Here is a 124,100-nt window from a genome sequence, read left to right on the forward strand (position 1 = left end):
ATTCTTGCCCTGAAAGGAGATCCCTTCTTCTAATTATATGTTTATTAATCGTTCATATCAGCTGCATAAGAACGTTCCTTTTCGACATGACCGTCTTCCAGTCTCCCATTAAAGTGCCATATCCTTAACCTTGCGTAGTCAAATCTCGAATGTGTACAGGCGGCCTAGGCCTACATGTTATTAATCCGAAACAAAAAAACCTAGCGCGATATCATAGGAAACTTGTATGATATAATGTTCGATACAGGCTACAATAATGCACGCAGCTCTATTCCCAGTTGTTGCAATATGAACCTAACGCACTCAACCGTCATCCGGAGGTGATTTATGCTAGCTGCTTCCTCAAAAATGTATATTGTAACAATGGAAATATGGCAGGAATTTGGTTTCTGTTTACTTTTTACTCGGCTCAATGAATAGACGATAATATGCTATACAGGGTGGCCTAATAACAAAAGTACTAGCATCAGATCCCATAACGTGAGGAAGAAGAATAATTATGTTCTTGTGGAAAATATGATACCAACATTTACCAATTTGTTAGAGGTTTTTTTTGTTTTAGAGAGCATTTTGTGATGCAATAATTCATAGGAGTTCAAGTTTGTCCAATTTCAAGGAAACAGCATTTAAAACCATATGTATTATTTAATGTCTGCGTTGAAATCATTAAAAACGCCTGTAAAAATATTGTTTAGAAAGTTGATATATGTTCAATCTGATGTTTATTACAGCTTGAGCAATGCTTGCATTAATTTCACTCTGATTGGGTTGAGCGCACGAGCATGTACATGCTTATGCTGCTCTCCAAGAAGGAGCTCCTAATTACTTGATTTTGCTGTATTTGATCTGTTGTACTATTACTATATGATTGTGTAAGTTACATGGCATCAGCTGGTCAAATTCCTTTTCATCTGGGACTATTCATCATTCTGTGCTGCTATGCCAGTGCTATTAACTTCATTGACTGCAGTGGACAGACCATTGTCCATCCTTTGGGTTGTCAACCTTTCACCAGGAAACATTTCCTTAAAACAAGGATCCCATACAGTGTTAACAGCAATGCCTCCTTCCAGTTGGAACTACTTCATGCCGGTGATGTCCACCCCAATCCCGGCCCAGACAAGCAACATGATGACACCCTACTTGCTACAAAACGTATTGTCAATCGGCCTGCTGCTGTCATCAAGTACACCCCAGCTGAACTCTGTCAGTGGAAAGATTTCACTGCACCTCTTCCAGTACATGTTTGTGAAACTATTGGATCATATGGGATTCAAAAGACGACGCGTAAGAAAACCAGACGGGGTAATCGAGGCGGAAGGAAAAAGAATAGTCTTCGACATGTAAGTCAAGCATCGATTAGAACTTCATCACTTTCAGATCGTCTTAAACTTTGTTCAATTAATGTACGCTCTGTTCGTAATAAAACAACTGTTATCCATGATTTTGTCTATGAAAGTAATGCAGATTTAGTCACACTAACAGAAACCTGGTTAACTGAGAGTGACACTGCAGTTCTACGAGAATTTGTTCCCTCTGGGTATCGCTTCCTTCACCATCCTAGGACTGGTCGCCGCGGTGGTGGAACTGGTCTTCTCTCCAAAGATTCCATCGATGCTCGTCAAGTTGCCGCTGGTCAAAAGGAATCATTTGAGTATGCTGAATATCATATTTCTTGTAAATCGTTTCGTCTTCATTTGATCAATGTATACAGACCACCATATTCAGAATCTCATCCCGTGTCTGTTTCACTGTTTCTTTCTCAATTCAATGATTATATTCAAGATCACCTTTTGTCCAATGGTCCATTACTAATTACTGGTGATTTTAATATTCGAGTTGATGTAATTTCATCTGAATCAAGGTCATTTAGAGACCTCCTCGAATCACTTTGTTGTACTCAATTTGTAAATTTGAGTACTCATTCACATGGTCATACCCTTGACCTACTTATTTGTCGCGAGTCTGATGATATAATTGTTGGCCAACTATGGCCATGTGATCACCTCTTATCTGATCATATTCCTGTTATGTGCCATCTCAATACATGTAAACCATTATTGGCTGACAAACTTGTGCCGTATCGCAAATACTCCCGTATTAATACTAGGATGTTTAGTACAGATCTTGCAGAAAGTACACTCTGTCAAAATGTACATGTACCCAGTAATATCTCCGATCTGGCTTCCTTGTATGATATCACACTCGGAAAGGTCTTAGATAAACATGCTCCTTTAGTTTCAAAACGAGTAGTTGCCCGTCCTCATGTGCCATGGTACACGGACGAGGTTAGAGCAGCAAAGAAGCAAAGAAGAAAAGCACAGAAACGATGGTCTAGAACACGATCTGATCACGATCTGAATGAGTACAAGAAAGCTCGCAATGCAGCATTGTATGTTTTGAACGCTGCTCACAGAACTTATCATAAAGACTTAGTTATATTTTTGTGATAGTAATACATGTATGTACAGCGCCATGAGCGTCAGAGCCTGGCGGATACCGGCGCTATATAAATATCCATATTATTATTATTATTATTATTATAACAAAGATGACTCAAAGGGCTTGTTCACTGTCATCAAATCTCTGCTTAATGTTTCAAACAAACAACCAGTGATGCCATGTAACATTGATAAAAAGATTTTTGTGAATGACTTAGGAAAATTCTTTAATGACAAGGTTCTAAACATTCACAGTGACATTCAAACTAGCATAGGTTTGATTGATAAAATTAATACTGATTCATCAAGTCTTGTTCCAGTACCTAATGGTATCAAGCTTGATAAGTTTAAACTTTTATCTGAACAGGAAGTAGGGAAACTTGTGATGAAGCTCAGCACGAAGTCTTGCTCTGCTGATCCGATTCCAACAAAGATTCTCTTGCAATATATTGATGTTATACTACCTGTGTTCACATCCATGATCAATGTCTCCTTGTCTACGGGCCACTTTCCTAAAGAATGGAAAGTAGCACTTGTTTCACCATTGTTGAAAAAACCAGGGCTTGATGTTGAATTTAGTAATCTTAGACCCATAAGTAACCTACAATATATTTCTAAATTGGTAGAAGGTGCAGCTACACAACAGATTTTACAGTTTCTTATTAACAGTAATTCACTCCTTCCATCCAATCAGTCTGCATATAGACAGTTTCACAGTACAGAAACGGCACTACTCAGGATCAAGAGTGATATTCTGATTGCAATGGACAGACAGAAAATCACTCTCCTGTTATTACTTGATTTAAGTAGTGCCTTTGACACTATTGAGCATTCCAGATTACTAGATACTTTGAAGATATCTTGAGGTATCGACGGTGTTGCTCTCGGCTCGATCGAGTCATATTTGTCTGATCGACATCAACAAGTTAAAATTGATGGCATCGTCTCTGACTCTTTCCAGGTGCCCTTTGGTGTGCCACAGGGCTCTCGGCTCGGCCCTTTGCTTTTTATGTTATACACGAGTAATCTAATCAAGAGCACTCAGGATATTTTTCCTGAAGTCTCCTGTCACTGTTATGCAGACGACACACAATTATTTTTATCCTTTAGACCATCCACTAGTACTCAAGATGCAAGTGTTTCAATGTTGGAAAAATGTGTTCATTTTATTCATAGATGGATGCTTAATAACAATCTTAAGCTAAACGATAGTAAGAGTGAATTTTGGTTATAGGAACTCCACAACAGATCTCAAAAATAAGCATTGACGGTGTAAGAGTTGGATCCTCCAATGTGATACCCTCTGTTACAGCAAGGAATTTAGGAGTATACGTTGATACTAATTTGAACATGGAAACACATGTTAAAAATATATGCAAATCAACATACTATCTTCTGTACAATCTCAGACGTATCCGCAAATATTTTGACCAATAAAGTATGAAATTGGTTGTACTGATTCTATGATAGCTAAGTTACAAAGAGTCCAACATGCATGTGCGAGACTTGTCTATCGTCGGTCGAAATTCACTTCAATCGCACCTCTTCTGAGAGAACTCCACTGGTTGCCGGTCCGTCAAAGAATCTCATTCAAAATATTGTTAATTGTCTATAAATCATTGAATGGTCAAGCCCCTAACTATATCACAGAGTTACTTCAACTCAAAGTCCAGTCACATAGTCGTAGCCTTCGCAGTTCCACAGATAAATTATTGTTTCAGATTCCCCATGGCAAAACTAAAGTAACTCTTGGGGACCGTGCTTTTGCTATTGCTGCCCCCAAATTATGGAATAGCTTGCCAATAGAAATACGAAGCACTCCATCTCTCAATGTTTTCAAATCCAATTAAAAAACTTATTTGTTCAACTGAGAGATCTTATTTTTATTTTTATTTTTTTTATTTTTTTATTTTTTATTTTTTTATTTTATTATTATTTTTTGTTGTTGTAGAATTTAGTAAAAGGGAGCTCGTAACCAGCGCAGCTGAATATATTTTGTATAAAAGCTGCGCTATATAAATTTATTATTATTATTATTATTATTATTATTATTCTGAATTCAACAATGATACGTAATATCAGCATGGAACACTGCCAGTGTATCTTTTTAATATTTTGCCAAAAATGCATCCCTAAAATACGAAATTTGGTTTGTAGAGGTGTCGTGGTATATTGAAGGATTTTATTGATAATTATCCATTCTCGCAGTCCAAAGACTGAATTGCAATGGTTACAAAAGTTTACAATGTATATACATGATAAAAGCAATTATACAATAATATATTAAAACAGTCTAGACAATCAACATTGAAATTCAAATAAAAGTGATCAAATGACAATTATTATGACAACTATCATTAATTTCAATTAATAAGCATGAAATTCTTAACTGAAAGATTCTAAAAATATACTATTGAAATTAATCATTAAAACCATTACTATATATTACGAATATGGCATGCCGAAGGGTTGATTTTTTGTCATTGGTAAAAACATATTGGAAATCTCGGGATTCGCGAAGAATATTGAAATTTGTTGATAATAAAAAAATAAAAAAAAAACCTTATTGCACTGGCTTAATACTAAGTGTTCGGTGTGAATTCATTAATATTCAAGTATTACTCGTTCTTCAAAATTCAATGCTATTAATATACATTTTAAATCATAATTAGATATGAAATAATTGAAAAAATTGATTTATAAATTCAATGATTAAATACCTATTGCACAATTACTGGCAAATACTCCCCCACAAGGAGTGCATTACATTTTATATTACAGCAAAGTGAATATCAGACATACAAAATCATTGGCATCAGAAAAAATGTTCGTTCAGAGTCCTTACCAAGTAAGGAAGAGTGCTGTGTCTCAATCTTTCTGTTCGGCATTTAAAGTCTCTCTGTAAGCCAGTCGCGAAAGTGCATGTAGAGCGATTCTGCGAACCTAAGGCACAGATGTTCCCTTCTGTCAGAGAGGGATTGCAGACCTGAAATCTGGAGGGCATGTTCATAGCTGTGGTATCGATCATGAAAAATGATACGGAGGGCTCTCCTATGGACTCTCTCGATATCATTGGCCTGTTCAGATGAAATGGATGAATTCCAAACTGGAACACAGTACTCAAGCACAGGTCGAATGTAGCACGTATAAATTGTGAGGAGATCTTCCACAGGGGCGCGATAACGCTTTAGGGTCCGAATAATGTATATGGTAAATACCCGTCATCGGACTGTGGATCAAATGGCTCGCGGTTTGAGTTCCGCCTTGCAGCACTAATGTACTTTGGCGAGAAAATATAATCTACAATTACCACTCTCAACCCACGTGAAGTGAATATCCAGTAGGAAGAAATTCTTTGAATGTTTTAGCCCCTTATCATGGGGGCTCGTGCGGTTTTTATGTTATAGAGCCGGTGTAGTATATAAATGGACATATTATTATTATTATATTACTACTATTATGTTCTTTTCAAAAGATTCCCCACTTACTGATACCGGTGAAATTTGCCCTGAATTATCGGAAGTATGCTAGTTCGTTTGTTATCGTCACCCTGTCTTTTAATGCGCAGCTAGCTAGTCCACTGGGACAGACAAGAGAAGTATCAGTAAAACACATACCAGTCTCTAAGGCTCAGCGCACACCACACGATCCGAATGCGATCCCATTTTGGAAGAATTTACAACAGCTAGCGCATTTTATATGAACATTAGAACATGTAAAATGTGAATGATCGTGGTGAGTACACTTTTTCATCTATAGTGAGTGTCTACTTTAAGGTGCGAAAAGTGCCCTTTTTCCTTCCACAAATGCCCTTTTTACTTTGACATGTGCCCCTTTCCCTTGCTAATAAGTGCATTTTTTTCATACTGATGAGTGTATACCTCATTTTTTGAAAAATAAGAACCTCTTCCCTTTTTCATAAATGGCCCCTTCTTACCTTTTGATAAGTGCTATTTTATTTGCTCGTATGTTATAACATTGTATTTCATCGAAAATCGGATTGGAGGACGAGAGGATAGTGTGCGGTGGTCTTTAATCTATTCTAGTTTATTTCTCAATCTTCTTTCTCTACATCTCGCTCTCTCTCTCTCTCTCTTTACCTCTCTTTCTCTCTCTATCTCAATCCCACTTTCCTTTCATTTTCCATCTCTCTTCATCTCTCTCTGACTCTTATCCATCGCCCAGCATATACGTATATTTATCTATCCATCTATTTAATTTCCTCTCCCCCATTTCTATATAAATATATATCTCTCCCTCTCTTCCATGTTTAGCCGTCAAAGAGTATTTTGATTCATATATTTAGTTACAGTCTAGTATGCGTACATTTTTTATTCCACATAATTGTATTTCAGCTTTCTGTTTGAAGCCATTTGAGGTCACTTTAAGTTGGACATGAATGTTCATAGTATAGAAAAGAAATGAAATCGTCTAGAGTTTTCTATTGTATTTCAGATTATCAGACGAGTCCACTCACATCCTACTGCGAATATAAGCATACGGCAATTCTTTCGACTAAAATATTATGAAACAAATATTGTTCACTGTTGGATCCGGTTGTGGTGTCCAATCTGAAAAGATTATTTCCGCCTGGCAATACTGTTCTTCGATTTATTCATCAATGATGATTAGATGGCGCTGTTTCCTTTTCTCGGGCTTTTATATTGATTCAGTCTTTCAAGTGTACATTTTTCTTCAACAATGCTCCTCGAAGAGTTGCCATTGAGTTTCACAGCTTACTTTTGTTGGCTGTGACCGTTTAATCGATGGTGTGGGCAATAATTTAGGTGTCGACATAATTGTTTTTAAATTGCCTCAGTTATTTATTCATTGTATAGTAGCGCTTGCTGGGTTTAAGATCCCGGTAGCCGGGTCAAATGTTAGGATGTAGAGTTTGCCTCTGACGAAGAATCCCTAACATCTTGAAAAACATGCCCTACATTAGAGAAGATAAAGTTCATAAAGTTTATCCTCAACTTGTCAACAGAGTTCTATACCCTGCCTAATACCAAGTGTTTTTTTATACAGTGGAAAATCGTTCGCAAGAGGTACTAGGGACCAAGAAAATTGTCATGTAATATCAGGAATCTAGTTATATTATAAGAATATAAAAAGCTAGGACCAACACAAATCAGCTTATTATAACAGATACATTAATATATCAGAGCTCTTTATGTACATGTAAACGTGTATACACACACGCACACACGCCCGCCCACCCACACACACATTAAGTGTATAGTCATGCGTCAATTGAAGAAAAATAGAAAGGTAACAAATCCAATAATGAAACAACCGTAGGAGATGCAAATATTAAATGACAAGATTTATTCAAAACAAGTACATACTTCCAATTTTTATATAACTAACTTTTGAAAGTTTATTTACATAATGGTGACACTCTGAAAAGGAGGAAAGTATTTACAGTGATTCAAAAACTCTAACCTACTTATTTTATCTTTGTTATAACATCTATTATTCAATAGGCCATTCTTTGTAATACCACGAAATTTAATGTACACATATTTGTTAAGTGCCTCATTGAAAATTATTTCATTCACCTGTTACAATTAATTGTATTTCAATAGTCAAGATGCGTGTTGTTTGGTAGGACAAGGAGAGTAAATTTGTCATGTTTACTTGAATAGTGAAATCTTTCAATCAAATAAAGATTACTTATAAATTAATAAATTATCAAATATTCAATACTATTCTTTTCTGTTCAACATTATTTTACAAAGATCTTGATTCATTCATTCATATAATTCAGTGAGCAATATTTGCAGTAGTGCCAATAATTACAATGCATATTACCTCATTAAATAACATTTTGGCATAAAATAGATACAACATTAATACAGAAGAACCCTTCATTTTACTCACCGGTCGACACCAGCTACACTGTGCTAAATTGACATACATGAGTGTTACAATCCAACTCTTATGTAGCACAAGACTTTCATTCGGGTGTATAAAAACTTTGTGCTCTACCTTTACAAGGGTCCTAAAAGTTACATGAAAAGAAGAAGAAAAAAACCTTACTTCAAAATAGTGCCTTATACAAAATGACATCTAACTAGTAGGAGGTAAAGCTTGTGCTCATTTCAACATTACAATGCTATACATGTAGTTGGCATAATATATTACGAAATAGTAAAAATTTGCTTAAAACAAAGACCAAGTACAATTCAAATTATGACAGTACTTCAAGTTTTTTCGTATAGACAATAACACAGTGCAATGTTTTAAACATTGTCAATATCATTACCAAATAAAAGTCACAAGTATCAGCATATAAGATGCAGTATAATGCCTGATCCAATGGCCTATATAACTACACACCAGTAAACAAGTCATTAGTAATTCATACTACATGTATATCATAGTAGATAATGTAAAGTGGTAATATGATATGTATGATAATCAGTTAAATAAAGTATAATCATCGTGAAAACGCACTTCTAATACAAATATCATCACGATTCTGTTTTAAGCTGCACATAAAGTTTTTTACACTTGTCACATGGCAAGCACAAAATAATAATAGGCACTTTTAGATTTGCGTTGACTGATACGTGTGACGTCCATTCAAGGCAGTGCATTAAAAGGACGTCGACCGTAGCAATCCCCATTGACTTCGTGCGAATCTAAAAGTCCCTAATATAAAAACGCCAACGATGGTCTGTATTACACTAGAAGGAGAAGAAGAAGAAATGAATCTCTCCACACGTTCTTCTGCAGCAAACAAATGAACAGGCACCTTCACGGTCAGCAGCACAGCGTGCCCATTATAGCACTGATCAGAACAATATAGGTGCACTGATGCACAGCCAAGTACAAAGTATTTGAATTGAATTGAATTTATTGCCACAAAACATGACAAATAAAAGTGTAGGAAATGTTACATTTACAATCAAATGAAATGGGGGGGGGGGGTAACATAAGTATACATATTTATCTAGGTTATGACCTTAAACAATATCCAAGGAAATATGTTCACAAAGTAAATAAATTACCACAAATTGAAATAAAGTACATGTAACACCTATTGAACAATGTGTAGTTGAACCATATGCACAATAAACTGTATCGAGTCCATTCAATTTAAACTTAACGGGGAGAATAGAGTAGTCAACGGTATCAAATGCCTTCTTTAGGCACCGGTCACAAATGCCATTACGAACTGCTACGAACGCCGTACGAACGATTTTCAGACAATGGAAATTCGGGAAGACAATGGATAAACAGGGAGATTCGTACAAAAATTATCGTTCGTACGAACCTTTGTGACCGTAGCATTAAGTCAACTGTTACCATATCCACAATGTCACCGTTATCCATACTATCCAACCAATCTTCTGTAACGTTCAGAAGGACAGTCCCTGTTGAATGCTCAGGCCCAAAATCCAGACTCTTTATCATCAGTAATATTATAGAAAGATACTGTACGTCTGGAAAGTATGTACTACAGGTAGTATTGTGTTGTGTCACGTGTTGTGTCATGTGACCAAAACACTAACTCAGAAGTCCGGAAACGTTTTTACAGAAATGAGAAGGCTACCGTATCCAGAGAAATCCACCTTTCAAGACAGTTACGCTGTTCCATTATTAGCGATATAGCATTTTAACCTGATTTTTGTTTGTTTCGACAGAAGAGCGTATCTGGAAAATGATGGGAAAGTCCGGAATGCAATGGTATTTGAAATCCTGTGCAAACACAAAATAAGTCAAATGTCATTGGAGAAAATTCCAATTTGTGCTGTACATTCCAGAGGTTAACCATGTTGCTTTAACTTATTTTAGAAAAGAATAAAGTCATCACATTATGCTACGTTTACACTATGTTTCCGGCGGCCACGGCAGCCCCGTTTGCCCGAAACGTAGTGCGCCGTGGGATTTTGGCAATATTTTTCTCTTTGTTCAAGTTTTGTTTAAATAGGTCTTGTCAAGTTTTCTCACGGTCTTTCACGATATCCGTGACGGGCCGTGCGGGGAAATTGGCTGCTGCGTCCCAGAGGCGACATTTTTTTTCCTGGGGCACAGATTGGGCCTTTTTTTAAAAGAGGACTTGATTTAACCCTTACCCTAACCCTAAACTTTCCCATAGGCTCAACACGCACCTAACCCCAACCTGTGCCGCAGAAGAAAACAAATAACGCGTCCCGGAGGCTCCAAGGCGCACTACGGTTCGGTCCCGGTCTACCACGGATGCCAGTACATTCCCTCCTGGCCCGTCACGTTCTGATCGGGTCCCCACACGTTTCTCACGTTCTGATCAAGGTCTGACAGGTTTTTTGACGTTCTGCCAAGGCTTTCTACGGATGAAACGTGGACGCCGGGCAGCTTTGGAGCACGGGTGTGCCCACGGTATAAAAAGAAGGCCTCCCAAGCAATAAAGTACAGCGTATTATGCTGCTGGAGGAAGTCAATGATGAACTCCTTCTCATCCTCTGTAAAGGTGGTGACGACCCTGGGGGCTGCCCTCCTCCTAGCTGGTGCGTCTTCCCTAGCCTCCCCAGCCTCCCCAGCCTCCCCAGCCTCAGGTTCCAGTTCAGGGACCGGGTCAGCAGCAGCACCATGCTCCTCTTCATTTGGCAGGGGTGAATGGCAAGGATCTTCAGGCTGTTCCTGCTCCTCTACTACTGGTGGTGGTGGTGGTGGTGGTGATGCAGGACAGAGGGCCTTCGAACGTCTTGGCTTCATCGGTTGCAAAGCTTGGCCTTCTTTCTTCGTATTGTAGATGCAGTAATGTGTCGTCGATTGCTCAGACTCGAATGAAGCTCCTGCCGCGCCCGTCTTTTATATACTACCTCCTGACCGTGTGCGCCATGTCAGAACGCAACGCGCCGCGCCCGTAAATCGTCAGACGCCGGGATGCGCCGTGACTAAACGCTACAAAACGGCTTCCATACACCCTGGCCTGCCGTGAGAACCGGGGCAAACCTTGGCAAAACGTGGAAAAACGGGACAAAATGCGCAGCAACCGTGAAGCAACCGTGACAAAACGTGCACTAAACGTGGCAGAACGTAACAAAACTTGAAAAGACCGTAATATGCCAGGGAAAGTGCGGGCTTCCCGTCCAACTACGGACAACCTCCAAATTTTGTTACGGCTTATTAAGGACTGTCACGTTGTGTTACGTTCACCTCGTTTTTTCTACGGCCTACTAGGTTTCTCATCCGCATCGTGACTGCCGTGGCAAACTTTATGACAGTTTAAAAATCTGACACGGTATCCGCGGCAATCACGGCCTGTCACGTTCGCCCATGCGGTCCCCCGCGTTGTGTCACGTCCCTCCTGTTTCGTCCACGGTGGCCCGAAACGGGGTTGCCGTGGCCGCCGGGAATTGTGTAAACGTAGCATTACAAAAGAACCATATTTCTTCCAAGTTTGTTTGATTTTAACCTTGTTATCAGTCATCCCAGCGAGCCATGCAGATTTTCTCATTTATGCATATATTCACATGCCAAGCTAGCCAAGTATATGTAAATAATGTGTCTACTTTGGCTCTTGTTTATACGTGGATCTAAGACCACCTGCCTTTGAATCAACAAGAACCTGGTCCAGATCTTCGAAGGTCCTATTGGATTCTAAATTCCACAGCTGCAGAAGTTTCTTGTATGTTTGTGTAAAGTCATTTCCATACTTCTGTAGGATGCATTGTGCAATACTTGATTGGATTCCCAGAGCAACGTGCAGAGCGGAGAAATTTTCCGGATAGAGTCCATTTGAGATTTTTTCCAAATGCACATCTTTCACTTCTGGTGATTTGGTAAGCCTGGGATTAAAAGACAGAACGAGATTTAGTTTGCGATGTTACCACTTATATTTAGGCCTACAGCTGGTTATGGAAAAAAGTTTGTCAATGGTAATAGTTATTTGAGTAGACAGATTTACCAGTGGGAAATTTACAACCTGTCTAAAGTTGAAGAAAATGGTAAACAAACTTTGCATGTCGAAGATATTTCTGTTAAAAACAATATATAGGCTACAATAAGTAATATATTGTAAATATTATAACCAAACCAATGAATTGTCTCATGAAGCTCCTTTTTATAAACTCGTTAAATCTATCAAATTAGTGATTATCTAAAAGACAGTCAATCTATTTAAATGACAATGATATTGGAGAAGGAAATACCACTGCACGAATAAATTGCCCAAACTAATAAAATTACATTCTTTGAAAACCCGAGTTACACAACAGACCGAGCTTTAAAGCCCATCTGCACTAGTTTGGTCAGGGGGATTAGACCTCCCTGCAAGGTCAGTGACAGGTGTTTATCTCATCAAATCAGTTCTCAATTAACAAGAAAAAGGGGATCATGGGGGACCAACAGGCACCGATTAGGCGTTGTTTGCTGTATAAAGGGCGCAGGTAGCTATGAGTAGTGCAGTGGGGCTTTAAATTAGAGGGAGTGGTCAGAAAAAAAGTACTAACAAGTTCAGCACAGTAACACGCAGAAGACAAATCAGCAGCGGTATGGAACATTTCGAAACAGAAAGAGAAAAATAAAGACCTACTTTGTGGCTCTCTTTGCCTTTGGTGTCACCTGGTCTCCTACAGTAAGACAAAGAAATATCCACTGCTTCACGTCAGTGTTTTATTAGTATTACTTGTATATTAGATACTGATTTTAATTTGTATTTCCAACTGCAACATTTTTCTCACTCTTTTTGTTGTTGACAATTTTATAATTTCCTAACATTTTATAATTTCTAGTAAATATTCTAATTTTCTTCGATTTATAGTAAATACATATAAAACCATACATGATGTCAAAGAGAGGTGTTGGTCAAACGAATCAGATTGGCGTCACCATGCGTTTGGAAGAGACACTCTTACCAAAAGAGAGCTTGACCGAGATAAGTAATTTCATTCTTTATTCTTAATACTAGGTATAGCACACCAAAAATAAGTACAACAAACACATGTTATTTGATGATTGTTGTTGTTGTTGTTTGGAATTATCGGCGTTTCATTCTTTTTTAGAATATTTACGCCTTTCACTTTTTTTCTTTTTTTTCTTTTTTTTGGTACTATTTGTAAATTCATACTCTTTTTTTTGTTGATAATATAATCTCATATCTACTGGTCCATGAAAACTGTTCACCGCAATTGGCAACTTCCTGCCAGACCAAGTGCAAATGATCAAGCTTGATGAAAGCTTCAAAAAACAAACAAAAAAGAATTGAAATTGGTCAATGCGTGTGATTTTATACCGTTTTTTGATATCGCAAAATTACCGAAAAACCTGCCAGAAATGGTCAAATTGGCAAAAATGGCAAAATTCGACAAAGTTGACAACTTAATTCATCACTTTCTTGGACAAAAATAATAAAATAAATTATCAGACACTAAAATATCATCTTTGTGGTAAAAAATACAAAAAAGAAAATTCATATATCTATTACCGTTTTGAAAACAGAAGCAAACAAAATAAGTCATTTTTGCCATTTTTGCGAATCTGCAGATATGAAAAAGTTGTGAAAATAACTAAGTCCGCCTAATTAATATGCGCATATGTAATCAAATCAAAACCGAACATGATACATCAATGAAACCTATGTTTATCAGACAGGTATGGAAATATATTTTTTTTAATGAATATTTTTTTAATGAATATTCATCAAATATGCAAATTAGGTCATTTCAGCTAATTATATATAAAGGAAAGTCAAACTGTTCATTTTGTTGGCATTTTATAAATTATATATTTATAGATCATATTTACACCAAATATTAATTTCCAATGCCAATAAAAAATGACGATGGAAATTACTTGGATCACCGTTACAGCTATTTCCTCATATGTTTCACAAATTATTCAGAAAAACCAATCAAATGATAAGAATTTGCAGACTTTCAGCTACATCACAGTATAGTTTTTTAATAAAAATGTCAGCTTTGAGAATTTATGACGATTTTCAGAGAAACCATTCAACAGGCCATAACATTCCACAGGGACTGAATTTCAGAAGAAAGAAAAAAGTTTAGTTACCCCAGTACAGTTGTGGCTACCTTGAGTGTAAATAACAAATTAATTTAATGTGTGAAACACATGAGGATATTGAATTTTTGAAGGGGGAGTTTTATACATTGAGGTGCATTTTCACCACGCAGAATAACAGTCAATGGGCGATCAGCGGGCCATGTCACACATGGCTGAAAAAAACAATATTCTAATTAATAATTTAGCATATTTCCCACATGCCTATAACAATGAAACTACACAGAATTGTAGTTAAAGGTATGCTTGAAAGATATGTGAAATAAAAATTTAAAAATATTGTTCAGTTTTTTAAAAATAAATTTAAGAAAATTGCTATTTCTACCAACTGACTGCTGTTGTGTGTGTGTGTGTGTGTGTCTGCATGAAGCAGACTGTGTGCACAGGCAGTGTAATCACCCTATTAATACCTAATCAATCTGTCTGTCAGGAAAGAGAACACCAAATTATGATTTTGCTAGATATTTCCAATATATCTTATGGCAACAGCGTTTTCCTTTTTTATTTTGTTTTGGGGGAAACTATATTCCTGTCGTATAGACGTTTGAAACAGGTTATCAGCCTAAAATATTTACTACTAAATGTTGTTGTTCTTATTTTTCCTCCTTCTTTTTCTTCCTTTCTTCGGTATGAAGCTGAAAGCTAAGCTAGAGACCTACATTTATATGATTTCAAGCGATTAAAAACACTTACCTGACAGATTCATCTGACACATAGTTTCTTTCTTTGCGCTTTGTTCTAAACAGAGTTTAACGAAGACTTGGGATTTGCCGGCGGCTGAAGTGTTATCGCCGAACCGTACATTAACCTCAACTGAGTTATGAAACAAAGATTCCTGCTGGTTCTGTTAAGAAATACATATGATAAACACTTTTAATACACGCTTAGATGTACCCGTCATGCCAATAAATTTGTTTGTATGACAATCTGCGTCATAAAAGATCTTTTCCTCTACAAAGCTACATTTTTATGGTGCTACACACAGAGAAAAGTAGGTGTAAATTGGGCTCGGTGTAAAAATGTCAGAGGAAAAAACGTCAGAGGAAAAAATGTCAGATAAAAATGTCAGAGGTAAAAATGTCAGAGGTAAAAATGTCAGAGAAAAAAATGTCAGAGGTAAAAATGTCAGAGGTAAAAATGTCAGAGGAAAAAATGTCAGAGGTAAAAATGTCAGAGGTAAAAATGTCAGAGGTAAAAATGTCAGAGGACAAAATGTCAGAGGTAAAAATGTCAGAGGTAAAAATGTCAGAGGAAAAAATGTCAGAGGTAAAAATGTCAGAGGTATAAATGTTAGAGGTATAAAATAAAAACAAAATCATGTGGCAAGTTTGTTATGGTTACACCCGGGTTATATATTAGGCTTATCGAAAAAGAACAGCGAGGGATATTCCCTATTGTTATTTCACCGCTGCTTTATTTTCCACTTTCCCAGTTTAAATTTTATTTACCTTTCGGCCCCAAATGGTGACTTTTTGCCCGATTATTGCCGAAGGAAGACGAGGGGGGGGGGGGGGGGGGGTTCTTCTTCTGGGGCACGGTGACCCGGCTGCTCTCCCCCTTCCTCTTATATTATGCTTTGCTAATAAATCCTTCCGAATAGTGGTGAATGCAAAAGCATTACAAAAGCATAATATACCGGTATATAAATATTTAATAAGGCAGACTAATGGGACATGGTTTCTACTCCGAGTTTCGCGCCTTGCAAGCAATCATCAGGCAATTGATAGCATTCTTAAACATGATTATCCTACAACCTTGGTACAAATATCCCTAAAATAAGACTTAACTAATAAAATACAATTATAATTACTCATGAGTAATTCTTATTAAATTGTATTCAGGTATTGTATTAGTTAAGTCTTATTTTGAGCGTATTTGTACCAAGGTTGCAGAGGAATCATGTAAGAATGCTATCAGTTGCCTGATGATCGCTTGCAAGGCGTGAAAGTCGGAGTAGCAACCATGCATGTCCCATTAGTCTGCCTTATTAAATATTTATATACCGGTATATTATGCTTTTGTAAAAGCAAATGGTACTGGTAGACTGAGCAAACTTCTGGGGAAAAAGATTTCTAAAATCGAGAAGTTTGGCCATGTTTTATAGGCTGAGTTGTCGCTCCATGCATGGTGTAATTATTAAATAAAAAGAAAAGTCAGTACAGCCCCAAAAATAAGATCAGATATCTATGAACCTCCCCCCCCCCCCCCCCACTTCTCCTTCACTTTTGAAGGTTGTTGGACATGTTAACTGCGTGGCAATGACTACTATCATATGTAATTTCCAATAAATGCATATGTTTGACAATTCCACTTCCTTGTGGGCTTGGTATTTTGATACTCTGAAACAAAGCAGAAAGCCATGTTATCAATGCTAACCCATCACATTCCCGAAGTGCGCGCCTTGCAATAAAATATTGTCGATTACTATTGCGGTATAAAATAGTCTGGGAGAAAATCAATAAGCAGCTTTGTTACTCCGATACAAAGCAGAAAGCCGCCCATGTTACATCAATTAAAGAGAAGGTTGAGTTAAAGGTGAACAATAATTTGTGAGCGTTTATCATTCTTATTATGCAAGTGTGGAAGAACATCAAAGAAAAAAGTTATTCCCTGAAAATCTATTTCAAATGACTTCATATCCCAGATATGACAAGTAACAGCTTTAAAATGAGGCCCGATTTGAATGTCATATGTTTGTGTAGTCCCATAACAATATCTTTCTATGTACAGTGCTTGTTACTTTACCAAGACTGGGCCAAAGTTTTTATCATTCTGATCAATTTGATGACTCCAAAACCTTGCACTACACACCAATACTTACATGTTTATGCTAGATGATCACCCTTTTCTGATTGCTTCCACACCGTTTCTTTCACAATGCAATCGCAAGACCAGAACTCAACTTTATCTTTAAGTGCCAACCGCACCATCACATTCCAGAGAAGCGCGCGCTTTGCAGAGGTTCGGTTTAAGTTACATCGTTATTTATAAAATGATGTGCAAAAAAGTTGATTGTGGATTACTATTGAGGTATAAATAGTCTGGGAGAACAGCAATGGGCATCAATTATTCCCTCGACATGAACGTATAGATATCAAAAAGGACAAACGACATGCGATGGAGGTAATTGCATCAAATAAGGGTGGAATGAAGGTCATATAATGAGGGGCATAATATGTACACAAAAGTATTTGAGGGCAAGGTGTTCATTCTTTGGAAGTGTGTGAGGCGTACACGTGGGTGCAAAGGAACCTTAAAAACAGATCTCAATCGGGCCCAACCGCACACAGCCAACCCACACAACCATGACGTTGACCCACATAACTGTATTTAAGAGTTCTGTGCGTTGACCTAGTAGGAGCGGAGATAGCAAAAGCGCGGCAGCAAATGAAGGCACAGGCCTCGACCACCAACGACACGCCCAAACAAATATATACGGATACGGTGAGAAATCTGCCTAGGGAAGTACAGGGAAATCTGCCAAGCCGCACCGTTATCAGAAGGACAATTCTGAATCAACGCAGAGGACCTCTGGAGCCTGCAACTCTAGCAGAATTGAACATGGATCCCGAACAAACGATGACGGATGGGCCCAACCCAACGCAGTTCCTCCTCTTCAACGGTCCCCAAGCTCGGAGTAGAATAATTGCGTTCGCCACAGAGGAGTGGATTATTTTGACGCAATGCGTCGTAGTGACACGCCCTTATAAGGGGTCACACGTGTCGGAGGGTTTAAAATGGGGATGAGCTTCTGAATCGAGACGGTCGTTTACTTTTTGGAGCGGGTTTTCACTTTTCGGGCGACTTCTTGTTTTTTCTCATTCTTACTCCACTTCCTTTGCCGCCATGAGGTGCTAAAGCTTTAGCAGAGTTCGGGGCGCCCAGCCTATGTAACTGTTCGTGATTCCTCGTGATTATATGTAATTATTTGTACTAAATGCATTACTCACTTTAACACTTGACTTTTGTCGAGAACTTTCATTTCTTCGTTTGGACTTTGTTCGTCTCTGGAACGTTACACGGGCTAGCTAGTTGTAGGCTGCCACCGGCCAAACCGGTCCGAGTCACAAACATTAACACATCAACCAATTCAAAATATCAAAAAATGTTAGACATTCATACATAATATATATGCAAGTCTGGTCACAAAAAAATCAATTTCAAAATCTATTTTCCACATTGTATTATCCTCAGGACATGTACGAAATACAACACACAGCCATTTATACAATTTACATTATGGAAGAAAGGAATATAATAGACTAGCCCATGCGGTAGCTGTACGTCTCGACATTCTGTGTGATAAAAGTGCTGAGATATTATGACGGCACTCATTTTGTTTGCTTGTACCTCTAACATTTTTACCTCTGACATTTTTACCTCTGACATTTTTTCCTCTGACATTTTTACCTCTGACATTTTTACCTCTGACATTTTTACGTCTGACATTTTTTCCTCTGACATTTTTACCTCTGACATTTTTACCTCTGACATTTTTACCTCTGACATTGTTTCCTCTGACATTTTTACCTCTGACATTTTTACCTGGCACCGTAAATTGACTCCCTATATGTAGTTACTGCTTGTCACATAAGTGACACCCCTCAGGGAGTAAATTTACTCCCCAATGTAGGGAGTAATTTATATTTTTTCATAAGAAGGTGTAAATGTGCACCCAACGTTATGTTTGTACTCCATTTAAGGAGTGAAATTTGCACCCAATGGTGCTCATTTAACACCTGCTGGTTCCATTTTCATGAAAAACGGGTTCAAATTTACACCCGTGGGGTTGAATTTTATACCCTTTATAATCGATTCCACACCCTGTGGGGAGTAAATATACACCCTTTTTATGCACAGCATCAACCAATTGATCATCCCTCGAGCAATCAATCATCCATGCTTCGTAATCACCTAACAGTCACTGATTCTCACCCTTTTGTCTACGTTTCACTGCTCTAAAGAAATCAGACCAGAATGTCGAGTTATAAATTTATAATCTCTAACTTATGGCTGGACGTATAGGTTCAAATGTAATGGAATTACCTAAATACACAATCCTAACACACCGAATATCTTCCCTTTTCTTACACATATAAGAAGACAATTGTGTACTAGTTAGTAAAACAACACTTCTGCTAATTTCATTATATTATCAAATATAACCTTCGGTACAACCCCTTATTCGTGATCGGATAACTTTCACACAAATAATATGCCCAAATGAAACATGATAATTCCCCTAACATGACTAAAATATGTGAATTATGCTAATTTTTCTTCATTTGGCAATACCTAAATTGACACGATGCGCCATTGCTGTAGCGCATGCGCATATGCACTGACCAATCAGAGCTCGTCTGACTAAAATAGGGTGTTAAATTACATCCCTCAAATATACACCCTCACTTTAATATACCTTTAGTAAGAACTGTTGCATACATTTCATAAATAGATAAACATTTATATTCAGGTAAAATATCAAGTAAGTTTAATTTGTATGGATTAACCTTTGATCGCGTACGTGTCCGCGTGTCACAACTATCTCTCTCAGTACACTGAGTTGGCTTTGTCGTTGTGACTGAGGCATTCATATTAACTTGCCTTGGTTTCTATGTCCTCTTCGTCTACCTGACAGGTTACTTTCAGATCACCAGAACGCCGTGCCACAAAATACTCTTCTCCCGTTATCGGTGTCACGTATCCTGGTTCGGGCTGATATGTTTTAAAGCAAAGAGGAAAGTAATTTGTTTAGATCATGTTAACACACGAAAAGGCCTACAGGATTCAGCGTAAATTCTACAGAATAAAAATCAATTCAGTAATTGCCATAGGGAACTTGCGACGTTTTTCATATTACATCTGTTAAAAGCAAATTATTTTAGGAGTGAACTTAGCCTTTAATTGAGAAAACATGGCATGCAATGGTTCAAAACAGAGCCTCCAAAATGTATCCCCCCCCCCCAAAAAAAAAAGTAAAAAAGAACACTAATGAAAACAATGAAATGAACAATCATACTGTCATTGCACACACCATTTTTTTATGCGAAAAAGTTTTTTTTTTAAACATATACCAAATGTATCCACAAAAGGGTCAAAAATAAAATTATATTTATTTACTGTAAACGTGTATTTTTAGGACCAGGACTATTCATATTTTTGAGAAATGCAAATTTCGGAGCTTAATCTATCTCCCTATTTATTCACCAGATATGAATACTTTAAGTTCTTACAATTTTATTGTGAAGTATAGCATTTCTAATAACTGTGATTAAAACTTATTTGCTATTAACTACAACAACAAATATGTTGGTCTTTAAGAATATGTTTCAGAGATTTTTCCTGCAAATTTTTGAGTTTCTATCTTGAAAAATACAGATTTTGTATCCCTTGAAAGTTAAAAATAGCTCTAAATTAGGGTTTTGACAATAACAAGTTTTTATTTCAATAGGTTAAGTGCTTTTTTCTTGGGTCAAACTTATTTTAATATAAGAACCGATGATATAAGATAAATACATACCCACAAATTGAGAACCAGTGCATTGCCTAATAATTTTCACATGTCACACCACTGGTGTTTCGGACGTTACACACTGTTAACATCATAACTTTATTCAAGTTAGTTGCTTTCTTTAGGTATTATTGACCTAAGTTACATTAATTATTTGGAGAAAAATACATTTATGGAAAAAATTGTGCAATATTGATTAGTTTAGCACATATACCTAGTTTGTCTTCATCGACTACCCAATTTATGTAAGGTATACGGTTCATTTCAAGAACGTGTAGTTATAAATGCTTATGTGATCTAACAGAGCGAAATATGAAACTAATAGCAATTGTAGACTTGTAGTCATCAAAACTCCTTAGAAAATTTACTTACAAACATACTCTCTTTGTATGTTATGAACAACAGTGTACAGTTTATGCTATAGTTTGTTTCGGATGTTACACGATGTTACACTTTGCCTTAAACTATATAGTGTGTCATTCAATAATATCACTAACACATGCATGTACTGTATGTAAGCAAAACATTGACAAATATTTTGTCTGAAATAAAACTATAAAGAAGTATCCCCAGCCATTAAAGTAATACAAAATAAGGAAACTCTTATCCATTGTACATCCTGAGAATGAGACATTTTACATGTAACTTTAGAATTGTGTATGTTTTAGATTTTAATTCTAGTAACAATCATCCTTTACCACTATTTGTATTAGGAGGCTGTTTCAAAAGAAAACACTTTTAAATGCTCTTAAATAAGTATTTATTTATTTACTTGATGACCGATTGATGGAAGGATGGGTGGATGGATTGTTTGGTTGGTTGGTTGATTATTCTTAACTCTTGCTGTGCCGATATCACAGGTGACAAACAGTATAGGTTAAACATGTATCTTAGATTGCACTTTGCGCCCAACAGGTATGTGGATACCAATTAGATGTTCGGAGCGTAAATCAAGTATTCTAGTTATCTGTGAAACATTATAGATTCATAGAATATAATTTTGTACAAGACCCTTCAAATTTCTCTGTTTAACGATAAGCGATGGTTAATGAATAGGCAAGAGAAAAGGGACAAGCAGTATTAAAGCCCATTTATATTTCACACTAGCTTATAAATTTGAGGAAGAAACTGTATGTTTAGGATCATTAAATAAGGTATTAATGTATTCTCACATCTGTCTTTGCCCCTCATTTAAACTAGTTAAAGTATTAAAATGTCTGTTAACAGTTTAATGTAACGTCCAAAACGTGCTAACAGCATACCAGAAAGTGCTGTTAAAATGGCTGAATATTTTGTATGAGTCACTTTTATTGAGATTTTTTCGGATAAATTACAATTAAGGATATACTAAGCAGCCAGCCATGCCTTGCATCACAAAGTGTGGCATAAATATTTTAGGTTTTATAAGTCAATTTTGCAGAAAATTGAGATATTTCACGGAAAATTTGATTTTTTGCATCATATTTCTTCAAATTTGTATATTTAAATCTAAATAAAATTATCAAAATAGTGTTTTTGACAGGAGTATGCATTGTGAAATCGTAACTTGCACATATATCCAAAAATTAATTAAAATTTGCAAACTATGTGTTAACAATCAACTAGTGTAGCGTCCGAAACACCCTTCTTGAGCTTACACCAAATTATTGGATTTGAAAGACCTGATATGTGTTTTGACTTGTGTTAAGACTTATAATAACTTATTTCATAATGATTTATTCACTCCAGATACCTTAAAATATGGATTATCATCATTGAATTGGTATTTTTCGTTTCGGACGTTACAACTCTTAACGGAAAATTGGTTTTAACTATAAAATAGTATTGTAGTGATGTATTGCAAATTTCTTTTTTTTGGTGGGTAGCCGCAATGAAATGTTTAAAAAACGTTACGATAGATAGGTCCTGCAGTTCATATATTTTCTGCTACTTCACATTGAAAGTTGTTTCGGACGTTACAAAATTGTTTACGAAAAATGAGACAACTTTTTCAAATGTTGAGTATATTTCTAATATAAGCGCTTCTATAATTAAATTATATTTTCTTTTAATTCAATGACTTGGAGTAACTAATAAGCTTTTTCAAAACATATACAATCTCAATAATTTATTGTTCTAGTGGGTTAAATGAGGGTCTACATTGTTTACGGAAAATGTAACGTCCGAAACACCATTCTCAATTGCACTGTTCCATCAAAATACACGAGTTAATTCAGATTACTGTTAACTAATACACCCACAGGGGCATCCAAATATATCAACATTTCAAAGAATTACTATCCATCATCCAATTTTAAAAATTTCTAAAAACTTTGCATTACCTTTAATAATTCAAGAAATTTGAAATAGGTCGTACGTTCATGACTTTGTAGGCACGTTTACAATTTTTTCCCCCTGCAATAATAATAATAATAATAAAAGTGGGTTCTTGTGTAGCACAAATGTCTGTCAGGCTTGACACTCCTGGCGCTCCGCAAAAAATTATGAACCGAATGCGGATAACAAACACAATGTAATGCCCTGTAAACTGAAATACTTTTTCGATGAATTCATTTGAACAGTCATTAAAGTCATAAATGAATTTGCTTGTCTCTTCCATTGCCCGGATTTGAGTGGTCTACACTCTACAAGCTATGCTTTTTAGTGGATCCCTGCATTTTCACTTGACATATACATATACAGCAACACTTTTTTTAATTTTTCTTTGTGATTTAGATTGTATGATATGATTATCGTATAATTCCTTGTAACTAAATTATGAAATATATAAACTTTTTTTTTGTAATGCAAAGAAAAATAACATGTACACTCGGTACAATTACTTTTGCATACTTTGTTCATGAGTAGCTGTTCGGGATTTGAGGTCTGCACGTTTGCTTCGTTGTCCATCTGTTTTTCGGCACTCTCACTTTCATTTCTTGGACCATCGCCAGTACCTACAAAGAAACAACCGAAGATGGATTTTCTTGTTTATATAATCATTTTTTTCGGTTGAAGTCATGGTTCTTCTTTCAATTAACTAACTTATGTAAATAATGGGAAATTTATTACGCATCTAATTCACTGTAAATGCCACTTGCGTCTTAAGAATGCGGTAAGTTGTATTATTTTTTTTCATGGGGGGGGGGGAGGCACTCTGTAATATTTTTGCCGCCGCCTCTTAAAAGTATGAAACCCGCTTTTTGTGGAACTGGCTGGGCAAAATCGACGAAGTTGTGGTTTTTCTGTAGTTGGTGGTCAAGGCGTCCGGTTTTCTTTCAGGGCAAGTAGCGAGCGTCATATCATGAACTGGAGTTTATGAGAGATCTCGGGAAAGCCAGACTTAGATCAACATAGCAACCTGAACAAAGGAAATCCAGTGTGAGTCCCAAAAAAGGTAACACCTAGAAAATTGCAAATTATTAAAAAAAATCATCGATAAACATTAAACTGTTATATGTCTCATGAGAGAGTATTTTATCCCAAATCATTTGGTACCATTTTTGTGTGGAATGTGTTCACGCTTGGATGAGCAGGGAACATTGTTTGCGAGAGTGCAAAAATCGACTTGCGCCAAAGTTACCTATGTGATGTTTGAATAAAACTATTGGGATTTGGGTATTAATTCGGTCTTTGCAGATCCAAATCGATTTTTGCACTCTCGCAAACAATGTCACCTGTTCATCCAAGCGTGAACACATACCACATAAACATGATACCAAATGATTTGGGACAAAACACTCTTTCATAAGATGTATAATAATTTACTGTTCATAGATGATTTTAAAAATAATTAGCAATTTTCTAGGTGTAAACTTGTTTTTGACTCACACGGTATAGGCATGGCGCATCGACACAGGATCGGGGTTGACATGCACGTCAGAAACTAAATGGGGGTAACATGTGTTATAGCACATAATGTACAGCAGAAACGGTAGTTTATTCGGTGCTAGGACAATTACCCCTGGACAATAACCCCCGGAAAATTCCCACGGGACAATTACCCCGACAAAAGATATACTGTTATTAAAACCGACTTATTATCAGGGTGGACTTCCCCATTAATGAACAGGGGGATTTACTGTGGTTGGGTTGGGAGGGGTAATTATCCAAAGGGGTAATCTACAGGGGGGAATTTTCCAGGGGGTATTGGCCTGGGGGTAATTGTCCTGATACGAATGTATTCCTATCTCTGTTCACACGTTGTAAACGAATGTGCACAGGGGCGGCGGAGCATTTTTATAAGGGGGTGGGATATATCAACAAAAGAGGGCACCTTCTGGATAAAAAGGGCACCTACAAAGGGAAACCTCAAAGCGAAAATATACAACTTTTATAAATTGGTATAAACCCAGACCGTGTTTGTGATTACATTACCAGGGATGATTTCAATATTGCTTCTCTCTTAACATGGTACAAGATACTGCCTAAAGCAAAGGTTGAGTTCTGGGGAGAGGTGAACAAAAATGTGTGAGCGTTTTCATGGTTTATATGCAAGTGTGGAAGAAAATCAGGAAAAAAGGTTCCCTGAAAAGCATGGCTCTTCAAATGCCTTCATATAAATATGGCATGTAACAGCTTTAAAATGTGGACAACACAAGGGGCAGTTATCAAAAAGAAAATAGCACTTATTACAAAGGATAAGAGGGCGCGTATCAAAATTAAGGACACCTCTAAAATTTGAATATAGGCACTCAACGGAGATGAAAAGAAGCACTTATTAGAATGAAAAGGGGGCATTACAAGAACATGAGGTACTTGTCAGGATAAATTTGACCCACATTCGGCCAAAAGATCAATGAGTCATTTTGTGTACCTCCACACAGACGACGAACGTTCGAGTGCACTAGAGCGTAACACCAAGGTACCGGACTCGTCGATTATTATGAAATAGGGGTTTATCGTATAAAACTGGTGAGAGTGTGAATGTCAACACCGCTGTGCGTGCGTGACTTGTCAACACTCTCCCTCTCTTTCTCTCTGTTTCTCTCTCCCCTCTTCTTCTCCCCCAAAAAGGAAAACAAATCAGGAAAATATATATGTATGTCTAGTAGATACAGATGCACATCACAAAGCATAAGTCCATTTTCATCCCTCCGTCTAAGATGGGCGGGATCACCCTGCAATATGAATACGCGATTCCTTCACTAGCAGATCGACCATGAATATTTAGATCTGCTCATACAGTGAGTTCTGAGTGCCATTAATTTGCTAAATTTCAGGAAAATTAAAGAGTCCAGTGTCTCGTGAGAGATATAATCTAATCCCTCCACACCTGTTTTGTAAAAGATCGTCCATAATATCTAAATTCCCTTCATTAAATTGCTGAAATCAACGTAAAATGTGTCTTTTCCATCGCCGGAGCCGAGTCAAATTTGGTGGTAGAAATACGCACGGCTGCGAGCACGGTGTGTAAGCCTCATTGTCCGCTGTGTAAAAACTGCGCTTACGCACTTGCATATATTATAGAGGTCGATGTGTAAGTTTGTAAAAGCTATTTTTGATTGGATTGAAATTGGCCCTACTTTCTCGACAACCAATCAAATTATGTGTTACATCAGACGATAGAGGATTACATATCCTCTGTTTTGACGCCCGAGTTGGCCCAATAACAAGTCGCAGTTACGAGCATTATCTCGTTGAAGTACACAACCCCAGTGAAAAAGGCGAATTTTCCTGTGACCTCCATAGAGAAATCACAACTTGAATGATTGTTGTCCATTATTGAAGACGAAAAGGCCCTAATTTCCAGTCTACTAATCAGTTCGAAATTGGTATCAATGGAAAGAACAGTATTTGAATATGTGATTTCCACCCGAGTTGGTGTGAATTCAAAGTTTGTTTTCCTTGTAGGAGCATTTCTTTGCATACTTAGCGCATTTTCAAAGCCGATTTCACGTGTTGTAGACCGCGGAGCGAGACCGCGTGAGCAGATGCCCGAAATTTGTTCATATGGCGGCACTTTTCAGATGTGGTAAGAGACACGTCTTGTACCTGAAAGGGGGCACTCAACTCAGATGAATACGGGCACTCTTTACAAACGTTGGCTTGACTTTTTTGTACCCTAAACAAATAAATCTCTATAGAGGCTCTGGTTTGTTGACAAACCAGGAGTTAGCTGAATTGTTTTCCTTTTAATGCAGAAGATACCGTAGCTTATGTTACGTATACCATAGCGCGTATGGAATTTATGCTAATTCTAGTTCAGAGCGACGTGTTTGCAGATGCCATGTTTTTTCGTTAGGAAAGGACATTCAGGAGACGAAGGTCTTACTATGTTGTTTTAGTTAGCCAGGAAATGTCACCATAGAAGTAAGTTTATCTTTAAAATATCATGCTTTTAATTTGGTGGTGATTTAAGAATGTGTCTTGGTCAGGTTGTTGAGGAAAAATGATATTACATAATGTGTAATAAATAAAATAACATATGGACATCAAAAGCATTAGTAGCCACACGAAGATGCAACTGTACCAATCACTCATCCTCTCTATAATGCTTTATGGGGCAGAATCCTGGACAGTTAAAAAAGAAGATAGCAACAGACTTCAAGTGTTTGAAATGGCATGCCTTCGTCGCATAATGGGGGTGACAAGACTAGATAAGATCCGTAACACACACATCAAAGAATCCCTCAACCTCGATCAAGATGTTATGGACAAAGTCTCCACTAAAAGACTCAAATATTTCGGCCACGTCCTAAGAATGAAACCTACAAGATACCCCAAAATTGCTGTGGAAGGAAAGGTCACAGGAAATCGACCCAGAGGCCGTCCACCCAAAAGATGGCTTGACTGCATCTCATAGGACTGCAAGCAAGATCCATACCAAGGCTGGCAGATGCATCAAGACTGGCTGCGGACAGAAAAACTTGGCATACCATCACCATATAGAAGCCATCACGAGGCCCCTGGCCTGCGTGGACGGCATAAGTCAAGTCAATGTGTACCGAGTACGGTGTATTAAACTGCTATGCACAAAACTGTATAGTGATAGGGTCTAAGTTGTATGAGTTACATTGTAAGTCTTATTGCTTTTATAATTGACAATGCATAACATACAGACGCGATGTTAAATATCGCTTCATCTATGTAGATATGTTTAATATCATGTATTCAGGTGGTTTAATACATGATTTAAGCTGGGGCTTATTGTTGGCTATTTAGAGTGATAGTTTAAATGAGAAAGTTGAGTTAGTAAATACATGAATGAACAAAACAGAGTAAGCTTATAAACTGGAAATGTTTGCTCTATAAATGGAAGTTTGTGAGTTATGATGTAAACAAAGGACTAGGGGTTTAATCTTACATTTGATTAACGAGATGTTGTTTTGGTGATGATTAAATTAGTCTTCGTATTTAGCGGAGAAGTTTCCTTAGTCTTAGTGAGATTGTTATAATGAGGTTACACTACACATTTCAAGAAGTCAAAGAAGTATTTTGACTTGATTTCAGTTTCAGAACAGAGCATAGAAACCGCACTGTCAGAAACTTCTAGATTTGTTTATCTGTTGATTCAATGATAGTTTATGTCGAGCTTGAATGGATACAGTATATTTGATGTAGGCATTTAGCTTGATTAACTCAATTGATGTTTGGATATATCAGTCTTAATTTATATGTGCAAAGCTTGTACAAGTATTTATGATCCTTTTTTGTCTCATTGGTATTCACAGATTGAATAGGTAGAGCTTGATTTTCAAGCTCTACCTATGCAATTCAAAGCGGCATTCCTGGTTTATCTTCAGTGATCCAGGCTCATTCAAAATTAAAACACAAATTGGGAAACCGATAACAAGCAAAAAAAATTTAAACAACGATTGTGGATATAGAGCCCCATGTAAAAAGCCCCATGTGTGTAAAAAGGCATTGGTAAACTCCTTTTTTTTTCAAAGACAAATTTTTTAAAGTTAAAGATTAATACCTTTCAAATCTCGGCAGATTTATGTTTCAGTTGTCTCGCCTAGAACTCCCAACAGCCATAGTCTAGGTACTTTTTCTTAAATTTGGGCTAAGAAAAAATCTTAGCCAAAACTCGTATTCTATAATAGCATTGGAGGCTAAGAATTTTACCTTAACCCTTACTGTACTGGGCTATTTTGAGCACCTCGTGACTGGGGGGGGGGGGGGGGGTTGGGGGCTGGGGGCTGGGAGGCCTCCCCCCCCCCCCTATGATGTCGGCCGTCGATATTCCGATTAACAATCCCTTGTTTTCAAAACTAAAAACTCTAAAAGCTGATGATATAAATTTTCTACAAATAGCACTTTTCATGTTTCGCTTACAAAATGGTCTACTACCTTTATACTTTCCCCCATTGTTTAATTTAAATAAAACCATCCACTCTTACCCCACAAGACAAACTGAAAAATTCCATTTAAGAAATCCAAAAACCGCATTGGCTCTCAAATCCATTAGACACGCCGGCCCAGACATCTGGAACTCTCTGCCCATTGTAATAAGAAACCTTAGGACGTTGTATTCTTTTAAGAAGGCAGTTAAAACTATGTTATTGTCTAAGTATTGATCATGTCGTGTGTTATTCTATTGTATTCATGTTCGTGTGTACATTGACTGTATATTCAACACTGATGTGTAATCGTCAAGGGTGTCGATTTGTATCCGTGGTTGGGGGGGATGAAAGGTGCCAAAATATTTTCGGCAATGGATCAAAGCAACCAAGAGGTAGAAGCGTGTGGCAGGTTGCACCCCCTCCCCAACCGCATAGCCAGGATTTCATTTAAGGGGGCTGTAGTGTGCACACAAAGCGTGCGAATAACTTACAGAGCGCGCGAAGCGCGGAAACTTTGACGGTTCATTAAATTATTAGAGAAAGAAAACGATTTGTTGGACCGTTCTCAACTCTTAATCCTTGTTTGAATTAAGTTCCCCTTCTTCCGCGCGTAGCGCGGAAGCTCTGACGTTTCATTAGATTATTAAAGAATGAAGACGATTCGTTATATCGTGTCCTTGTCTGAATTCAGTTTTTCCCATCCCGCGCGAAGCGCGGAAGCTTTGACGTTTAATTTGATTATTACTCTTAATCTACGTCTGAATTCATTTTCGCCCATCCCGCGCGTAGCACGTAAGCTTTCACGTTTCATTAGATTATTAAAGAATGAAGACGATTCGATGTACTATTCACGACTCTTAAAACTAAATGTTTGAACCAACTTCCCCTTCCTCCGTGCGTAGCGCGGAAGCTCTGACGTTTCATGAGATTATTAAAGAAAGAAGACGATTCGTTGGACCGTTCTCGACTCTTAATCCTAGTTTGAATTAAGTTCCCCTTCCTCTGCGCGTAGCGCGGAAGCTCTGACGTTTCATTACATTTTTAAAGAATAAAGACGATTCGATGTACTATTCTCGACTCTTAATACTAAATGTTTGAATCAACTTCCCCTTCCTCCGCGCGTAGCGCGGAAGCTTTACCGTTTCATTAAATTATTAGAGAAGGAAGACGATTCGTTGTATCGTGTCCTTGTCTGAATTCAGTTTTTCCCCTCCTGCGCAAAGCGCGGTAGCTTTGACGTTTAATTTGATAATTACTCTTAATCCACGTCTGAATTCATTTTCACCCATCCCGCGCGTAGCGTGTAAGCTTTCACGTTTCATTAAATTATTAGAAAAAGAAGACGATTCGTTGTATCGTGTACTTTGACGTTTCATTTAATTATAACTCTTAATCATAGTCTGAATTCAGTTGCCCCCCCCCCCCCTCCCGCGCAAAGCGCGGAAGCTTTGCCGTTTCATTAAATTATTAGAGAAAGAAGACTATTCGTTGTACTGTTCTATATTTTAATCCTTGTCTGAATTTAGTTTCCCCACATGATGTACGTATGGAACGTTCGTTCGCAAATCTTTGCATGCACAACCCGAGTGGTGGGTAGCATGTTATTTCCCGGCAGTGCTTGTCCCAATAGCTTCTGGAAAGCAATTGTTTACTTCTGTCAGTGATAACGGCCACTAATTAGGCCCATTAGTGACTATACAAAATATATGCTCTTCCTGGCTATTTTGGAATGTGTCATTTTGCAACAGAAATGGAGAAACGCGAATTTTGTTGTAAATCATGTGATATCACGAACATTTATAAATCACTTGTATGAAATTGAAAATAAGTCATGATTGGATTTTATTTAGGGGGCCCCTAGCCCCCCCCCCCCCCATCAGTACGCCAGTGACATAGGCCTACATCAGCTTTTAAATGAAACTAAAATAAGTTGTGAGATAATAATCTTTCTCCAAAAATGAATTTTTTTAAAGGAAATATCAGGAAATAAAATGCCGAGTGAAAAAAACACAAATAAAGTTACAATGACGTGAATTTTAAGAAGGGCGAACGGAAACAACATAACAACTAGTGAACTATCTTATAAGTCATACTAATGTCCGAAAATCTGTGACGAATTCGTCACAGAGTTCATCTATGTTTACACTGTCCAGAATTGTCTGATGTGCTTTGTATATATGTATGTATTATGGAAATGAGATAGCAAAATGTGTATATTGATGGTCATCTTGCGAGTAATAACCATTAACTACTCTCATCGGGCTCTCATTAATTTTTGTCTTTATTTTATTTTTATTTTTAGGGTGAATTATTGGGGGGGGGGGATGATTGTACAGGCCATCCCCCCACCTGAAATATTGGGGGGGGGGATATATCCCCCCCCCCCATCCCCCCCCCCCCCGGGATCGACACCCATGGTAATCGTCCATGACCTAGCATCGTTTTTCGATTCATGAATGAACCTGCATTCAATCAGCAGATGTATGAGATTTATTGTATTATTACCAACGCTCCTCCTCCTCCTCCTTCTCTCCCCTTTCCTTTTCTTCTCTGCAAGTCACTCTTTTTTATTTGTATTTGTATTGTTGTATCTAAGTTGAGCGCTGCCGGCACGTCAAGCTACTTTGCTTATTTATGTAGCCCTCCTGCATCTAATGTTTGTTAATTATGCATTCAATCTATTTGTTTAAATTCAATATATTTGTTTAATATCGTTTATTATCTGTATACAATTATATACACTTGAAATATTGTATCAAGCCATATTATGTTCATGAAAATGTATGATGAAAAAAAGAAAAAAGATGCAGAAACCAATAAATCAAATCAAATCAAATTAAAAAAACACAAACATTAGCATGTTTGTAGATATTTACGTAAGGAACAAGATAGTATCATTATTTTTTTCCTAATATGCAATTTTTTTTCGTTATAGCTTAATTAATTATGCAAAATGCTAATTTTATACATTTTTACAGAAAACTCTACATATTTGTCTGTAGACTTGTGAAGAATGTTGAAAATGTATTGAATACTTTTTTCCTTCATCTCAAATTCATGAGGTTACATTATTTTTATGATATTTGCAAATGTATAGGTTAATTTGCATAAGTTATGAATACGCTTTCATGAATATCAAATCTGGAAATATACAGGGAACTAGAATCATTACAAAAATTGTCACTCTAATTTTTAAATGTTAATTGAAACTCATTATTCACATGAAACTTCTTTCCTAACACAAACAAGTTATTGTGATGTAATTAATAATGATAATTTATGCAAATTTGATGCGATTTTCAAATATTTATTTTCTGTTGTATTGTATTGTTTTGTATTTCTTATTATATCTATTGTTTTATTTATAATGTATTATTTTGTTCTGGAATACATCAAGTTACTTTGAGAAACATATACAAGCAATTTGATACCAATTCATATCTCCACTTAGGAAGAAATACATCTAAGCCTGTATTCACATTTCTGCTTCTACACGAATATATGCAATTATAGCATATTTGTGATGACATGCGCATACTTATTGTTATGTAACACCTTACAGGTATATCCGATTTCGATGAAAATGGTACCAAAATGTGCGTAAGACTTGAAAGTCATGAAACGACAATTCAAAATTCCAGGCGGTTGCGGCGCAATCTTTGAAAATGTCGAGGGACCCCCCCCCCCCCCTCAGTACAGTAAGGGTTAAGAGTAAGAATAATTCTTAGATTTTATCTAAGAAAAACGGCTTAAATAGCATGTCGACGGTATTCTAATACAATCGAGATATCTAATATAAGTAAGAAACCTTCCCTATATCCAAGCATACTACGAGGATGCTTCAATAGGGCTTTGGCACCGGCAGCTCAGTCAAAATGGGCTGTGGAAAATATATATTTTTTGGCTATTTTTCACTATTTATTTCCTATTTTTATGTGAATGTACTCTATTTAAACACTATTTTTTTTATTAAAAATAGATTAAAAATAGCATATGACAGCCTATTTTTTACCTATTTCTTGCTATTTTTTCCCTATTCTTTTTGTCACCAGATTTCGCCCTATTTTGTTTTACTATGTTTCTGGACTTTGAATTTTTTCACCCATTTTCTTCCTATTTTTTTAAACTATATTTTTGGACTTAGATTTTTCTCTGCCATTTGCTTCCTATTTTTTTACTGTGTTTTTGGACTTTGATTTTTCTCTGCCATTTTCTTCCTATTTTTTTAATATTTTTCTGGACTTCAATATTCTCTGCCATTTTCTTCCTAGTATTTTACTATGTTTCTGGACTTTGATTTTTCTCTGCCATTTTCTTCTCAATATTTTACTTTGTTTCTGGACTTTGATTTTTCTCACCCATTTTCTTCCTCTTTTTTTACTATGTTTCTGGACTTACATTTTTCTCTGCCATTTGCTTCCTATTTTTTTACCATGTGTCTGGACTGGAATTTGTTAACACCATTTTTCGTCCTATATTTTGTTTTACTATGTTCACAGAGTTAATGGATTTTGTCACCTTTTTGCTTTTAATATAGGCCGATATTTGAATTTTAAGGCTTTTGAAACTTAGTTACACTTTATAAATATATATTTACACAATTCAAATATTTCACAATATAACTATAATGTAAAAAAAAGAAAAAATTGTGATATTTCGTCTTTTAAAATGAAAAAAATAGATTCAAAGATGATTTGGATAAATTACTGGCCATCCTCAAAACTCAACTTTCCCTTTAACGGAGCATAATTATATCGTAGGACTGTGAACATTTTAAGGGAACATAAATATATCGTATAGGCTTGTGAAAAATTAATCAAGAATTAAGAATGTTTTAATTTTATCTTTAAATTAAATGATCTATCAATTTTTTCTCTGTCTATTATTTTGAATATTTCAAGTAAAAAAGTATGTAATTAGCAAAAGAATTAGCTAACTACTATATTGTTCTAATGACTAGAACTGAGCCAATGGGATGGAATTGTAACAATTTCCCCCCAAATAAATACAAAGGTGAAAGGGTGTATTAATTCTTCACAAACGTGAAAACATAATGAAAGACAACTAAATGTGTGCTGCCATCTAGTGGTAGAAAACGAATAGGCCTACCGGTAGTTTTTTTTTCAAATTCAAATCTTCACTCAGACTCTGAGCTCAGCTGATGATCAGCTCAACTGCGCATATTTCATTCATTACTTTGCCATTTGCCAGATATGTTGACTATAGGTACTCACCACCCCCCACTGAGCGAAATATTGGCCGGCACGATTTTCAAATTTCAGCACACGAAATTTCAAATTGATTTCAAAAATGTGCCCCCCTCCCCCCCCCCCCAGGAAATCCTGGATTCGCGCCAGCAGTGCCATCCGTTTGCTCAGTTCCATCATTGGTGCGTGGAAACTTTAGACCAAAGTTATCTGTGATCATGGATAATCAAACAACTCCAAACCCTATTTCATTTAGGCATAGATGTAAACCTGGAACTTATTAATACAAATATTTAAAAAAAACAACTAGGATTTGTTTATGTAATGTTTAGATTTTGTGTGGGTCCAGCATGCTTGTCAAGTTCTCATAACTCATACATTAAAGATTTGTTTCCAAATTGTGCAGTTCATGTGGATAAATCTATTTTTGTTGGACGTTGTATAAGAAAAGACCCCTTGTCCACAATTTGTTTTACTTATATGTAGTCCACCTCTTCTTGTTATAATAAACTAATTCTACTTAGTACTTCTTCGTGCTCATAGACCATAGAAAGCACTGTATGAGGCACAAGTTAAATCTTCCATTAGTTTTACTTTGTACTGTGGTTCATTAAATAGGAATGTTGATCTCCACACCATGTTAAAATCAAGGCCAACCAAGACATACAAAATTGCTATTATGCTTGATCTATTTTATTTTGTTAAGGAGAACGGGATGTCTTGATTGTCGTATTGATTTTGTTCTTCTTTTTGTTCCAACATATTGAAACTGAAGAGCTGAAAGGAGTTAACAACATGAAAGAGAAAGTCCCATGCAGGTAAAATCATCAGGTTATTTAGCACAAAAATATTAAACGATCACCTACATGTATTAGTTCACTAAAAAAGAAATGGAACTAAGTTGACGTTGCAAGCGTATATAGTTCTGCACCTAGCAAACAAATATTGATGTATTTTCTTTCTTTCTTTTTTTTACAAAGGAAAATATGTCCTTATTTACAGGAGGTCCTGTGCGTAGAAGAGCCATATCTAATGCACATCAAAAAGCACTTCATGTAGGGTATACACAGGACCCCTCGTTACTTTTTTGTAAGGGGTCCTTTCACTTCTTGAGCGATGACGATGAAGAAGAACACAACATAAGAGTGATGAAAGTCTGTGTATAAGATGTATTATGGTTGATATCCATTCGCATCCATGAAAAATTAAGTAAAAATTGAGACTTCAGCATGAATTTCTTTTTAAAATACCACAAACGAAAACCAGACCTGGGTAGCCCGTATTCTTCAAACAGATGCAAAATATTTCAAAGATCCAACATTTATATTGTAGGCTGGTAGCGTATTATTTTGATTATGCTGTAATGCTACGTTCCCCCTGTCGTGCGATCCGTTAAGAACCACATGATTGGTCATACGTAGCTGATCGTGGAACTTCTCTAAAATGTCAAGTTTGGATACGAAGTGATGCGAGTCGTTACGTTCTACGATTTGATGTGCTTGGATGCGATATCGTCACGATTGGTCAATTTCACTTGACATGATCTGGTCTCCCGTTCAGATATGATCATATACGTTCCGATAGGATTGCCCCGATTGACTCCACGATTGGGTCTCGATGGGATACGATCATCACGAACCGATGCGCGCTGTTGCCACATGATACGATTGTGGTCACGAAGTCTTTCACGAAAAGGGTCCAGAGTGATCATGATTTAAGCTACGATTGGACCCCGACGGATATGTATATACAGGCCGCCTTACCATGGAATTCATTGCTTCTAGAACTTCTACAGAGTGAACAATACAAGCCACAACCATTGATGATGGCAGGAGTTGAGGATGATGATAACGTGACATTTGCAGTATTACTGTATGCTTATATAATCGCCAGAGACGAAGAAGACGAGCAGCAGCCAGACCAGCCACATCCCCGACCTCAAAGGGCCAGGAGAGCTGCAGTCAGGCAGTTCTCGGTGCGACCATGGCTCAAAGAGGGGAGGAAACAACAGCTTGGCCAGTTCTCCAGCCCCCTAGACACCCATTTGAGGCTAGAAGATCCAGTGGCGTTCCAAAACTACACAAGGTTAACACCACAGCTCTTTGATGAAGTCTTGCAGAGGCTGTCCCCCGCAATCGAGACGAAACACACAGTTTCAGGCAAACCCTCTTACCTGGACTGAAACTGGCAATGACACCGAGTCATCTTGCCACTGGAGACAACTATCAGTCCCTTGCATATATACCTTCAGGTGTAGAGTGTGCAGCATCTCAGAGATGGTTCCAGAAGTGTGCCAGACAATTGTGCGAGCGTACACAGATGAGGTTTTTAGCCTACCTGTCACCCCTTAAGCCTGGAACAGTTTGACCAGAGATATAACTTAGTCCATGCCATTAGGGCCCTGGATGTCGAACACATTGCTATCAAGAAGCCACCCCACAAAGATAGCCTGTACTACACTTACAAGGTCTTCTTTTCGATAACACTCCTGGTTCTGGTGGATGCAGATTACAAGTTTATGTGGATCGAGCTTGTTGGAAAAGGACACATGTCAGATGCTCAGATATTTGGCGACTCTGAGCTGTTCAACCTCCTGGAAGAGGAAGCCCTCGGACCCCCCCCCCCACACACACACACACACCCTGCCCTCTTACTGCAAGCTTCGATAACCTCCAAGACATGCCCTTCTTCATCCCGCGGGATGATGCCTTCGCACTCAGGAACTACCTCATGAAGCCATACTGCAGAAGAGGGGTGGCCAGGGAGGAAAAGATTTTCAACTACAGACTCTCAAGGGGGAGACGAGTGGTGGAAAAATGCCTTTGGGATCCTGGCTAATAGATGCAGGTGTATTATCAGGACTCTAGAGCAGAAGCCTGAACACTGTGAAGGATATGTTTGAGGCGGCATGTGCACAAGATGCAGCACAAGAGACGGACCATGAGGCTGAAAACCACAATGTCATCCCAGGGGCATGGAGGGACCATGTGTACTGGCTTGACTTGAATTAACCTCCTGCACCTCGCAACTCAGCTACAGCAGAATCAAAGCATCAGAGGGAACTCCTGAATGCCTTCTTCAACTTACCACAAGGTGTGGTCGCATGGCAGGAAAAGATGGCCGGGCTGTATGACGCGGAAGGTAGACAGGAAGATATTTTTATTTACTTTTGAAAAAATTCAGGAAATTGATGTTGATGCTTAATTGTTTTTTTCATTCTTACTCACTATTCAAAGTTAATGTCTTAGAGCAATGTAAACTTATTTTAGGGTCATTACAGCAACGTTGTTAAATCTAGGTGACATATATTTACTGACTAAAATGGGGAGAGAATTTAAACGCATTCATTGTCCATGTCAGTGCAAGAACAACAAACAATTCCATGTGAAAGAATTACTATAATGTAATACATTTTAAAAGATGTGTGAATAGCAACTATCTGAATAAAAGCTATTTTCTGACCTTATACTTAAAGGGAAAGTTGAGTTCTGTTTTCAGACCGCAAATGCCTTCAATGTGCATGGTTATTGCTCTTATTCTTACCTATGACATTTCTAATGCCATTTTAGGACCTAAAATTGCTATGGAGGTAAATGTAGACCCCAAAATGTGTGAAATTTAGCCAATACGATCATACCAATTTAGTTCCACTTTCAAACAACTATGGTGACCGTTAATTAATTAATTAACTAATAATAAAAATACATAGGCCGGCTGGGTTGTGTATGATATAACAAACACGACAAAGCCAACAAAAAAGCCAGCATCGGCAATGGCTGAAACACAACATAAAAGGCGCTATTTCGTTTTTTCAACGGCTGTTTCAATTATTCGAATATTTGTGGTAGTACACAAATATTAGAAATCGTTATATTTATGGATAGTTCAGCCGTCTCTAAACCGACTTTGATCAATCAAAGATGATTTTGTCATTTAAATGATATGCTCTTTCAAATTTGACACTTATTTTTTCATTATCTCACAATAAATTATTTTGTGTAGCGCCCTCTGCAACAGAACTCAACTATCCCTTTAATAATATGGCACTAAAGGTTACACGCTGCAAAATTATAACAGCTGTATGTATATATTTGTCCATTATGTTATCGAAATAAAGTTGGTATCTATTCTCTTCTATGGTCTCAACTTTCTATTTCGAGTCTGCAAATTAATGGTATACATGTTAACATTACCTTTCCATGATTGAACGGGAAAGAGAGGGAGAGAGAGAGAGAAATGAAAGGAAGGAGAGAGACAGAGAGAGAGAGAGAGAGAGGGAAGGAAGATTAACAAAAGGAAGAGGAGAGTTTGAGGTTGAAGAAGCTGATGGATTGAAGGAAAAGGAGTTATTATGATTAAGGACTATAAAGAGAATGACAGTGCATGAGACACAAATTTGATGGTTGAGAGAGAAAGAGGAGAGAGGAAGAGAGATTTTTTAAAAGAGAGCGAAGGAGAGAAAGTCTATAGATACGGGCGCGAAAACTCGTAACAGATCTTGAACGTTCGTGAAAAGGCGTGACTTTTCGTATGTAGTCGCATCTACTCGTATCAACTTGTATTTGCTCGTGAGTCATTCGTGTCAGGTCGTAAGCAACGATACCCGACAGAGCGTCACAGATCGCAACACATCTCAACAGAGTGTGGTATTTGTGTGGTCCAAGGTTGATCCCGATCACCACGATTAGGAAGCACGATTAAATGCGATATGTTGCGCTTTGTTACGATCCAATACGATCTGATGCGATGATAACGATTGAAAATTAATTGTGTTGATCGTAGAAATGTGTCTAACCGTCCAAAAGTGTCCTACGATCAACACGATTGCAACGACTTACCTCAAGATCTGATAATATCTGATAGAATTACCACGATTACTTAACGATTAAGACCACGATTTCAAAGATTATCATAAGTTATGTCCAATTTTAAAGGAAATTGCGAAGGCAAGAAAAAAGCAAAGGTTGTATTTGTGTGGATAAGTATAACAATAACAAAAGGAAGAAAGAAACAAAGATAAAGAAAAAGAAGATACGAACATGCACTGCTCGGGAGTATGAGTTTTCACTGGCATAAGTAAGCACAGTAGAGCAGTGCATGTTGAGATAGCGTCTATGTTCTAACACTCATGAGCGGTCGGGAACACAGCATATATTTCTTAATCGATTTGAAAATATGATGATCGAGATGATATTATGGTAACAGCTCCTAAAAATGAAATCGTGATATGATGACGATCTTGGTGCACTCAGAAAAAAAAAGTGCTAAATTTAGCACTTAAAGATTCAATTTTAGCACTTTTTAGGAGCTCGCATAGTGACTGCACTCGAAGTGCTGAGTTAGCACTTGCACCCGGGCTACTTTGCTAGCACCCAAAGGAGCTGACTGTTGTGCTAAATTTAGCACTTAAAGATTCAATTTTAGCACTTTTTAGGAGCTCGCATAGTGACTGCACTCGAAGTGCTGAGTTAGCACTTGCACCCGGGCTACTTTGCTAGCACCCAAAGGAGCTGACTGTTGTGCACTTAAAGTGCCAAGTTTTGCTCTCTTTTGGGTGCTAGCAGAATAGCCCTTGTGCAAGTGCTAACTCAAGCGTTGTTTGACATGCCCCATCTACATTTGGTATGTGGTCAAGGTGGATGTCCTTCGTCATTTACCACTTTCAACTCTTACAGGAAACATTTATTAAACCAACATCCACAAGAAGAACCTGAACCTGAAGTTGTACAGGGTATGGAGGGTCTAGTTGATGCTGATTTGGGTGTTGCTGTTGGTGAAGTGCATAATCCTGCAGCAGATGATGCATTTGATGATGATGATGATAGGATAGGCCTACTACAAGAACAAGATGGAGCAATGCATAATGACAGTACAAGACACTATGAATATGACAGACAATGAAAGCGGACACAATATACAGTTCCTTAGGTAGACAAAGGAACATCCCTTCACTGCTATTATGTAAAAATGTGTAGAACAGGTGTCACATGCATATTCACCTGTTCTACACATTTTACATAATAGCAGTCAAGGGATGTTCCTTTGTCTACCTGAGGAACTGTATATTTTGTCCGCTTTCATTGTCTGTCATGTTCATAGTGAGACCAGCTGCATTTTTCATTGGTTCTCTTTTATCAAACACCAACATGACCCATGCAATATGACAAACAGAGTGTTATCTGCTGCAACAGCTTTGAATACTGATGTTGTTGACAGTTTAAGGAGCAAAGTTATTCAGACTTTTGAGGCCTTGGGTATTGACCTGGAGAATGAAGAATGTAAGAATCTCTTAGCTGAATTTGATTCAAAAACAAATATTCACAAGGTAACAGCTATTATACTAACCGACCAATCAGATCAGGTTATGCAGTCAGCACTCGATGTTAAGTGCTGCATATTGTTATAGCACTTGTTTTCTGCACTCAAATATTCAGCACGTTTCGGTTTCCTTGTTAAAGTTAACCCGTCAAGTGCTGATTTTGGCACTTCAAGTGTAGAATCTCACTCAGCACCCAACATTTAGCACCTCAGTTTTTTGCGTGTGATCACGGTTATTTTTATGGTGAGAGTGTTAAATCAGCATGGTCAATTTGAGAAAGCATTGGCGATTTTAATAGAATAACGATGTAACATTGTATTTCCATAAAGCTCAACACAATGTTTCTAGGCGCGTTACATCTATTTGTCAAAACGATCAAAAAAGCTAGGAAGCAAAATAAAATATAATGCTTAGATTTTGATTTGGTTGCCTAGTTTATTCGAAAGATTTTTATCCTAATAAACAATTTGTCAGAGTTGTTGGTTTTTGTTTGCAGTCTCCCGTATATCGATGGGGGCTTCCGAAACAAATATTTTGTTAATAATATTATAAGGAAACCTTGAACCACAACGAGTTTAATGTCATATGAAATTAAAATTATATTTTTTAAATGTTATAACCGTTTTTAACAGAATTTTGATCAGTTAAAATTTACTTTTTGTGAACAAAAATGTCCTTATTCAATATATCGAAATCGGACAGGTAACTTCATAATCTGTATTCAAAACGTTTTGGGAATTCGCCTATGTATAACTGCATTATATTGTGCTAAGTAGAGGTTTTTTCACTTTTTAATGAACTTGATTTACACAAAAACGACAGTTTTGCCCATATATGTACAAATTGTTTGTATATGTGTGTAAATTTGTTTGGCGTGTTTAATCGAGTTTTAAAGATAAGTTGAAAGTAAAACCATAAATATCCATGGGTTTGCTGTCAAATGATGGATATTAAAAGTACCTTCAAAGTTCGTATCGATTTCATTATATTATGTTAGTGGAGGACTCCACCCCCTCCTAATTCTGGCCCGTTTTTGGTAAACTAGACGATAGTGTATGTACATTATTTTTTAGCAATGCAGACAGTTCAAATAATTAGGAGTGCTGAGTGCAATAGATAACTACCATCACCACCACCATCATCACTATCATCATCATCATCACCCTCATCACAACCATCACCACCACCACTATCATCACAGTCATCATCATCATCACCATCATCAGCATCATCATCACCATCACCATCATCACTGTCATCATCATCACCACCACCATCAACACCACCACCATCATCACCCTCATCATCATCATCACCCTCACCATCATCACCGTCATCACCATCATCACAACCATCACCACCACTATCATCACTGTCATTAACATCACCACCACCATCATCACCCTCATCATCATCACCACCATCATCAGCGTCATCATCATCATCATCACCCTCATCACAACCATCATCTCCACCATCATCACCCTCATCATCATCACCACCATCATAAGCGTCATCATCATCATCACCCTCATCACAACCATTATCATCATCACCATCACCATCATCATCATCATCATCATACAAAATTATGGACGTGCCGGCAGGCGGGGGGTGGATTGTCCGATTAAAGATTCCGGGGTAAAACTCAGAACCCAGCCTGGCGCAAGCCGGCTGGGCTAATTAATGAAAATTAAATGCCCCAGCCAGGCTTCGGCCTGAATTGCAGCCTCGATCCGCCAATACGTGAGGCGGTAGCCAGCTGGAATCGATATTTTTGACTTTTTCGCCTTAGTACTGTGTAGCAAATGATGATAATGACTTTTCCATATGGTGGAAAATGAACTAGAGAGCATCACATAAGGCCTGTTGGTCACAAAACTGAAGGCTAATCCAGATGATTGACAACACCTGAATGGTTTTGAATCCCCCATGAGAGCCCACTACTATGTGTCTTCAATCTTTCATGAAGACCGTGTTGATGAATAATGTGTACTGTTAATGTTAGGAATATTATATGAGTTGGAATGTTTTGTATTACTTTTCGTTATTAGTAGTATATCTGTAGACTATAAGCTGACCATGTGTCGCCAATTCATGTTGTAATATAATTTGTTGAATTTTGATTAATGGCCATATTTGTGTAATGTATGTCATTTGTTGATCTGTGCCCCAAGGGAGCCATTATGTCGGCAGAGTTGTGCGCAACATTCTGATCAGAAGCAGCATTATTTTGTAATGTTCTTTCTTTGATTATGTTTTAACATGGGTAGTCTAGCAGATAGATAGAGACGCCCCTGAGTGGACACCAAGTTTAAATGGTGTAAAATAGTGGATATAAAGACATACATTGACATGGAATATTTGAAATATACACTTAAATTGACAATAATAATTATGGTAATAGCTAGTTCTTATATTATTATAATAGCGCTTTTCAGGACCGAAGGCCTTTTTGAAGCGCTTCACAATTATATATATTATTACCCCGGTCATCGGATTCAGGCTTTGCCGCACACATACTCCCTGAGGGAGCATTCCAGCCAAGCGTCATTTTTACAAGCGCACACTCGCTAATCCAAGCAATTAAAAAAAAAAAGTGCGTTTCGCTGTGAACAGGCGCGATAACAATCGCCCTCAAAGCTACTTTAAAACTATGTTCCCGGCAGCCACGTTTGCCTGAACCATAGTGGTCTGTATTCAAGATTTGTTGGGTGTTGCTCAGTTTTTGTCAAGGTCTATCACGGTATCCTTCCCCTCGTTGCTTCACGTCCATCACTTTTTGTACGCAAAGGCCGGCGTGAATAGAAATGTAAACATAGCTTGAAATGACGTCACAATCGGAAAATGAGCGACATTTTTTTAGGGAAAGCTCAGTACGTTTCAACAAGTTGCAACTTCAAGCATCTCCGCCTGGCTGCCGCCAACTACAACTTTAAGCATCTCCGTACGGCGGCCGCCAGCTGAAAACTTTAAAGTTGCAACTTTAACAACCTATTTTTGGCGGCAGATAATATCGTTGTCAGAACACCTTTCCCTGAAGACATAAAGAATATATATTTACCTGATTTTTCCCAGTCGGTGGAGCCCGTCTGTAGGCTTAGCTCGTGGAGCCGACTGGTCTGGACCTCCAGCTGCTCCTTGCTCTGCAGGAGCCGTTGCTGCTTCGTCAGGAGCCTCTCAATCTGCTTCTCTACATGCTGGAGCTCCTGGTTCACCTCATCCAGACCATGCTGGATATCCAAACTCCCAGCTGTTAAATCACACATTATAATAATAATAATAAATATTATAATAATTCTACATTTATAATGCCTACACATGCTGGTCTTGTTCATCGTCATGTAGGGCGTTTACAAATAGCACATGGTACAAATGACCCCAAATTTCCACAGATCTTTTACACATGGAGAAGTTCCACTTTGAGCATCTTAGAATAATAACTGCCAAAGTCTTAGATGTGCTTCATGAATACCTTTTGTTTGCCCTCTTGAAAAGAATACTTCCACCTGCGTATCTTAGAATGTACCGTTGGTGCATAAATGAATAATGTTACATAACTCTCATGAGCGCATATCCAGTATTCATCTCTGTAGGTTTTACCATTTTGGTACAAATGACCTGTATCTGCCCATGCGCAGATTGTATCTATTAACTGGCTTATTTGTCAGAAAACCATACAGAACGCCAGAGCGTTTATGTGGTTTAAATTTGGTTCATGTGGATATCAAATATGAGAAAAGTGTGTTCTCTTTTTCATTACTGAAAACAAAATCGTAATGAATAGCATAGCAAGTGCTCCAGAAGATTGATATCTCTGGTTTTGTAACTTTAACAAAATGCTTTCTTTTTTAGTTGCATTAAAATAACTGAGACATTCCTTATCTTACAACCTTCAGAATGCCGTCTCAACAAACTCATAGCACGCCTCTAGTGATTCAAAACTGAAACATTAATCCCGAAGCCATCTTCATGATAAGCAGTGTCTACATGTCTTATGTATTAATTTATTTTAGAATTCATATATATTTTGCATTCTAAACACATCTTGGGAGTTTCTAATCTTAATTTTCTTTCAATATGAAGTAGTGGTGGTGGTGGTGGTGGTGGGGGTTATCTTAAAACCATTCACGATGTATTTTTTCTATTTCTAAAAAACACGCTTGATATTCAAGTATTGTACACTTTAGCAATTCTAGGGAGATAATCACTCCAAGATTGCGCCTTCACTTACCGCCATAAATACAAGCATATGCTACATTTTTCTATCATTATATTCAAAATTAATATTTTCATTACAGTCATGTTTTGATGGCTAAAATCTCAGACTATTTATGGTGCGAGAGAGGACTTTTTCCCCCAAACTACATGTATTTCTGATTAAAAAAAAGTTGTTTTTCTAAAGGAAAATATTGTGCATCATAACACATATTAACAAAATTCCCCGCATCCGTTCCCATAATCATGATATACATGTATGTAGGGTCTTCTTAACATGTTATTCAATATTTTATATAGGTCATTGTCTCATTGTACACATTAAGAATTAAAGGTACTAATTTATTTGATGTCGTTCTGGACAGCCCGGATAATGGCAAGGTCATGTCAGCAAATATATATATAGATGACGCTCTTTTTTTTGCTCGTCTCGAAAGCCAGGGAATTTTCTTTAAAATGTGGGACTTTGGAAATGTGCAACTGGAATACTGATTTTAGCATCTAAATATTAAACATTCAGATATTATACACAGCAATATCTGGACCTGAAGGGGATCCAAAATACATGATCACTTGAGGACTCGCAAAAAACCTACAAACGCGAAACCCAAACCTACCACAGAGCCACGTACTGCTACCAATAGGAGCCCGCAAAAATCCCACCAGGGAAGCCTGCCAAATAAAAATTCACGGAGCACGGTTAACACGACGATGTCCATGCTACAGGAATATGAACCCATTGTGCCGGCTACTACCAACAATGAAGACGTGGAGCTCTCCAGGAATACCGCAGCTGGGTCGGACCAGATCAATGTCGTCGATAACCCCTCACCAGGTCTACCTAATTTAGATAACTTCTTCAAAGAGGCATCTGTGAAATTTGAAAAAATGATCAGAAGCGCGGTGGTAATTTCATTGCCAAGTTGAAGGATTTTGAAGCCAACATGGGAGCCTCGTTGGAGTTTGAGCGTGAACGTGTCGATAACCTGGAACAGAATTTAAACAAAATGGAAAAGCAAATCGGTGAAATGAAAAATGAAATATCCACCTTCAAAGTTCAGTTTGATAAGTATGAAAGTGATGCAAATAAAAATGAGCGTTTCTCCAGGCTAAATAACATTCGCCTTGTAGGGGACCTTAAGCCTCCGGTAGGTCATCAAGATTATTGTATCCAGATAGCTGAAAGCATCATTCGCACCCATTTCGATATAGAAAGCAGAGTTGAGCGCGCCCACAGAGATGGGATAAAGGTCGAGGATAGGCCACGCCATGTCCTGATGAAGCTGCTATCCAATCGAGATAAAGTAAACATAATGCGGAAACATAGAGAGACTCTGAAAGATAAAAATTTCGTCATTATAGATGACCACACGCCCGTCGACCTGCGAGAGAAGCAAAGATGGAGCAAACAAGTCCAAGATCTATATCAAGCAGGCACTAGACTCCGATCTTACGCTGGAAATTCGAATAAGTATATACCTTTTAATCATTGTCGAATAATTATTGTAAATTATAACTGAACATGCTTTTATAAACTCATTATATTCTTCATACCCGAAAGAGGTATGATGCATTTCGTTTGTAGACAAACAATAACTTCCTGATAAACTATATAAACGTGTATTTCAATGACTAGGTTTGAACTAATTATTGATACATTAATCTAATTTAAAACGGAAGTGTTTTTTTGTTGTTGAAACATTCTTACGTTATGTATAAATATTCTCATAAGCAGCTACCATCCCTATTTCACAACATGTACAGTTTAAACTCAAACATTCACACATATCCCGCCCGTTGTTCAACAAATTATCATTTAGAAAATCCTAAAATACTTTTAGCTCAAAAGTCAGGAAGACATCATAAACCAGATGTCTTGAACTCCTTACCAGATTCAATAAGGCATTGTTCATTTTTCTATTCTTTTAAAGCATCTCTTTAAAAACTCCTATATCGAAGGTAAATTTTTACCTTAAGATTTTTTGAGGCCGCCATCCTTGTCAAGCATCGCTTAAAATTGCGTTCTCCTGCACTTTTATTCAACAGATATTTCGGATAATATGTTATGGAAATATTAAGTTTCGTTATTATATGTACATTTGTAAAAAAAAAAATAATAATAATAATAATATTTTGACAATAAGTAATTATTATTTGTATATGTTGTATTATGCCTTACATGTATATGTTCTTTGTCATTCAGTTATATTATATTTGGAAACATGCAGAAATAAAATTCAAATCAAATCAAATCAAATGTTTCCATCAGCTCCCATCCAACATCCGGCAGTGATGCCAAACAACATAAAATCAAAGCCAGGAGGTTTGTTCACTTCTCATGCAAGGGTGTGGAAGCGACACCAAATGGATTCGCCGATGCCTTTGGTAAGGCATTAATATGATTCCTCGGAGAGGACGTACGACCGTCAGTACCCTGGTTGCTTTCAAGCATGCACATGTTTTCTTAGTAGTCAGGCAAAATAAAACAGCAAACCAACCCAAACCATCCACTGTCTTGTATTCATGTTGATGCGTTAACTTGTCATGGTCATGGGCAAAATTATGAAAACGGCTGGAAGTGGCGTGTAAGGGGCCGGGCAACTACACATGCCAATATTTCCTGACAAATCACAGAGTACACAAGAAGTACAGTGGTTATCAATTTCACTCAACACTCCTAATCCTTTGAACTGTCTGCACTACTAAATTTCCTATCACTAACGTCCAGTTAATATACCTATATACAAGTAAAAAATTTAGGAAACTTATTATCCACCACAAAGCACATTTTCGGCTCATGATTGAATGTGTACACACTACGTAACTCAATGAAATCGAATAAACTTGAAGTTATTAAAATTATCCATCATTTGACACCAACCTCATAGTGAATAGAGTTGTTACTTACATTTGTTGTTTATGTTCCGATTTAAACACACCAAACACGTCATCAATACATTATTCTTTATGTCTACATACAGTTAATACTCATAATGGGCAATTTTTTTTAATTTTGGGAAAATCAAGTCAACAAAACTGGGTCGGTATATCCTTTCACTGAGAAGAGCTGTAACCTTTTCTTTGCGCAAAATGTTGTCCTTGTATACGGGAGAATCATTTCTGAAAAGTTACAAAATGGATAAATGATCGATTCTGATATCTGGATTTTTTAAATATTTTTTAAATTTAATTTGTTGAAGAAAAAAAGAAACCCGTTTTTACTCAAAATTGCAATGTTGATTATGTTTAATTCCACGGAAATTGGTATCAAAATGTATATAATTTTATTTTATTATATATGTGGCACTAAACTCTAGGTGGTTCGAGGTATACTTGAAAGAATATTTACAATAGTCTTCTTCGATTTGAGTACGAAGCTCATAAATGCGATCTCCATCCTCCATGCAGTTTTCGATCATTCTAAGGAGACTAAGCTGGTACTCATCCTCAAGGTGTTCCTTATCTGGAGTGATATTGGCGACCTTGTAGATATCAGTTATTCCTGTGGACCCCAGGACAAGATGCATGTTGTCTAAATCTTCATCACTGGCACGGTCAACGTTAGTAATGACAGCAATCGGGTAACGGCCTAGACATAAATGTTAAACAAAATAAGCATGTAAATCAATAAATATTACACTTTTGTGTATTTATGACCCGTCACGCCAAACAGGGACAAAAGCAGTATTAAAGATAATTATTCATGATGGGGGGGGGGGGGGATATCTTAATTATCCAGGGTAGCAAAATAATACCATTCTTCCTGCAGGTCTTGCAATTGTCATCGACACATAATTAACATGTACCCATTTATTCAACTGTCATCTATAAATGTATTTATTCATTCGTTCATTAATTTCTTCAATTGTTTATTCATTTACTAATTCGATTTCAAATCTTAAGAAAAATACAATTAGACAGTAGTGAAGCTAAAACAATGGTAAATAAGATGAATATGGTGTGGGCTTGCTTCCTCGAATTCGCAAAATGAAGAGCACCAACAATTTCGAAATGACCTAGAATCAATATGCTCATGTACAATCAAGTCATCTTAAACCTTTTTTTTTTACCCCGACAGTGCAACCTTTACTACCGTGTGAGTCAAAATAAAGTTTACACCTAGAAAATTGCTAATTATTTTAAAAATCATCTATGAACAGTAAATGATTATACACATATTTGCAACAATGCCTCCTCTTTATCCAAGCGTGAACACATACCTTACAAAAATTATACCAAATGATTTGAGATAAAACACTCTTTCATAAGATGTATAATCATTTACTGTTCATGGATGATTTTTAAAATAATTAGCAATTTCCTAGTTGTAAACTTTTATTTGACTCACACTGTACAGTAGATGCGTGAATCGTGATATCAGCTTACATTTTGTTGTGTATGTGTGTGTGTGTGTGTGTGTGTATGTGTGATAGGTATTTGTCTGTCCTATCTCTATAAAGAAATGTCACAGCAGCGCCATATTTTGCATGGCTCAAGTTGATACCATGAAAAGGAGCTCATTTTGCTTGTACATAATATTAACATTGTCAAAATAATCCATAATCATTTTGGAGAAACAATTACGCTGCCAATATAGCAAACACTACCAACTCTGCTGTCGCGCACCACTTTCTGAAGAATGCACTGAGCAGCATTGTTCATCCTGGTGACCGTATGTCATGTCTTTTGTGCCGACATAAAGAGTTGTTGAGGAGGCTCCTTTTATTCTTGCCTGCTATCAGAAATGGCTGGAATTACGTCTATTTTTTGGCAGACAATCATATAGAGTTTGTTTTCTTTTTTTACACAGAAAAATAGAAACAACAGGATCGCAACAGTTTTTTTTGTTTAAAATTCAATACCCTTTATATGTCACATTGAAATCATGTTTGATTTTGTAACATATATTAGTGTAATATAAATTTCAATCAAATCTTGAAATTTAATTCCGAAAGGTAAACAAAATAATAATAAATAACAATCCTGCACCTATTCATGTTTTATTCCAAAAGGAATTAAATCCAGTATTGCCATTGACGAATAAATGACGTTTCCCTAAGCTGTCTTTTGTTTTGGTAGATATGGTGTAATTAACAGAATTACTCGATTAGTGCAAAATTTCAATAAATTGAAAGCATTGAAATCTTTCAAAGATTAAAACCAAAAAAACCTTTGGGAATGAAACATCTGAAGGTGTTTTTTTCAGGGAAAAGTTTATATTTGTCATTGTTAAGAAACGACAATTAAGAAAATACAGGACGTCAATGCCATAACGATTTAAAAGAAGAACAAAAGTGTGATGAATGGCACTGATAATATGGCTGTACAGATACAACAGAAGACCACTCTAAAGTATATGACTGTGCGGTACTACTTGTTTTAGTCTGCCTGACCCCAAACTAACTTTAAAAGACTATTTCTACTGCTGCATATATATATATATATTTAAATATGTGTGTATTTGTATTTAGATATACAGTGCGTCCCAGAAAAAAACGAAGCCGAGAATTATCGATGTTTTATCATAACTTAATCACAATTATAATTGATAAATGACACATATTTGAAAAGCTTAGACCCTCCTCTGTCATTTGATGCAACTCATAAAATGCATATTTTACGCATGAGTGATTAAAATCAATTTGAAGAGAGGAAACTAAAAAGTCATTTGGCGGACGGTATTTGAATTTCAAGAAGAAAATCACATTTCTAGAAAGTTGAGTTTCTGCCCTTTCATATGACACCTCAATCAGGAAAAATGAGCAAGGAATGACAAAGTTCTGTTTGTTTAAAGTAGTGCTTGCATTTCCATACATTTATCAAACGAATTTATTTTCACTGGTTGTCTGCCGTAGCAATAAACAGAGTTGACAAAAGACTTAAAGATGAAGTTGAATTCTGGTCATGCGATTGCATTGTGAAAGAACCGGTGTGGAACCGACCAGAAAAGGTTGATTATCTAGCATATAAGAAATTGTGTGTATTGCAAGGTTTTGGAATCATCAAAATGATAAGAAATGTGGCCAAGTCTTGGTAAAGTTACAAACACTTGCACAGAAAGATGTATATGAGACTACACGAACACATGGCGTAAAAAGCCGGCCCCCCCCCCCCAATTTTTACGATGTTACATGCATATTTAGAATATGAAGGCATTTGAAGAGCCAAGCTTTTCAGGGAACATGTCTTAACTGATGTTCTTCCACACTTGCATAATAAGAATGAGTAATGCTCACAAATTATTGTTCACCTCTTCCCAGAACTCAACCTCCGTTTCGTTGACAATGAGCCGTAGACAAAAGACTTCATGCACGGCTGATTGTCAACGAAGCGGAGTTAAGTCTGTTGTCAATTCTGCTTTTTGCTACGGCAGGCTGCCAGTGAAAACGAATTCGTTTGATAAACTTCTTTATTAAACTACTTTAAACGAACAGAACTTTGTCATTCCTTGCTCATTTTTCCTGATTGAGGTGTCATATGAAAGGGCAGGAACTCGAGTTTCTAGAAATGTGATTTTCTCTTTGAAATTCAGATACCGTCCGCCAAATGACTTTTTTGGTTTCCTCTCTTCAAATTGATTTTAATCACGCATGCGTGACATATGCATCATATGAGTTGCATCAAATGAAAGAAGAGGATCTAAGCTTTCCAAATATGTGTCATTTTTTGCTTATCGTTATGACTAAGTTATGATAAAACATCGATAATTCTCGGTTTCGTTTTTTTCTGGGACGCACTGTACATATACACACATATGATATTCAATTAACAACAAAGTCAGTTACCTTGCCATTTTAAGAGGAATTCAACGAACTTCTGGGCTACCTCAAAGTACACCCTTGCCTTCCGAGCACTGCAGAGATAAAACATGATAACACATATAAGCATTTAAACGACACAATTAAACAAGTGGACGGTGGCTAGAAACGTAGCATAACACAATTATAAGATCAAAATTTATTTAACTTTTACAACGATATTTAAGTTGGTCTTTAAAAGGAAAGACAGTTCATGCTATAAATAAAACATGACATAGCAACACAAACTAGGCAGTTCATGAAACTGTATATTAAGAATCTTCATAGTTTTCTCTCTTTCGCTCTTTTCTTTCAATGAAAAAGTATGAAACAAATTGACATAATGAACCAGCAGCAGAAGTTGAATCGAGAGAAAATAAAGTTGCCGACCAAACTGGTAGTTGCAATGACGAACCTTCGTCATTGCCTTGTTTTCGTTCACATTCTTCTTATTAATATTCTTACTTCTTCTTCCTCTTCCTCTTCTTCTTCTTGTCGTCCGGAATCCCATTCGTTTTGCACGTAGTGCTTGTTATTCCTAGTTAGGTGCTTTCCTCATGTCCTTTTCCTTTCAAATTTCATAGGCATAGTCTCTAACATCTCATCAAGGTCACTATTGTCTTTGATTTTCGAAATCACTCATGCATGACCGTCCACGCGCCATTTTGTCCGTTTCTGGTCCATTTTAAGGCCTTTATATCTTCCTTCCTATCTCCACTATCCTAGATCCTACAAACTTCTAACAAATTCCTCTAGATAGTCTGAGAGATGTTCTTTCATCTGCGACGTATGACTTGACCTTCAAAATGCCATCTTCATACTCGAAATTCAAATCTAAAACCGACTCCGTCAAAAATCTCTCAAGTTCTTGAAAAATGGACCCCTAAATAAACTAAAACTGCCATAACTTTCTCATATAAATTCCGTTTTGTATTTAAATCTCACAGTATCTTTATCTCATAATTGCACATAGCCATGCCAAATTTCACGCTCCAATGACTTTGCACAACATAAATAGCGCCCTCTAAAGTTCTGGGAATTGGCTTTCTGTCTGTGGCCGTATCTCCATAATGGCTTGGCAAACCCGTACCCTTTTTTGGATTTAGATACTTGAAGATATGCCCTTTCCAGCCATATACAAAATTATATACCCTATCACTGACCAAATTTGAGAAAATTGCCCTCCAAATAAGCCATTTTCAAGAAAATTGAGAAATAACTTCAACTTGCTCTAAAATGGCGATCGTTATACCTACATCAATGAAACTTTGCAGACATATGTATCCATATATGTGACAACTGTTTACCAAGTTTTGTAAAATTCGAATATGTCAGCGCAAAGTTATCGCCAAAAATGATGAATTTACTATGGATTACGTAATAGCGCGTTCAATGCGCGCAATACATTGCGCGCAGTTAACAATGGTGTCAAACTGACCGCAATGAATTGCCCTTTCGGATGATACCAAGTATTATATATGTTCACACAGAAAATTGTGAGTAAATCGCATTTGAACAAAGATCACTACACGAATTCCGCCGAGTTTCCGCCCGAACCTAACACATTTCGGCTATGACGTCATTTTTTCAGACTGCTTTTCGCCCCTTAAACGTCCTTTTTTTTCCTTGAAAATTTCCAGTGACATGCCGAGTTCCAATACGCAGGGCACCTCCTGGCCGGATTTTTGAAATTGGTCAAGGGGGCCATTTAAGACGCCATTTTGTCCTATACATCTATTTTACATCACGTGTTTCGATAGGATTATCATAGAAAAAAGAAAGTGGTTTACAATAACAACCATGAAATTCTCTTTCTAATGATACCAAATAAGGCCCATAAAGAGACGTAAAGAGAGAGAGAAAAAACAATTTAACTCCGGCCATAATACAGATCCTGCACGTTTTCCGCCCATTCATTACACGCATTGTCTATGGGGGCATATCGGGTTCACGCTTTTGGCCCCCAGAACGAACTTGATTGCAATGTCAAACATGCACCAAATCCCATTGGTTTGTGGACGCAGTGCTTGCGAGCCCTTTCTAGGTTCTTTCCCCTATCCCAATTTCTTTCAAACTTCGTAGGCATAGTACCATCCCATCAGGGTCACTGTTGATGCCTTTCTTTCGCCCTACCTATCTCCAATATCACAGAAGCCACAGACTTCGTGCAAATTGCTCTGGATAGTCCGAGAGAAGCTCTTTCGTTTGACACGTAGAAACACGGCGTCATTGCACGCACATCGTTCTGACACGATTGCATTTCTAGTTCAAATTTGTTTCGTTGTCTTCAAGAGTAGGCGACACTTTTTTATATTGATATCCGACTGATTATCAGTGCTTGCTGACTATCATCGGGCGATATGAGGTTGACGAAATGTCGGCACCTGATCGACAAATGATATTAGATCTGCCACCAATAAATCTCAAAACGTTCTCCGAACATCCGTGTAAATCAACGACTTCGTATTCAATTTTAGTTTTTCTTAATTTAGTATTTACTGTTGAAAACGTTCATCTACACTACAGGTTTTTTAACTTTTACTTTTAATTCATTGCAATATTTTAGGAAGTTGCAATTTCTAGCCATCTAACTAAATTAACCATGAACTTTTACTGTCATTCAATAATCCAGCGAACCATCTCAAACTAAAACTCAATATCTGTTATTCAATTTCCACTTTTCCAATTTTGGAATTACGAATGAGTTTGAATATTGATTTATTTATTTTGTATATTACTCCATGGTGGAATTGTGTCTTTAGTGAAATCTGCCATCATAAATATTCATATCACATTTTCTTTAACGTAGATGTTTCGTAGCCGATTGGTCTAATGACATGACTTGAAGTACAAGGGTCTGAAAATGTGTTCATATCTTTCATTAATTATTACCCCTGTCTCCTACGATTTCATGCTTGGAAAATAATATAATGCAAAGAGATTCGATCATAAAAAGTATGCCCTCCAAAGGACAGCTAGAGATGAAACTAAAATATGAACGTTTACATGAATTAGGTTTTATGTGAACGACGATTTGGTATGCTTTTCACACTGGTAAAGTATTGCTTGGCCCCGGACTATAGGTGGGGCTAAATGTTTTTGTGAAGCCCCATCTATAGTCCTGGGCTAAGCTTAGCCTACCGGTACTTTCTGTTCAGGCACGATTTACCAAAGTGGGCTAGCCCCACCTTACGCACGGGTGAGTTGGCTCTGTAACAAAAAATTATCGCAGGATAGGCGCTTTGTACGGGACTAAAACAGCGTTAGTGAAATGCCAAAAAAAGTTAGTCCTGGGCTAAGCTAAACAAGTGTGAAAAGCATATATTTATTTATAAGCAACGATAACAACAATTCGTCAATTAACGTTTTGTTATTGGCTATTGGCTCATATATACACAATATTATATGTATCAAATCATGATAGTGAGCAGGTCAAGGGTCAATTATGAATAGAGTTCTGAGACATGACCAAGATTGTGTCCATAATCATGGACATGGTGTAGCCGGGGTCATTTTTCACCCAGCAAATTCAAACTCTATAAACTATAAATGCATGGAAATGGCAAACTAGACCAGACAAAACTAAATATGATGATGATAAATAATTGAATGTTTATTCTGAAATGATTTGAGATGAATTTATTTTTCCATTATTATTCTTAAGAGGCTTCGGTTAATTAATATTACTGATGTTAAATTATACGTGTTTACAGTCTAAATACAGTCCATGTCCATGCCATGGATTCAAATACTCAATCATGAGTATTATTACTTTAAATTAAGGAGTACATTCTACCATATTTAACACCTCAGTCAAATACTGACTGAGCTCCAGCCCATTTTCATAAATCTATGTTGTGCATAATCTAGTCTTACTGACAAGAGTCCCTACACTGTAAATCGAAGTTGGGCAAATTTTGTCCGATAATTAGGTTATTTTCTCCCAACTATTTACTATATGAAGTACCTCATAAAAGGAAAACAAATAGGTTGGGCAGGTGTTACTTGGCAAATCGATATTGGGCAAATGTCGTCCAACAATTGGGTTATTTCCTACCAACCATGTAGTAACCGATGAAATAATTAGGTAATGTTATTGGGCAAATTAGAGTTTGGCCATTTTTGTCCAACATTTGGGTTATTTTCTCCCAGCCATTTACTACATGTATTTACCCGATTACATGTTCAAAATAGGCAGATGTAACTGGGCAAACGTAAGTCGGGCAACATTATTATGCAACAATAGGGTTACATTTTTATATTAGAGGTGTCGGGGTCGAGTGGATATGTAACACGACTGTGGATCACAAGGTCCGTGGTTCGGGTCCCGCCGCGGCACTCATGTCCTTTTGCATGTAATATTTTATCCAACTTATTTCCCCAACTAGTGTCTAATATAATTATGCTACACATTATGGTGAGAATTGGGTGAATTTCTGATTGGGTAAATTTGTGTTTGTTAAAAGCTGCATATTCTCTTTTTATTCAAACCTGGGTAAATCATGCAAAATCTTTAATTCACCCAACAGTTGGTTGGACATATAATCGCTCTCATGTTGGGTAAAAATAAGGCTTTTTAGGCCCAATTTTTTTAGAGTGTAGACACATACTTGATTTTCCTTTGTGTGAAAGGAAACTACTAGTTTTGTGATATTTTTTATTGAAGTACATGTATTTGAATCGGGATGATTGATTTCGACTTCTTGCTCACGTAAATACAATCATTACTTTAGGTTGAATAAAGGTCATTGTTTTTCATTGACGCAGTAAAGGTATGGGAGGTTAAAGTATTCACCTGACTCAGCATGTTATGCCCGTTATACATGTTCGTTTTTCTTTCTTTTCACCTGTTTATCCTTCATATCAAGTTCATATGGGACCTTTGGGAGCTTATTACTACGAAGAGAACACAGATTGATTAAAAATGAACATGGTAGGCCTACATTTATACACATGATTTGTGGTCTTAGTCAAGAGAATTTAGATCTAATGCACTTAGTTAAAACATGTTTGCCCTTTCATGACTTTAAACGACTGAATAAAAACCGAGGCAATCGGCATCTGATGCTCAAAATGGCTATTTCTTAAATGTTACGCTCCTAGTTGAAATATGAATGATTCTTTTGAAAAAAATAGTTGCAAGAATAATGAATGTTGGACGTGTGAAAATTATTTCGAATGCCAATCCCTTGAATTGCATTCTCTTTTGTTTGTATTCGGGTGATCTAAATAGGCTTATACATTTCATATCTTTGTGACCTTTCAAAATATAATACATATTTTGTAAACTTCCTATGCACATTTGGGATGCCGATATCAAGTGCATTTCATCGCAGGATTGTGGAGATCACAGATGTGTGTCGAGCTAGACATTTTCCATTTTCTTAAAGTTTGTTTGTTTATTTCTTAGTTGGAAAAATAAATAAATGAATACATTTTAACAAAAATGTGTGTGGGGGGGGGGGGGGGTGAACTTTTGAACGAAGACTTAAATTCGTTTGTAACATTGTTTTTAACATATATATTAACATCAAAATCTTTCATTTCCTCTCATATTGCCATGCATGAAGGATCACACATACATCTTTGCCGAATATCTCTAACTTCTAACTTTGCTTGCTTCATATATTTCCTTCATATGAAATCTTATCTTTTTGTTTTAACATATTTTGTTTTGTATTATCTTATTATAATCTTATTTCTGCAAAAGTCAACATATTCATTTCTTTATGCTTGACTGACCATGCATATCTTTGACAGACAATCATCGTCTCGCCTATAGTTTTGGTGTAACACTGATGATAACACTATTTAATAGTACATACAAACACATGATACATGTAAGCGGAATGTTTTAGACGATATTGCTGATTCAGTACTTACTCGAATACAAGGACTGCGCAGTAAATTCGTTGGCGATGACATTGTTTTGTGATGTTCAACTTCTTAGCCGGATTTTCACGCCAAACAATCGGTTGATCATAGGAGCTCCTACCTTCTGTAATACGAAATAAATAAAAACACGTAACACGTTATTATTAAATTAATGTTAAAAATTAAGTAACTATTTTTAGAGGTTGTAGGTGATCTTTATAGCAATGTGTTTTTAGTATTACCAGGAAATATTTGTAACTTTTGATAGTGTATTAATATTTGTTTCTCCCTCTTGAAGGGGATAGCCCCCCTCTCCCCCCTCAGTGTTATGTAGGGTACGCAGATGCATGTTCCCTTCCTTTGAAAGCACCCCCTAAGTCCGGTGTGTAAAGTCAATACGGGCCGACTTTGTTGTGTATTGCGAGCCGGACTTTGTTGCGTGAAAACTACCCCTTTACCGGAGATTTTGGGAACATGAATGTGGTCCCTCCGTTCCCTGAGTGTGGGGGGGGGGGGGCGGGGGGGGGGGGATAGCCGGAATTTTTGGAAGTGATCAACAAGAATCCGCAACGGAGACACATGCAAACCAGTCTGAGTGATTCGCCTAGCCTAGCTCGCGTACTAGATGATTATACCCTCCCGCGGAATACCGCACAGTTACCACCAAGGGCGACTCGCATTGTCATGATCATAGTTTACATCATTTTGTTATATCCATCGCAGTCAATAGGGACTTTTAGATTTGCACAACGAAAATGTGGACAGCGACGTGTGGCATCCTTTTAAGGCAATGTGACGTTTAAAAGTCCCTATTACGCGTTGTCACAATCACGTTACAATATATATGGAGATAGCTAGTGAGCTGTAACTGTGTTAGCTAACGTTAACGTAGGACAAATAGCGACTGGAAAACAATAATCTCTCAAACATAAAGCGATTTTGTGCTCTCATATGTAAGAGCAGACATTTGTTGCGACAATCTCCTACTAATAGCAATATAGTAGCGAAATCTTTAAAAGCGAGTAAGATTACTACAGCTGCTGCGCTCTCCTATAAAAGAGCGAAATTCAATTAGCGAGTTTGATTGATTCAGTTGGCGCACTCCAACTAGTAGTAGCAAAATTCAAATAATAATAATAATACTAATAAAAAATTATATTTATAATCCCCTAATACGAATGTTTCTAAGCGCAAGAAAAAGAAGAAAGGAAAAAGGAAGGAAAAGTGAGAGACACACCAAAGAAACATTTTAAAAATATTGAATTACAAGTAAACGGCAAACAAGAATATGACATTAAACAAAATAATGACTACATCGGTATTAATCAAAATAATAAATGAACCAGATAAGGACTCATAATTATAATAAACAATGTGAAATATGCAAATGTAACTTACAATAACGTAGTGTATAAATTATTATATTAAATATTAAATATTAAATATTATAATTATGCATATTAATTTACATATCATACAACATTAAACAATACAAATAACAATATCAGTAAACTGCAATGTAGTATAATAACGCTCAATACATCTAAGTCGGGGAGGGAGAGCCTGAATCCGATGACCGGGGTAATAATATACAGTGCGTCCCAGAAAAAACGAAACCGAGAAGTATCGGTGTTCTATCATAACTTAATCACAACTATAATTAATGAATGATACATATTTGGAAAGTTTAGAGTCTCCTCTTTCATGTGATGCTACTCAGATAATGCCTATTTCACGCATGAGTGATTAAAAGCAATTTGAAGGAAGGAAACCAAAAAGACATTTGGCGGGCGGTATCTGAATTTGATACAGGAACGTACACAAACACACGCACACGCACTCACTTTTTTTTTTTTAACAATTTTGTTTTATTTCTCCAGATGTGTAATACAAACCATGACATACAATTGAATAAAATAAACGTGTTCAATATTGATGCTTTTACATAAACATAATTAAACACAAACTTATTTGCAGTATAATATAACTTAACAACAAAGTAAACGTATAAGTACCTAAACATAATATGTCAATTGTAAATGTTATTTACTTATATATTACAAAAAAAAACAAATCTGGAGATAATTTTACTGAAACAATCCTGCCCCCTCCCTGCCCCCTACATCACACAGACATACTCACCCTCTATCACACAAACATACTCACCCACTCACACACATACTCACCCACCCACCCACCCACCCCCCCCCACACACACACACACAGTACACACTCACACGCGCATGCACATAGGCACACACTCACACACAAATACCGCAAACGTAACAAGGATAACTCTATCAAGACATATCATTAAACCTCTAATTAAATATTCATACTGCAAACAATACAACTTTTAAAAAGTGAGACATTCTTTCTGACTCACCCTGTATATGCAGCATTTCTGTTTTTATGCTTCATTATTTAAAGTTTCAAGTTGTTGGTTGACCAAGTCTTGACATCGCGTACACAATCTGTAAGTCTACTAATGGCATCACTTTTGTCGCCGACATCAGCTCTCATAACTATGTAAAGCTTGGTATCATCTGCATACATTGCGATCTGGATACCATGGTGCGAACTGATCACATGGCAAAGAGGACCAGTATAGAGAGTAAATAACAGGGGGCCCACGACCGACCCATGAGGTACTCCCAAACGGAGAGGAAAGGATTGTGACATTGACCCTCTCACTGTTATTAGGGCGCTTTAGCAACGCGACGGAAGGCAAAGAGGACCGGAGAATTCACTCAACCAAGATCAAATAATGTATGCAGTTCGGATTTTGTCTATTGAAATACTATTATTCTCATCAGGTGAATGAATTTGGTTACATTACGAAAATTGTCTATTATACGGCGATACAACTCTTCCGTCGAGTTTAGGGAACGAACGCTATTATGGCTGAGAATGGTCGCAAAAAAAATCAACAAGACGGAGACACTTCTGGTTCGCACATGCGCAGATTGATTATTTTGCTCGGTTACCCTCGTCTTTGCCTTCCGTCGTGTTTGCGGAAGCGCTCTATATACAGGTTACATATGAAGACGGGAGCATAGTACAGGACGATCTCGGTTGAGTGATTTCTTCCGTCATCTTTGCCTTCCGTCGCGGTGTTTAAAGTGCACTACTCCCTGGAAACGACCGCTAAGATAAGACTTTATCCACTCAAGAGCAGATCCCTATATACCGTAGCAGGTTTCGACCCGATTGAAGAGAGTCGTGTGGTCCAGGCAATCAAATGCAGATGAAGAGTCTAACAGGACTAGACAGGCTTCAAGTCCGTTGTCAGCGCTAACAGAAGGTCATTGGCAACCTTTAACAAGGATGTCTCAGTTGAGTGATGATGCCGGTACGCCGACTGGTTCGCTGGGAATAATTAGTCGTTGGACTCCAGATAAGATACGAACCTCTTCAACACCTTTTCAAGGAAGGGTAGGTTAGCGATTGGTCTATAGCTCTTAAAATCTTTCCTGTCGAGCGATGACTTCTTAAGGAGAGGTGTGATGAGGCGCTGATGTAGCGATTTGCATCGCTACTATACGGCTCCTGCGCTCTCCTATACCGTGTGAGTCAAAAAAAAGTTTACACCTAGAAAATTGCTTATTATTTTAAAAATCATCTATGAACAGTAAATCATTATACATCTTATGAAAGAGTGTTTTATCGCAAATCATTTGGTATCATTTTTGTGTGGAATGTGTTCACACTTGGATAAACAGGAGGCATTGTTTGCGACTTTGCGAGAGTGCAAAAATCGACTTGCGCCAGAGTGATGCCTACAGTATGTATTATGTTGGGATTAGCGGAGTGAGAGAATGGATTGAATGTATCGAATGAAACGCGTTGCTATGCTTTTTGCAGAAGCAAAGTCACACACACGCGCACAAATATTGTTTGATGTTTGATATTCGATATTTGATATGTGTGACATGATTAAATTTGTTAGGGATGTTATTTGGATCTGCAAAGACCGAATTATTACCCAAATCCAAAGTGTTTTATTCAAACATCACATAAGCAACTTTGGCGCAAGTCAATTTTTGCACTCTCGCAAACAATGCCTCCTATTCATCCAAGCGTTAACACATACCACACAAAATGGTACTCAATGATTTGGGATAAAACACTCTTTCATAATAGTATACTAATTTACTGTTCATAGATGATTTATAAAATAGCGAGTTAGATCGCTACAATTGGCGCACTTCTACAAGTACTAGTAGCAAATTTTAAAAAGCGAGTTAGATCGCAACACCTGGTAGCGAGTAAGATCGCTACAGCTGCTGCACTCTCCTATTTGAGAGTGAAATTCAAATAGCGAGTTTGATTGCTACAGTTGGCGCACTCCAACTAGAAGTAGCACAATTCAAAAAGCGAGTTAGATTGCTATGGCTACTGCGATCTCCTATATCAGAGTGAATTCCTAATAGCAAGTTAGATTGCTACAGTTGGCGCACTCCAACTAGGATTAACAAAATTTGTTAATAGCGAGTTACATCGCTACGGCTGCTGCACACTCCAATATAAGAGTGAAATTAAAATAGAGAGTAAGATCGCTACGGCTGCTGCACACTGCAATTAATGCCTGGATTACATTTGGCCTGCGATAAGTCCACGGAGTCCGTATCCCCTTTTCCGTGCGGCCTCCGTACGGAGGCAGGAGGCGGCCGTGAGATTTTCAGACGGATTCACGGGCTCCGCGGGGCTCTGCGGCCTGTAAGATTTTGTTTCGTAGAAAGTTATACAAATTTGAAAAATCGTAAGCCCGTAGTCCGTAGACATGTCGTAGGTCTCATTGCACAATCCCCGCACGGGCATCGCGCGGAGGACTCGCGCTGATCGTGCAGCAAACGCACGCATTTTCGGTGAACATGGATGCAAAAATAACTTAAAATCGGCACGGCGGCTGCACGGTCACCGCGCCTTCTCCGCGCAACCTGTGCACGGAAGCTGCACGGGCTCCGTACGATTTCCGTGCGTAGGCTGCGGAGACAACACGGCTACTGCGTAGAAATTGCACGATATCCGTACAATCTCCGAGCGGCCTCTGTACGGATTTGCCCCGGCCTGCCACCGAGGGCCAATACAAGAAATGGCACAATGCTCGTAGACAATGTAAACACAAACATCGTAGCCCGTAGCCTCCTACGATGCTCCCAAAATCACACGAAAAATCGTAGGCTAATTTATCGTACGGCGCCCGGGGCAAATGTAATCCAGGCATAAGAGTGAAATTAAAATAGCGAGTAAGATCGCAACGGCTGCTGCACACTCCAATATAAGAGTGAAATTGAAATAGCGAGTTAGATCGCTACAGTTGGCGCACTCCAACTAGTAGTAGCAAAATCGTTAATAGGGACTTTTAGATTTGCACGTTGACAGCTTTGACTGCAACGTGTGACGTCCTTTTAAGGCACTGCGCATGCGTTACGTCGTCTCAGTCGGCGATCGAGAATGCGTCAAACTTGATTTTCCTCAATCTAGTACATACATACATACATATTGATATTTATATAGCGCCTTTACATGCTCAAGGTACTAGTATGCCGCGTGCGCATAAAATATACAGATCCTCAGGTAGACAAAGGAACATCCTTTCCCTGCTATTATGTAAAAATGTGTAGAGCAGGTGTCACATGCATATTCACCTGTTCTACACATTTTTACTTAATAGCAGTGAAGGGATGTTCTTTTGTTGAGGGTAGAATGAGGAACTGTATATTTTGTCCTCTTTCTTTGTCCGTGATGTTCATAATGTTACTTCCTGCATGCATGTATATCGTCGAGTGCAATCTAAAAGATTTCTAATTGTAGTCAACATGGGCAGTTCAGTACGTTGACACGCATGATCAGTCGGCGTTCGTCGTGTTCTCGTGCACCCATTCTAAAAGTCCCTAGTAGCGAGTTAGATTGCTACGGCTGCTGCGCTCTCCTATATAAGAGTGACATTCAAAAAGAGAGTAAGATAGCTACAATAATTGGCGCACACCTACTAGTAGCAGCAAAAATCAAATAGCAAGTAAGATCGCTACGGCTGCTGCACTCTCCTATATAACAGCGAAATTCAAATAGCAAGTAAGATCGCTACGGCTGCTGCACACTCCAATATAAGAGTGAAATTAAAATAGCGAGTTAGATCGCTACAGTTGGCGCACTCCAAATGGTAGTAGCAAAATCGTTAGTAGGGACTTTTAGATTCGCACGAAGACAATAGGTCTATGCTACGATCGACGTCCTGTTAAAGCACTGCCGTGAATGGAAGTACCACGTATCAGTCCACGCAAATCTAAAAGTCCCTAATAGCGAGTTAGATCGCTACGGCTGCTGCGCTCTCATTTATAAGAGTGGAATTCAAATAGCACATAGAGAGTAAGATAGCTACAATATTTGGCGCACACCTACTAGTAGCAGCAAAAATCAAAAAGCAAGTAAGATCGCTACGGCTGCTGCACTCTCCTATATAACAGCGAAATTCAATTAGCGAGTTAGATCGCTACGGCTGCTGCGCTCTCCTATATAAGAGCGAATTTCAAATAGCGAGTTAGATCGCTACAGTTTGCGCACTCCTACTTGAATTTCGCTCTATACAGCAGTGGGGGAAAAACAGGTAAAAACAGGTTCATTTTACCTGTATTTGACACCCCTGGTGATCAAGGGGAGGGGGCGATTTTCAAATTTTCGAGGGCAAAAAAAAGAAGAAAAAAGTGCTCCTTATAACCCTCCCCCCCCCCCCCCCCCCCCCCCGCTTATTCATATTCACCGGCTGGCCATTTCGCCACTAAATATTTTCTCACGAATTGGCCCCCCTCTTTGGCTCCCTCCTCTGGCGCCGGCTGGATTTGCCTTTTTTATAAAGTGCGTCCCAGAAAAAATGAAACCGAGAATTATCGATGTTTTATCATATGGAATAAATGGCACATATTTGTAAAGCTTAGATCCTCTTCTTTCATTTGATGGAACTCATATGTTGCATATTTCACGCATGAGTGGTTAAAAACAATTTGAAAAGAGGGTACCAAAAGGTCATTTGGCGGGCGGTATCAGAATTTCAAAGAGAAATTACATAGCCTATCTAGACAGTTAATTTTCTCCCCTTTTATATGACACCTCAATCAGGAAAAATGAGCCAGGAATAAGATAATTATGTTTGTTGAAAGTAATGCTTGAATTTTCATAATTTTAGTTAACGAATTCCTTTTCACTGGCTGCCCGTTGTAACAACAAGTAGAGTTTACATCAGGTCTTTCGTCTTCTTTGTGCATGGCTAATCATCAACGATTGTGAACCTATAATTTAGCACACCAACATATAGTTTCACAATAAAAAATGATGATTAGGTCGTTTAAATATTAAGTTCTTTCAAATTTGACACTCAGTTTTTTGTTTTCTCACCCCCAATTTTGTTTTTGGTGGCGCCCTCTGCAACAAAACTTAACTATGCCTTTAAACAAACTTGAATCAGGATACGCTGAAAACTAAATGAATATTTTGTATATCTCATTAAATCATGTAGGGAAGATTTAAAAAAGGGTTTATGGCGCATTTATGAGATCCAGATTAAACTTGGATTGAACAGTGTGAAAAATGTATATGTTACTTTTTGAATTTAGAAAAAAGAAATCAAAAATTAAAATGAATTACAAAAATATATAATGAAAATGTACAAACAGTCAAATAGAATATCCTAAAAACAGCTAAAAAGTGTTATAAAACGGGTATATTCCAACAATCCCTCACTAGTTCATTTTGTACAAATTTTACCTGAAGATTGTATGATTGTTTAAATACGCTTAAATATGAAAACATAAAACACCTGGTACTGATCGATTTTCTAGTGATTTTTTTTTTTTTTAACGATTTGGGTGTCTTATTATTCATGCTTAGTGGTAAAATTTGTATTGATCAATGAAGAGCCATATTGAATTGCATTCCAAAGAAAAATCAAGACCTCTTTTTTGAAAAATTGGATACCCAAATCTGTGTTAAATACTGATTATGAATTAATAGCTAAGTGCTTAGCACATAGGCTCAGAAATGTCTTTTTTTAAATAGTAAGTTGTGACCGGACTGGGTTAATGAAATGACCTTATTTGGGGAAAATATTAGTTTGGCTTTAGATATGATTGATTATTGAAAAAAACATGAATTGGGACAGATAAATTGTTCACATACTTACACATTATCAAAACTTTGCAAGGGTATGAGTAATTTAGTTGTTAACTGTAAGACCCTCTGAGGATTATCTACTATATTGTTGAAAATCATTCAAATACATTGCAAATAGCAAAGGAGAAAAATTCTTTCCATGACGTACACCTATGTTAAAAGTAACACAAAATTGAGAATTGTCCGTGAACTACAACGCAGGACTGGCGTGTCTATTCATTGTATAAATGATAAGATTCAAGATGGCGTCCTACTAGTAGACACTTGCCGGAAATACCTGGGAGATCAAAATGCCTAATAAGTCTAATTAAGCCAAAGTCTATTTTCTCATCTGGATCCACCCCTCAAAAGAAGAAACCAAAAGTTTCTACTCAGAGTTCTATTGAAACCACCAAATCACCGGTAAGCTACACTTTTGAAAAATTTCCTGTAATTCAGTTGCAGCACGGAGCGGGGGCACGGAGCTGGATATTTCCAACCTGAAATATGAAGTTGGGAATCTTACTATCGCCTTGGAAAAAGCTGATGAAAAAGTTGATGATCTTGAGAATTAAAGCAGGCGTAATAAGGTAGTCTTGTTCGATGTTTCTGAAAAATGTGAAGGTGATGACTGTTTAGGATTCGTAAAGAATCAGTTGAAAGATGCTGGTTTTCCTGAGGTAAAAGATGCCATACAAAGAGCACATATGAGTGGCAGACCATTTAGAGAGGAAAATCCCCGCCCTCGCGCGATACACGTTGGTTTCAGTACCGACTTATTGAAGGAAAAAGCTCGGAAGTCCATGATTGAGTTCTTCAAAGGTTAAGAAAAGAATGATCACCACTCAAAAATGTTTGCTTCGGATGACTATAGCCGTAGAGTGTAGCAGATTAGAAGAGAAAAGCTACCTCAATTGATCAAGCTCAAGAAAGAAGCGAAACATTTCTTCATGGATTACCCAGCCACCCTTCGCATTCGCGACAGTGCTACTGGTCGCTGTAGAGAACTGTGGTTACAGAGATATTTGCACATTTGCCATATCAGCAATTATACTAGGTATAGCACACCAAACATAATTACAATAAACACATGTTATTTGATGGTTGCAAATGATCAAGCTTTATGAAAGCTTCAAAAAAACAAAAAACAGAATTGAAATCGGTCAATGCGTTGTGATTTTATACCATTTTTTTTATATCGCAAAATTACCGAAAAACCTGCCAAAAAAAACTTAATTTATCACTTTCTTGGACACAAATAATAGATTAAATTATCAGAGACTAAAATATCATCTTTGTGGTAAAAAATACAAAAATGAAAATTCATATATCTATTACCGTTTTGAAAACAGAAGCCAACAAAATAAGTAATTTTAGCCATTTTTGCGAATCTGCAGATATAAAAAAGTTGTGAAAATAACTAAGTCCGACTAATTAATATGCGCATATGTAATCAAATCAAAACCGAACATGATTCATCAGTAAAACATATGATACTATGCATATCAGACAGGTATGGAAATATATTTCATAATGAAAAAAGAAACAACAAATCATGAATATTCATCAAATATGCAAATTAGGTCATTTCAGCTAATTATATATTCGCGCACTAATTATGCAAATTAGGAAAGTCAAATTGTTCATTTTGGGGGAATTTTTTAAATTATATATTCATAGATCATATATACACCAAATATTAACCTTAAATTCCAAATATTTTTGCAATGCCAATAAAATATGGCGATGGAAATTACTTGGATCACCGTCACAGCTATTTCCTCATGTGTTTCACAAATTATTTAGAAAAACCGATCGTATGATAAGAATTTGTAGACTTTCAGCTACTTCACAGTATATTTGCCTATTCAAAAATTGCCAGATTTGAGGATTTATGATGATCTTCCGAGAAACCATTCAACAGGCCATAACATTCCACAAAGACTAAATTTTAGAGTAACAAAAATTTTGGTGACCCCAGTATAGTTTAGGCTACCTTGAGTGTAAATAACAAATTGATTCAATGAGTGAAACACATGAGGATATTGCATTTTTGTAGGGAGTTTTATACATTGAGGTGCATTTTCACCACGCAGAATAGCAGCGCGAGTCGATGGGCGATCATCGGGCCATGTCACACATGGCTGAAAAGACAATATTATAATCAAATAATTAACATATTTCCCACATGCCTATAACAATGAAACCACGAAGAATTGTAGTTAAAGGTATGCTTGAAATATATGTGAAATAAAATTTTAAAAATATTGTTTAGTTTTTTGTTAATACATTTACAAAAATTGATATTTCTACCAACTGACTGCTGTTGTGTGTGTGTGTTCGCGGGGCAGACTGTTTGCATAGACAGTGTGATCACCCTACTTATACTTAATATCTTATTATACTTAATACCTGGAGAAGTAAGACCTTTAAAGTATTGGGAGTAACATTCTCTTATCAATTAAATCTTTGTATGAACTTAATCATCCCATGACACTAACAAAAATAATAAGCAAATATTAATAATAATCTTTTAAAGTCCACTCCAAATTGTATTAATTTAAACCGAAAATGGAAATTCTTTTTTCCCAATTGCTCGTGAGCCCGGCAGCCACTGAGCAGCGCCAGATCGACGTTGCTTTATCCCTTATTGTTGAGCGCCAAAGAAGGTAGCAGCAATTCCCGTATTTTAACGTCTCTTGGTATGACGCGGCCGGGGTTCAAACCCACGACCTCCCGGTTGAGAGGCGGACGCTCTACTAACTGAGCCAACACCCCGGTGTGTTAACCGCCTACAAGGGTAATGGTACAAACTAACACCGCCGAGACCACCGAGGCGATGATAGTTTGTATCTGTTGATGACGTTGACTTGCTCAGAAATTTGTCGCCCTCTAGTGGCAGCTGATTGTTTGGTTCGATGGAGCAAGCTGGCTTTTGTTTGTTATCGAATGTTTTGATTTGTCACAAATCGTATTCTGAGGGATATTCAGTTCACAAAAGGGCACAGAGGTCAGTATATTTATATATTTGAAGTTTGCTTGCAATTAAGTGCTGTTATGTAAAGGATTATGAAGATTAATTTGGATATAAAGCCAAGTCTGGCTGTATGTAGCGATACGTTCATGTACACATGTAATGTGCGACTGTGTAGGAATTTACGTAGAACGGTAAAACCATTGATGAAATATTGTATAAGGTGAAGAGTAATGACTGATATATTATGACTGTATGAGACAGGTTTCATTTATCATAGTTATGAAAGTACTTGTATTAGGGTTATGTAGGACAAAGATAAATGAAGTTTGCAAGGAAGGTCTGGAAGGATCTGCACTTTCTACTTACATAGAAAGGCATATGTAGGGCAATGAAAAGTCATTATTCTTTCGTTATTGGAGTTGATTCAATTTAGCTAGGCTGTCAAGTTACAAGGAGCCATAGAAGCCTTATGAATTGTATGACATAATGATTATAATGATTGGCAAGGGCTTATAGCCAAGATTAATTTGCGTAGATGATTCTGTGATCGATCGAAACTGTAATCGATATAAATGCTCATTTCCTTATTTGGTAACGTATTGAAGCATTTCAGTTGTGGTTAGATTCATTTGCATATGTACTTATTATGCTTGCAATTTTGTGTTTGTCATACAGTTTTCACGGAGTTGAAGGATGGATACGGAGACGTAAAATAATTTTTTTTTAAAAAGGACAACTGCAGTCGAAGCTTGTGTCTGAATGAATTTATCGGGTTTTCGTGACTCTACCACATTGCCCGAGTAAAGGAGGTTAATATTTGTTTTATATCCCACATCGTATTTCAATTCAGTTAAAGATAAAGGTGAGTTCTGGTACAAAAAAGAAAGAAAATTAATTCTCACAGAATCAAACCAACCCTACACTAAATGTTCAAGATTAAAAATAAATGTCATCTGCCAAACAAATTTGGTAGAAAATATATACTAGCTGAGTAATGAGCATATAATGATTAGAAAATCAAGGCTAGTAGCCCCGACACAATTTGTATAGTCCCATATACATCTTTATGTGTACAATGCTTGTTACTTTACCAAGACTGGGCCAAATGTATTATGTTTTTGATGACTCCAGGACTTTGCAGTACACACCATACTTACATGCGGGACTTTACTCTCTCGCAAACGTAGCGATTTTGTGCTCTCATATATAAGAGCAGAAATGTGTTGCGACAAACTCTTACTAATAACTATATAGTAGCTTCCCTTACATGCTACATACTCAACTTTTTCTGATCCATTCCACACCTTTTCTTTCACAATGCCATCAGATGACCTGAACTCACCTTTATCTTTAATAAGTCAATAAAACTGTTAAAAATCCGAAAGAACGATGAACTTGTCAACACATAACATATCATACATGTATATGTACACTAGAGATCACCGAGGGGATGATAGTTTGTATCATATTCCACATACTAAGAATCTAAGTAAATCACGTGATCAAAGATAGTTCGCCCATCATTGATGGGAGAAGCAAAAAGTTCGTTGCCCTTTGTAGATAGTACTACTATCTACAAAGGGCAACACACTTTTACTGAAGATTATCCAAAAGCGCACTAAAACAGGCGTAATTAAGCGCGCATTACCAATGAGCGCAATTAAAGCAAACACATGCGCGCACCGTAACCTCAAGGGGTTGGGTTAAACTTTTATTTTTTTTTGGTGTGAATTTGGGCCTGGTGTCTTTCATGTAGATGCATACACGTCCTTTTCTTTTTGTAGTTACATTGTTTGAGATGTGGAATATAAAGCAAATAATCACCTTTTGGTTTCAGGCGATGGCAAACTATCACTTCCTCGTCGATCAGAATGTATACGCCATCTTTCCTCAGCTTCGCTTCGGAAAAATAGCTACATCCAGATCGCCTCGGAAGTGATAGTTTGTCCCATCACCTTCACCAACGGTATTTATTTGCTTACTGTACAAAAGTACCACCACACCCCTAGCTCAAGGCCATGAAGTGATATTAAATCTATCATGGATCATGTGACCTCATTTAGACCAATCAGATTCTTAGTATGCGGGATATAAAACAAAATCCATTCCATAATGGCATTCGTATTAATGTATCATTTGACATTTCCGTATTATGTGCATTTTACTTTTACAATGCTTCGTTAAGCTGAATCAACTCAATTCTCGTTCATTTGCTTACTTTTTTTTTGTCATAAATTGAACTCTCTTTTCTTTTTTCACGTTGTCCTTTCCCTCTCCCTCTCTTCCACTTTTCACTCTTTATTTCTTTTTTCTTCTCAATTCACTGACAAACTGATTATCACCATTTTACAATCTTTTTTTTTTTCTTCATACTTTAAGTTATTATTGAATTTTTAAATCAACTGTTTTTAATGCATTTTTATATGATACAATGTGAGCAATGTACTTTAACTTATTACTGAATTTTTAAATCGACTGTTTTTAATGCATTTTTATATGATACATTGTAAGCCAATTATTGTTAGTCTTTGGACTTTTTATTTGGTATATTTGTAATAATACCGAAATTAAATTGAATTGAATTGAAAAAGTTATGAATTGCTGGAGACAGAGGAGTTTATCTCTAATTTGAAAGATATCAGTTGTCAAAGCTCTTTTATTGCCCAAGCTATTATATTTGTTCTCTGTGTTAAATATTGATGTTTATAGATCTTTTTTGTTTAACGTTGAATAATTAGTATGTTAAAGGTGTATAAAAGATATAATGACTGCTATGAGAGGGATAGTTGTTGTATAGGCTCAAGGGGATCGCCAAGGGGTGATAGCAAGATGCAACATCCCCGAGAGCCCATAACACAACTATTCCTCGAATATTAAAGAAGTCATTATATCTTTTATACACCGTTAACAAAAGGTCGTAGACTACATGTGCGAATTACCAATCATGATAATCAAGTTTGTTTACGCTACTGAGTTCCCATAGGACATATATTTATTCAGATGGTCATATCTCAACTAATACTTAATATATTCAACTGGTCTTCGACATTCGGACATTATTTCTGATGCTCTTTCGGAAAATGAAGAAAAAATTGAGAAATTTGAAAAATACATTTTTGATGACGTCACATTTCACCACTCTATAAGGGTTATACCAACCTACAGGGCACTAAATGGTATAAGCGTTATACCATTCTACAGGGCACTAAATGGTATAAGCGTTATACCGACCTACAGGGCACTACATTGTATAAGCGTTATACCAACCTACAGGGCACTAAATGGTATCAGCGTTATACCACGTAGTGCCCTGTAGGTTGGTATAACGCTTATAGCATTTAGTGCCCTGAAGATCGGTATAACGCTCATACTACTACTACTAATAATAATACATTTATATAGCGCAGCTTTTGTACAAAATATATTCAGCTGCGCTAGTTGAGAGCTCCTTTTTACTAATTTCTACAAAATAAGATCTCTCAATTGAACAAATAAGTTTTTTAATTGGATTTTAAAACATTGATAGATGGAGTACTTCGTATTTCTTTTGGCAAGCTATTCCATAGTTTGGGGGCAGCAATAGCAAAAGCACGGTCCCCGAGAGTTATTTTAGTTTTGTCATGGGGAATCTGAAACAATAATTTATCTGTGGAACTGCGCAGGCTACGACTGTGTGACTGGACTTTGAGTTGAAGTAATTCTGTCAGGTAACTAGGAGCGTATACCACTCAGTGCGCTGTTGTTTGGTATAACACTTTTATCATTTAATGCTCAGTTCATAGATGTAGCATTTATCATAACCTATTAATGTTGCTATAGTAATAAGAGTCATAAGTCTTGCAATTTGTTTGTTTGTTTGTATTTCTGAAATTATCATGTCCTTTGTACTGTGCATATTTTTCAATACTGGATGTCTTGCTTTACAAATAAAAATAAAAATTACCCAAACAAAATGATTGAAGGCCTGATTTATTATTCGTTGCCATTGTAACGCATTAACAATGCATGTGTAATTTATAATTTGATGATTTTGCAATTCATGAACTATTATAAGATTAGGCAGAACCCTTACTTAAAAGGTAATGATACATTTGTAATTAATTCTGGCTACTGGTATATTTCACATAACCTTGAAGAAAAGTAAAAGAGAAACCCAGAACCTGAAAACTAAACAATTTTGGTGTAAATCTGGATTTCTGCTGTCTAGATTGAAATAATTTGTTGTTTTTATATTATTCGCTGTAAATTTCGAGAGGTAGAATTTTATTTGTTAGGGTTTCCTTTCTTTTGTAAAAATTTAACAGAAAATTTAATATAAATGGCAAAGAAGAAAGGAAAACTGAGTTCCCACATTAGAAAATGGTCACTTTCTTTCTTATAAAATGTTGGTTCTCTGGTATTTGATAAATCGTATATTTCCTGATTGTCGATCAGTTTATTCGTTTGTACCCTCATCCATTTACTTAGTTAATATGATATTATTGTTAATATGCTGTGTCGTTGAGTTTTATTTTCAATTAAACAAAATATCAAAACAAAATTGTATAAATGATATTTCAAAATTCTACTTTATGATAAAATAGTATTGATGCGCAATCATTATACTTGAGAATGTTTTTTCATGAAAATCATTGAAACAAAAATGTCTTTTCTTGTTTACATTTCCTTTTTTAAATTGTATTGGAGGTAAGTTTACAAGCTGTGAACTGTAACTCTTACTGTACCTTTGAGTTGATAAAATGTATTTAAACTCAAAGGTAATGGCCATGTATACAAGAAAAATAAAATAAATATCCTACCTAATTGCCTAATCGTCTCGTCAGTGTTTCCTGGGGCCCCAAGATCTTCAGCTCCGACTCCACGATTATCAATGAATGCGATGTGCTTTGTAAGCCGAACTGCCCGTCGCCGTACTGTGTGAATTCCTTGATAATCAGCCGGAGCAACTTTTTCCCTATGGAAGTCTTGTAGTTCTCCGTTCACGGCATATTTTAGGGAGTTTAGAAGCGATGTCTTTCCGATCCCTATTGTGCCAAATAATCCAATATTTAGGGTTTCTGGAAAAGTCATATCGCTAAACTCCATTGATTTGCCTGGCTTGTATTTTTGCACGCTGGTGCGTCGCCTTTCTATTTTTTTACTGACATATTCGACCTTACGAACATATTCCAGATCTCTCTTTAGCGCATCTTCCCTTTTCTTCATTTCTTCTTCTTGTTTTTTTAGGAAAATTGTCCATTTCGCCTCACGCTCCGCTGTCAAATGTTGCGTACTTGAGGAATTGCCCATACTGTTACATTGTTTATACAATGTTTACTGTCTGTTTTGTATATGGACGGAATGGCAGGTGTCGTGAGTAAAGCAAGTATAATAGTGTGCGATTGCTTCAGTGACATACTGCACGAATCCTATTGAGCATGAATCACGCATATTGGTTAGCTTGCTCACCGGACGAATTCGCACCCTCCCCTTTTCAGTCGGATGGACATGATTGGCTGAACATTGCTTCAATTTCAGCTACGTATTGTTATATTTACACCAAGTATTAGGAGTATATAACCCGTTACAAAGACCTCATAAAGAATTTCGATATGGCAGCAGCGCAACACACTTTAACGATTGGGGTCCTCTCGCTTTCATTTGACAACTCAATCGAAAAAAATGTAATTGGAAGGATCAAAACAAGTAAATCTATCCCTACATTCCATGAACTGACATCCGGAGATCTCAATACATTTCCATCATCAAAGCACTGGGATGGAGTCATAGTAGTACATCCCGCTAGTGAAGGGAGACTTTCTCTCACCAAGGTAACTGACGCTTAGTACAACCGTTTGATTCCTGCTCTCAACAAAGAATATATTAAGACTAACGCTTTTGTTAAATATCATTCCTTTTCTCACAATAGGGAAACAAGTAGCTTTTAAAACTCATTTTGTTCACATTCGAAATTGAAAACTTCGTGTATCACATACGCTAAGTTAAGAAAAAGCAATCTAGACACTATTGTATTATATTACAGGCATGCATTTATGTGCATACTAATTCTTTTTACCGCGACTAATAATTCAGTTGTTTCTGAGCTAAAAACCCAAAACTGTTGTAATTTAGTAAAATTTACAGTGCCGGTTGGTGTTCTGTGACTCACTACGGCACTCGGGAATCCAGAGCAATAAACTGAACAATAGGTTCAGTGAAACTAATCTGTTGTTCTGGGTTTTTAGAATGGGTCGGGAAATACTAGCTGGTGAATGTGCTGATGTAGCCCCGGGAAGGAGTGGGGGGGGGGGGGTACCCACATATTAGGACATACGGGGGTGTGCCCCTCTTATGGATCACTTGTTCACACAAAAATCCCTAAACATGGGTTTCACTTTTAACAAAAATACCAGATGGGTCCGTTTTTTCATTTTTTTTTCTTCTAAATTTTCGGGAAAAATACCCGAAAATTGAAAAAGAAATCTGTTTTTTCGAGAAAAATGCCCGACACGACCCCAAATAATGGGTAGGGGTTTCGAGGCTTCAGCGGCACACCCCTGTCCAAACCAAATCTGAGTACCCCCCCCCCCCTCCCCCCCCCCCCCCCCCCCCCCCGATGTTTCTGCATGATGAATGGAATGGATTGTTGGCGGGGTCAGAGATACACATCCCTTTTTTTTTCTTGAAATAGTTTAGTAATTTTCTTTCTTTGAAGGTAATTTCATTGACGACACGTGGGGGAGAGGGTGACTACATTCCTTCGCGATTGGTTTCGGAACCTGGTAGGGGTGGGTTGTTGTGGGGAGGAGGGATGGGGGAGGAGAGGGAAATGTTTTGTAACATGTTGTGCCATTTTTTTCTGCTGATGTGGTCATGACTCTCCAGAGTGTGATACAACATCTGGGGAAGTGTGTAGTCTTTGTCTTGATGCATTTTAATTATGTGAATGTGGGACATGTTTCTCTTAGATTTTCCTTGTCACATAAATCTGCAACACTGGTTGCATCTGGTTGGGATATAGGCAAGGGCGGTCTGCGGACTATAGATATTTGGTTAACTTTGCCGAAGGCCTGGCACCACAGCTGTATTTTTATATAATGTATTTCCTGCCAAATAAAATAAGAATAAATAATAATAACACAAACAATCGAACAGGAACAGACATATTGTGGCCATGTATTGTCTGCCTTTCTTCTACTCTTCAGTTCACCTTGTAATGCCATACGTTTTAGACAAAACACGTGCCTATACATGGTAGGGTTCATGGTCTACATAAAGAATGGAATAGCTCACAAATTATTGTTCACATTTCCCAAAATTCAACCTTCTCTTAAAGGCCCAATGCAGCTTGATGTCCCAACGATTGCACATAAAGAACATGTGAGGTAGACTACAACGCCTACGCAAGTGGAATCCCAAGTTTTCTTGAACTCCATACACGTCGTCTGAAATATATAGAACAAAGAAGGTTCCAAAGTCATTGTTGACGTAGCCAGTTCCAATATTTGAGGGGCACGATTATTACTCAAGGTATTCATGTAACCGTACTGTGCCCCAGGACCATAGAGATGGCAACGGTTTACGATTTCTAGTTTGAACTTTGTATTTAGGAGCTCGACACATATTCTCGGAAATATTAATTCTGAATATGTTATACGCTGTGAAAAAAGGTATAAGTTCATAGTCTGTGATTTCAACCTTAAAACTTGCTATCATCACAATACCCACTCCTATTTTCCCAGCTATACAGCGCGTAGATAAAAGATGGACCCAACTTTGGCAGCTTCTAATAAAACAAAAAGTTGAAAATTATTTGACCTTTAAATTAAAATCATATCATGGTAAAGAGTAAGTAATACCCTGCCTACTGATACCATATTCATAATTGTGCTGCACCTGATGACTGAGCACCAGGCTTTTCAAAAAGTATTGTCAACATCCTCTTGTACCAAGTTTTGGCTGAAGCAATGAATGTGGGTCAAAATCCCATTATGGGTGTTTTATCTCATTCCCAAAACGTTTGCTCATTTATTTATATTGACTATTTATGCAGTTGAAAAGAACAGGTGTTAATATCAACTCAATCTCCAGAAAATGCTTATTACAAACAAAAGTGTTGATATTCTCTTTCTTATGATGATTACAATATTGACTTCATTCGCAACCTTTGTCTAAGGTCACCCTTCCCATTGAGTGATACAAAATGGATAAAGTTTATTTGGGATGTTATATTCTTTATTTTTAAAGGAAAATCTGCTGTCAAATTCTTTGATACTTATCATCATTTGTGTTCTTTCTTGCATGTGGGTATGTCACATTTTAGTTTTCATTCGTTATTCGAGATAAACACATAATGCATTTTAGCCCAATCATGGTACAAAGCGAATATGACCACATTTTTAAAGGCCCTGGTGCTCAGTCACCCGTGGCAGAAATATTATGAATAGTTATCTTTAGATAGAAAATGAGTTACTCTTCAGCATGGTATATATTTAAAAGTCATAGTGGTTATGATTTAATAACTAGGAGCTACCGAAGTCAGGTACACCTGTATAGATAGTTATCAACAGATTGTCCCACAACAGACTATGTTGTTTATTGTCATAACAAAATTCCACAAATCAAAATAGAGAGTATGAATGCGAAAATATACGAACGTTCTCTTTTTTCTCCCGAAATTGCGTAGATAAATTATTCATTATTAAAGAACAGCTTAAAAAAAATAACGAATTAAGATTGTTGAAGAAAAAAAGTGTTATACACAATCATTATAAGAGGCCTTTAATGCCGATATTTTTATCAGATTTTATTCAAAGTAGATGTCCAGGATTCTTCAAATTCATCGTGGAAAATAAGTCTGACGTCAAAGATTTTATCTCATACGTTCTGTTTATTCTTATTAACGACGGAACTAAATAACGGAACATACTGGTCAATTTGAAAGAAATGTGCAAGACGAACATTATGCATGTAAAATGTTGGGACGGTTTGACATATCAAGGACACTTGAAAGATACATGACATATTTGAAATCGGAGTGAGAGTTCATTCAGATAAATGTAGACTTAAGACAATAATATTTGTGATGTGTGTAAATGTGACGTCAGATCTACGGTGAGGAATGAGTAAGGATACTTTCCGGCATATTTCGTTTTCTTCTATGTTTGGGAGGATAGGTGCAACACCTATGTAGAATATTATAATAACAACATGGAAGAAAATGACACATTCAAAGTAATTACCCACCACCGACAAAATGGTTTAATCAATAATTTTCTACGGCTTCTCACATATTATCTTAAAAACTTATTTCATGAGTTATGGTGATATGTTTTCGCCACAAGTTACCTTTATTTGTTTTCATTATTTCATCTTTTTTGATTTTGTTTTGGTTGTATTCTACGAAGCATTGCACAAACCTGTCATGAATCCGAATAGGTACATGGACCGGGTTATGATTACTGTATTAATAGTGCACCGTGCGAAATCATGTATTGCTAAACTTGTATTTGATATAGGGTTATTTGATATATCTTCTGCTTGATAGTCTACTTCATTTTATACTCTATAGTTTGTGTAATAATGTTCCACCGTAATGTGTTCTATTTCATATTCCACTTTATTCTGTACTTTATTCTTCTTTATATTATATTTTTCAAAAACCTATACTGTTTCCTTTATGTAAGAAGAAAGTAAGAGAGGGAAAAGGAGGGCAAGGACAAAGGGAGAGAGAAAGAGTGTGTATGACCCGAGGATCGAATTCAGTTTTCTTTCAACTATTCAGCCCGGCACTGATGATAATTCATCTTCCATGTGATTGCCATGTGATAGTACCAAAGTGATGTTTATTGTCGTAAAGAATGTTTAGCTTGCACTTTGTAGATTAAGATCGAGTGCTCGATGCTGTTATTGAATACCAGTTAAAAGAAGGAATAAAATAGATTCAGAGGGACTTACCGGGTGCAAGCCAAATATCTCTTTACAACAATTGACATTTCTCTTTATAGAAGCCTATCCTTCAAAGTTGTTTATTCAAAAAGCACTGTAGAGACGAGGAAAAAAAAATTATAAAAATACATCGTCGTAGATCGTGAGAATCGTTCCCTTCTTTCTGTCTCTGTGCTAAATCCTGTGATCAGTGGATTCAATCAAGTGGAATCAACTGTGACACAAATTATTATGATTCTTGAAAAAGGGAGAGCAGCAATGGCTAACGATTGTTGTTGAAATTCAGCAATAATCGCAGCTTTCTAAAATTGTTTTTCCCTAAAATTACAAATGAGACATGAAGGTAGCTGAAAGGTGGCAGACAGTGTCTCGAACAAATTAAGAAAGTATTTGATACATAATTTATGAGACATAAATGGTTATCATGTAAACATTTGTTTCTTCATGTTAATCATCCACTACCAAATAAGAGTATGAACAAAAGACAGTAATTCATGACAAACATGTACATGTTTTGATAATTGTGCAGACATTTAATATGAAAAGTATTCAAAGTCTAAATCCTGTTTTAATCATGGGATTGTAGGGCTCTCAAGAAGAGAACAGGGATAAAACTGTTTAGGCTACCGTGTGTAAACAAAAACATTTATTCATCCCCATTGTGAACAGGGATAATACAAATATTCATGTTGAAACCATTTTTAATTTCATCATCAATATGGTGAAATAATCATGAGCCTCAAGACAAGGCCCGTAGCCACGGGGGGGGGGGGGCACGGGGGTCACGTGTCTCCCCCCCCCCCCCCCAAACAAAAGAAATGTCCAAGATCGGTTGAACTTTTTTAGACCCCTCTCCAGGACGTCGATCAATTACATGTATGTGTCCCCCCCCCCCCCCCACCCCCTACAAACATCACACTCTGGCTACGGCCCTGCTCAAGACATCATCCGATTGCAAACCTGGAAAACAGTAGCTATCACAGGTACTTACTGCATCATCATTGATCTAGTTTCTGTTTTACTTGTTAGACCTACTGTCTACCAAAAATAGATAACATTCTTAATCAATGACGTATTTTCGGGGCGGGGGTGGATGCTGAAGATCGCGTGCATGATGTTGTTATTGAATACCAGTCAAAAGAAGTAAAAAAAAAAGGGATTCAGAGGGACTTACCGGGTGCTAGCCAAAATTCGTTTACAACAATTGAAATTTCTCTTAGGAAGCCTATCCTTAAAACTTGTTTATTCAAAAAGTACTGTAGAGACGAGGAACAAAGAATTATAAAAATGCATCGTCGTAGATCGTGAGAATCGTTCTCTTTTTTCTGTCTATGTGCTAAATCCTGTGATTAATGGATTCAACCAAGTGGAATCAACTGTGAAACGAATCATTATGATTCTTTAAAGAGGTAGAGCAGCATTGGCTTACGATTGTTGTTAAAATTCAGCAACAGTGTAGCACGGTTTTCTAAAATTGTTTTCCCCTCAAATTACATTGAGACATGAAGTAAGATGAAAAATGACAGTACCTCGAGCAAATTAAGAAAGGATTTAATACAGAATGAATAAGACATAAATGTTATCATGTAAACATATTTTTATTCATGTTAATCCTCCATTACCAAATGACCATGCAAAACTCGGAAAAGGTGCAAATAAGGGTATGCATAACAAACAGTAATTTATGACATGCATGTACATGTATTGAAAATTGTGCTGACATTTCATATAAAAAGTTTTCAAAAGCTTAATCCTATTTTAATCATGGGATTTTGGGCTTTCAAGAAGGAAACAGTGTTAAAACAGTTTAGACTACCGTGTGCAGAGGCGGTGCTCCGGGGGGGGGGGCATAGTGCCCCCCACTTTTTTAAGTACCCCAAAAGTGCCCCCTTTTCAAAGGTAAAGTGCCCCTTTAAGTTTGTAAAAAGCGCCCCTTTTATTTTGACAAGTGCCCCTTTTAAATTTGAAAAATGCCCCTTCCCCTTTCCACCTCTGATAAGTGCCCCTTTTATTTTGGCACGTACCCCTTTTCTTTTGACAAGTACACATTTTCCCTTTGCAATAAGTTTCCATTTTCCATTCTCATAAGTGCCTTTTTTAATCTCTAGTAAGATCCCCTTTTCAGATACAAGAAGCGTCCCTCTTCACTTGTGATGAACACCCCCTTCAACTCTGAAAAATGCCCTATTCAAATCTGAAAGGTTCCCCTTTTGCTTTGACAAATTCTCCTTTTCCTTTGTAAAAGGTGCCCCTTCCCTTTTTAATAACTACCCTTTTTAAACTCGGATAAGCGCACACTTTAAATTTCGCATGTGCCCCCTTTCCTTTTTAATAAGTGCCCCTTTTCCTTATGATAAGTGCCCCCATTTAGAAAAAGCCCCTTTCCTTTTTCATAAATGCCCCTTTTTAATGAAAATAGTACCTTTTCATTCTTATTAGTGCCCCTTTTCATCTCTTGTAAATGACCCTATTCATTTATGAGAGATACTCGTTTTATTTGAAAGTGCCCCTTACCCTCGTGATAAGTGATCTTTTTATCTTATATAAATATCCCTTTTAGTTTGACACGCCCCCTTGACCTTCCTAATAGATGCTCTTTTTCTTTCTTATAAGTGCCCCTTGTCCTTCTCATAATTACCCCCTTTTCATCTTTGATTAGTGTCCCGTTTATTTTAACATGTGCCTCTTTTTATTTTTAATAAGAGCAACTTCCCCCTTCTCATAAAAGCCCCCTTTAACCTCCGATAAGTGCCCCTATTAAAATCTGATCGGTGCCCCTTTTCTTGCAACAAATTCACATTTCCATTTATCATTAGAGCCCCTTTACTATTCTAATAAGGTCCCTTTTTCACCTCTGATAATTAGCCATTGAACTGTTAATGTTTCTTTATAGCTTGTGAGACCTACTGTCTACCAAAAATAGATAACATTCTTAGTCAATGACGTAGCTTCGGGGCGGGGTAGATGCTTCAGATTGCGTGCTCAATGTTGTTATTGCATACCAGTCAAAAGAAGGAACAAAATAGATTCAGAGGGACTTACCGGGTGCTAGCCAAAATTTTGATACAACAATTGAAATTTCTCTTAGAAAGCCTATCCTTAAAATTTGTTTATTCAAAAAGTACTGTAGAGACGAGGAACAAATAATTATAAAAATGCATCGTCGTAGATCGTGAGAATCTTTCACTTCTTTCTGTCTCTGTGCTAAATCCTGTGATCAGTGGTTTCAACCAAGTTGAATCAAATGTGAAACAAATTATTATGATTCTTGAAAGAGGAAGAGCAGCAATGGCTAACGACTGTTGTTAAAATTCAGCAACAATCGAAGTTTTCTAACATTGTTTTGTCCCTAAAATTACAAATGAGACATGAAGGTAGCTGAAAGGTGGCAGACAGTGTCTCGAACAAATTAAGAAAGTATTTGATACATAATTTATGAGACATAAATGGTTATCATGTAAACATTTGTTTCTTCATGTTAATCATCCACTAGCAAATAAGAGTATGAACAAAAGACAGTAATTCATGACAAACATGTACATGTATTGATAATTGTGCAGACATTTAATATGAAAGGTATTACAAAGCTCAATCCTGTTTTAATCATGGGATTTTGGGCTCTCAAGAAGGGAACAGTGCTAAAATGTTTAGGCAACCGTGTGTCAACAAAACATTACTTCATCCCCATTGTGTACATGGATGATCCAAATATTCATAGTGAAAAAAAATTCATTTTCAATTTCATTTTCATCATCAATATGGTAAAATAATCATAAACTTCGATTTCAAACCTGGGAAACAGTAGCTATAACAAGCATTTACTTCATCATTCATGTTCCAGTTTATATTTTACTTGTAAGACCTACTGTCTGGAAGGAATAAAATGGATGAAGTTTTAAGTCAGTGACGTAGCTTCAGGGACGGCGTGAATGCTTTTCCTTAATCTTATTGCGAGAGATAGAGAGGGGGTGGGGGTTGTGCGGGGTTTAATTTCAGTTTTCTTTAACTGTATTAAACCTGGTACTAATAAATGTATATTCCATGTGATTGCCATGTGATAGTACCAAAGTGATGTTTATTGTTGTAAAAAATGTTTAGCTTGCACTTTGTAGATTAAGATCGAGTGCTCGATGTTGTTATTGAATACCTGTATTTTTTTTTTTAAACAGGGATTCAGAGGGACTTACCGGGTGCAAGCCAATAATTTCTTTACAACAATTGAACTGCTCTTAGGAGGCCTATCATAACAAAATTGTTTATTCAAATATCACTGAACGACAATGAACAAATAAGTATAATATATTGGTGTTATTCGTTAGAATGATCACATCTAGACTATCTCTCTTTGCAAAATCCTGCGAACAGTGGAATCAATCAGGTAGAATCAATTGATAAACGAATTTATCATGAGTCGTGACAGATTAATTTGCTCCTGTACATCAAAGTCGTATTAAAAAGCAGCAATGGAGAATTATTATGGCAAAAATAAAGCAATTGTTACTACAACGTATCATGAGACATGGAGCTAGATAAACCATGCACGACAAAAATGATATTATATTATATATTCTTGAAAACAGTGAGAAAACATTAACATGGAATGAACAGGACACAATTCGTTCCTGTAATTGTGTATTAATTGTTCATGTTAATCCTCCAGTACCGATTAACCATATATAAATTGTCTATTGTCAGAAAATAGTGTCTACCTTATTCATCTTTATTTTGTACTTTATTTTGTAATGAATATTCTATTGTTTCTTCCTTTCTCTTGATAATATTTCAGCAATAAATTGCGATTTGTGGTAGGCATCTGGGATGAAATAGGGGAATCTGTAGATGTATATATATATATATATATATATTCATATATCGGAGCAGCAAACATGTTCCATTAGTCTGCCTTATTCAATATATATATATATATATATATATATATATATATATATATACACGTGTATACACACACAAAGGCACACACCAACACACACGCACACACAGTATATACTCCCGCGTCAGTTAACGAAAACAGACAGGTTAACATGAAATAATAAAACAACCGTAGGAGATACAAGTATTAGATGACAAGATTTATTCAAAACCAGTATTCCCCAAAACTTGATAAAATGCACAGTTACTAACTTCATAACATGTATATACTTTGTGGTGACACTCTGAAGAAAAGGATAGTATTTACAGTGATTTAAAGACTCTCTCCTACTTACTTCCTGTCTACTTTGAAAGCTATTCTGTGATAGGTCATTTTTAGTAATATCATTTAATTTTATGCACAAATCTTTGTTAAGTATCTTGTTGCAAATGATTTAATTACTTGTAAAACATAATTGTATTTCAATAGTCAGAATGCAAATTGCATACATTCCGTGTTGTTAGGTAGAAAAAGTCGTAACTGTTGTGCATTAAATTTGATGACATTACGAAAATGGTCAATTGAAGCAAATTCAAATTTTTGTTAAAAAAGAAAGAGAAAGGGAGATGTGTAGGAGAGGGAGAGTTGGAGTGATGAAAAAGAGAGTGAAAGAGAGGAAGAGAGAAAGAAAGAGAGAGAAGGAGAGAGAGAGAAGAAGAGGGGAAGAGACAGACAAAGGGTACCTTATCATTACAGATGAGGGGAGATGGCAAGGAATATTCAGTAATGAAAAAAAAAGAGATAACAAAATATCAAAATTCATTCACATAGTTTAATCATGGACTGTGAAATTCTAAAAATACAATTTATATTGGTATTACATTTTATTAAGAAGATTTATAAAGTAAGGAAGAGAGCTGCACTGGAAGCGTTTTGTTTTAAATTTGTATTGTTTAAACTTTGATTGAGATGTTAGAGAATAAGTGCTTTTTTGTCTAAGACGTAAACATTCTTTAAATTGTGGGTGTTTGGCAAGAGCATTGGAAAGTCTATACATAACTGCTCAGTGGCGTACGCAGGATTTTTTCAAGGGAGGGGTTTTAAAATCGGGCCCAAAATTTGCTCCAGAAAATTTGAAAATCGCGCCGGCCAACAAGTCGCTCAGTTGGGGGGGGGGGGGGGGGGGGGGGGGGTAAACGGACACTTTTTTTTTTTTTGGTAGTCCAAACAAAATCGAAACGACTCAGCAAGCCGAAAAGTCGCTCAGTGTGGGGGGGGGGGGGGAGGGGGGGGAGGGGGGGGTGGGGGGTTAAGCGGACATTTTTTTTTTTTTTTTTGGAGTCCATTAAAAAAAAAAATCAAACACTGGCATCCCTGGGGGGGGGGGGGGGGGGGGGGGGGGTAAGAGGACACTTTTTTTTTTTTTTTGTCTCGAAATTTGAAAATTTGATATATGTTCCGTTGGGGGGGGGGTAAGGTCACCTTTTGTAGGTCAGCCATTGGCATAATTTTTATTTATTTATTTTTATTTTTTTATTAAAAAAAAAAAAAAAGAAGGGGGGGGGTCACAAAAAACATACAAAAAACATACACAACACATACACATAACAAAAAATCAAGGGGGGAGGTTAATCCCAAAACCTACCCCTGCGTACGCTCCTGTAACTGCTCACGTCTTGCTTCTAATGAACGCAGATTGCACGTTTCCAAATTTCATAATTTTCATACTGACGACCTAAATGATTTTACAAGCTCTTTTCTGAAAACGTTCTAAAGTGTATACATGCGTTTTTGTTAAATTATCTTTAAAAACAGGTACCCCATAATCTAAAATCAAACGAATGTATCCTTTTTATATAAGTAAAGGTCATCTAGAGGCAATCCATACTTCTTAAGGCAACGGAACACTAACAACTTCCTATTACACTTTTTTGTGAGATCGTGCTACGATTGATACAGTTGCTTGAATATGTATTTAGTACTTTATTTGTTAAGAATCTAATGCTTCATTTGGTTTACATGTAACCTTAAGTATAAGAAAGCGTTAGGATGAAGTCAGATATTGCAACAAATTGTTTGATTAAGCTACGAGCATTAACATGCCAAATTAAAAAAAAAAGTTTTTATCCACAATTTTGAAGTCACTAGAACATCATCCTTTTAATACATTTTCAATTTAAACAATTTTCAGTACATAATAGTCTCATCATCATCATCTAAGACCTAACTTTGAAAACCACTTATTTCATCGAGTCACTCAAAGTTTGGAGTAAATTCATCATTTTGAAATCATTGTCATCCAGCATATCTAATTCAAATATAGTGTGAATGTATGGGGAAAATACCAATTTGCATAATTACAGTTGTTTTTCGCTTATTACAGAAGCACTACAATCATTAAATGTTCAAGTCTCATTCCTGCATATATGACACATCATTTGATATGTTTCCACACAAAGGTTACAATTGACACAAAACATGAATGAAATGAATAACAGACATAAAATATACAAATATTAATGCAATTTGATACTTAAAAGGAGGATATATATATATATATATTTATATTCCACATACTAATAATCTTGCTCTACGATTGGTCAAAAGTAAATCACGTGGTGAAAGATAGTTCGCCCATTATTGATGGGAGAAGCAAAAAGTTTGTTACACTGTGTAGATAGTACTACTATCTACACAGTGCAACGCAATTTCACTGAAGATAGAGGTAGTATCTACACAGGGCAACGCACTTTTACTGAAGATTATCCAAAAGCGCACTAAAACAGCGTAATTAAGCGCGCATTACCAATGAGCGCAATTAAAGAAAACACATGCGCGCACCTTACCTTCAAGGGGCTGGGTTAAACTAAAACCTTTTTGGCGTGAATTTGGGCCTAGGTGACTTTTATTAAGATGCGTACACGTCCTTTTCTTTTTGTAATTAATTTTTTTAGATGTGGAATATAAAGCAAATAATCACCTTTTTTTCAGGCGATGGCAAACTATCACTTCCTCGTCGGTCAGAATATATACGCTATCTTTCCTCAGCTTCGCTTCGGAAAGATAGCTACATCCAGATCGCCTCGGAAGTGATAGTTTGTCCCACCTTCACCAACGGTTATTATTTGCTTAATATATATATATATATCTTTGGTATGTAACTAAACAAAATAATGATAAAGTTTTAAGAGTACAGAACAATAAAACAAAAAGTTGTTAGAGGATTATTGCCCCGGGGATCATATCTGGGAATGACATACAAGTAAATAGGAATTTAACACAATGTAATTATCATAGCATTCGTAACACAATTAGTTTAAAGTAATTAATGAATTTGACATCATTTATGACCTGGTTATAACATGCATGTGGGAATAAATCTGTGTGGAGTCCTCACAAGTTCATTCACACAAAAATGCAACTGTATAAATTAAGAGTATTGTGTAATGAAGTTAGGATGTGGTATGTATTGCTGGTGGTAAACAAAAGGATATTGTACCACTATCCTGCATATATTGTCATATGACAGATATTCTGGAACTGACAAGTATATTAATACAAGATGATATGCAAAAACAATATAGTGGCTGTACATGTTATATAATACATTCATCACAAGTAATTAACGCCTATATAAACATGTGATGTTCTTTTAACAAAGGACAGTGGCTTTTGACTTCGTCCGCTCAATAGAATGACCTTGAATCTAACACCGACGTAATGGTCATCTCCACTTAAATTCCTGGTGTCATCATTTGATTTAGTTATTTTCCTAAATGAATAATGATATTAATGGATTCTCAACAGGAAATGTCAAAGAAATTAACAGTACACAAACCCAAACCTTCGAATACCAACTGAACTTACCATTATCAATTAATTGCGTACAAAGAGGTGGCATCCCATCATTATTCGCCCTATTTGGATCTGATTCTTGGCCAATTAGAATCTGTAAAACATCGTGGTGACCATTGGATGATGCCGCTTGGAAGGATTTTCTGCCATCATTGTTATTCCTATTCAGATCCGCTCTGTGGCCAATAAGAACATGTACAACATCGAGGTGACCATTGAATGATGCCACGTGGATAGGTGCCCAGCCATCATTATCAGCCCAATTTAGATCTGCTCTTTGGCCAATGAGAGCCTGTACAACATCGCAGTGACCATTGGATGATGCCGCGTGGGGAGGTGGCCTGCCATCGTTATCAGCCCTATTTAGATCTGCTCTTTGGCCAATGAGAGCCTGTAAACAATTGCGGTGGCCATTGGATGATGCCGCATGGAGAGGTGTCCTGCCATCATTATCAGCCCTATTTAGATCTGCTCTTTGGCCAATGAGAGCCTGTACAACATTGCGGTGGTCATTGGATGATGCCGCGTGGACAGGTGTCCTGCCATCATTATCAGCCCTATTTAGATCTGCTCCTTGGCCAATGAGATACTGTACAACATCGAGGTGACCATTGGATGATGCCGTGTAGAGAGGTGACAACCTTTTCACACAATACAAAGAACTATTCAAACTATTCAGTACTGCTCCTTTGCCAACGAGATACAGTACTACATCGAGGTGACCATTCGATGATGCCACGTAAAGAGGTGTTCTGCCATAAATATCAGTTATATTCAGACCTGCTCCTTCGCAAAAGAGATCCCGTGTATGATGCCGCGTGCAGAGGTGACATCAAATGATTATTAGCCTCGATCGGCTCCATAGCAAGTGAGAAACTGTACAATATCTCGGTGACCATTGGATGATGCCATGTGGAGAGGTGTCCTGCCATCAGAATCAGCCCTATCTCGATCTGCTCCATGGATAGTGAGAAACTGTACAACACGTAGGTGACCATTGGATGATGCCACGTGGAGAGGTGTCCTGCCACAGATATCAACACTATTTAGATCTGCTCCTTGGAAAATGATAGCCCGTACAACATCATAGTGACCATCGGCAGATGCCGCATGGAGAGGTGATCTGTCCTCATCAGCCCTACGGATATCAGCCTCACAAACTTCTGCTCTGTTAAACCTATTCATATCTATGATAAGAATTCAACTAGTCTAAGTGTCTGCCTGTAATATCAAGATTGTTTTAACTGAAGTATAGTTTATTTGATCAGCCAACTAGAACAGTTGAAGACATGGCGTTATGGAGAAGCTGTGTCCGAAGGTCGATTTCATTTTCGCCCCTAACGGCTCGAAGATATGAGACGAAGATAGATATTTATAGGCTATACCGTGCCGCTCGTTGTCTGCTCCGAGTATTACGGCTGGCAGTGGTTTATGTAATGCACCTGCAAATGTATTCTTGCCCACAAAGGAGATCACTTCCTCCCATTGTATATTCTATTAAATGTTCATTTCAGCTGCATCGGTACGTTCCATTACCGAATATGACCGTAGTCCATTTTCACGGTGGCCTAGGCCTACTTATGTGGCAATGTTGTTATTCCGAATTAAAGAAAAACAGCGCGATCTCATACGAAACGTTTATGCTATGACTTTCGATACACTCAGGCTACAATGCACGCAGCTCCATTCCGAGTTGTTGCACTATGAACACAACGCACTCAACCGTCCCTCACCCGCCTGTGAATTATGCTAGCTGCTTTCGCACAATCATATATTGTAGAAATGGAAATATGACATGAATTTAGTTTCTGTTTACTTTTGTACTCGGCTCAATAAATAGTCGACAATAGGCCTATACAAGGTGGCCAAATAAAAGAGGAACTGGAATGACATGAGGAAGAAGAATATGTTCTCGTGAAACATATGCTACCAACATTTACACATTTGGTAGAGGTTCTTTTGTTTTGGGGAGCATTTTGTGATGCAATAATTCATAGGATTTCCATTTTGTTCGATATTACGGAAACAGCATTTAAAAACATGAGTAATATTTTATGTCTTCGTTAAAATCATTAAAAACGCCTGTAAAAATATTGTTTAGAAAGTTAATTTAAGTTCAATCTGATGTTTTTACAGCTTCACCAATGCTTGCATTAAAGGTAATACAAAGTTTTGGGAAATGTGAAAATTGGGTGGATAGTGAATCTTTACAATTTTGATATATTTGGATGCCCCTGTGGATGTATTATAAGCACTAAAAATATTAGCCCCTAAAACACTTCTGTTTTCGAGAAAAATTGAATATAAAAATTTACCGGTGCTCCCGGTAAATTTTGATAAATTTCAAATATCGCCTATATGGCCGTACAATGGTAGCTGCGACTATGAAAATATCAGAATATGTAGTTGTGATGTATAATTTCCAAACGGGAATAAGTAATTGGTCGAATTTAGTCAGTAAACATTGTTTCATAGCTAAATTAATATCTTGACCTTGAGAGGGAGCTATACAACATAAAGAGTTTATTATTTATAATTTCATAACTTTAGACTCGATTTCAACCGCGACAACAATCAATGAATATTGTAGGAACGCATATGCTTCCAATATGTTAATTTAAACCAAATTCATGACCCCTTACCAAAACTTTGTAATACCTTTAATATCATTCTGAAACTCAACAATAATACGTGATTTTTGCTTGGAGCACTGCCAGTGGATCTTATTATCCCTAAAATACGAAATTTGGTTTGTGTTGGTGTCGTGGTCTATAGTAAATACCCGTCATCGGACTGTGGATCAAATGGCTCGCGGTTTGAGTTCCGCCTTGCAGCACTAATGTACTTTGGCGAGAAAATATATTCTACAATTACCACTCTCCACCCAGGTGAAGTGAATGGGTTTCTAGTAGAACAAACTTCATTGAATGTTTGAGCCCCTTATCATGGGGGCTCGTGCGGCTTCATGTAATACAGCCGGTGTAGTATATAAATGGACATATTATTATTATTATTATTATATTACTACTATTATGTTCTTTTCAAAAGATTCACCATCTACTGATACCGGTAAAATTTGCTCTGCATTATCGGGAGTATGCTAGTCCGTTTTTGTATTGCCACCCTGTCGTTATAGGCGCAGCTAGTCGACTAGGACAGACAAAAGAAGTATGAATGAAACACATACCAGTCTCTAAGGCTCAGCGCACACTACACGATCCGAATGCGATCCGATTTTGGAAGAATTTACCACAGCTAGCGCATTTTATATGAACATTAAAACATGTAAAATGTGAATGATCGTGGTGAGTGCGCCTTTTCATCTGTGGTGGGTGTTTACTTTCAGGTGCGGAAAAGTGCCCCTTTTCCTTCCACAAATGCCCCTTTTCACCTCTGATAATCGCCCTGTTTACTTTGACATGTGCCCCTTTTCCTGCCTAATAAGTGCATTTTTTTCCTATACTGATGAGTGTATCTTTCATTTTCTTAAAAATAAGAACCTCTTCCCTTTTTCATAAATGGCCCCTTCTTACCTTTTGATAAGTGCTCATTTTATTTGCTCCTATGCTATAAAATTGTAATTTCCTCGAAAATCGGATTGGAGGACGGAAGGTGTGTGGTGGTCTTTAATCTATTCTAGTTTATTTCTCAATCTTCTTTCTCTACATCTCGTTCTCTCTCTCTCTCTCTTTCCCTCTCTTTCTCTCTCTATCTCAATCTCACTTTCTTTTTCCATTTCTCTTCATCTCTCTCTGACTCTTTATCCATCACCCAACATATACGTCTATCTATCTATCCATCTATTTAATTTCCTCTCCCCCCTTTCTTTATAAATATATATCTCTCCCTCTCTTCCATGTTTAGCCGTAACAGAGTATTTTGATTCGTATATTTAGTTACAGTCTAGTATGTGTACATTCTTTATTGCACAAACTTGTATTTCAGCTTCATGTTTGAAGCTATTTGAGGTCACTATAAGTTGGACATGAATGTTGATGGTATAGAAAAGATTTATTAAGAATTAAAAATGTACAAATCGTCTAGATTTTTTTTTTATTGTATTTCAGATTATCAGGCGGTTTCACTCACATGCGAATATAAACATACGGCAATTCTTTCGACTAAATATTGTTCACTGTCGAATCCGGTTGTGGTCACCAATCTGAAGAGATTATCTCCGCCTGGCAATACTGTTTTTCGGGTTATTCATCAATGATGATTAGATGGCGCTGTTTCCTATTCTCTGGCTCAAATATTGATTAATTCTTTTCAGTGTTTCATTTTTCTTCAACAATGCTCCTCGAAGAGTCGACATTTATTTACACAGCTTCCTTTCGTTGCCTGTGACCGTTAAATCGATGTTGCCAGGCAAAAATGTAGGTGTTATTCATTTAAAAAAAAATTGTATAGTAGTGCTTGCTGGGTTCAAGACCCAGGTAGCCGGGTCAAAGGTCAGGATGTAGAGTTGACTCTAACGAAGAGCCACCACCATCTTACAAAATATGCCCTACACAAGAGCTACTAGGGAACAAGAAAATTGTAATGTAATATCAGGAATCTAGTTATATTATAAGAATATAAAGAGCTGGGACCAAAACAAATCAGCTTATTATAACAAATATATTAATATCAGAGCTCTTCATGTACATGACAACGTGTATACACACAAGCACACACGCCCGCCTATCCACACACACCTTAAGTGTATAGCCATGCGTCAATTGAAGAAAAATAGAAAGGTAAAAAATCCATCAATGAAACAACCACAGGAGATGCAAATATTGAATGACAAATTTATTCAAAACAAGTACATACTTCCAAAAAAATTATAAAAGGCACAGGTACTAACTTTAGAAAGTTTATATACATTATGGTGACACTCTGAAGAGTATGAAAGTATTTACAGCGATTCAAGGACTCTGACCTACTTATCTACTCTCTGTTACGATAGCTATTATTCAATTGGCCATTTTTTGTAATACCACGAAATTTAATGCACACATCTTTGTTCAATGCCTCGTTGAAAATTACTTCATTCATCTGTTACAATTAATTGTGTTTCAATAGTCAAGATGCGTTTCGTGTGGTAGGACAAGGAGAGTAAATTTGCCATGTTCACTTTGATAGTGAAATCTGTCAATCAAATAAAGATTAATTATAAATTAATCAATTATCAAACATTCAATACTATTCATTTCTGTTCAACATCATTTTACAAAGATCTTGATTCATTCATTCATATAATTCAGTGAGCAATATTTACAGTAGTGCCAATAATTACAATGCATGTTACCTCATTAAATAACATCTTGGCATAAAATAGATACAACATTAATACAGAAGAACCCTTAATTTTACTCACCGGTCGACACCAGCTACACTGTGCTAAATCGGCATACATGAGTGTTACCATCCAACGCTCATGTAGCACAAGACTTTCATTAGTCTATAATGACTTTGTGCTATACCTTTACAAATGTCCTAAAAGTTACATAAAAGGAGAAGAAAAAAACCTTACTTCAAAATAGTGCCTTTTACAAAATGAAATCTAACCAGTAGGAGGTAAAGTTTGTGCTCATTTCAACCTTGCAATGCTATACATGTAGTTGTCATAATATATTACAAAATAGTAAAATTTGCTTAAAACAAAGACCCAGTACAATTCAAATTATGACAGTACTTTATGTTTGTTCGTATAGACAATAACACAGTGCAATGTTTTAAACATCAATAGCATTACCAAATAAAAGTCACAAGTATCAGCATATCAGATGCAGTATAAGGCCTGATCCAATGGCCCACACAATTACACCAGTAAAGAAGTCACTAGTAATCCTTACTACATATATATCATAGTAGATAATGTAAAGTGGTAATATGATATGTATGATAATCAGTTAAATAAGGTATAAGCATCGTGAACACGCACTTCAAATACAAATATGAATTACAATTCGGTTTTAAGCTGCACATATAGCTCTTTACACTTGCCACATGACAAGCACAATATAATATTATCAAAACGCCAAGGCGGTCCGTATTATACAGGAAGGACAAGAAGAAGAAATAAATCTCTGCACACATTCTTCTGCAGCAAACACATGAACAGGCACCTTTACCGTCAACAGCACAGAGTGCTCTTTCTATTATAAAACTGAGCCACTGTAGGACTCTCCCACTGCTTAGATGTGCACTGATGCACAGCCAAGTACAAAGTAATACTTATAGGGGATACTCGAATTGGAGAAATGGAGGTACCCCTCCCCAAAGGTTGGAAACATTCGACCAATGACTGAGGAGAAACAAAAAGGGGGAGGGGTACCTTTGTCTGCTCTCCCTATTGATACACATGCTAAGTAAAGCATTCATTTCATAATCAAAATAGACGGTGAATAGAATAAGTCGTGGTAATATAGCACACATTGCCCAAGAAAATGGATTTGCCAAAGCAGGGCATACCATAAAAACGTACAGTTTAACTAACAGCGTATTAATATAGCATTCAATACATGAAGTAAGATATATCAATGAAAATAATGCAATAACACAATTATTTACAACACTTAATAATTATAGCAGATTTTTTTATTCATAACATCTGTTTGAATTTAACCATTTAGAAAACAGAATGAGATCAGCATTGATTACATTTGCAATAACCATCCTGGTTTTACTATGGTGATTTTATATGTGTCAGCTGCATAATTATATGTGTGTGTCGTCTTTATTAAACATAAATAGTAAGAAACGATATGAAATAAAGGGGGAAAAATGAACATTGAAAACTCAGTTCCATGACACTGTATGGTACAAATTATGTATGTGTCATTGGCAGAGTCACACAAATACATTATATACATGTAACATAATAAGGTTCAAGAAATATTCAAAACAAATCCAGAAAATCAAACATCAACGGTTATAAACAAGTTATCTATATGTTATTCATCTATTTAGGAACTTTACATAATAATCATTATAAAGCAAAACCTTGATTATAAATATTATAATTTTTGAGATTTGAATTGCCATACAACTCAATGGTTATTCGTTCTTCTTCTTTTTGACATGAGTAACAAAATTAATAAACAAAAAGGAAAGAATAAACAGCTAGTGTAATTGATGTGACATTGGAAACTAATCAATCGAATGATAGTTTTACATATATATTGCATGATAAAAAGAATAAAATGTTTAAAGACTGATACTTTTTTTAAATTATTTTAAACAGTGTTCTGAAATGTCATCATAATTAAAGAAAACATTTTAAATAATTATATATATATCATGGCCTAAGACAACAACATAAATCATTTATAATAGGCACTAATAATGATATATGTATACAAATCATAATCATCTATATAAACTTGATGAATTTAGTAACTGCTCCTTATTTCATGATAATGATACATATAATTTGTCATGAAAAAGATAATATATTTTCTCGATGAATATAACAGAAGTATAGATATTTCAAATAATGAAATTTCCAACGTGTACTTTTTTCTCTAGTAATTTTTTTTTCAAGGCAAGATCAAGTTCAATTTTATGTAATTAAACAAAAAACATACACACATACAAATCAGAAGTACAACTCAAATGCAGTTCATTATACATTGAATCAAGGGAATTACCAACGACCAAGGCGGTCTTGTCAATATAGTCCCATTATGAAATAAAGTAAAGATACAATTCGATATATTAATACATAGATGGCAGAAATTAGGAGGGGGTCTATATTGCACAAGACATTTAACTCGTTTGATCTACATTGACCTCATGTACAACTGTGCATTTTATTAGTCGGATACCTACAACATGTAGTTGAACGATGCACAAGTATACAGAGCCCATTCAATTAAAGATTTTAATCAATTGTACCATACCAATGCTGACAGCTTTATCAATACAATCCAACCAATCTTCAGTAACATTCAGGAGGACCGCCCCTCTACTGTGCTCAGGCCCAACATCCAAATTCTGTCTACACTCTACAATAATATTATTAAAATATATATGTACGTCTGCAGAGTATGCACTGAAGGTAGTAATGTGTTGGGTCATGTGACCAAAACACTTATCCGGAAGCGTCATTTATTTTCCCAAGAGAGTTCCGGACCTTGACTGATGTGTTTTACGTCATTAAACGATTAGAAAAAGATCACAAACAATTTGATTTCGATTATTTATTGCTTTGTCTCACTATTGATAAAGGCCAAAAATAGAACTGAATAAAAACTGAGCTCCGAACCCACAACTCCAACGTTGTATTACGCTGTCCATACCGATGGAGCTAACGATGGGTTGATAAAAGATGGGTTTGCATGGTTATTATAACCCTATCGGTAACCCCAACGGTTACTGTGTGCGCATGGTTGGGGTAGGCTAGCTGGATAGACTCTTCTGATTGGCTGTATGCAAATGAGTTCATACAGGGGTCCGGAATTCTCATGGGAAATATAAATGACGCAACCCGGAAGTCTGGAAAAGATTCTACAGAATTGAGATGACAATCGTACCCAGAGAAATCCACCTCTTCTATAATAGCGTTATAGCTATCAAAACTGATTATTATTTGTTTCGAAAGAACTGCGTGACTGGAAAAGTGCAGGAAAGTCCGGAATGTAATGGTATTTTAAAATCCTGTAGAAATAAAAAATAAAAAAAATGTCAGTGGAGACAATTTCCATTTGCGCTGTACATTTCAGATAAACCATTGCTTTAACTTATTTTAGAAGACAATAAAAACCTCACATTAAAAAAGATCCTTATTTCTTTCAAACTTGTTTGATTTTAACATTGCTATCATTCATCCAAGCAAGCCATGCAGATTTGCAAATGTTTGCCCATATTCACATGCCAAGCTAGCCAAGTAAATGTTATTCAAGTTTCTACTTTTGCTCTTATTTATAGGTGGATCTAAGACCACCTGCCTCTGACTCAACAAGAACCTTGTCTAGGTCTGCCAAGGTCCTATGGGATTCTGTATTCCACAGCTGCAGAAGTTCCATGTATGTTTGTGTATAGTCATTGTCCTGCTTCTTTAGGATACATTGCGCAATACTTGATGGGATTCCCAGAGCAACGTATAAATCGGAGAAATTTGTCGGATAGAGTCCTTTTGAAATTCTTAGCAAATGCACTTCTGTTACTTCTGGTAAATCGGTAGGCCTGAAATTATAGGAGAGAAAAAGATTGAGTTTGCAATGTTAACATCAATATATAGGCCTACAGCTAGTTATGGCAAAAATGTTGTCAATGATAATAGTTAATTGATTATAAAAATTTAACGAGGGTGAATTTACAACCTGTCTAAAGTTGAAGAAAATGTTAAATTAACTTTGCATGTAGAGCAATATTATGTTGAAAACAACAAAAAGGCCACAATAAATGAATATATTTTAAATATTATAACCAAACCAATACCTTGTCTCATTAAGCGCCTTTTAAATCATTAAAACATTTCAAGTTAGTGATTATCTAAAAGACTGTCAATTTCTGTAAATAAATGACAATGAACGGGGGAAGAAAACACCACTGCACAATTAAATTGCCCAAACCAAGAAAACTCCATTCTATGAAAACCCGAGTTCCACAACAGACCGAACTTAAAATAAAAAAGTTGTTAGAATTTTAAAATGTCAGCAGATTAACGCCTAGAAGACAATCAGCAGCGAAATAGAACATTTCGAAATAGAAAAAGAAAAATATCGACCTACTTTTGAGCTCTGTTTGTCCTTGGTGTCTCCTTGTCCCCTATAGTAAGAAAAATATCAAAACAAAACACTGCTTCACGTCGGTGTTTCATTATTCCCATTAAAGCATTTCATTTATATTACAAACTGATTTCCAGTGGTATTTCCAAATGTCACGTTTTTTTTCTGACAGTTTTATAACCTTTTAACATTTAATTTCTTGTAAATTTTGTATTTTTCTTCGATTAATAGTAAATGCAAATGAAACCAAATATGATGGCAGAGAGAGATGTTGGTCAAACGAATCAGATTGGCGTCACCATGCGTTTGGTAGAGAATTTTTTTTTTACCAAAATAGAGCTTGTTCGAGAGAAGTAAATTTAAATCTTTATTCTTAGTACCTAATCAATCTGTCTGTCAGAAAAAAGAACACCAAATTATAATTATTCTAGGTCAATATCTTATGGCATCAGCATTTTCTTTTCCTTTCTTTTTGTTTGTTTCCATGTTCTTACCGTTTAGACGTTTGAAACAGGATATAAGCTTAACATGTATACAGGGGTAAACTAATTCCTAACAATGTTGATCTTCTGGAGGTAGGAGGTCATAGTGTTGCGCGAAGTGAGCATGTTAAATTCTTCGGTGTTATAATAGATGAGTACTCATCTTGGAAACCCCATTTGGATGCTATATGCACAAGATTTCGCGAAGTGTTGGTGTCATACGTAGGTTAAGATTTATCCTACCTAAGAATGTTTTATTAATTTTATAAAACAGTATTGTTCTCCCTTACCCGTATTGCAATGTTGCGTGGGGTAACACTTTTATGATGTAAATTGATAAACTTAAAATATTGCAAAAGAAAGTCATTCGGCTTGTTACCAACTATAACTTCAGACAGCCTAGTAAGCCATTATTCCTTGAAATGAAATTGCTGCCTGTTGATGAGCTTGTGTCATTCAGTAGTATGATGTTTGTGTTTAAACTTAAAGGGACTTGGTAACATTTTTCAGATGAGAGATAGTGGTGCTAAGGAAGTGACTTCAATGCTAGATGTACAATTAAAGATAATCTTGAAATTTGAGTGAAAACGGACCATTATTCATGGTACAAATTGTTAAAAACTGATCTGATCAATTCCTTAATTCTCCCAACTATATTATTACAATTTAATTTCATTTTAGGTGAATGGAAAACGTCACGAAGCAATAGAAAGGCTCTACATTCCATTCCAGACAATTAAGGGTTGACAGATTTTTGTATAGCCTACCTTTTTTTCATGGAAAAACGGTTGGGAGAATTTACTGCTAATCACTGTTGGAGGGTGTCGAACATTGACTCCTTCAAAGAAAACCATAGATATCTTCGGGGTTTGAGAATTTGTTCAGGATTTTTTGCATGTCAGAGGGTTAGTACAGTAAAAGCAATATAGTAAGTAACATTTTATACAGAAATTGAGCAATTTTTTTTCATCAACCTTCAACAATGTTACCAAGTCACTTTAAGTTTTATCCTCAGGCTTGCCTGTCAAAAGACCAATTTCCCTGTAACTCCCAGATACAAAGCTACAATACAGGTCAAAGTAACCTTGTGCATCAACCTCATGTAAGGACAAATGTTGCACCGGATTCTTTTCGAATCACATGTACTAACGAGTGGACCTAGTTACCCGCAGACTAGATTCAGACTTTTATGTAAATCATGCATTGCTGCTATTACGTATTATAGCAATCATTAGCCAGTCAGCTTCTGTGTGTGTGTGTGTGTGTGTATGTGCGTGTGTGTGTTAAGGGAGTTCATGATGTCAGTGATTCAGCTTTTTTTCTTCTAAATATGTTTTTAAAGTTGCATAAAGTTTACATAACCTTGCCATTTCCTTGTAATCAGTTTTGTACGTTATCATGTTTTTTGTGTTAATGAACTTGATCTCGGTTGGCGGACTCTGGGACCTGCTTGTTTTCGGGGCTATACGCGCGTGAGACTGTATCGTATCCATGATCGTATCCTACCATCTTTCATGTTTTTGAACTGCGCTGATCCTTGAAACACGTTGGTCTCTTTGCCAATCAACCGGGATTGAGAGTTCCATCCTTCCCAGGGGCCACACTCACAAGCATTGCTTTTTTGGGTCTCAATTTGGATCTTGTTTGTTCGTCATGATTGCTATGTCTGGTGTTTTTAATAATCTGAACTGAACTGAACTGAACTGAACTCAAGGTTGTTTTTGTTCTGTTTCTTCCGTTTGTTTCTTTTTTTCTTCGTTATAAAGCTGAAAGCTAAACCAAGGACGTACAAATATATGATTTCAGGCAATTAACACTTACCTGACAGACTCATCAGGAACATAATCTCTTTCTCTGCGCTTTGTTCCAAAATAAACTTGACAAAGATTTGGGATTTACCAGAGCCTGAAGTGTCAACGCCGAACCGTACATTGACCTCAACTGATTTATGAAACAGAGTTTCATGTTGTGTCTGTTAAAAAAGTCATAGAATTACAATTTTAGATACACATCAAATGTACCCATCGTGTCAATTAACTAGATTGTATGTCCTAACGATTTGCCTAATATAAGATTATCTTTTCCTCTGCAAGGCTACAGTTTAATGGTACTACGTGTGTCTCCATTAGACCCCGTAGGTATCATCCTATATAACATAACGTGTTTCCGATCCCCTGTTAAAATGATGGAGTAATCAAACGCACACCCACGTCTGCTCGCAACAAAACACGCACACACACTATCGTCGAGCGATGGTAAATAAACATTATTCGTATTATTATTATTATTTATGCTTCTATTGATACGCGGTATCACATTAACACACCTTAGGTAAGAAATGTTGCATATATTCATTCATATTCAGGTAATATAATCGAGTAACTTTAATTGTAATATAAACTTTTCATTCAACTGTTTACCTACTTATTTTCCCTCTCTAGTATACCTCCGTCACAGTATTGAGAGAGGTAGCTGTGGCACGCGCGCACGTTCGCGATCAAATATTAATTCATGGAGTTTCAAATAAGTTCCCTTCTATATAGAGATTTTATTTGGGAGGGATTTATTTTGAGCTCCATGATTTAACATTTGATCGCGAAAGTGCGCGCGTGTCACAACTACCTCTCTCTCAATACGCTATGCACCGATCATACAGACCATTTTGTGTTTTAATTTGTGGAAGGGGGTTATTAGGATAAATGTATTCATTCCAAATAATTAAGTTGTATAATTGTGTACTCTATATGTAATGTAATTCGTAATAATTAGTATGATGTACATGCATTGAATGAATTCAATGAAAAATAAATACTTAAACAAATAAAAATTAAAGACATCACACTAACCAAACAAAAACATTGCTCTGAATAGCAAAAAAAAAAAACGATCAATGAATTTTGAATCGGTTTGTCGTTGTTACTAAAGCATTTATATGAACTTGCCTTGGTGTATATTTCCTTGTCGTCTACCTGACAGGTTACTTTAAGATCGCCAGAACGCCATGCCACAAAATACTCTTCTCCCTTTATCGGTGTCACGTATCCTGGTTCCGGCTGATTTTTGTTATGATATAAAAAGAATATACATGTACAATGAAAAGAAAGCAGCCCAAAAATGTGTAATGCTAAATAGACGTATACATAATATACAGTTTACACTTTACACAAGCAAGAAAACCACATGGCAATAAATTGAAAACAAAAATTAAAACAACAACATTAAGAACGGAACAATGCATAACGTTTAAACACTTTGTCATTTTTCATTTTAAGTTTTACCTTATGATTTGTTTTTGAGGCCGTCATCCTAGTCAAGCATCGCTTATGATTGCGATCTCCTGCACTTTTTCAACAGATAGTTGAATATATTAAATTTCGTTACTATGTGAACATATGTACAAACAAAAAAAACGATTTGACATGAAATTTGTGTTGTTTGTGAATTTTGTATTGTACGTGTACATGTTCTTTATTATTCAGTTATTATATTGGAAAAGAGCAGAAATAAAATAAAATAAAATAAAATAAAATAAAGTAAAAAAGTAAAAAAGAAGACAGAGGAAGCAAACGACTGGATAGCCCATTTCCAGCTGCACTTGCGTACTGCAGCTTTTCTTCCATGGGGACCAGAAATTAAAAACAAGAAGATTTTCGGGGGGGGGGTCAACAAAACAAAACAACAAGAACAATGGTTTGAAGAAAAAATAACTTAATTAAGGTCTTACGGTATCAATTAATTTAGTTGTGAAAGAGGGTTCTACGACACGTACCCCTGGACATCCACCCCCTGATAACCAAACAACAAGTAATTTATGCCATTTATATTCTGACTATAGAACTAAATTATTCCTAACAGGTGAATTAAATCATTTGTAACATGGCACTTAAAGTATACGCATAACACTTCATTAAAATATGAAAATGGTCTATTTGCCCTGCTCCAGCCCATGTTGCTTGTCATTTCGAGGTGAACCTCATGCGCAGGCTCTGTTGTTCTAAACCAGTAACCTGAACGACAAGCTAATATGACATAAGTACTTTAGTAGTCTTTGAACAAACTGGCCCGAATTCACAAAGGAGGTTTGTCGACCATCCTAAGTTTATGTGTGTCATATGACGCGTTTCGACGCGTTTTTACAGACCAAGGTTTGTAAAAACGCTTCGAAACGCGTCATATGACGCACATAAACCTAGGTTTGTCGACAAACCTCCTTTGTGAATTCGTGCCATTATGTCACAATACCCCTTCCCTTTCATACCTCCGCTTTCCCTTGGTTACTGTCTCTAATGCAGAGCCTCAACAGATGCTTAGTGTTCATAGGGCTTGGTTCAGGTACGAAAGGCGTACAGATGACACGCTTGCCCACGAATACCTTTGTGATGAAGGCAACAATCCACCATTCAGAGAAGTGAGAGATATAGAGGTCAAGGTCTCGCTCTCTAACAACACATCGAGGGTCACCATTGGCAGCAGCAATCAACGAAAAACTGTCGGAGCCTTTAAATTGAAAACAAAAGACATATGCGTAATCGCAATTTGTTCTTGTTTGCAAAATCGAAAACAAAGCAAAGTAAACACTTTTTCAACGGTTTCTGAAAGTGTTTGACATTTAAAATAAATATTAAAAAAATAAAACATACTAAAAATCTAAGAAAAATCAGACCCCAAAAAAGTAATCTTTCAAAACGGCGTCAAAGATGGCAGCCATTACGTTGGAATAGCTTTAACAGATAATACACCCAACATATAGATATTATTTTAGTGTCGGTTTGGAGGGTCGAGGCATCCATTCATATTAAAACTCTATCGTTGCATTTGGGGTCAAACCCTAAATTGAACCGACAATTTTGAGAAGTTGGACTCTGTTTATGTTAATGAAGCACCCCGTGAAGCACGCATAAACTTATTACTCGATGTTGCTATGTTACGATTCTCAAGAAACATTAATCAGGACAATTCAATTTCCACATACTTTAGAAATTACAGCAACTTGGTAAGGTTACGAATAATTTAGTTGTTAACTGTAAATATTCTTACTTCCTTTTCGATGGTAAGTCCCAATAGATGCAGAATCGGGACTTGTGAAAATTGCTGAATGGGGCATCGTCACTTTTACTGGATATTCAAACTTTGCATTAGACGATGACGCCTTAAGGCCAACACATATGATTGCTTGGTCCTCCGTTAACAAGTCTATCAGTTCAGCTGGAACTTCAGATACTGCCTGGATGTCATCAACGCCCCAAATCTCACTTGAATGAAACTGGACTTCAATGCCATACTTCTCGATGCGAATCGAGCCTGACTGCTGATCGGATGCCCCCATGGAATCACGAGTAACATCTTCTACGACGTGTTCAGAAGATGTAAAGTCTAAGTTAAGCTGTTCGAGTTTTGAGGTGTGTACGTTTGCTTCGTTATCCACCTGTTTTTTTAGACCCCCACTTTCCTGTTTTGAACCAACGGCTGGATCTACAAAGAAACAATCAAATCAGGTCTTATATAGCACAGAATATACAGCAGAAACGGCAGTTTATTCATCTCATGATCATCTGTTCACTCACTGTAAACAAATGTGCACAGGGGCGGCGGCGGAGCGTTTTTCAAAGTGGGGGGGGGGTGGGGGGCAACATCAAAAGGGCACTGTCTGGAGAGAAAAAAAGGGGGCACCTACAACGGGAAATCTCAAAGCGACAATATACCACTTTTAGAAATTGATATATACCCCTACATTGTGATTACATTATCAGGGATGCTTCCAGTATTTGTTTTCTCTCTACAGTCGACATGGTCCAAGATACTGCTTTAGCATCAACAGAGATGACAAAAGACTTGTCAACGAAACGGAGTTAAGTCCGTTGTCATTTCTTCTTGTTGCTACGGCAGACAGCCAGTGAAAACGAATTCGTTTGATACAATTATGGAAATGCAAGCACTACTTAAAACAAACAGAACTTTGTCATTCCTTGCTCATTTTTCCCGATTGAAGTGTCATATGAAAAGGCAGAAACCCGAATTTCTAGAAATATGATTTTCTTCTTGAAATTCAGATACCGTCCGCCAAATGACTTGTTGTGTTCCTCTCTTCAAATTGATTTTAATCACTCATGCGTGAAATATGGATCATATGAGTTACATCAAATGAAAGAGGAGGATCTAAGCTTTCCAAATATGTGTCATTTATTTATTATAAATGTGACTAAATTGTGATAAAACATCGATAATTCTCGGTTTCTCTTTTTCTGGGACGCACTGTATAATACATTAATCACTAAAAACTTTCCAAATATGTGTCATTTATTTATTATAAATGTGACTAAATTGTGATAAAACATCGATAATTCTCGGTTTCTCTTTTTCTGGGACGCACTGTATAATATATTAATCACTAAAAACTTTCCAAATATGTGTCATTTATTTATTATAAATGTGACTAAATTGTGATAAAACATCGATAATTCTCGGTTTCTCTTTTTCTGGGACGCACTGTATAATATATTAATCACTAAAAACTTTCCAAATATGTGTCATTTATTTATTATAAATGTGACTAAATTGTGATAAAACATCGATAATTCTCGGTTTCGCTTTTTCTGGGACGCACTGTATAATACATTAATCACTAAAATATAACGGCCAATACAGGCCTATGAAAATGATGTTCTTTAATGGCATGTTTAAGACGCAAATGCCTTCAAAGTACATGGTTATTGCTCTTACATTCTAATTTATGTAATTTTAGATCCCATAATGTGTAAATTTAGATTGAATACGATCAATTCAGCTCCACTTTAAAAAAAATAAGGTGACCGTTAATTAATCATAATTAATCATAACGATAAACGGGCCGGCTGGTTGTGCGTATTATAACCAGCACGAAAAGGCCAACAAAAAGCCGATATTGGCATTAGCTGGAATAAAACGTATATGCACTATCTCGTTTTTCAACGGCTGAGACAAAATAACCGTACATTTGTGGGGCACCGCAAATATTAGAAATGGTTATATTTATGAATATTTCAGCTGTCTCTGAACCAACTTTGATCATAAAAAGATGATTTTGTCATTTAAATTGTATATTCCTTCAAATTTGACACTTTGTTTTTCATTATCTCACCTAATATTTAATTTTGTGAAGCGCCCTCTGCAACACAATTCAACTATCCCTTTTACAAAGAAGGTTGGTATTTGACTTTAGTCTATCAGTGACTTATAGTCATCTCCCCTTAAATCTCTAATATCAACATCTGATATATATATTTTCTTAAAATAATAATGATAATAATTAATTAAAAATAGGGAATGGCAGATAAGATTACAGTTATACCAGGAGCGTCGATCCCGGGGGACGGGAAGGGGAAAGCATGTCCCCCCTCAATTATTTTAGGGGGGATCGTCCCCCTCTCGGAAAATTTGAAAAAGTTCCCCCAAAAAATGTATAGCAAATAATAACTAAAGACTGCAACATTCTTTTAAGCTCTGGAGGGCCCAAGAGTGCAGCGATAAGACTATACAAATGCAAAAATATTCTCGCTCGGTCGCTACGCTCCCTCGCATAATATCCTTAAACATGTACAAGTAAATATTGTAGGAAATATGTATTCCGGAATAGATGCAGCTACCTGGTCAAATCGTATTTGCACGAACTAATGGATATATAAGAATAAGTTTATGAAATGTACCTGCAGATATTATGTCAGAAGGGTTCAATAACTTTAAGTAAATTTAGATGTAAAACACATAGATTACCTGTTTATAAAAGCAGATTTGATGCAAATGTAATAGTACATGATTTGCAATGCCCACTTTGTACATCAACCGATATTGGTGATGGATTTCATTATATTTGTATATGTCCATTCTTTCAAAATGAGAGAAAAATGTATATTAAATAACTTGTGTAGTAGTAGCTCTAGACCAAGTCCGTTGCAAATGGATAAGGTTTTTAATACAGTTCATGCTTGCCAGCTAAAGAAATTAGCAAAATTTGTTAGGATAATTATGTCACATTTTTCAAAAGAGCCAAGTGTAGATGGTAGTACTGTAAATGATAGCTCACAAGTTAGCAATGTTGTGAGGCAAACTTGTAGCGGTAGGAGGGTGGATTGCCCAGTTCGCCTTGATTTGTAAATAATAAATTGATTTGTTCATATTATCACAATCATTATTCATAGTATCACATGTTTTATTATTGTTCATATTATCACATGTTTGTCTTTGTTCATATTATCATTTGTTTATCATTGTTCATATGATTACATGTTTATCATTGTTATACTATTGCTATATTAATACTATGTTTTAAATATGTTTGTATTCACATACCCCGAGAGGGGGTCGATAGAGTACATCTTACAATCAATCTTACCAACTGAACTTACCTTTATCAATTAACTGCGCGTGGAGAGGTGTGCGCCTCCTACCAATATCAGCCCTATTTGGATCTGCTTCTCGGTAAGTGAGAAACTGTACCACATCCTGGTGACCATTGAATGCTGCCGCTTGGAGAGGTGTCCTGCCATCATTACCAGCCGTATTTAAATCTGCTCCTTGGCCAATGAGAAACTGTACAACGTCGAGGTGACCATTGAATGATGCCGCATGGAGAGGTGTGCGCCCATCAAAACCAGCCCTATTCAGATCTGCTCCTTGGCCAATGAGATCCTGTGCAACCTCGAGATGGCCTTTGAGTGATGCCACCTCAAGAGGTGTGCTGCCATCTTTACCAGCCCTATTTAGATCTGCTCCTTGGCCAATGAGAAACTGTACAACATCCAGGTGACCATTGAATGATGCCGATTGGAGAGGTGTGTGACCACCAATACCAGCTATATTTAGATCTGCTTTTTTGCCAATGAGAAACTTAACAACATCGAGATGACCTTTGAGTGATGCCACTTCTAGAGGTGTGCTGCCATCTCGACCAACTCTATTTAGATCTGCTCCTTGGCCAATAAGAAATTGTACAACATTGAGGTGACCCTTAAATGATGCCGCTTGGAGAGGTGTGCGCCCACCAATACCAGCCCTATTTAGATCTGCTCCTTGGCCAATGAGAAATTGTACAACATCGAGATGACCTTTGAGTGATGCCGCTTCTAGAGGTGTGCTTCCATCTTTACCAGCCCTATTTAGATCTGCTTTTTGGCCAATGAGAAACTGTACAACATCGACGTGACCTTTGATTGATGCCACTTCTAGAGCTGTGCTGCCATCTCGACCAACCTTATTCAGAACTGCTCCTTGGCCAATAAGAAACTGTACAACATTAAGGTGACCATTAAATGATGCCGCTTGGAGAGGCGTGCGCCCACCAATACCAGCCCTATTTAGATCTGCTTTTTTGCCAATAAGAAACTGTACAACATCGAGGTGACCTTTGAGTGATGCTGCTTCTAGAAGTGTGCTGTTATCATTACCAGTCCTATTTAGATCTGCTTTTTTGCCAATGAGAAACTGTACAACATCAAGGTGACCATTGAATGATGCCGCAAAGAGAGGTGTCCTGCCATCTTTATCCGCCCTTTTTAAATCTGCTCCTTTGCCAATGAGAAACTGTACAACCTCGCAATGACCATTGGATGATGCTGCATGTAGAGGTGTCCTGGCATCTTTATCCGCCCTTTTTATATCTGCTCCTTGGCCAATGAGAAACTTTACAACATCGAGGTGACCATTAGATGATGCTGTATTGAGAGGGGTCCTGCCATGTATATTCTCCTTGTTTAGATCTGCTCCTTGGTCAGTGAGAAACTGTACAACATCGAGGTGACCGTTTAATGATGCCCTGTGGAGAGGTGGCATGCCGTATTTATCCGCCTTTTTTAGATCTGCTCCTTGGCCAATGAGAAACTGTACAACGTCGCGATGACCATTAGATGATGCCGCATGGAGAGGTGTGTGACCACCAATACCAGCCATATTTAGATCTGCTTTTTGGCCAATGAGAAACGTAACAACATCGAGATGACCTTTGAGTGATGCCACTTCGAGAGGTGTGCTGCCATCCCGACCAACCCTATTTAGATCTGCTCCTTGGCCAATGAGAAACTGTACAACATCGAGATGACCATCGAATGATGCTGCTAATAGAGGTGTACTGCCATCATTACTACCCCTATTTAGATTTGCTCCTTCGACAAAGAGAAACTTTACAACATCGAGGTGACCATTGAATGATGCTGCATAGAGAGGTGTCCATCCATCCTTATCTTCCCTATTTATATCTGCTCCTTGGTCAATGAGAAACTTTACAACATCGAGGTGACCGTTGAATGATGCTGCATAGACAGGTGTCCATCCATCCTTATCTTCTCTATTTATATCTGCTCCTTGACCAATGAGAAATTTTACAATATCGAGTTGCCCATTAAAAGATGCTGCGTAGAGAGGTGTCTTGCCATTATTATTAGCCCTGTTTATATCTGCTCCTTGCCCAATGAGAACCTGTACAGCATCGAGGCGACCATTGGATGCTGCTGCTTGGAGAGGTGTCAAATCATCTTTTTTAGCCCCAGAAAGGTCTTCTCTTTGAAACTTGTCCCCATCCATGATAAGAATTCAACTGATCTGAGCGTCTGCCTGTAATTTCTAGACTATTATAGCAAAAGTATGTGCTATATTTGATCAACTAGAACTGTATTACAGCTGAAGACATGAAGTTAATGAGAATCTGTGTCTTTGTGTCTATTTCATTATCGCCCCTAACGACTCCAAGCTATGAAACGAAGATAGATGGGTAGGCTATACCGTGCCAGTTATTATCTGCTCCAAGTAAAACGGCTGGCAATGGTTTAACGTGCCTGCAAACGTCATTTAGACCGCGTGATTTGTCTTGCCCACAAAGGAGATCAGTTTTTCTCATTATATATTATATTTAATGTTCATTTCAGCTGCATAGGTACGTTCCATTTCCGAATAAGCATGATGGTCTTCCATTCTCCCATTAATATCACATATCCAACACCTCCTCAACGTAGTGAAATTTAGAAAGTGTATAGGCGGCCTAGGCCTACAGATATGGCAATGCTGTTATTCCGAAATACCAAAAAAACAGCGCGATCACATAGGAAACTAGTATGATATGACGTTTAGTACAGGCTACAATTAATACACGCAGCTCTATTCAATTTTTGCTACAGTATGACTATAACGCACTCAACCGTCATCCGGGTGTGAATTATGCTAGCTGCTTCCTCAAAACTGTATATTGTAGAAGTTGACATATGACCTGAATTTGGTTTCTGTTTACTTTTTTACTCGGCTCAATGAACAGTTGACAATAGGCCTAACCAATAAAATCGTACTAGCATATTCCAATAACATGACGGAGGAGAATATTTATCGTAAAAAAATATGATACCAACGTGCATTTACAGCTTTGGAAGAGGGATTTTTTTTTTTTTTTTTTTTGGGGGGGGGGGGGAGTATTTTGGATTGCAATAATTCATAGGAGTTCAAGTTTGTCCAATATCTATGAAACAGCAATTTTCATCCATTTTTATGAATCAATCGGATAGAATTGATTTTTGTAAACGAATTTAACATGAGTCTGGATAATTTTATTAAGTAATGATGTATACACTGCATATAGTCGGATTAAAGAGCAGCAATGGCGAATAATTGTTTCTAATATACAGCAAATTTGTGTTGCTAAGATTGCTTTTCCCTTAAATTATCATGAGACATAAAGCTAGAGACTGCAAACCTGGGAAACAGTATTACTTTAGCAAATATTTACTTCATCATCCTCGTTCCAGTTTCCTTTTTACTTTGAAGGCCTACTGTATGGAGAAGAAAATGAATAACGCTCTAAGTCAGTGACTAAGCTCCGGAGGGGGGGCATGTTTTTCGTATTTAATCGTATTGCGAGAGAAAGAGAGAGAGAGAGAGAGAGAGAGGGGAGCGATGGGGTTGTGCGGGATTCAAGTTCAGTTTTCTTTAAAATTATTCAACCTAGCTATATCTTCCATTTGTTTGCCATGTGATAGTTCCACAGTGATGTTTATTGTTGTAAATAATGTAATTGGCTTGCACTCAGTGCGTGCTTGATGTTGCCATTAGGGACTTTTCGATTTGCACGTCGACATAGTGGACTGCTAGGTGTGACGTCCTAATAAGGCACTGTCGGTGCCTTAAAAGGACGTCATACGTTACAGTCCAGTATGTCGACGTGCAAATCGAAAAGTCCCTAATTGAAAACAAGTCAAAACAAAACCTTTTAACCAGAGGGACCTACTGGGTGTAAGCTAAAAGTTACTGTACAACAATTGAAACTTCTCCTAGAAAGCCTATACAAATAAAAAAGGAGTTTATTCAAAAAGCAATGTACAGACGATGAAAAAATATGAATAGTACATCGTTGTTATCGTGTGAATGATCTCTTCTTTATCTCTCTGCCGAATCCTGCGAACAGTGGAATCAATCTAGCGGAATCAATTGATAAACGAATGTATCATGAGTCATGACAGATTAATTTGCTACTGCATATCATAGTCGTGGCGAATAATTGTTGATAAGATTGCTGGAAATATCCCGGTGTATTTCAGTCGGCATAAAGGTCGGCATAGCTAAGACCACTATCGTTCAGATAGTTACCACAACAGCCTTTACGCCGACCTTGCCATACTTACGCCGACTAGCTCCAAACACGACCTTTACGCCGACCAAATTTGCCAGCATTTGAACATAAGTAGTGAGTGGTCAATAGCCGTGTGGAGGGAAAGGGGGGGGGGGTAGTTTTTATGATTGGAATGCGGAGACTGCTATGGATAATTGTGTATCTTTATCTGAGATTTGAAAGCATTTATATTTTCGTTTTTGGGGGTCCACGTTACGGTTAGGACTATGATTTGGTTAATATTTAGGGTTAGGGTTAAGGTTCAGATTAGGGTTAAGATTTCAATGTCCCAAAAATGCCCCTTACAATCTGTAACAAGTGTCACTTTACCTTTAATTGCCTCTGTTTAAATCTGAGAGGTGCCCCTTATATTTTGACAAGTGCCTCTTTTCATTTGTGTGCCCTCTTTTCATTCTTATAAATTCCCCTTTTCATCTCCGACGAGTGCCTTTATTTAAATCTGAGAGGTCACCCATTTCACTCTGCAATAAGAGGCCCTATTCATCTATAAAAAGTGCACCCTTTTATGTTGACACGTGCCCTTTATCCTTTCTAATCAGTGCCATTTTCCTGCTCATAAATGCCCCTTTTCTTTTTTGACAAGAGCCGCTTCCCCTTCTTATAAATGCCCATTCTGACACCTCTGATAGATGCCTCTATCAAAATCTAAAACATGCCCATTTTCCTTCGACAAGTGCTCATTTCCCCCTTGTAATAAGTGCACCTTTTCCGTTATCATTAAAGCCTTTCTTCATCTCTGGTGAGTGCCCTTTATCAGGTGCGAGAAGTGCTCCATTCTCATTTCTAATAATTCCCCGTTTTACTGTGACATGTGCTCTTTAACAAAACAAAATTCCATTTGGATATATGCCATCGTTTCCTTTTACCATAAAATGTGCTCCTAAGTTAAAGGCACCGAATTTTAACTTCACCAAAACTTCGCTCGCTACATGATCTCGCATTTAAAGTTGATATAAATGTGTTTCTTATTTAAGATCTGTTCAGTCTTTCATGATTGCAATGTGCTTAAAACCCAATCAGGATTTTCTTTTGCTCTTTATAAAATATTCTTTCGGAATGCGACCTCACTAATCCTAAATTATTCTGATCATCACACCAAACTGCAAAATGTGATGGTTATTAAAGCAGTATCTTGAACCGTGCAAAGAGAACGTTGAAATCATCCTTGATAATGTAATCACATTGTAGGGGCATATACCAATACAAAATTGTCATATTTTCACTTGGAGATTTCTCTTTGTAGGTCCCCCTTTTTTCCAGAAAGTGCCCTTTACGTTGGTGCCCCCTCCCCCACCTTGAAAGACTCTCCGTCACCCCTGGGGTCAGCAAAAGGATTACAACTGACGTCTTAGTGTAATTGTTTATTGGGGTACTCTGCATTTGTTCAGATATGTATTACTTTTTGCCCAAATTGTCATGATTAATGCCCTTTTCCTCTTCTCAAGGATCCTCGTTGGGTAAGGATTAGGATTAGGATCACTTGTAGGTTTGGGCAGTGAGGTATGCGATATGTTAAATTGTTCAGAAATTCAATGATTTTTTTTCGTTGTTATTGTTATAGAGTCTTAAGGCTGTCCAATCTAAAACAAAATATTTCCGCCTGGCTATACTGTTCTTCGAGTCATTTCGTCAATTATGAATAGATGGCGCTGTTTCCTTTCCTCTTGCTCAAACATTGATTCAGTCTTTTCAGTGTTTCATTTTTCTTCAACAATGCTACTCCAATGGTCGCCATTGGGTTGAACATAGCTTTCTTTCGTTGGTTGCAACCGTCCAATCGATTGTGTGGGCAATAGTTCAGGTGTCTTGCTTGAAATCGCCTCATTTAATAATATATTTGTTATTATTTATTTTTGTAATATTTTGTTTAGTAGTGCTGACTGTGTTAAAGACAATAAAGGTAACTGGGTCTACGGTCAGGGTGTAGAGTTTGTCTCTGACGAAGATAACATTCATAAAGTTCAAAATCATAACTTTAAGAAGCCCCATGGGCGAGATCTAGTTTATCTTTAACGCTTCAACATAATTCCTTACCCTGCCTAATATCGAGTGTTTATGTATACAGTGGGAAATCGTTTTCACGAGGTGCTAGGGACCAAGAAAATTATCATGTAATATCAGGAATCTAGTTATATTATAAGAATATAAAGAGATGGGACCAACACAAATAAGTTTGTTATAACAGATACATTAATATATCAGAGCTCTTTATACTGCCGTTTCACTCTATATATAAATGTGTGTTTTTGTACATGTAAACGTGTATACACACTCGCACACACGCCCCGCCCCCCACACACACCCACACACCCGCCCACACACACACATACACAGTGTATAGTCCTGCGTCATTTTAAGAAAAAATAGACAGCTAAAAAATCGAATAATTAAATGACCGTAGGAGATACAAATATTAAATGACAAATTTATTCAAAACAAGTAAATACTTCCAAAATGTTTATAAAAGGTACAGGTACTAACTTTTAAGTTTATTTACATTATAGTGACACTCTGAAGAGTATGAAGTATTTACTGCGATTCAAGGACTCTAACCTACTTATTTTCTCTTTGTTATGAAAGCTATTATTCAATAGGCCATTCTTTGTAATACCACGAAATTTAATGCACACATCTTTGTTAAGTGCCTCGTTGAAAATTATTTCATTCACCTTTTACAATTAATTGTATTTCAATAGTCAAGATGCGTGTTGTTTGGTAGGACAAGGAGAGTACATTTGTCATGTTCACTTTAATAGTGTAATCTTTCAATCAAATAAAGATTAATTATAAATTAATCAATTATCAAATATTCAATACTATTCTTTTCTGTTCAACATCATTTTACAAAGATCTTGATTCATTCATTCATATAATTCAGTGAGCAATATTTACAGTAGTGTCAATAATAACAATGCATGTTACATCATTAAATAACATCTTGGCATAAAATAGATACAACATTATACAGAAGAACCCTTAATTTTACTCACAGGTCGACACCAGCTACACTGTGCTAAATCAACATACATGAGTGTTACCATCCAACTCTCATGTAGCACATGACTTTCATTAGTCTATAATGACTTTGTGCTATACCTTTACAAATGTCCTAAAAGTTACATGAAAAGAAGAAGAAAAAAACCTTGCTCCAAAATAGTGCCTTTTACAAAATGACATCTAACCAGTAGGAGGTAAAGATTGTGCTCATTTCAACTTTCCAATGCTATACATGTAGTTGGCATAATGTATTACAAAATAGTAACATTTGCTTAAAACAAAGACCCAGTACAATTCAAATTATGAAAAAGTGACGTTGCCCCATTCAGCAATTTTCACAAGTCCTGATACTGCATTTATTGGGACTTACCATCGAAAAAGCATTTTTTTTTTTTACAGTTAACAACTAAATTGTTTATTCCCTTACCAATTTTTGTAATTTCTGAAGTATGTGAATTATATGTTCCTAGAGAATGTGACATATTCAAACTTACATCTAAAAGTATTCAAGTTTGTTCGTATAGACAATAACACAGTGTAATGTTTTAAACATTGTCAATAGCATTACCAAATAAAAGTCACAAGTATCAGCATATCAGTTGCAGTATAAGGCCTGATCCAATGGCCTATACAATTACACCAGTAAAGAAGTCACTAGTAATCCATACTACATAATTATATACCATAGTAGATAATCGAAAGTGGTAATATGATATGTATGATAATCATTTAAATAAAGTATAATCATCATGAACACGCACTTCAAATACAAATATGATCACAATTCTGTTATAAGCTGCACATAGAGTTCTTTACACTTGTCACATGGCAAGCACAGGATACTATAACAAAACGCCAAGGCGGTCTGTATTATACAGGAAGGACAAGAAGAAGAAATGAATCTCTTCACACGTTCTTCTGCAGCAAACACATGAACAGACACCTTTACCGTCAACAGCACAGAGTGCTCTTTCTATTATAAAACTGAGCCACTGTAGGACTCTCCCACTGCTTAGAATAAAAGATGTGCACTGATGCACAGCCAAGTACAAAGTAATACTTGTAGGGGATACTCGAATTGGAGAAATGGAGGTACCCCTCCCCAAAGGTTGGAAACATTCGACCAATGACTGAGGAGAAACAAAAAGGGGGAGGGGTACCTTTGTCTGCTCTCCCTATTGATACACATGCTAAGTAAAGCATTCATTTCATAATCAAAATAGACGGTGAATAAAATAAGTCGTGGTAATATAGCACACATTGCCCAAGAAAATGGATTTGCCAAAGCAGGGCATAACATAAGAACGTACAGTTTAACTAACAGCGTATTAATATAGCATTCAATACGTGAAATAAGATATATCAATGAAAATAATGCAATAACACAATTATTTACAACACTTAATAATTATAGCAGAATTTTTTATCCATAACATCTGTTTGAATTTAACCATTTAGAAAACAGAATGAGATCAGCATTGATTACATTTGCAATAACCATCCTGGTTTTACTATGGTGATTTTATATGTGTCAGCTGCATAATTATATTTGTGTGTCGTCTTTATTAAAAATAAATAGTAAGAAACGATATGAAATAAAGGGGAAAAAATGAACATTGAAAACTCAGTTCCATGACACTGTATAGTACAAATTACGTACCGTATGTGTCATTGGCAGAGTCACACAAATACATTATATACATGGAACATAATAAGGTTCAAGAAAAATTCAAAACAAATCGAGAAAATCAAACATCAACGGTTATAAACAAGTTATCTATATGTTATTCATCTATTTAGGAACTCTACAAAATAATCATTATAAAGCAAAACCTTGATTATAAATATTATAATTTTGGAGATTTGAATTGTCATACAACTCAATGGTTATTCGTTCTTCTTCTTTTTGACATGAGTAACAAACAAACAAAAAGGAAAATATAAACAGCTAGGGTAATTGATGTGACATTGGAAACTAATCAATTGAATGATGGTTTTACATGTATATTGCATGATACAAAGAATAAAAATGTTAAAGACGGATACTTGTTTTTAATTATCTTAAACAGTGTTCTGAAATGTCATCATAATTAAAGAAAACCTTCTAAATAATAATATATCATGGCCTAAGACAACAACATAAATCATTTATAATAGGCAATAATAATGATATGTGTATACAAATCATAAACATCTATATAAACTTGATGAAGTTAGTAACTGCTCCTTATTTCATCATAATGATACATATAATTTGTCATGAAAAAGATAATACATTTCCTCGATGAATATAACAGAAGTATAGATATTTCGAATAATGAAATTTCCAACGTGTACTTTTTTCTCCAGTAATATTTTGTACAAGGCAAGATCAAGTTCAATGTCATGTAATTTAAAAAAAACATACACACATACAAATCAGAAGTACAGCTCAAATGCAGTTCATTATACATTGAATCAAGGGAATTACCAACGACCAAGGCGGTCTTGTCAAGATAGTCCCCTTATGAAATAAAGTAAAGATACAATTCGATATATTAATACATAGATGGCAGAAATTAGGAGGGGGTCTATATTGCACAAGACATTTAACTCGTTTGCTCTACATTGACCTCATTTACAACTGTGCATTTTATTATTCGGATACCTACAACATATAGTTGAACGATGCACAAGTATACAGAGCCCATTCAATTAAAGATTTTAATCAATTGTTACCATACCAATGATGACAGCTTTATCAATACAATCCAACCGATCTTCAGTAACATTCAGGAGGACCGCCCCTCTACTGTGCTCAGGCCCAACATCCAAATTCTGTCTACACTCTATAATAATATTATTAAAATATATATGTACGTCTGCAGAGTATGCACTGAAGGTAGTAATGTGTTGGGTCATGTGACCAAAACACTTACCCGGAAGCGTCATTTATTTTCCCAAGAGAGTTCCGGACCTTGACTGATGTGTTTTACGTCATTAGAAGATTAGAAAAAGATCACAAACAATTTGACTTCGATTATTTATTGCTTTGTCTCACTATTGATAAGGGCCAAAAATAGAACTGAATAAAATCTGAGCTCCGAACCCACAACTCTAACGTTGTATTACGCTGTCCATACCGATGGAGCTAACGATGGGTTGATAAAAGATGGGTTTGCATGGTTATTATAACCCTATCGGTAACCCCAACGGTTACTGTGTGCGCATGGTTGGGGTCGGCTAGCTGGATAGACTCTTCTGATTGGCTGTATGCAAATGAGTTCATACAGGGGTCCGGAATTCTCATGGGAAATATAAATGACGCAACCCGGAAGTCTGGAAAAGATTCTACAGAATTGAGATGACAACCGTACCCAGAGAAATCCACCTCTTCTATAATAGCGTTATAGCTATCAAAACTGATTATTATTTCTTTCGAAAGAACTGCGTGACTGGAAAAGTGCAGGAAAGTCCGGAATGTAATGGTATTTTAAAATCCTGTAGAAATTAAAAATTAAAAAAATGTCAGTGGAGACAATTCCCATTTGCGCTGTACATTTCAGATAAACCATTGCTTTAACTTATTTTAGAAGACAATAAAAACCTCACATTAAAAAAAGATCCTTATTTCTTTCAAACTTGTTTGATTTTAACCTTGCTATCATTCATCCAAGCAAGCCATGCAGATTTGCAAATGTTTGCCCATATTCACATGCCAAGCTAGCCAAGTAAATGTCATTCAAGTTTCTACTTTTGCTCTTATTTATAGGTGGATCTAAGACCACCTGCCTCTGACTCAACAAGAACCTTGTCTAGGTCTGCCAAGGTCCTATGGGATTCTGTATTCCACAGCTGCAGAAGTTCCATGTATGTTTGTGTATAGTCATTGTCCTGCTTCTTTAGGATACATTGCGCAATACTTGATGGGATTCCCAGAGCAACGTATAAATCGGAGAAATTTGTCGGATAGAGTCCTTTTGAAATTCTTAGCAAATGCACTTCTGTTACTTCTGGTAAATCGGTAGGCCTGAAATTATAGGAGAGAAAAGGATTGAGTTTGCAATGTTAACATCAATATATAGGCCTACAGCTAGTTATGGCAAAAATGTTGTCGATGATAATAGTTAATTGATTATAAACATTTAACGAGGGTGAATTTACAACCTGTCTAAAGTTGAAGAAAATGTTAAATTAACTTTGCATGTAGAGCAATATTATGTTGAAAACAACAAAAAGGCCACAATAAATGAATATATTTTAAATATTATAACCAAACCAATAACTTGTCTCATTAAGCGCCTTTTAAATGATTAAAACATTTCAAGTTAGTGATTATCACAATTTCTGTAAATGACAATGAACGGGAGAAGAAAACACCACTGCACAATTAAATTGCCCAAACCAAGAAAACTCAATTTTCTTAAAACCCGAGTTCTACAACAGACCGAACTTAAAATAAAAAGGTTGTTAGAATTTTAAAATGTCAGCAGCCTAGAAGACAATCAGCAGCGGAATAGAACATTTCGAAATAGAAAAAGAAAAATATCGACCTACTTTTGAGCTCTGTTTGTCCTTGGTGTCTCTTTGTCCCCTATAGTAAGAAAAAAAAACACTGCTTCACGTCGGTGTTCCATTCTTCCTATTAAAGCATTTCATTTATATTACAAACTGATTTTCAGTGGTATTTCCAAATGTAACGTTTTTTTTCTGACAGTTTTATAACCTTTTAACATTTAATTTCTTGTAAATTTTGTATTTTTCTTCGATTAATAGTAAATGCAAATGAAACCAAACATGATGGCAAAGAGAGATGTTGGTCAAACGAATCAGATTGGCGTCACCATGCGTTTGGTAGAGAATTTTTTTTTAAACCAAAATAGAGCTTGTTCGAGAGAAGTAAATTTAAATCTTTATTCTTAGTACCTAATCAATCTGTCTGTCAGAAAAAAGAACACCAAAATATAATTATTCTAGGTCAATATCTTATGGCATCAGCATTTTCTTTTCCTTTCTTTTTGTTTGTTTCCATGTTCTTGCCGTTTAGACGTTTGAAACAGGATATAAGCTTAACATGTATACAGGGGAAACGAATTCCTAACAATGTTGATCTTCTGGAGGTAGGAGGTCATAGTGTTGCGCGAAGTGAGCATGTTAAATTCTTCGGTGTTATAATAGATGAGTACTCATCTTGGAAACCCCATTTGGATGCTATATGCACAAGATTTCGCGAAGTGTTGGTGTCATACGTAGGTTAAGATTTATCCTACCTAAGAATGTTTTATTAATTTTATAAAACAGTATTGTTCTCCCTTACCCGTATTGCAATGTTGCGTGGGGTAACACTTTTATGATGTAAATTGATAAACTTAAAATATTGCAAAAGAAAGTCATTCGGCTTGTTACCAACTATAACTTCAGACAGCCTAGTAAGCCATTATTCCTTGAAATGAAATTGCTGCCTGTTGATGAGCTTGTGTCATTCAGTAGTATGATGTTTGTGTTTAAACTTAAAGGGACTTGGTAACATTTTTCAGATGAGAGATAGTGGTGCTAAGGAAGTGACTTCAATGCTAAATGTACAGTTAAAGATAATCTGGAAATTTGAGTGAAAACGGACCATTATTCATGGTACAAATTGTTAAAAACTGATCTGATCGATTTCTTAATTCTCCCAACTATATTATTACAATTTAATTACATTTTAGGTGAATGGAAAACGTCACAAAGCAATAGAAAGGCTCTACATTCCATTCCAGACAATTAAGGGTTGACAGATTTTTGTATAGCCTACCTTTTTTTCATGGAAAAACGGTTGGGAGAATTTACTGCTAATCACTGTTGGAGGGTGTCAAACATTGACTCCTTCAAAGAAAACCATAGATATCTTCGGGGTTTGAGAATTTGTTCAGGATTTTTTGCATGTCAGAGGGTTAGTACAGTAAAAGCAATATAGTAAGTAACATTTTATACAGAAATTGAGCAATTTTTTTCATCAACCTTCAACAATGTTACCAAGTCACTTTAAGTTTTATCCTCAGGCTTGCCTGTCAAAAGACCTATTTCCCTGTAACTCCCAGATACAAAGCTACAATACAGGTCAAAGTAACCTTGTGCATCAACCTCATGTAAGGACAAATGTTGCACCGAATTCTTTTCGAATCACATGTACTAACGAGTGGAACTAGTTACCCGCAGACTAGATTCAGACTTTTATGTAAATCATGCATTGCTGCTATTACGTATTATAGCAGGGATTAGCCAGTCAGCTTCTGTGTGTGTGTGTGCGTGTGTGTGTGTGTGCGTGTGCGTGTGTGTGTTAAGGGAGTTCATGATGTCAGTGATTCAGCTTTTTTTCTTCTAAATATGTTTTTAAAGTTGCATAAAGTTTACATAACCTTGCCATTTCCTTGTAATCAGTTTTGTACGTTATCATGTTTTTTGTGTAAATGAACTTGATCTCATTTGGCGGACTCTGGGACCTGCTTGTTTTCGGGGCTATACGCGCGTGAGACTGTATCGTATCCATGATCGTATCCTACCATCTTTCATGTTTTTGAACTGCGCTGATCCTTGAAACACGTTGGTCTCTTTGCCAATCAACCGGGATTGAGAGTTCCATCCTTCCCAGGGGCCACACTCACAAGCATTGCTTTTTTGGGTCTCAATTTGGATCTTGTTTGTTCGTCATGATTGCTATGTCTGGTGTTTTTAATAATCTGAACTGAACTGAACTGAACTCAAGGTTGTTTTTGTTCTGTTTCTTCCTTCTGTTTCTTCTTTTCTTCGTTATAAAGCTGAAAGCTAAACCAAGGACGTACATATATATGATTTCAGGCGATTAACACTTACCTGACAGAGTCATCAGGAACATAATCTCTTTCTCTGCGCTTTGTTCCAAAATGAACTTGACAAAGATTTGGGATTTACCAGAGCCTGAAGTGTCAACGCCGAACCGTACATTGATCTCAACTGATTTATGAAACAGAGTTTCATGTTGTGTCTATTAAAAAAGACATAGGATAAAAATTTTAGATACACATCAAATGTACCCATCATGTCAATTAATTAGATTGTATGTCCTAACGATTTGCCTAATATAAGATTATCTCTTCCTCTGCAAGGCTACAGTTTAATGGTGCTACATGATTGTGTCTCTATTAGACCCCGTAGGTATCATCCTATATAACATAACGTGTTTCTGATCCCCTGTTAAAATGGTTGAGTAATCAAACGCACACACCCACGTCTGCTCGCAACAAAACGCGCACACACACTTTCGTCGAGCGAGGGTAAATAAACAATATACGTATTATTATTATTCATGCTTCTATTGATACGCGATATCACATTAATACACCTTTGGTTAGAAATGTTGCATATATTGGCCACAATAGATAAAAATTCATATTCAGGTAATATAATCGAGTAACTTTACTTTTCATTCAACTGTTACGATTAGAAAAATGGCATGTTTACCTACTTATTTCCCCTCTCTATTATACCTCCATCACAGTATTGAGAGAGGTAGTTGTAACACGCGCTTTATAGAGATTTTATTTGGGAGGGATTCATTTGGAGCTCCATGAATTAACATTTGATCGCGAACGTGCGCGCGTGTCACAACTACCTCTCTCTCTCAATACGCTATGCACCGATCATACAGACCATTTTGTGTTTTAATTTGGGGAAGGGGGTTATTAGGATAAGATTGATTAATTCCAAATAATTGAGTTGTGTATATTGTGTACTCTATATTTAATGTAATTTGAAATAATTAGTACGATCTACATGCATTGTATGAATACAATTAAAAAGAAATACTTAAAAAAATAAAAATTAAAGACATCACACCAACAAAACAAAAACATTGCTCTGAATAGCCAACAAATCGATCAGTTAATTTTGAGTTGGTTTGTCGTTGTAACTAAAGCATTTATATTAACTTGCCTTGGTGTATATTTCCTTGTCGTCTACCTGACAGGTTACTTTAAGATCACCAGAACGCCATGCCACAAAATATTCTTCTCCCTTTATCGGTGTCCCGTATCCTGGTTCGGGCTGATTTTTGTTTTGATATAAAAAGAATATACATGTACAATGAAAAGAAAGTAGCCCACCAATGTGTAATGCTATAAAAAATAATATACAGTTTACACTTTACATGAGCAAGAAAACCACATGTCATTAAATTGAAAACAAAAATTAAAACAACAACATTAAGAACAAAAGAATGAATAACGTTTAAACACTTTGTCATTTTTCATCTTAAGTTTTACCCGGGGGTGGATGTCCAGGGGGTAGGTGTCCGGATACGATGAAACAGATCAGTCAATAAGGACACAGGTATGCAATAGGCCGTTTTCATAAATGAAATCAAATATAATACATAAGTATTTGTGAACATCCTCAATACAAATAATTTCATTCACCCGATAAGAATAATAGTATTTCAATAGTCAGAATACAAGCTGCATATATTAAGTGTTGCTAGGTAGGGCAAGCTATAAAGTGTATCCAGTCTGGCAACAACTAATGTATGCAGTTTGGATTCTGTCTATTGAAATTCTATTATTCTTATCAGATGAATGAGATATATCGAGGTACTTCACAAAGACGTATGCATTAAATTTTGTTAAATTACGAAAATTGCCTAATGCAAACGTTCCGTATTGTAGGACAAGGCAGGACAAGTTATCAGATGTTTGTCCTATTATCAAGTAATGTATGCCATTTGCATTCTGACTATTGAACTAGATTATTCCTAACAGGTGTATCATGGCACTTGAAGTGTACGCATAACACTTCATTACAATATGAAAATGGTCTATTTGCCCTGCTCCAGCCCACGTTGCTTGTCATTTTGCGGTGAACCTCATACGCAAGCTCTGTTGGTCTGAACCAGTAACCTGGACGACAAGCGAATATGACATAGGTACTTTAGTAGTTTTAAACAAACTGTCCCGAATTCACAAAGGAGGTTTTTCGACAAACCTAGGTTTATGTGCGTCATAAGACGCATTTCGACGCCTTTTTATAGACCAAGGTTTGTAAAACGCGTCGAAACGCGTCATATGACGCACATAAACCCAGGTTTGTCGAAAAACCTCTTTTGTGAATTCGTGCCATTGTGTCACATTACCCCCTTCCCGTTCATACCTCCGCTTTTCCTTGGTTACTGTCTCTAATGCAGAGCCTCAACAGATGCTTAGCGTTCATAGGACTCGGTTCGGGTACGAAAGGCGTACAGATGACACGCTTGCCCACGAATACCTTGGTGATGAAGGCAACAATCCACCATTCAGAGAAGTGAGAGATATAGAGGTCAAGGTCTTGCTCTCTAACATCACATCGAGGGTCACCATTGGCAGCAGCAATCAACGAAAAACTGTCGGAGCCTTTAAATTGAAAACAAAAGACATATGCGTAATCACAATTTGTTCTTGTTTGCAAAATCGAAAACAAAGCAAAGTAAAAACAACTACAAATTTCAAGAAAGAACGCAGAAGCGACGGGGAGGGTGAGTACCCCAGCTTTATGCTAATGAAGTACGCTTGAATATATCACTCAATGTTGCGATGGGTGATTGAACGAAATCTAATGCGTCTTAACATAGACTTGCATTTAACATCTAAATAAATCATACCCCTTCTTAATGTAATGTTTTTTTTTTTTTTCACAACTTAACAATGAAAGGTGGTTGAAGTAGGGCCTTTGTTGAATACTTTTAGATGTAAGTTTGAATATGTCACATTTTCTAGAAACATATATTCAGGATACGAGTCCATTTTTCACATACTTTTGAAATTAAAAAACTTGGTAAGGTATAAATAATTTAGTTGTTAACTGTAAAGATTCTTACTGCTTTTTCGATGGTAAGTCCCAATAGATGCAGTATCGGGACTTGTGAAAATTGCTGAATGGGGCATCGTCACTTTTACTGGATATTCAAACTTCGCAAAAGACGATGACACCTTAAGACCAACGCAAATGATTGCTTGGTCCTCCTTTAACAAGTCTGCCAGTTCAGCTGGAACTTCAGGTACTACCTGGATGTCATCAACGCGCCAAATCTCACTTGGATGAAACTGGACTTCAATGCCATACTTTTCGATGCGAATCAAGCCTGATTGCTGATTGGATTCCCCCATGGAATCATAATCTTCTACGACCTGTTCAGAAGATGCAGAGTCTATGTTGAGCTGTTCGAGTTTTGAGGTTTGCACGTTTGCTTCGCTATCCACCTGTTTTTCGACACTCCCGCTTTCCTTTTTTGAACCAACGACTGGATCTATAAAGAAAAAACCAAATGTGGTGTTATATAGCACAAAATATACAGCAGAAACGGTCGTTTATTCCTACCTCATCAGTTCACTCAATGTAAACGATTGCGAACATACATACATACATATTGGTATTTATTGAGCGCCTTTACATGAACATGCTCAAGGCGCTTTACATTTTAAAATACAAACAAAATAGTTATATACTCTCCAAGTGCATTACACTCTAAAAAAAATGACAATTACAAAGAAAACACATGAGTTTTTAAATGTTTCTTAAATAATGCGACTGAGGTGCAAGAACGAATGCTTAAAGGGAGACTATTCCAAATAGTGGGACCAGAAAAAATTATATTTTGTTGACCCTTCTTCGAATTGATGCGGGGGATTTGCAGAAGAAGGGGGTCTGACCTTGAACGTAATGGATATCTCGATTGCTGGAAGGGACAAAACAGACTAGAAATATAGGATGGGATAAGGTTATACATGGATTTATAAACAAATAGTGAAACTTAATACATTATTCTCTTATGAACAGGTAACCAGTGTAGTTGTTTTAACAAGGGAGACACATGAT

The 124,100-nt window shown here is 36.7% G+C and overlaps 2 protein-coding genes across 2 annotated transcripts; both read right to left on the reverse strand.

The window, feature by feature from the left end:
• Positions 1-36,818: 36,818 nt before the first annotated feature.
• On the reverse strand, positions 36,819-88,608 carry LOC105446809 (ankyrin repeat domain-containing protein 50-like). The gene is made up of 6 exons (XM_030993609.1): positions 88,320-88,608; positions 87,436-87,996; positions 48,325-48,564; positions 43,822-44,010; positions 37,526-37,563; positions 36,819-36,968 (listed from the first exon to the last, which is right to left on the reverse strand). The coding sequence occupies exons 1-6, from the start codon at positions 88,606-88,608 to the stop codon at positions 36,819-36,821; spliced, it is 1,467 nt and encodes a 488-aa protein (XP_030849469.1).
• A 12,772-nt stretch (positions 88,609-101,380) lies between these two features.
• Positions 101,381-108,175, reverse strand: LOC105446804 (ankyrin repeat domain-containing protein 50-like). The gene is made up of 5 exons (XM_030993610.1): positions 107,398-108,175; positions 106,507-107,310; positions 102,878-103,096; positions 101,883-102,121; positions 101,381-101,410 (listed from the first exon to the last, which is right to left on the reverse strand). The coding sequence occupies exons 1-5, from the start codon at positions 108,173-108,175 to the stop codon at positions 101,381-101,383; spliced, it is 2,070 nt and encodes a 689-aa protein (XP_030849470.1).
• Between the last annotated feature and the right edge of the window lie 15,925 nt (positions 108,176-124,100).

The sequence above is a fragment of the Strongylocentrotus purpuratus genome, unplaced genomic scaffold (genome assembly GCF_000002235.5).
Source record: "Strongylocentrotus purpuratus isolate Spur 01 unplaced genomic scaffold, Spur_5.0 spur5_scaffold_20, whole genome shotgun sequence".
Lineage (NCBI taxonomy): Eukaryota > Metazoa > Echinodermata > Echinoidea > Camarodonta > Strongylocentrotidae > Strongylocentrotus > Strongylocentrotus purpuratus.

Coding starts and splice junctions, on each gene's coding strand:
- LOC105446804 (XM_030993610.1), bottom strand. CDS start 108,175: ATGGATGGGGACAAGTTTCAAAGAGAAGACCTTTCTGGGGCTAAAAAA. Junction 102,122..102,877: donor TGAAGTCCAGTTTCATTCAA/GTGAGATTTGGG, acceptor TTCAATTTAAAG/GCTCCGACAGTTTTTCGTTG. Junction 101,411..101,882: donor GTAACCAAGGGAAAGCGGAG/GTATGAAAGGGA, acceptor TTTGGTTATCAG/GGGGTGGATGTCCAGGGGTA.
- LOC105446809 (XM_030993609.1), bottom strand. CDS start 88,608: ATGAATAGGTTTAACAGAGCAGAAGTTTGTGAGGCTGATATCCGTAGG. Junction 44,011..48,324: donor TCAAATCGAAGAAGACTATT/GTAAATATTCTT, acceptor GTGATTTAACAG/CTGGGAGTTTGGATATCCAG. Junction 37,564..43,821: donor CACCGACTGGGAAAAATCAG/GTAAATATATAT, acceptor CGCGTCATACAG/CCCGGCCATCTTTTCCTGCC.